The sequence below is a fragment of the Necator americanus genome, chromosome II, assembly GCF_031761385.1.
Source record: "Necator americanus strain Aroian chromosome II, whole genome shotgun sequence".
NCBI lineage: Eukaryota > Metazoa > Nematoda > Chromadorea > Rhabditida > Ancylostomatidae > Necator > Necator americanus.
Window position 1 is genome coordinate 35,695,486 of NC_087372.1, and position 119,838 is coordinate 35,815,323.

General features: G+C 37.9%; 8 protein-coding genes across 16 annotated transcripts in view; 2 read left to right on the forward strand and 6 right to left on the reverse strand.

Moving 5' to 3' along the window:
* Positions 1–9,220, reverse strand: part of RB195_020497 (uncharacterized protein) — a gene marked incomplete at both ends in the record, with an annotated part of 11,980 nt that extends 2,760 nt beyond the window's left edge. The window contains 20 exons of one of the 2 annotated variants that reach the window (XM_064188818.1): positions 24–94; positions 190–365; positions 422–527; positions 587–696; positions 1,041–1,203; positions 1,354–1,501; positions 1,720–1,862; positions 1,925–2,021; positions 2,275–2,398; positions 2,599–2,687; positions 2,995–3,066; positions 3,188–3,248; positions 3,556–3,757; positions 3,849–3,986; positions 5,850–5,919; positions 6,387–6,490; positions 6,955–7,053; positions 8,116–8,234; positions 8,613–8,734; positions 9,179–9,220. In XM_064188818.1, coding sequence (XP_064044698.1) covers positions 24–94; positions 190–365; positions 422–527; positions 587–696; positions 1,041–1,203; positions 1,354–1,501; positions 1,720–1,862; positions 1,925–2,021; positions 2,275–2,398; positions 2,599–2,687; positions 2,995–3,066; positions 3,188–3,248; positions 3,556–3,757; positions 3,849–3,986; positions 5,850–5,919; positions 6,387–6,490; positions 6,955–7,053; positions 8,116–8,234; positions 8,613–8,734; positions 9,179–9,220 — 2,256 coding nt within the window. Of the gene's footprint in view, positions 1–23; positions 95–189; positions 366–421; positions 528–586; positions 697–1,040; positions 1,204–1,353; positions 1,502–1,719; positions 1,863–1,924; positions 2,022–2,274; positions 2,399–2,598; positions 2,688–2,994; positions 3,067–3,187; positions 3,249–3,549; positions 3,758–3,848; positions 3,987–5,849; positions 5,920–6,386; positions 6,491–6,954; positions 7,054–8,115; positions 8,235–8,612; positions 8,735–9,178 lie in introns of both variants that reach the window. The other variant, XM_064188817.1, reaches the window with a different exon arrangement.
* A 6,472-nt stretch (positions 9,221–15,692) lies between these two features.
* On the forward strand, positions 15,693–35,633 carry RB195_020498 (uncharacterized protein; the record flags this gene model as incomplete). Of its 6 annotated transcripts, XM_064188822.1 has the most annotated exons (18): positions 15,693–15,804; positions 18,208–18,312; positions 21,630–21,766; positions 22,031–22,102; positions 22,187–22,276; positions 24,002–24,178; positions 25,202–25,318; positions 25,458–25,587; positions 26,039–26,125; positions 26,677–26,843; positions 28,849–29,016; positions 33,682–34,204; positions 34,713–34,785; positions 34,850–34,928; positions 34,991–35,122; positions 35,201–35,299; positions 35,369–35,454; positions 35,537–35,633. In XM_064188822.1, 18 exons carry the CDS (start codon positions 15,693–15,695, stop codon positions 35,631–35,633), a joined length of 2,451 nt encoding a protein of 816 aa, XP_064044700.1. The 6 variants fall into 6 exon arrangements, with proteins under 6 accessions (XP_064044700.1, XP_064044701.1, XP_064044702.1 ...); XM_064188823.1 differs by lacking the exons at positions 28,849–29,016; positions 33,682–34,204; positions 34,713–34,785; ... (3 more) ...; positions 35,369–35,454; positions 35,537–35,633 and adding an exon at positions 28,434–28,460; XM_064188824.1 differs by lacking the exons at positions 15,693–15,804; positions 18,208–18,312; positions 21,630–21,766; ... (5 more) ...; positions 26,039–26,125; positions 26,677–26,843 and adding an exon at positions 28,644–28,703.
* A 6,251-nt stretch (positions 35,634–41,884) lies between these two features.
* RB195_020499 (uncharacterized protein) lies at positions 41,885–54,392 on the reverse strand (the record flags this gene model as incomplete). Its single annotated transcript, XM_064188825.1, has 11 exons — positions 41,885–42,055; positions 42,372–42,471; positions 42,548–42,627; positions 42,706–42,834; positions 44,117–44,250; positions 44,325–44,454; positions 44,654–44,731; positions 44,828–44,936; positions 45,005–45,067; positions 45,398–45,478; positions 54,322–54,392. The coding sequence occupies 11 exons, from the start codon at positions 54,390–54,392 to the stop codon at positions 41,885–41,887; spliced, it is 1,146 nt and encodes a 381-aa protein (XP_064044706.1).
* A 15,495-nt stretch (positions 54,393–69,887) lies between these two features.
* Positions 69,888–72,890, reverse strand: RB195_020500 (uncharacterized protein; the record flags this gene model as incomplete). 2 transcript variants are annotated; one of them, XM_064188827.1, is made up of 7 exons in its annotated part: positions 69,888–69,952; positions 71,326–71,435; positions 71,741–71,753; positions 71,812–71,845; positions 71,944–72,087; positions 72,581–72,658; positions 72,738–72,890. In XM_064188827.1, the coding sequence occupies 7 exons, from the start codon at positions 72,888–72,890 to the stop codon at positions 69,888–69,890; spliced, it is 597 nt and encodes a 198-aa protein (XP_064044707.1). The 2 variants fall into 2 exon arrangements, with proteins under 2 accessions (XP_064044707.1, XP_064044708.1); XM_064188826.1 differs by lacking the exon at positions 69,888–69,952 and having other exon boundaries at positions 71,331–71,435; positions 71,741–71,845.
* Positions 72,891–75,122: 2,232 nt separating this feature from the next.
* Positions 75,123–81,079, reverse strand: RB195_020501 (uncharacterized protein; the record flags this gene model as incomplete). Its single annotated transcript, XM_064188828.1, has 15 exons — positions 75,123–75,143; positions 75,271–75,387; positions 75,573–75,650; positions 76,012–76,103; positions 76,233–76,294; positions 76,352–76,449; positions 77,006–77,128; positions 77,196–77,309; positions 77,896–77,971; positions 78,026–78,162; positions 78,224–78,385; positions 78,633–78,785; positions 79,587–79,659; positions 80,706–80,818; positions 80,972–81,079. The coding sequence occupies 15 exons, from the start codon at positions 81,077–81,079 to the stop codon at positions 75,123–75,125; spliced, it is 1,527 nt and encodes a 508-aa protein (XP_064044709.1).
* Positions 81,080–85,242: 4,163 nt separating this feature from the next.
* Positions 85,243–91,726, reverse strand: RB195_020502 (uncharacterized protein; the record flags this gene model as incomplete). Its single annotated transcript, XM_064188829.1, has 10 exons — positions 85,243–85,443; positions 85,701–85,812; positions 85,874–85,972; positions 86,862–87,006; positions 88,772–88,870; positions 88,930–88,993; positions 90,344–90,431; positions 90,509–90,594; positions 91,517–91,588; positions 91,670–91,726. 10 exons carry the CDS (start codon positions 91,724–91,726, stop codon positions 85,243–85,245), a joined length of 1,023 nt encoding a protein of 340 aa, XP_064044710.1.
* A 638-nt stretch (positions 91,727–92,364) lies between these two features.
* Positions 92,365–93,022, forward strand: RB195_020503 (uncharacterized protein; the record flags this gene model as incomplete). The annotated part of the gene is made up of 4 exons (XM_064188830.1): positions 92,365–92,397; positions 92,492–92,563; positions 92,649–92,732; positions 93,008–93,022. 4 exons carry the CDS (start codon positions 92,365–92,367, stop codon positions 93,020–93,022), a joined length of 204 nt encoding a protein of 67 aa, XP_064044711.1.
* A 1,743-nt stretch (positions 93,023–94,765) lies between these two features.
* On the reverse strand, positions 94,766–110,397 carry RB195_020504 (uncharacterized protein; the record flags this gene model as incomplete). Of its 2 annotated transcripts, none has more annotated exons than XM_064188831.1 (33): positions 94,766–94,855; positions 94,959–95,084; positions 95,289–95,402; positions 95,478–95,564; positions 96,133–96,245; positions 96,444–96,558; positions 97,460–97,561; positions 98,302–98,510; positions 98,573–98,675; positions 98,737–98,805; positions 99,486–99,586; positions 99,954–100,055; positions 100,231–100,297; positions 100,384–100,485; positions 101,127–101,234; positions 101,322–101,474; positions 101,531–101,698; positions 102,319–102,429; positions 102,522–102,590; positions 102,791–102,923; positions 104,550–104,659; positions 104,735–104,857; positions 105,219–105,359; positions 105,938–106,108; positions 106,829–106,897; positions 106,954–107,053; positions 107,230–107,272; positions 107,534–107,648; positions 107,719–107,822; positions 108,877–109,023; positions 109,476–109,644; positions 109,995–110,072; positions 110,269–110,397. In XM_064188831.1, 33 exons carry the CDS (start codon positions 110,395–110,397, stop codon positions 94,766–94,768), a joined length of 3,741 nt encoding a protein of 1,246 aa, XP_064044712.1. The 2 variants fall into 2 exon arrangements, with proteins under 2 accessions (XP_064044712.1, XP_064044713.1); XM_064188832.1 differs by lacking the exon at positions 107,230–107,272 and adding an exon at positions 109,092–109,184 and having other exon boundaries at positions 98,302–98,483; positions 106,954–107,015.
* Positions 110,398–119,838: the final 9,441 nt, after the last annotated feature.

Below are 119,838 nucleotides of genomic sequence, written 5' to 3' on the forward strand. Positions count from 1 at the left end.
TTATTCTTCTCCTCACCGCTTACCTGATGGTCATTTTCGAATGTTACGGAGAGCTCACGACTGCCGAGTCGAGTTACGGACGGTGTCAAATGTCCTGGAAACGATTCCGGTTTACTGTAGCCACGCGCCACACGCTGTCCCCTTCCTATTTTCCTTTCGAGACCATCACCAAAAAAAAACGCTGCTCACCTTTTGGCACATACACAGTGATCATCTCACTTTCACTTTCCGCTGCCGCCTTTCCCGTTCCCATAATCACCGTGATCGTGAAAGTGTAGTAAACATCCGCTTCAAGACCGACAAAGCGGTGGCGACTTGCGTCCTTTAATTCCACGGATACTGTAGGCACGTGGTCGGCATTGTAGCTGAATCAAATCGTTTAATCGATAAATTTTAGTGTACAAATAGCTAGCTACACCACCTTAAGCGAAACCGACAATCACTATCCGCGAAATTCTCCACGTCCCAGTACAGTATCACATATTCACGTCCCACTACGGGAAATAACTCGTTCACTTTTAATGGGTCTAAAATCGATAGTTATTGATTTTCTAGGAGTTTTTCTGAATAATTTCTCAAGACTAACAAGTTGTGATAGATTCTTTCACAGCACGACTTCGTTTTCCTTTGAATACAGTATAAAGAGAGAATTCGTATGTTTTTCCAGGGATCAGTTTGGTGAATGTCAACGATTTTCTGAAAGAAAGAAACTTATCAAGAAATGTAGGAAAAAAAACAGCGAAAACTGGTCTTTACTAGAAAATTCCTGTTTCATCATTTTTAACGAATGGAAAATGTAGTGCTTGTAAATTATTCGAATAACTTCTCGAGATTGAATTACATTCTGGAGCTTGGTGGCAAGCGGTGTTTGTGTTTGTTTGTCTGTTTGTCTGTTCGTTTGTCTGTCTGTTTGTCTGTCTGTCTGTCTGTCTGTCTGTCTGTCTGTCTGTCTGTCTGTCTGTCTGTCTGTCTGTCTGCGTGCCTGTTTTCGCAGTTTTCGCACCTGTAATTATTATGAAATTTTCACAAGTCCTACTTACTCCTGATTAATATCGATCCGCTTTGTGATATTCTTATTGTTCCCAGTGAATATCAGCTCGTAGTGATCAAATCGACCTTGTTCCAGATCTGATTCGCCAAAATTGATATTGATTGCCGTTGAAGTGATTTTTCCAGGATATAGTGTAGAAGAAATGAGAGGTGCTGTAAAGAAACTAACCTATTTATTTATTTAATATTAATATTAAATTAATTATTACTATTAGTTATTGCTCTTAATTTAGTTTCATTTCAATCAAAATCGATCAATGAATCGATCTATTGCACAGTCAGAGGAAAAATCGCAGCACATACGAGTGATTCTTTCGATCTCTGATGGTTTTGATTTGAGTCCCAATTCGATTGATTCGTTTCTTACGGCAATACGGTACGTTTGAGCGGGTTCGAGTTTATCCAATAGTACTGGACCCGCTTCATTTACATCCACCTCCTTTAGCTGTGCCTTCAACGATCAATAAATCAATAGCTGAACACAGAACACCAAATTCTTAGTAACTAATACGACCTAGAGGGGAATTTGAGCAACAGTTTCCAAAAACACTTCAATTTTTCCGTAGAGAGAAAGGCATTGTAATGTACGGTCCAATGGGAAGAGACGCAGGGAGAGAAACAAAAAAAAAACAAAAAACATAAATAAAGAAAATGAAGTGAATAACGAACCTTGCCGATACCGTACTCGACGACGACCTTATAAAGATCGAAATTATGATAAACAGGCCAGAACCAATCCACTAATATCCGTGATACGTAAAACTCGTCCGTTTCAGACGAAAGCACTCGGACACTTTGCACTGGTTGGGGACCTTAAAGAAAAACTCGTTACTCGAATCGATTGGTGAACGGATCAATAAGGATACACACGAACTTGTCATGTAGCCAGTCCTATGGGCCCACCAGGTTTTTGATAGAGAACCACCTAACATGCAGAAAACTCGAATGTCAAGAGTATGGTTGGCGAAAAACTGTAATAATGCACAGTTAAGTGTTTCAAAAAAAGTATTTTAAAAAACCCAACAAAAACCAGAAAAAAGTCAAAAATTCCGAAAGCAATGATAGATGGAAATAGTCCACCAATCACGTACCGAAAAGACCACGCCCACCGTCTCAAGTGCTTCATTGGTCAGTAACTAATTTTTATGTCCACTGCTGGCATTTAAGACTTTAAATAGTTTTTGGATAGTTACGATACGTTTCGAAAAAAAAATGTAAAAATACTTTTATCACTGTGAACTCGTCCACAGTAGCGACCGAGTAGGATTTCGGACGAGTTAATGAGAGAATCGTGTAGTTGACTAGGAACGCATCACACAGTGAACCGTCTGGCACCGACCAATCCAGTCTGAAAGAGTTCAAATTTTTTAGATTTGTCATTAGGAAATCAATAATAAATTTGAGGAACTCTTTGCCACAAAGTTTTTCTGAGTGGTTTTTGTCGCAGATTTCTATGTTTGCACATTACGGAGGAAATAAACGTCGGTATTTTTTTTTCTAGTGCTCTTTCAAGGAAAAATGCAACTGTAGAACTTTGCAAACAACTACCGTATCATATTTTCCTCTGGACTCATGGTGATCGAATCTGGATCACCGAACTCCGCAGTCATCTGTTCAACGGGTAATGGCTGATTTTCCTGAAAAATACTTAATATACGTTATATCCTTATATTTTTCAATATATATATATATATGTATTATATCTTATATTACTTTTATATATTGTATACTCTACCCAAAAATAACAAAAATATTACGATAATAAGACATGAGAACCTTGTCCAGCAACAAAAATTTCGCAAAAGAAATTTCAACTATTTTCTGTGAGGAAAAAAGAGAATTTTTTACTATCTATGTGCCCTCGCTATGCTCTTCAAAAGTTTGCAATCGTTGAAGTTTTCCAGAAATTTCACAGCGATAAAAAATGACCCGTGATTTATTTACCTCACTTCCGTTGTCGCCTGTGTCAATAACTTGTTCTTTGGGTTTTTTGACGGCGGTACGCATTGATAGTATCTGGAAAAAAATTATACGTGCCTTTGTTATCCAGGAAATGACGTAAAAGACATTGAAATTCCGATTTTTTGTCGAAAATTCGGAGGAAAAACTTTTATATGGTCGAATCATTTACACTCACCTCGTTTTCATCGATGTTTTCAACTTCGGGCGTTTTTGTCGACGAAGTAGCCAAAACAAATCTGAAAAAAGCGACTAAAAAAAGAGTTCCGACTTTTTCACTGATGAGAAATCTAAAGAAAACAACTGCAGAAAAAAATCGGAATTTTCTGGACATGACACATAAAATAAGAATATATTTCTTCCCTCAAGGTACAGTTAGCGCTTATTATGATCATTATTATTGTCTAATTATTACTACAATCGTATTCGGCTAAAAATATTTATTTCTCCACTTTTTAAATTTCCTTCTTTATTATTTACTAGTATTTATTTACTGCAATTTGTCCTACAGTATAGATAATACTAATTTCCACATAAAACCTGTACGTTGTCGTTGTCGTGACAGTTGCCGTGGGCGTGGTTACTGTAGTTGTGGTTGTGGTTGTAGTTGGGATGGTTGTTGTGGTTTTAATGCTCTCCGCGGTGCTCTTCATCGCTTTCATTTGGACAACTGTACTTGTGGGCGTGGCTTGCACTCGTGTACTGTTCTCCACTGTACTGGTAACCGTCGTTGGAGATGTAGTCAGCGCTTAAAAATACAGAAGTATTCAACTGGTACTCTGCACGTCTGCGCTCTAGCCATCTTTCTCGAAAACCGTGAAAATGGAGTTTGTATTTACGTTCGGTTTCATTCTTTGTGTCGACCGCTTCCGAAGAATAGTCGTAATCGGTGGATACGGTCGTTGTGGCTAGATCGAATCCAGGCGGCAAGGTTCGAACGGTAAACACCTCGCCAGAGTAGGAATAATCGTATTCAGCTAAAAATATTTATTTCTCCACTTTTTTTAAAAATTTCTTTCTTTATCACTTATTATTGTTATTTATTTACTATTCATTTGTTATTATTATTTATTATTCATCATTTCCAGAGTAGGAATAAATTATTCATCATTTCCAGAGTAGGAATAATCGTATTCGGCTAAAAAAATATTTATTTCTCCATTTTTTCAAATTCACTACTTTATTGTTTAGTACTATTTATTTAACATTCATTTGTTATTGTTATTATTCATTATTCATCATTTATTGTTTATTTATTCACTATTTATTTCTTTATTTTTTTGAAACCGATTATTTTAAGTGTAGGAAGATGTTTCAGACAGGTCTTGCGCAAAAATTGTTTTTTTTTAAGAACGGGCTCAAGAGTTTTGGTAACACAGTATCAGTACATAATGGACGAGATTTCGTGCTGAACGTTTCACAAAATAAGATCAACCTTTTTCCGACTTTGATTACAATACAGTGACCAGGCGATATGGTTTTTTCGATGCACAAATACAGTAAACTGCGAGAAAAAAATTAAAAAAAAACTTTATGGCTAAAAGACAAGAGTTGATCAGGGAAATGTTACAGCGATAAATCATATAACTCGATGAATGATGTTCTCGGAAATTTATTCATATAAAATTTATTTTCAATTTTAATTAATTTATTTTTCCTCGAAATCAGCTGAATTTATCTAGGGTACCTGGAAGAAAAAGTTACGGTGAGATAGAAACGTTTGGACGATTAGCGAACAAGTAGGCGTGACAATAGTTCGTTGCTGATTGGTCAGAACTAAATCTATGCTGAAAGTCTGATTTACACTGTGCTTACAAACTTTGAAAATTCAATTGAGCACGGGAATACGGCGATCGGTGCCAGAAGAAGCTAAAAGAGTTTTTTTTCTGTCCCGTTTTTTTTGTTCCTTTTAACAGAGAAAAATCCAGAATATTCTGTCTTTGTTAGTGCATCCGAGCAGCCTTTTTTTTTTCTCATTCGTGCTCTATTCTCGAATTGCAACCGAAATGTTTGATGTTTGCGTTGGAATGCGGAGGAACCGCCCGAAAATCGCTATTGTTTCGATCGCGAGCAGCGATGAACGCTGCGATCAGCCGCATTAGTTGCTCTTTCTCGGACCGGCGCGCTTTTTACTTCTCGTTTCAAGATTCGCAGAACACATCTACAAGAATAAAAAAGAAAAAAAACAAGAAAGAACAAGAAGAGATAAAATAAAAGAAGTTTCTTTCCGTTCTTTTTTTTTGAAGCCATTCGCTACTTGAAGAGTGAAAATTCCTCAGCAGCGAGAAGAAAACAATAAAATAATTAAATTTACCTATTGTAAACAAGTTATACAGCAAAAACTCTCGTTTCAACCACTTAATCAATAATCATATTTATTATTCACATTTTTATTCAGAAATTTTTGCTATATATTTAGGAGAAAACTGTTCTCAAAGGCTTTTCTATACCAAGATAAGGAATGAACGGAAAATTTAAGAATTTAGAAAGTGTTCACATGTGTTATTAAATTTGTTTTTGTTTGTAAAGGAAAATAAAAGCAGAAATTCAAAACTATTTGAACATGTTTGACACTTGCTCAACCCATTTCTAATTCTTTCGCTGATGAGGAAAAGTTTCGCTCTTCTCCGGAGAAAAAACTCGAAATTTTCAACAATAATAATTCTAGTTGAATTGAGAATTCGTATGGAAACTTTAATTCATTAAATACATTGTAGCTGAGGAAGTTTAACTGAAGAAGGAGGAGCAGGCCATGAAATTGAGGATGAAATATACACGGTAAAAAAAAAACAAAAAAAAAGTTACAAAAGACGATGTGACTCTGAAATCAAAGCACTTACGTGTTCCTTCCGTTCGAAAACTAGTTTCGATCATTTCCAAAGATGGAATTCCATTGTAGATGGTTCTGATCTTAACAAATTTTACATTATTTGAAAATTTCGAGGGAATATGCAACGGAAATTACACCCAAAACTACTTATTTTTTAAATTTAATATTAGCTAGTTTTACTACTTTAATTTGTTTAATTTATTTTAAATTTAACTTTTTTCCTCTAATTTCACTGTGGTTACTGAAGCTTTTTAAAAAAAAGCAGATGTCCGAAATTCTCGTCGGGACCGCTAGAGTCGAGAAATAGTTCTCGTTCTAGGATTAATAGATGTACATATACATTTCACTAGGGTGAAAAGTTATGAGAGGACTGTTTATGGCAGATATTATTTCTCATTTTCTATCTTTTTTTTCAGTCATTCTTTTCATCGCAGCGATTCAGATGAATTTTTCAAACGATGTTCCATTTTACATGATGATCCGTGTAATAATCGGTTAAGCATTTAGTAGGAGTATCCCCTGAGTGGGTTTCATTTGATTCACTCACCTTTATCCGAAAAAACGTTCCGGAATCCAAACCTCGCAATTTCACCAACGATGCTTTCGTTTCAATTATGTTCCCGTATTCTGGTTGGTCTTCCGGATAATATTCTGGATAAAAATTCCTTCACGAGGACATTTTTTGAAAAAAAAAATTCTTAGAAGAGAAAAGGACAAGAGAACTGAATCTTTATTCAGAGTTCGTTAGTAGCGAACTTATTCTGAAGTGTTTATTTAATTATTTATTGTTATATTTATTATTTCTTTACTTTATTTAATTATTAGCTATTTATTTAACTTTTTTTTGAAAAATTAGCTAATTTGATTGGAGCAGCGGCTAATTTTTGCACCAAATAAGTGTCTAGAAAGTGCAACTGCATGTCCTCTTAGAAGTACTGTAGGTTTTTTTTACTGTATCTACAAGTTTAACCTGGTTATTTACAGAGCATAGGTCAGAAATATTCAAAAACTAAAAATATTAATAATTAAATATTGAAAAACGTAAGCATTTTTTTATTTTGTTCTAATTCAACCCTTTTTTCTTTTGAAAAAACCATGTAAAGAAGACAATTTACCGATATGAAAAGTTATGTTAGCCTCCTTTGGTGGAAAATATGAAATAATCGCCTCATGCTCCTTAGTTTCTATTGAATCCAGAATTGGTGGATCAGGACCTGAAAAGAATCCAAGTTTTTTTTTCTTTTTCTTTTATTTTCGAATTTTCTTTTTTTTGTATTCCTGAATTCTTCGGGTTCTTTCTCTTTTTTTTCTACTCCTGAACATCGTTGCACTTTATTCTTTCATCTGTTTTCTTCCTTTTTTCCTTTGTCTCCCAATGGAACCGGATTCGATGAAAAAGCGATTGTTTGACCAGTGCCTGTGCCATATGACACAATGTCAATGTTCTACGAACAAGACAATCCACCAACGAACGATCTGCGAACCAACTTAATCTTTTCAGCAAATACTACTGACCACCGTCAGTGTTTCATGGAAAGCACACACACACACACACACACATGCGCCGTTGGGATTTCGATGCGCTGCGTAGTGCGCAGGAACGGGTTAGGAAAGCTCCTCTCACATTTTTTTTGCATTTCTACTAAGTTACATATGTCTGTCGTCGTCGTCTCGATCCTACTGTGTTCATTATCATTTTTTGGGGATTTTCCCTACCGGCATCTTCTCCTAACCGGCATTTTGCTTGGGGGATTTTCCTAACCGGCATCAAAGCGCGAGTTGTTATGCGTCCTTTATGTGTCGAACACAGGCGATATTAATATAGTTCGATTTGTAAAATATCTTAAAAATTAACGTAAAAAAACGTTAACCAGAGCTAAAACCTTATTAAGGAGCTAAATCAAAAAAAAAGACTAAAACTAAGAACTAAAAATTAAGCATATCAACTCCGAACAACAAATTTTCCCACGCCAATCAATATGTAGGAAAGCTCATAGAAGCTAAAATCTTATCTCGTTCTATGAATCTGTTATATGATTATTATCTATGAACACCTATTTTCCTACGATTTGAACTAGTTGTATCTCGCAAATCACGAATTATAGGAGGAAATTTCTCCGCGCTAGGACCAACCTATTTTAGGTAATTTTAGTGGGTGGAGGGTGCTGCAGTTTTCCGCGCAGATTAACAGAGTCAAAAGAGGAATCAACCGAATTATGGTGCTATTTTCAAACAATTGTATACTTTTTCAGGAAAAAAAAACATAAAAAACTTACTACTATAAAGGGTTCTTTCCATAACTGCTTTCCTTGTCCCGTCTGGCATTATTGCGGATAAATATATCGTATATTCACAAGCTGGTATAGTGTCTTTGATTTGAACATGTGTAGCAAAGCTGAAACGATCAATATATTGATTACTGAGTCGATCGATTTTCCAGGAAAAATTTAACGAGATTCTGTGTGGAAAAAATCCACACAGAATCTCATTAAATCACGAAAAAAAACCACCACCATAAATATATAATATAATAAATAAATAAATAAAAACAATAATATAACAATAAATAAATACAAATATATAATCACTACTATAATATATAATATTAAATAAATGTAACCCCTAAGTACATGATTTACGGAGGTTACATTTATTTTCTAGAAAAATTATATACCTAAAATAAAATGCTAGAATCGACTATTTTTCTGTGTAAAGTAGAAATTTCGAAAAAAAAGTTTTCTTAACACCTGAGAAAAACTTGTCCTCTACCTACCTTCCAAGTGTGGATCCCGCTGGTGGGCTACCAACGGCCGGTGCGTAATCGAGTACATAGGCAAGCGAATCCGGTACGATGTTTGTTGACCAATCAACAAGTATAGAGGAGGAGTAAACCAGCTGAGAAAAACACAATCAAACAGAATTCGGCATCGATTTTCGTATAGAAAGCTTTATTCTAAAATTTTCCAAAAATTTAAGTCGCTGAAAAATTTTATCGCGTACTAAAGATTTGTCCGCCACCAATAAATATAAATTTGTCCAGCACAATGAAATGTACATAGATTTTCAGAGAAAAAAAAAATTAAACACAGTAAAAAAACATAGGAGGGAAGTGAAAGCGACAATTAATCAAAATTAAACTCATAAAGATCATATTTTTCTGTTTTTACTACTTCTGATTAAATACGTTTCAAGGCAAATCGATCAGTCAAACATAGTTGTACCATAGGCACGGTGTTGGACCTTTTAAACCTCTTTTTTTGTTTTTTTAAAGAAAGTTTCATCGAAATAACTCCTTTAAAACCCCAAGTCTATAAATATAGGAAAGAAAAAAGATATTACCTGAAAGCTAGCTGCCAAAACTATAATTAAATCCCTCCTCATTCATTCAATCGTGGCTTCATGAAAAAAAAAACCTCTAGCAGTGCGAAAACTGAAAAAAAATGTTCTAAATATGGTCTAATTTTATAACTAGAATAGTTACGGTAACAAAAAAATGACGGAACAATAAAATGTCAAAGTTACAATAGCACGAAATCATTTTAACAGCAACGAAAAAAGAAAAGAAATCCAAAGAGATGCATCATGAATGTTTGAACTTGAGGCAGAGCAAAGATTCAAGGATTACTTGTGGAAAATTCTTACAATCGCAGAAGCTCATAGAAAAAAACATTTTCTCATCTTCCCTTCTTTTATTTTGTTTGTTTATTTTACTGCTTTTTCAACGCAACTCCTACTCTAAGAAAATAAACAAATAAACACGTTTGCAGTATATATTACTCTGGAATCAATAATTATTCCAGTAATAAGTAGCCATAAACATAGACGGATTTGTTAAAATCTTACCCAGAATGCTTAGTGATTGCTCAAAACGAGGCCTTGAAAAAAAAACTGCACTAAATTGGGAAATTTTCATTGGATTTAAAATTTTAGCTCAACTAAATAAAATTAAAATTAATTGATTCAACTTTGAAAATTTGCACTTTCTACTGTATAGCACCACAAAAATTGCATCTGATTCTATAATAACCTACATTGACAAAATTTTATCTAAAAATTTGAAAAAAAACCCTTCATATCGTAAGTATGATTACTAAACCCATTTAAACTCAATGGATAAGTTTTGAGGAGTCGCCACAGAATTTAGTCCTTCTGTCTCCCAAAGGAATTTATATATACATATATTTTATTCAAAATTTGTAATAAATTTTATATTCACTATTTCTATTCATTTTTATATCCGAACATAATATTTTATTTGCCGTCGGATCGATGAGAACAAAGGAACGATTGATCTCCAAAGGTCAAACTCCGATCTAAGAACATCCTGAACTTACTAACCCATCGGAATCTATTTATTATATTTTCCTAACGCAGGAATAGCTCGTTGAAAAAACTTTTTGTACATAGTTACCGTATCCGCATTACGATAAATATTACAGTACGATAGAGATTTCACTGTGTTTGTGGAAAAATAGACAGGAGCAGCGTCATGGCCTGAAGGTTTTAAAGAGGTGACCGCAATTTTCTCAAAATCATCAGTAAGGATCAAATGAGGAAAATGAATGCACCCATTTGATGATCTGAGATTATTTTCAAAAAAAAAAAGAGAAAGAAACAATGCAGAGACACGGGCGCAAAAAATGAGAACATTCCAAATGCATCGAAGATCACCCAGAAACCAATCGAGATCACTGGACAACACTTGATCTACTGTCAACAGATCAATCAATATTGGAGGTGCATGGAGTGTCGCCATGTTTGTATCGTTTGTGGTCTCAACGCGCCGCCGATGGAGGTGTGAGTATCGAGTATCAGCAGCAGCAGCAGCAGCAGCATCACGATGAAGTGCTCGATGGTCACGCCTCTGCTTTCGGCGGACGACGGATGACAGGCGGAACTTCGGCGGCGGTGGCGACTGTGGTTAGCGAGCCGGCGAGCACCCGTCGAACCCCCTCCCCGGCCATGGACCGGAACCCGTGTGTGTGTGTGGCCGGTATATGGTCGACGGTCCGGTAGCCGTCAGGCGGCGGCCAACGACGGCTGAATGCCTGGTGATTAGCGCTGAACCGCTGAACGCGCACCACCAACAGTCGACGGCGAGCATTCCTCGGCGAGCCCGGGGAGAAAAAAAAACGGGTTAATCCGGAAATGATTTCGACCGTACCTAACGAGGGAATGAGGGACGAGGGCTGGAAGTGGTTTCGAATGGAAGCCAACCGTGGTTTCACAAACATTTTCAGCAATTTTCTTGCAGACGGGGATCTCTTACTACATCTCACTGCTCTACTACTCATAGAAAATACAGATTTCTTTCAAAATCCAGTAAAGTTCTTTTTTTTCGGCTAAATGGGGCTCAAATTTAAAACGAAAAGTTGAACGTATCAGTGATTTCTCTTTAAAATTGAGTTTTTTTCCCTCGAGACAAAGCTGTCTCCTTCATTGAACATTTCTTTTATAGTCAGAAAATTTTCTGGATTGCTTGGTAATCAACTTTGCTACGTGATAGAATCGCAATCAAAAGCAACAGGCTCGATTTCCTCATGGATTTTCCGGTTTTGGACGGAGAACATTCGTAGACCGACCGGAAGTTATTTTTACGGATGACTCATCACAGTGTATAAGAAAACAGAAAAGGAATTTCTATGGTTGTCGTACACAAGAAGATCGGCACTATTTACATAAGGTGTGCATACAGGTGCCACATAAATTGAGGTAGCATCAATTTTCCTTTTTTTTTGTTTTTTTTTTCATTATTCTACCGTGAACCGAATAGAAAAATTTAGGGAAAGGCACCTTTCATGTGACGAAAAGCTACAATGAATACAGTATCCTCCGAGAATATGTATATGAAAAGCATTAGCGGTACTACCGCAGTAGAATAAAGTGCTAGTGCCCGTGTACAGTATCGCTTATCCAGCTGGATTTAATGTTCCTGGCGGATAAATGGACATGTGTTGAATGTATTGCTATACAACAAAAATTTTTTCACGTATATTCGGCGGAAATACATTTCCAACCGTTCTAGCACTGAAAATATTTATCCAACAAACGGCTAGGTCCCGCAACGAAGTCGCAACGAAGAAGCGTTTCGGCTTGTCGGAGTTTGCGTCAGGAAAACCTATGAATGCTACCGGATGGCATGGTTAGGGACAGATGTCCGGAATGATTTTATTTCCATCGTGTTTATCCTCTAAAGGAAAAAAAATTCAGATTGGATACGTGATCCGTTAATAAAGGCTGAATCCTTATTTCTTTTTTTTCAACTTTTTCCTTTCTTTTAGTTACTTTTTTCTATTACCCTCATTTTATAAATTAAGATACTGAACATAGATACAAGTATCCTACTGAAAGTGTTTCTTTGCTCTGAACAAATACTTTGAGGAAAAAAAAACGAAACGCTTCGGACGTGAAATTTTACGAAAAATTTAGGAAAAAGGTAGAGGTAAATGGGGGTTTTATCTTCCGTTCAAATGATATCACATTGAATCGGCTGATTTTCCTTGGTTTAGTGGATATCCGTTAGGTTTTCCCATGAATTCTACCTACAGTGTCATCGGTTAAAATTTGAACTTGAAAACTATACCTGAGAAAACTTCAGAGTTTCGTACCTAATCTCTGTACCTAATTCCAGAAATCTTCCAGAATTCCAGAAATTCCTGAGAGGAGGAAATTCCAGAAACGTAACCTAATGAATTTAGCAAAAGGTATGCCAGATTACAGTTTGAAAACAAAAAAAAGTGCGAAAAATTAGCTTGATAGAAGAAAATTTTGGATGTTTTTCTTTCAAATTCACCGTTCTGAATTTTCATCAACAGACACTAAGCTACAAATCAATACCTACCTACTAATCGATGCGTATTTCTGGCAGGTGTTTTCCTCCGCAATCCCGTTTTTTCCGCTCAGCTCCTCTTCTGAATGTTAGTCTGCAAAAACCTCGGTTGTTAACCCTCGGTTGTGTTTGCAGTGGTTTTTTCCTCTGGTTCTTAGAAAAACGAGGAAGAAAAGGTGCCGTTTTTTCCTTCTTGTGAAGATCCTTAAAAATGAAGCATCCTTCAAGGATCGTGAAAGAAAAAAGTTGTTCCAGCTTCGTTCTAGTGATTATGAGGAGAAAAAATCGTCCGGAACGGCTCTAGGACAATCTCCAATCTCGTCCACTTAACTCAGGCTTGCAAGGATTGTGCATACGGGCATTTTAGCTTCTAAAATTGCTCATTGTAAACAAAATTTGTAAACAAAAGAAATTGAGGCTTTTTTGTTTAAGTTTCTCAAGAACGCCATGTGCCGACTTTTATCGGTGCTACCGCAGCAGTAATGTCTGTCTTGGTTGGGGTTAAACCAGAGCATTTTGCTAAAAAAATAATTTAAAAATAATAAATAACAAATAAAACGATTAAATAAAGAACTGATCAAGAAAAAAGACGAGTCGTTAGTGTTGGGAACAAGGGAATAGCCGCAAAAGGTCAGAAATCGTCGCTGTTTTTCTTCCCAAAAGGAGTCGCCGAACATTAAATCGATATCTATATAATATATTGCGCGATACACTATAACATGTGATTATATAACGACAATTTCCGTCTGCAAAACGAATCCAGCAAATATCCGGCGTCGCGGATGATGAAAATCTAGGCTGCGGTTCTTCCGCAGCTCTTTCGAAGCTCATCCGCACCTTCGGATACAAATCGAAAGCCCTAATATAAGGTTTGTGCATCCATTGTATTGAATTGTTTATTTTATTAGATTTTAATTTTATTTATAATTTTATAATTTCAATTTTAATTATGAATTCTTCTTTTCGGGAATGTTCTCGACCTCGAAGAAAATTCGTGCTTGTGATAAAAATAGACGTCAACCTATAAATTTGCACACTTCATGGGTGCAAGGAGGAATTGTTTAAACATTTGAATCAGCAAGTGACAATCGAAAAAAGTGGCCTCTGCTTGTCTGGCAGCTAATTAAAATCCACTTTTTCATGGATTGTTATCCACGAACCACTTCAACTTGAAGTTGAAGCCGGACCGCACGGCGATCACCTTAATTCGAAGCTGCTCTTCTACGATCCGTGCCGGCACAAACCAGTCACTTCCGATCAAACACCACGGAGCAACAAGCGATCGGTTCTTGTCCATAGTTTATCCTTGTCCTGACTACAAATTCCAAATACGCGAGAGGAAAAAACCCCTCGTTCCTCTTAAGACGTCACCGACGGCTGCTTCTGCTGCTGCGGTGTTACGTAAACCACTCAAACTTGTCGGATCTGTCGGTTGGTTTGGTCCAGACACATATCCGGATCGACGGCATCAGTCGGCGGAGCAGTAGAGCAGTCAGAACAAGTGTGTGATGACTGTGTTTCGTGTATTTGTACAGTTCAATGTTGCTCCCCGACCAGACAACGATTGTTGGTCATCACGAAGAGTGGCGCGAAATTTGAAACCGCTACTGCTGCGAACAATCAGCGTCGCCGGTCTCCGAGCGCCACAGCCGTTAAACGCGACCAAATTCGGCTAAATGGACAGGAGAAGCGGCGACCGTACGTACGGGTTTCCCAGTGGGTCAAAGGGAAAATCCGAACTAAAAAAATCAAGAATATGTACGTAGAGTGGATAAGACCGTCTAGACTAATTCAGTAGTTTTCTTTCCGAAACATCATTCCTATTTTTAATTTATTTATTATTTACTTCATTATTTTATTATTTTCTAATTTTTATCCTTCTTATTATTACATGTGCTAGCTCATTGGCCACACTGCACTTTTTACGTATTTGGCCCAACTGACTTTTACAAATTATATTTGAGCGAAGAAATAATATTCGAAATAATTATTATTAGTGTAAATATTAGAAATAACTAATATAATAATAATAATATTGGTTTCTCAACCTGTCAAGGGGAAAATCAGAGCTAAAAAAATCAGGAACCTGTACTCAGAGTGGATAATACCGTTTTGAGTTTTTTCAGTAGTTTTCTTTCTCGAATATCATTCCCATTTATAATTTATTTATTTTATTATTTTATTATTTTATTATTTTACTATTTTATTATTTATTATCTTTCTATTCTTCTTATTATTACTTGTGCTAGCTCATTGGCCACACTACATTTTTTACGTATTTGGCTCCAATTGAATTTTACAAATTATATTTGAGCAAAGAAATAATAATAATAAATAGTAATTAGTAAACGTAATAGTAAATAGTAAAAGCTATTGATCACAAATTTCTTTTCCCAAATTAATTCAAGCAGAAAAAAAAGTGACGTCAATACTAGTATACCTACTAGACATGGTTTGTAAAGAATTTAAAAATAATAAAATGGTAAAATAATAAAATAGTAAAATAAATAACAAATGAATTATAAATAGGAATGAGATGAAGTACGTTGGAAGGAATTAAACGGATTAAACGAATTCTCCAGACCATACGCTGGTGGTCATCCTCAGAAAAAAAAAACTAAAAAAATTTAAACTGTACTTCATATACAGTTCTATTAATTGAAAGCAAAGAAACGATACTGGTGTTGTGCAAAACTTTAGGATGAAAGTAAATTTCGTATGATGTTTTACTAATAGAGAAAAAGTAAAGAAGAAAATAGAAAGAAAGAAAGAAAAGAAGAGAAATGATGAATAGAATAGAAATAGAATCGAGGAAAATTGGAGCATACATGGAAAAAATTGCCACAGTATAGTAAAGAAGGTCACTGAGAGAAATACGCACTGGAACGAACAGCGTTGAGATTTTTATTCAACGACACTACGTAATTACATTGAAGTCAGCACGATTTATGATGGTCCCGTGGATATTACAAAAAGCGGGACGTGGTCCTCAACAGGGTATGTGATCACCACGGACGGGAAAGCATGCCCTGTGACGTGCACCGATGTTGGCAGCGCAACATTGGCAAGGAGTTCTTATGGTCGGGTGCTATAGCCTACATAGAGTCGAGCTATGGTCATGCTGATCTGAAGTCAGGTGACTTCCAGGTTTCTATGTAGGACTCGGAGACCTCTGGCAACACACTTGCGGATTTTCATACATTTTCTACGACTTCTTACTAGAATTCTACGCTGTTTAGCCATCTCGTCCTTAAAGGCATCACCCCACGAATCTGGGGTGGTGCGGGTTTCAGGTGGCTTATACCTATACGGGGTCGTAGATTGTAGGGAAGAAGGTGATTCCGTCCATTTCTTCCTAATTGCCGTAAAAAACGGTCCGGAAGATGAGGCGCGTACACAAGGTTGGCGCGCTCCAGTCGAACTCCCTGTAGAAAATAGCGCCTCGGAACGCTCGAAGTCGTATTTTCCGGGCCGTTTTTTACGGCAATTAGGAAGAAATGAACGGAATCACTCCCCTTCCCATAATCTTGACCTCGTATAGGCATAACCCATCTGAAACCCGCACCACCTCAGATTTGTGGTGTGATGCCTTTAAGTTCTGCACACCCTATATTGTATTTCCTTAATTTTGCGCAAAGAATATGAAGTTAAATGATTTTGAACTCAACATTTTGAAATACGTACTTGTCCACTAATTAGAGGAACCTGACGAAACTGTGGAAAAATTAGGAAAAAATAAAGAAGTACTGACTTTCTCTCTAACTTTTTATTTTACTTCCTCTATCTTTATTTTTTTATCTTGAAATTTATTTTTGCTCTGAATTCTTGAATTGAATTCAACTATGACCACAATTCATCCATCTCCTTATTGAAAAAAGGCTTCTTGTTCACCTTTTCCGGAAGGGGTTCTTCCCTTCAAGGCCATGCCATGGGGAAAAGCAGAAGGAAAAGAAAAAGAGGAAAGGGGAAGAAAAGCAGAAAGAAAAGCAAAAGAGCACTCTAAAATATGCTTATGTGTATGTTTGTTCAATTCGACTGAAAACGTCCCACTTTAGAACAAGTAAAGTAAAAAATAGGTAATAAATAATAAATTTTTAGAAATGTTTACTGAGAAATATCATAAATTATTCCGAATCTTTGTGCAACAGGAATAAATGCCTAACATTAATGTGTTTTCCAAAATTTAAAGTTTAGATACACATCAACATCATATGTTTACTCCATATTTGTTTATTTGTATATTTACTTATTTATTTGTATATTTATTTATTCTATCACCATCACTGCTGAAACCGCAAAACGTGTTGCGTTCCACATCAATGAAGAAGCGTTCTCTCGCGATTAGCACAAAATATTTGTTTCGTATGAGCTTTCCTAACTATTGATCGTCACAGTTGTAGGAAATTAAAGTGTCGTTTTGTTCCCTGCAAGGGATCTATGTATAAAATAATGGTTTTTTTTTTCAAAATTTTTGCCGAACCTCATGATTACGTTTAACGTAAGTCCGAAAAAGGATTGCAGTCATTATTGAGCACAGGACTGGCTAAATTTGATGTTAGTCAAGAAATATCCACATGAAAGAGGGAAGAAAGCGTGCACGAACAAATCTCATCAATGATTAATGTCAAACTGCATCTGATAACTACTTAAATTAATTAAATTATTAATTTGACCTTACATTAACCATGCGTCACATATCATTATGTTAATATCAAAATTGTATTAATTGCAATTAAATTATGAATTAATTAAACTTATACAACTGTGGAAATTTGAGGTTAAATTTAGTTGAATACATGATAGATTTTTTTTGAAGAAAAGTTGATTACTCAAATGTAGGAAATAAATGAAGGAGGAATAAACCAGCAAAGAAAAGGGAAAATTGACTAGATGATCGTTTTTTTTCTATTTCAAAAATGTTGCATAGAATTTTTACAATTTTTGTTCCCTTTTTTCCGAATTTTGCTCTTGATTCTCTTGAAGTAAACGCAATAACGCACTAGTTGTTTTTGAAAATCTTCTGAAAGAGGTGTATGTAGACAAAAAAAAAATTTAGAATTATCCACACTAGCAAATCCAAAGTAGGCGAGGGAGAATTATTTTCTTTCCTGTGGTTTTCTTCCGAGCCAACTAAACACCTGAAAACTTTCTCTTTCACTAGAGAATTTTCTTTGAAATAGGAGAACGAAAGGAAAAATTCAGGATGTCATCTTGAGATAGAAAACAAATAGGACGGTTGGGAATAGAGGAAATCTTTTTCTTTTTGAAGACTAAGAAAATCCATATAAACTTCCTCTCCGTGAATGTCAAATGAATGAACCAGAGAAGATAAGAGAAGGAAAAATTTGGAAGCGCGAAAAGCGCAAATCCCTGAGGTGTTGGCGGGTGGGGTGAATCCCGAACCGAATGAATAGATATGTAGGTTCGGTTAGTTGTCCGCTTGTTATTCGCGGACCAGTAGCCGGAACGGAACGGAACGGAACGGGGGACGAGGGGGGCGAGTGGGGGGGGGGGGGGAACTTGAGCGCTCGTATTGTAGGGGCGCTTGACGCTGACGCCAACGTCAAGCACTCATATATGAGCAATGTGCTGTTGGCCGCCGACGGTCAACCAGCTCTCATTGTGCTCACTTCGCAACGAGATAGTGAGAGCGTGTTTGCTTTTCTAGTATATATAATTTTCGTCGTCGTCATTCGTTCGGCCATCTGTACACATGGACACAACACTGACAGAAGAAAACAAAAAAAAATCCGGTAATAAACCGTCATCTGTCGTCAAAGTATAGAATCGATTTCAATGCCGCGGGCAAAAATCATGACTTATTCGAAAAAAAAATACTTTTTTTCCTAAATTTTTACAAGTTCAAGTCAGATGTTGTTTTTTCTCCTAACTTTTTACAAGATCAACTCAAATGTAATTTTTTTCTACCTTGAATTTGTTTATTTAGTTACATAAGTATTTATTAATATTATTTTATTTGTAAGTATTTATTTACTTTTTTAACGAGAATTCGAGCGCAAGATTTGCCTATAAATGTGAAATTTTTCCCAAGAGTTCACTAAATTTGAGAAATACGCGTGCCACAGCAAGTAAGGGACGAAAAAGTATTCATATCCAAAGTTTGTTGCAAGTTTGAATTTTTTGAAACTGCAAAATTTGATGGCCGATTCCTAGAATTCGTTTCAAATCCAGTAACTTTAGTGGATTTTAGCCTGGAGATGAAGAGCTTACAGCAACAGAACCAACACAAAAAGCGAAATACATACTATAAAATCGCGGACTACTTCGGCTTCGGAAGAACCGCAGGTGGTGAGAGAGGAGAACTGACGGCATTGGCACTGCACAGCTGCCGACTTTAAACCAACACCTAATCCTAAGAACTCCAGTCAAGTAAGCTAAACTAGCTTCATTCATTCTAAGAAATACGCGGAAAACAGCAGCCACGCGAAAAAAAAACAACAAACTGCTGGATTAATTAGTTCTGTTAATTTAACACGGCGCAGATCAACGACAGGAAACGGTAGCGCTTCGGCTGCTTCCAATTCCACCACGAGGCGCGTTAATCCGTGAAGTTTTCCACGACGACACGCACGCACACAGACAGGCAAGCACTGGCGACAAGCGTTTTGCAAGCGTTAATTCGTATCGTAAACATAAACACAACAAAAGAATGAGGAGCAGAATTTCTGGTGACTGCTGAAATTCTTTGAATACACAAAAGAAAATGTCAACGTTTTGCCGATAAGACGAAATTTTCAACTAACATAAAAAGATTTGAAAGAACTATGTAGTCTAGATGAACGTTGCCGGAGAAAACAGGCTATAAGATGTTTATTTATTTATTTATTTATTTATTTATTTATTTATTTATCCACATAAACTAATGGTGCAGCAAAAAAAGGAAAAAAAACGAAGGAAGACTCATTTTGTCCTAACACAAAAAAAAACAGAAAAAATCCAAAACCGTTTAAGTACGCGGTAAAATTGAGCACAATACATCTCGTCACGCTAAAAAAAATACAACGTACTATTTTTTTATCTTCGTATTTACCTGCTTTTTTTCGTAAACAAATCTTTATTTTGAGGAAAAGAAAGCCTTAGAAGCGGTGGTACGTACATATAAAGTAGAAACAAAGTGAAAAAAAACTTGGGACAACCCTTTTTTTTACCTACTGGTAATTTTTGAGAAAATTATGGAAGAAAATAAACAAAAAACCAAAAAATAAAATGATCGAATAGTAAATAAAAATATTATTAAATATTTATTAAATATTAAATAGAATAAATAAATTTATTATTAAATAGAATAAATAACCAAAAAGACTTCTAAGCAAATAATAAGTTGAATTAAATCAGGCTTGCATAATTCACGCCCTTTTAAATTAATATAGGTAAAAAGCGTTGAGGGACCTACCTACTGTAAAATGGAAATCACCATTTTACAGTAGGTAGGTCCCTCAACGAAAACATTACATATCTCCAACGGCACACTCTCGAGACCACCTTCTCCACGTGCATATCGCTTTCTAGGCTCCAGGATCCTGGAATATTTGGATTTGGCTAACCTTAGAAATTTTTGTCAACTTTAAAAGAAAGATGGTGACTTCTCTCATCACTATCAATGCACGTAGGAATTTTTTATTGTTATTCACAGTATCAGCTTATAATTACTTACAAATGCTTTATTTGTTTATAACAATTACCAATATTGATTTATTAGTTTTTATTTGTTCCATTTTTTCCCTGATTTCCTTAAAATTTATCCACTAGTTTTCCATATAAGCCTTTGTTTTTTGAAAGTTGATTGTGGCGATCACAAAAAAAAGGAATGTGGAGTGTGTGACCTCATGAAATGTGAGTTCGACACAGATCGATTATATCGATCTGGCCGTGTATGCGCTGATAACACTTCCCTGTGATAGCTTCCTTTTCCATTTTCATGATTCCTTTTCTCATAATCATCGAATTTCTGTCTCTTTCTGGAACTAAGCATTGCTCTTCGGCACAAAAATAGCCCCATTTATTGATTGATTCTCTTTTACACCATTCACATAGCGTTTCCCGTCTCTAGATCACATTTGCTGTTAAAAGCAGCTGTGATTTGCCATTATTTTTGTATTTGTTCGAATATGTAGAACACCTACTATAAATAATTTTACTTTTAAGGCATATACAGTACACGGTACGTAATTCTAAGCTTCTTCTATGTGTATTCAAAGTATACTTAATTATTATGTTTATAAGTTTAATATGTTCCTTTCTAACCTCTCCTAATGATTCCAGGGTCAATATTTTTCATTGTTAAATTCCCAGGGAAGTTTCGCGCTGCCGTGGGAATTTTTCTTAAGAGAGATCGCAAGGATTTTTATTCATTTCTTAAATCATTTTTCATGCTTTGAAGGGCCAACCTTGTTGTGTAAAATTCAAACGGAATTCTAGTGAGCTCTGTTCCATCCTGTTTTTTTTTTTGTTTTATGGCACACCTGCAGGTGTTTTTAATAAATAAATAAATAAATGTTTTGTTTTGAAAGAAACAATTGCTCTTATTTCTATTTTTTTTCTTCCTGTTTGAGAATGAATTTGAGGAAATTTTCATATATGGGAAACGTTCCATGCACAATAATGTGTTATCTTCCTTTCGCCTTTCCCTCCCCCTTCTGTTACCTCTCTCTCCCTCTCTCTCTGTCCTCTTCATCTCGCATTTCCTTTTTTTCGCTGAAGAGTTTGTATTAAAGTGTGGGGAAAATCTTGAAAATTTATAAACATGTTTTGTACCCGAATGAATATTCGAAATATTTGAAGGACAGCCAAGCGCAAGCATGTTCCTGATGTTTTATTGACGATTAACAACGATCTAACTTAAATCCAATTGCACTCCTACCGTATTTTTCTTCTTCTGCGTTGTTTGCTAAAGTTTTAATGACTTTTTAATGAACTGTCTGTCGAAGCTATCCTCTTTAGGGTCCCAGCGAATGTTCGAACCAGCAGATGGACTTTTTGGAACCTACGTCACAGAAAGATGGTTGCTGGACGAGTTATCCACGCTGCATGGTGCCAAGATTACACGTGCTGCCTTCACCCGGATAGGTGAGGATGAGGTAAAAAGAGTAAGATCTAAGAGTAAGATCGAGTGAGCCTATGATCAACTCCAGCTGACCCGATTATTGATTGATCCGATAACTATTCCGAAGTCTCACTGATTTCTTTGAACACTGACAAGTTGCGTCGTTGTAGTAGTGCAGTGTAGTTTTTTTTTCCTTGAAAATTGCTAAGAATTCTTTAGAGTTTATTTCACTTGTTTAATTGTTTATTTGTTTATAGTTCATTTTATTCATATGAGACGATGGTAGATGCGGTTACAGGGATCATTTTCTCGTGTATGCTTGATGGAATGCTATAGTGCTGGCGTTCTACCGCAGAAAATCATTGTAAAGGTGAGTTGGATTAACTAATCATACTAACTAATTCATTAAAAATTTATCTCCTTTATTTTGTTGTATAATTTTGATTCTATACAGATTCCAACATGTCTTACGTATGTTGAAAATCGAAAACGAAGAGGATGGTGTCAAGGAGACTACACATACGTCAAGGAATTATTGAAACAGGTAAATATTGATAGAATTTTTCGAAAAAAAAAACCCTCCTCATCACCTCATATTAAAGTTGAATTTTCTGCCACAACTTAATCGATAATACAATCGCTTCCCTTTTTAACAACTTCTACAACTTTTACTAGAATCTATAATCCTAGAAATTTCCCGAAATTAGAGCTATGCAGGAGAATCTGAACTATTTAAGCTGGTTAAGACTAATCCGATAGTTTTTCTTCTTGAGAGTCTCATTTTTATTTATTATTTATTTGTTATTATTTATGTCATTGACGACAACTTTTCACGTTGTTTCACGTTTTCACTTTTCACGTATCTGGGCCCAATCGACTTTTACAATTTATATTTGAAAGACGAAATAATATCAGTGGATAGCGATAAGCAGATCAAGTTAGAAAAAAATTAGGAAATCATGAGAAATAACCGTTGGAAACTATGAAGCTCACAGAGCTGAACTGCATTTCTCACGTGACAAGAAAAAATGCATCTCACCTTTGAGTCGCTTTGTCGCCAAAACGTCGTTAAATCTATTCACTTATTTATATACGGATAATTGCAGCGGTCGCGAATGCTTCTTCACCGAACTTTCCCATGCAACCTTAAAGCCATCACCCAACGAACCTGAAGTGGATTTCGGGTGAAGTATTAGTATACGATAGTAGATTAGATATTATATTGGATAGTAGATTATGGAGAGGGGGTGATTCCATCCATTTCTCCCTAATTGCCGTAAAAAATGGCCCGAAAGATAAGGCTTCGAGCGTTCCGGCGCACTTCTTTCCATAAGGAGTTTGATTGGAGCGCGCCAGCCTTGTGCTCGCGCCTCACCTTCCGGGCTGTTTTTTACGGCAATTAGCAAGAAATGGACGGAATCACCCCAATCTCCATAATCTACTATCACGCATAGGAATACCCCACCCGAAATCCGTACCACCTCAGATTCGTGGTGTGATGCCTTTAAAGAAAAGTGTACTGCGCCGACATGAACACGTTATTTCCGCGAAGGTTTATCGGCATCCTTACCGTTAATCTTCTACATAATTCCAGTGAAACGGGAAATTATATCTGCCTCGAAAATTTCTATTCCTTAAAGGCAGCATACCATGACATTAGCGATATTACGATCTCTTCAGGAATAGATAGAAGTAGGTGGGGCACGGGGACAGATTACGTGTACGAGCGTGTTTACGTTTGGGTATCCCTACTCCTCCTAAAAAAAAAACGGCGTGGGCAATGACCTTCTTGTGCGAATTCCTCGACGAAACACCTGATTACACGCTAGCTTTGCGCCTGCGTTGCGTCTGGAAGCAAACGAACGAGAATTATTTTTCGTTTCTCAGTAATCTACACGAGTTAAACCGAGTAGAACCAGTATGGATGAGTTGATAAGGGAGTCAGCGTGTATGAAAAGGTAGCGTCATAAGGTGCTTCGTAAGAAAAATTGTACGAGAACCACTTTTCGCGACAATTAGGCGGAATTGAATGTCAACAATAATACACAATAATTTCTCGGCATGCGGCCTTTAAAGTAGAGCTTGAAAAATTTTAGCAGATCTCGCTCTACCACCACTGGTGTATTTTCGACCTAAGGTGTCGTTCCCTTAGATGTGGTAGTGGAAATATTTCAAAAAGCGATTGAACCTCAATTTTGTACCTCTTGAATTTTAAAGCAAAGAGGGCGAAGATTTCGAGAAGAAAAAAGTGAACAGATTTTTCTTTCAGTATCACAACACGGAGACGTTATTCTACAAAAATGCGCATGATATTCCGGGGGTTCCTCGAACGTTTCTGTGCTGCCCGCTTGGTGACGATGATCGGGCAGTCATATGTATGGAATATTTGGAAAATTCTCGTACACTTCCCGTCTATGAGAATATTTCCGTTGAACAAATGAAATCGGTAAGATTTAGTAGCTTGAGCATGCTAATTGATTAGTTTGTTTACTCTTCTCATCAGTTTGTTTTTGGTTGAATCAGTTCTACCTATTTTTTTAAATTTACTTCTACAATTCCTGATTTTTAAAATCTTTTCCTTGTCTATTGTCCATATTATATTTATGTCATAGTACGGCATGAGAATTTAAAATATAATCCATGTGATTTATTCTGTAATTCTTACAAAATTCAGGATCAAAAATAAGATAAACAAATAAATAGGAACACTGAATAAACATCAAAGCCGAAATCAATAGAATGAGCCCAGAAGGGCGAATACCTTTCGTTAACGCGGGTACTAGCAGCACATCTCGAATGATTCGAATGAGACATTCGAACCATTCGCACTCGTGATCGATCGGTCAGCGGTCCATGCTTGGCCTCCCCGATCCAAGGTGAGGATTCAGTGTAGTTGCGATGTAGGTTATTGAAAAGAAGACGATTAGCCGATACTCTAGCCAATAAAATTAATTAATAACAACCTCGTGAACAGTTAAATAAAAATCAATACGAGATCTTACTGGGACGAAGTCGCTTGTTTCAATGAATAAAAAAAATTTCAAAAAAAAACTATGTTTTTCAGTGACAGGAGTTCAGTCAGTATACATGAGAGATGACTTTCATATTTTATTCTCGCCAGAGCCTAAGAGCTCTTATAACACTTTATAGGCTTTATAACGTATGCTCATAAAAATTTACAATTTTGAATTGAACCAAATCCTTTTGGAATCCTTACATCAAATAAAAATAATGTAAAAAATTATGTGATGTAGAAATTCCAAAATTTCTTATTAAAAATCTAATCATTATCTAAATTTTCTTTAAACATAACTTCAGATTTTTTATTATTAAAATATTTATTTAAAAAGTAGCTAAATCCTGTAGAAGAAATAAAACACGTAATTTTGATGTAGAAAAAGATGAGAACGATTATTTTTCCGTCCCAATATTTTTTCTTGCTTTTGATCTCAAATTTTTGTTCTTGTAGGTACTAAATATGTACGCTGGAATACAGTATCATTGCCGATCATTTTCTGACGATATTTGTACACGAATGAATCGAAATGTGTTCGAAATACTCTCGGGAACAACACTCAGCTTAAAGGTAATATTAAGTATTTTTCCCAGGATTAAAATTACCCTACTATGATCAGAAATACCAAAGAGAACGTTCACTTAAAGTCCCGCATCGTTTCCGATATGGCTGATTGATTTATTGATCAACTTCTTCAGTGCCTCTTCAGATGCTCATTCAACGCTTTAACCGGATGTCTTCATGGGCACCTGAAATGGGGCCAACACTTTGTGCGCTCGTTGAGGTCCTACCGCGAATCCTCGATCACAATGTCGTTACAGAACTACATTCTTCTTGCCGTAAATGATTTATAGCATTTAAAGGCATCACCCCACGAATCTGAGGTGGTGCAGATTTCAGGTGGAGTATTCGTATACGGGATGGGAGACTACGGAGAGGGAGGTGATTCCGTCCATTTCTTGCCAATTGCTGTAAAAAACGGCCCGGAAGATGCGGCGCCGCGCAAGACTGGCGCGCTCCAGTCGAACCTCTTGTACAAAATGGTGCGCCAAAACGAACGAAGCCGTATCTTCCGGGCCGTTTTTTACGGCGATTAGGAAGAAATGGACGGAATCACCCCCCTCTTCGTAGTCTCCCATCCTGTATACGAATACTCCACCTGAAATCCGTACCACCTCAGATTCGTGGGGTGATGCCTTTAAAACACTCCACAGCCACCTTTTCTTTTTTCCTCAACCGTAAATCCATTGGCGAACTAAAAGAGAGTAACCGATTTATTGGTTTTCTAAGCCTTCCGTCCTCTGTTTGTCCATGGAGACCTCTACTCTAGTAACATTCTTTGGAACGCTTACGGAGAAGTGGAAGCGATCATCGATTATCAGTTGAGTTCAATCAATTTTGATCAATTATTGAGATCGCAGACTTGTTAAACTCACGGTAGCATCTTTTCATTTGCATATGTCAGATTCATCTTTAAAAAAATCCACTCCGATTCAAAATTCATCGTTTGATTCTCTTTTGATTTTCCATTTGATTCCATGAAGTTTCTAGAAATATACTGGTGCGATGTAGAAGTTCTTAGTTCTTTCTTTTCTTAGCTACTGACAGTATTATTGATCAAATTATTGATTAATTCCAAATTTTAATAGAGGAGTAAGAAAACAAGGAATTTTCTTATTGTTATTATTATTATTATTATTATTATTATTATTATTATTATTATTATTATATTATTATTATTATTCCTCAATTTTTTATGTAATTTTAAATTGTTTATTCATTTTTCTTAATTATTAATTTGATTTCATCTAAACCTATGCAACTTCGTCCTCCTCTTTTTAATGTACAGTAACCACTCATCACTTTTTCACTTTGAAATCGCTTGCTTCAACAACCACACGTGCTATTTATTCTTCTTTTTTTCGCACTTCAGATGTCACATTTCGGGAATCCAGTCGAGGATTTGATACGTCTTTTCTGTACAGGACTTGATCCTAGTGATAGAAAAAACCACACTACAACTTTGTTGATGTATTACTGCTCCGTACTCACATCGTTGTTGCCCGATCTAAAGGACATTATCACAACGGAGACGGTAAGTATTCTGGTCTACAAGTAATGGTGTTCCCCTTGTAGTTAAATTGAGTAGTCAACGTATTGAATATACCATTCTGAACGTCCGGCCAAAGCCGGACATCTGACTTCTTGTGGTGCACACTTAGTCCACCAACATTGATAGAAATTTGTTGTAGTGGCTTTTCTGGGAAAATTAGATTCGTATTTTTTCTAAAGACCCTTTCTCTGTTCTTTTTTTGAGAAATTTATGCATTGATGAAATGATCATGAATTGAAATGATGATTCCATGGTTTTCTTCCTAAATTCATCAGCACTACAATTGGAGAGTATTCAAACTTGATTTTACACCTACACATATTTCTTCTATTCCATAAAAATATGGAAACATAATTCGAAGCATGAGTTCTTCCTCTCTTTCTCCTCAGTATTTAGCGCAGAGTAATTTACTGATACAAAATGACGTGAACGTCACCATCGTCTTCATAAAGATAAGGTCAGATCATGCAAACTGTTACCCACTATTTAAGCAGCTGGTTTCATTCGTGTTTCGAATTTCCGAGGAAAGGATGCTACAAACCTGCTAACGGCTAACTTGCTGTGAGAGTATACATGCGGTAGAGTACATAGGGGTGAAACGCATCAGTTTTCTAGGAGTTTTCACTGCTATGAACTGGATCACAACGTTTCGTTCACTTCTTGACAAACTCACTTGAAGTCATTGTATGGCACTAGTGTACCGTGGCACACCAATTCGACGCCATAGGAGCCATCCCACACCATTATATCGCTTTCTGGTGTTCTCGCGCCAGTCCGACACCATGAGACCCGTCTCACCGCTTTCTGGAATTTCCTTACACACATACACACATACAAACGTGACAGAATAAAAGAGATTATCGTTACACGATCCCAACCGCTACGCTGCATTTTGCCGCTTCGAGCGCAACCGCTTGCGCAACTGTTCGTCCTTCATGTCGTTTTGACCCAATCATATAGCATGATATTAGTGTACTCTAATAAGTGATTCAAGCATTGGGATTCATCTGGGATACAATTGAAATGAATTCTCCATGAGCGACTTTCAATAAACTTCCGCATGTTGATGTTTCAATAATTGATTTCTTCAAATGAGCCGGACATGAGGATGTTACAATCCTTTATTCCTGGCTAACTTTTCGGCAATATCGCCTTCTTCAGAGTCTGAAAGGGTGAAATCGAACGTGATTAATCCGATCAAATGCCTTATCCGCCCAACAAAGAAAGTACTATGTTCACTGTTCGACCTAATAGCTACCAGGCTCATGGTCTCTTCTACTGGTCAGAAACCCATCTCCGCGCTATTTCTACGTTTTAAAGTGTGTGTGTTTCCACTTCCACTATCCACCAACACTACCGTTATTTTCACTAAGACGTTTTTTTTTAATGATATTTAACAAATGATATAGTTTTACGCAGAAGTAAAGTCCTATCGGGTTTTATTACGTTACCGAAACATCATTTTGAGACGCTAAAGTATCCATGGCTGAGTTTCATGAAATCCAAGTCAAGCTCTCCGTGATCCTATCCAGAAACATTGCAGAAACTAGTTTTTTTCACATTTTGATTCAGATACAACACTTCTACGATGAAACCTAACAAGGGATTTCGGCTGTAGTACCGTCGGGTAGAGGTCCGCTGTGGTCGCACGATCGATGGTTCGAAAATGCCAACCAGGCCTTTCATATCTCAGGGGTCGATAAATTGGTACCAGAGTTGTCTGGGAAGATAAAAACACTAACTTGATCATCGACTGGCCCCCGCAAGTCCTTGTATGGGCCAATGCGCTTTCCAAAACCTCAACGATTTCCAACTGCAGTAAAACGCATTGTCGCATTCCAGGTAGATTAATACGCCAATGACTTTATCCTTTCTCCTTTTTTTATAACTAATAGGATGAAAATTATTTCGTTTATCATCTCTAAATTCTCTTGGATATCTATCAAATCCTACGATTATTCTATTTCTAACTGGAGTTTGCTTCTAGTTGACGTCATGGTACAATGAGATCATCCCCATCGCTGGTCTATGGACGATGGTCAGTCTTCATGCATCTTTTGAAGCGGTGTCATTCAAACGTCACGTGGATGAAACAAGGGCAAAGACAGTTGTTGAAAAAATTCATGGGATTGCCCTGAACATTTTAGAAAAATTGGTTACTCGTTAGACGTAAAGTAAATCCTTTACTGTTTTTTATCTTCATTATACCATCAGTATATAAAACTCAAAGAAAATCTTATATTGACTGACTGTTTATGACGTTAGCTATTCCAATGCGATAATTGATTATATCGGCCGAAAGACGATTACAACTAGAACAGGGATCTATAAAACACGGTTAAAATCCTAGTTTAGCTTGAGGTCAAGTGTGCAGAAAACGTGCGACAGTTTGCTAAGTAGGTCGCCTAGTGATAGTGCACAAAAACGTTCAAAGGCAGTCTAATTGACCTTAGTGATAACGAAGCCATTGCCGACGAACAACTTCTTTTTGCCAACTCTTGAGCTACCGTACTTGGAATCCTTTGTGCATCACTGGAAAATGCAATTAGCTTAAGGACTAGACCCTCATTTTTCATCAATCTAACTCTACCGCGGTTCTGCGCAGAATCACATGTAATTTACAAAGAATTTCAGGATAGTCTTGGTTAAAAAACAAAATGAGATACTATTGAGAGTGCCCAGCAGCAGCCTAACGCGCTCCACCATATACCCTTACTTTAACGTCACAGTAGACATTATTTTCCTTCTTTTTACACATGAACAGAATTTAAAGTTTCAGATCGCTACACATGCACCCAAACATTACATTAGAAGTGTACCTAAGCGTTATAAAAATTCGTGAGTTTGTCGAGTCAAAAATTTTCAGATAATCTACTAGCTGCAAGGGTGGGAGATTTTTAGTCATTTTTCGGCATATAGACGAAGAAGACACTATGTGATCTCCAAGGTAGATCCCTCTATCGCTCTCCCAGTGCGAAAGAACTTCTCGTCGACTCAGTATGGTACGAGTGAGTGGCAGCAAATCAGCTCATTTACTACCCTCGACTGCAACTAGACTCAAAACAGGGTTAAATGTGTGTTCCTTCGGATAAAAACACGCTAGTTGATCTCTAATAGCGGGCTTGCTTTTGAAGATGCTCTTATGCTCAAGATAGGACCTGCCAAAAACTGTAAGGAACCCCCACCCCACAGATAGGATAGCTTCGTTCTTCAGTACAGTTCTATTTCAGCCACCAGAAATCGTTACAGCTCACTCAATGAACAGCTGTACGCATCTAGACCTCTTAAGCAACACATGCTTTAATAATTTATCTGTGATGTACTCTTTCGATGTTCCTACATCGTGCACGAATGTCCACAATTACTCCGCTGTGCAGGCAGTCTTTTAACTAATCACCAGTGCTTGATCAACCTGTACGACTTTTCAGTGGGACAGTCGATGGTTGCTCTGAAGTAATGTCTCAAATGAACTGTCTTTAGATTATAAGGAAACTATATTGCATAAATAGGTGAATGACAGTTGCCACCAACGCTTGTCATTGCCTCCATTACCAAAACTGACACTATTGACAATACACTGACAACTATTTATTTGTTTGCTCCATTCAACAAGAGATGGACAATACTTTCAATGTACTAAATGAAAAGTCGGAGCATGTTAGATAGGCTCGCAAGGAGCCTAACGAAGAATGGCTACCGTTTTCATTGTCTAGGTGCATATATTAAATAGAACGCTCTGGACAAATTGGTACCGCATACACAGCAACAAGATTATCCTTGATTTTCTACCTTTCTGTTCATCCCTCGTGAGTTAAGAGGTCAGTAATGTGAAATATGTTTCTTGCAGCAACTTTCTTTTGCAACTAAACAGAAAAAGGGCAAGAGTCAGTTGAGCTTGCAAGCGAAATTGCGGTCAATCACGGCTGCAGACCCATAAGGTCTATAAGTAATGAAGCACAAACTAGAAACAAGTTTATTACGAAAAAAATATCCTTTTCTACACCGCTTATTTCCGATGAGGTTGCAGTCTGATGGGATGACCTCTTGGGAAAACTAATCTTGAAGCGATGATAGAGCTCTTAAGCAAAGACCCTACGCAATCGTCTATATGCCTGCGTTTGCACTACACTGCAGTGCGAAATATATCCGGATAGAAGAGAAGGTTATGAGTTTTTTATCTGATTTCCTTTCTTCTTTCTTTTTCCTTTGGGACACGACATCAAAATTTTTCTTGAAGTACTTGAAGAAATTTGATCATCGAGTCGGCGGTCTTCATGTAGCGCGCTTAATATCGCGTGCAACCCAGGCTCTTACGGCTCTGATCCATCCATTGTCACTGAAGCGCGTCACATGTCCGGCCCACTTTATTTTGCCGTCTTTGACGGACGCGCCAGCGTTTCCGATCTTCAATCGCTGATTTAAAGAAGAACTCAAATCCCGTCTCTCAATTGCGTGAAGCGGGATACTGCTAGCGTTACTCTCTTAATTGCGCGCTTGTTGACGTTTATCGTGCTTTCTTAACCGTAAATGGGGCATTCGAGATCCATCTGTTTCACATGAACATCGACTTTTGCAGATTTAGTTGAGGATCGATGCAACAGATGTTCCATGGAACTCGGCTAGCATTTCTTCCGCTTCGCTAATGGTAGATGTTATGAGAACAATGTCCTCAGCAAAGCGCAGATGGTGTAACTGCCGACCGTATAACTTCACTGCCACCTAGCATTCCTGTTTTCGCATTACGTTCTCAAGAGTGGCCGTGAATATTTTAAGTGGAATTGTGACACCCTGTCGGACCCCCCTCTTCGCGTCGATGTTGAAATTACTGTGGAATGGTGAAATTCCGATCGTGAAGTTACTGTAGAATTTTGGAAGTGCCATTATCTAGTGAAGTAGCCTCGGTTATCCAAAGCCTCATTGATCGTTTCCGCCTTTATTGAGTCGAAGGCCTCTTCAAGTCGATGAAGGTGGTAATGCGGCATCTTGTACTCTCGTGATACTTCGATGAGTTTTTTTTTTTAATATTATACTTCCTCTTATACTCCAGACAAACGGCACATTGAAAAATATGGAAAACCGAGCTGTAGTTTCTCCCACAAACCACAACCTCCGAGATGTTGTGACTTAGTGTTTTCTTAGCATTCAGTCTAAATTTATCAGCAAAAATTTCGTAGGGAGAATATTATCGTAAAATCGACTTACCTTCTCTACCAGATCACTAAGTGTACATGTTTTACGAACATGCCTTCTACTATTATAGCGTTGACGAATTATTCGTATTTTTAGTACAGTTGAGGTGTGATATTTACATTTAGCGTTGCACTTGGTCCTGTTTCTTGATTGTTGACGAATATTTTCAAATCATAAACTTTCTCCACGCACTATTGTGGAAGACTGCTTGTCATTCAGCGCTGCTACGTGGATTTTACCATTGAAAGCAACAACTAGTACGCATTACGATAACACGAGAACGTTTGGATTCTAAAAATAAGCCATGCATCCTCCAAGGAGGGAGCGGAAGGAGGGAGGGGCGGGGGAGCAGGAAGGGGCGGTACCTTTAATTTCTATAACGAACGGACAAGAAAGTGTTTTACACGTAGGATAAAGCATGAAACGATAAGATGTCTGACTCAGTCAATCCACCTGGGATGCACCTCAACGCGTTCTCTGTTCAATTCAGAATTGAGATGAACTGAGTCTTAGGATGATTGAGCCGCCACACTGTGACCTACGAAGGCCAGCAGTCAGTGTTTTTATCCTTGCAGACAAGTCTGGTATCAATTTATCGACCCCAGAGGGATGAAAGACCTGGTTGGCAAGAAGACCGTTTCAAACCATCGATCGACCACGCAGACATGTCGGAGCCTCTTACCGACTGCATTAAATTCGTGCTGAAAATTGTAAAAAAAAAAGTCTCAACTATTTGCGTTGCGCTACCCACGTTACGTGGTTTATAATGAAGCAATGTAAGAAAATAATTGATCAGCACTAACTTATCAAACTATTTCATTAAAGGAGGACCACAGAAGAAATATTTGTTGGATCTACTGGGTGTTTTGGGACTTTTCGTACAACCTTTAGTAGTCCCAATTTCCATTTTCCTTAAATTTCTGCGTTTAGGAAAATCTCCACGTCAACATATGAGATAAACCTGACAGAGTATGCTCTTTTAGTTTTTAATATTTTTTTGTAAAATTTTTGAGTAAATACGAAAAAAGCTAAGTAACTTACGATGTCGTCATCAAGTTCCAACTTAAAAAAGGGCAGTAAAATGTCAAAATTAAAAAAGAATAGAAATAGAGAGTTGAAGTGTTAAGATGATGTTCAAGTTAGGTCATCTAAGTCAACCAAATGAAGAGAGGAAATTTTCCGGTCGTAGTGAAAATTTGCCCGAATTTGTACTTGCGATTGAATTTGTGCCAAACGTACTTTGATCTGGCTATAACCAAAATCCTCAGACATCACACAACATCAGAACAACTTTTCAGCCCTTGTGTATTAAACGCACTTTACCATTGTTGATTAGACCGTTACAACAACAACACGACCTTTACCGTAATTAACAGTTAAATAGGTGGATAGGACTTTAATTTACGTTATTTGGTTAGTGATGAGCTAACTAGTATCATTTTAATTGTGCTAAATTTGTAATAACAATCATAACAACACTCTGTGCAATCGCATAAAAGCCTGGATTCGTCCACTTGAACATATCATTCGCTTCCGAGATGACATCAATACTGAAGCTTTCGTTGGTATGATTAAAGACTTATTCGTCTTCTTCTTTTTTTTTGTTCTAATGAACAGTTTTTGCTTTTAGCTTGGAATCATCTTACTTGTGAACATTGCACCAAATGGGGCGCAACCCACAACAATCGTACGTGCACCACGTGGTTTCCTTCATTTTCTGAATCCAGCGAACTGGTTTCGTGCTGCACCAACACTGATATTAACTCTGAGCACACCAAGCACTACAACTCCAAAAACTACTGAAAAAACTACTGCAAAAACTACTGCAGCAACTACAGCAAAAACTACGGCGAAAACTACTGAAAAAACCACTGCGAAAACTACGGCGGAAACTACGGCGAAAACTACTGAGAAAACTACGGAAAAAACTACTGAAAAAACTACGCCAAAAACTACGGAAAAAACTACGGCAGAAACTACGCCAAAAACTACTGAAAAAACTACGGAAAAAACTACTGAAAAAACTACTCCTACTACTACCACGTCAACAACAACTTCAACAACAACAACGACTACTACTACTAAACCAAAACCTATCACACGTCCCGTCGTGCCCGTTCCGCCCGTTGTACATCCTCCACGCCCATATCCAGGTTAGTGAGCAAGACATTTACACTTAAAAATCTGGTTTCTTTCCTTTCAATGCTTAAAGAAGTAAGCGTTAAAAGCAGTGGTTGCACGAAATTGACGATGATGGGGCTTTTCCTGGGCGCTACAGGGTTCAATTTGTAGACTACGAATTAGAGCTCAATTCTCCATAATCATCCTGAGAAACGGATTGGAAATGCTGAAAAAGCTTTGTGGACCTTATTTTTCTACGAGGCACCCTGCAACGCATTGCGTATAGGAGCGCCTACATTCGCGACGCGTCTGGCAGCGAGTAGGGGGGGGACGGTAGCGGTCCATTGATCTTCCGCTCGCTGACACACGTACGCCTGTGTCTGCAGAAGTGGTGTGTTGACAGGTAATTCGTAGGAAAATTTGATCGCCAATCTTACAAATTTTTTCGATCGCTATGCTTACTTCAAATCTGCACCATAAACCATGTACTGTCCCTGGGAGATCCCAATCTCATCAGTTTTATGATATGGTACCTTTAAGTACCTACATGCCCTAATCCGCAAGTGACTGACGTACAAAGACGAATTTCCGAAGACTGGAGCAATCATTACAGGTGAGAACTCACTTTAAAGAACCAATGCTGTTTTCTCGTGTAAGATATATGTTCACTGTTGCAGAACACGTCTCGCAAAAGGACAAACAGAATTCAGCAATGGATGGGACATCGCACCACCAGCCTCTAACATGAACAGATTGGTTGGGATTTTGTTTTGTTGGGTTTAGAAAGCTCATAACCGTCGAAATTGAACGCATTTCAGAGGTATGATTGCAATTTGGAGAATCATGCGATACAAGTTGCCCACACTTGTACATACACTCACGGAACTCGTAATACTATTGCTCATGCATGGAAAAACTTGGCGGCTGACCCTAATAGAGCTTTGTTTACTGTAAGTAGTTGACAGTGAAATGTTAATATAATGAAATGAATTGACTGAGAATTGAGAATTCAATGCGAAATCTTCCAGGCATTTTCAAATTGGTGGAGTGAACTTTGGCGAAATGGAATGCCGTCAAATATGATATTTCGAGCGGAAGATCAAGGACGAGTCGGCCAATGGGCGACGGTAACTGTCATCATGTTGAGAAATATTGAGCATTTGCTTAGTTTATTCAACTAATGATGAGGAGTTTAGATGGCCTGGTCATCTCATACTCATATCGGCTGCGCAGTAGCTAGATGTACTCATCATTATTTCACCGTTTGCGCGTTTGGTCCAGGGTATGAATTTCTTCGTTTACATAGATAGGAATCTTCTACTTTATTATTCCTAGTTAATTTAAAACAATTTTTCCTTTTCTAGTGGTAATGTACCAGGACAACAGGTCTATCAAATAGGAGCTCCATGCACCAGATGCCCAGGTTCAAAAGGATGCTTCCAAGATCTTTGCCTACTATAAGAATAGGCCATAAGATTTATCCTACGTATTTAGACGAGCATTGTTGAAGAAATAAATAGTGATAGCAAGATTGACATCCTCAATCAGGAACGTTCTAAAGTAGCAATGTAGCCTGAATATTGCTAAAGGCAAAAGAAAAATCGGAAAAGAACTGTGTTGAACTGTATTGCCCAAACAATTCCGTCAACAGTATTCCGAAGAAAAAGCAATTCTCCGGAAAACTTCCAATGTTTGATTCTGTCTCCTATCAAAAGGCAAAATCTCTTATATCACAGCGGAAACACACATCACCATTTATAAATCCGAAATTTCCGTGGATTACGAGCACTAGACTGGTAAGTTTCTCCTACGTCTTAACTCTTTACACCCTTACAAATGACGATTTGAAAAGTTTGAGGCAGGATTGAACTCAATCGGTGGTGATGGACGCAATCTGTGCAGTGAAATCCACAGCTGAAACTGATGAAACTTGCCTCGAGATCAGAAAATTTGATGTTCGGATCTCTGAAAGAAAACACTGTAGTAGGCGTGTAGTTCACAACTGTGTGCTAGTTGCGCTCCTAGAAATCTAGGGAAACTGCGTATAAAACAGCTTTTGTTGTGTCCGCTTTCGCCCACGATGCAACTTGTTACGCGATAGATTACGGGCAATTCTGAGATCTTCATGTCAAAAAAAAACCCTTGTCATTCATAACGTCACCCTTAAACCTCGAATGAGCTGAAATGAAAAAGAAAATTTTGAGAAAAAAAAACTCTGTTAACTCTACTAAAAACTCAAAAAATGTTAAATGAAATGGTTTCGTATGTTAAAGAAGAAGTGCGTGAAAGACGGAAATGACAACAGTAACCAACTTGCAGTCATTCATTTAGTCTTATCTATAGCCGAATATCTCGCCTTCGAAGCCCAATTTATATACATATATTTGTTTATTTATATAATTTATATATATATATATTTATATATATTCTTGTTCCTAACTTTGGAACCGTAGAAGAACTCAATGAGGAGATTGTTGTTATTTTCGAAATCGAAATCAATGAGATTTTCACAAGATTACAACTACACACGATAAAACAGGCAATATTTCGAACATGAGTGACATTCAAACCCTTAGAGAGTTCTAATTTCTGGGAGGGTAAGGTAAAACAATAAGTCAAATTGGTCTTTTACCCTCGCAGACAAGTCATATACCAATTTACCTCGGAGAGACGAAAGGCTGACCGGCACTAGAACATTTTCAAACCACCACTCAGTGGTGCATAGGGGCGGCGCAACTAAGAAACGGCATGAAAGCCGTCGTTTTAGCGACTAAAATCGTGGTATGAAAAAAAACAGCATTTTCCACACCGTTTTTTACGACGAGCAGTGAAAAATGAGTGCTGTGTTCCACAGTCTACTACCCGAGCTCTATTATACCAATGGCAGGAGTGCAGAGGTGTGAGAGTAATTAACGAAGATTGTTTTCAAGTCACACCTTTGTCAAAACCAAATTCTCGAAGTATATTCGAAATTATCAGCTCGTCTGCTTTAGAATGGTATTTTCAAAATTTAATTTCCCCCAATCCCATGAATTCCGACGGTTTGCGACGGATTTTGGGACAGAAGTTAGTAGCGGTGTTGTATGCCTCGAAATCCTGGGATCTTAGCTAGCAGAAAAAAAAATGCGGTCAGCGTCTTTTAACGTTCAATCGAAAGAGTGATGCTAGGAGTATACCCAATTACACAGGTGAGGAACGGAATTCAATATTCTGTCCTTCGTTAGCTATAGAAGATTTTTGTACTGCACTGCTGAACTCCCCATGGATTGCAAAATAAGGTGGGCTGGATACGCACTGCGCTTCAACCGTTCGACCATAGTTGCAGGCGACTGGGTTCCAGGCGATATTAACGCACTTCAGCGTAACCCTCGACATGGTCAGTCTTCTTCAAAGAGACATTCAAAGAAAGTTTTGATGTTTTTTTGTGTCCCCCAAAAGGAGAAACCACTTGACAATGGGGGACAAATGAAAGTATACCTGGCGTCCGCTAAAGCGGGGATGTAGCGCGGTCGGTAAGAAGTTTGGCTTTGGGTGCACGGTGGATTGATCTGTTCGAAACCGCCGTAGTGCCGACCATGCCTTTCATTCTTCCGGTGTTGATAAATTAGTACCAGACGTGCCTGAGGTTATAACACGGATTGTATTCACATATGAACTTTCTTCCGAATGTCACCATAAGGTTCCGTGTGTGTTTACCAACCTCAAGCAACTTTGAATTGAAGTCGAACACGTAGGTGCACGCGTGCTGATTGATCAAACCCTTCTATCCTTTATTCACGTGATCACGACACAGTAGGAGAATGGAATGGCGGCTAATAGTAATAGTACTTAAAGGCATCACTCCACGAATCTGAGGTGGTGCAGATTTCGGGTGGAGTATTCGTTTACGAGATGGGAGACTACGGAGAGGGAGGTGATTCCGTCCATTTCTTGCTAATTGCTGTAAAAAACGGCCCGGAAGATGCGGCGCCGCACAAGACTGGCGCGCTCCAATCGAACCTCTTGTACAAAATGGTGCGCCAAAACGAATGAAGCCGTATCTTCCAGGCCGTTTTTTACGGCAATTAGGAAGAAATGGACGGAATCACCCCCCTCTCCGTAGTCTCCCATCCTGTATACGAATACTCCACCTGAAATCTGCACCACATCAGATTCGTGGGGTGATGCCTTTAACAGAAAACTCTTTTTTGAGCAGGTTACGGACAGATTGTTAGTCATGCGGTAGAGAAAAACAATGTCTTAACAGATAACTAGCCTAGAAATCTTTATCTTTGAAACATTCTCCATGTATTCTGAACCGTAAAATTAGTCAGAATATTTACGTTGACTCAGACATAGCCCACAAAATTCTCTACGTCATGATTACACCGCCGATTCGGGATCGGAGAAGACGATAGATCACTATCTTCACCATTTACCTTTTGTCGAGACGTTCAACCGAAGAGATAAGAATTTTATTGTTCGTGTATTTTTTTCTATTTTCTCTCGTTATATATTTCTATTTTCGCAAGTTTGCGTTTCTATTATTCAATGTTGGCATCACTACTGAATGTTGTACTACGAACAAGAGGTTGATGCTTGCTTCCCATCCCAGCAAAGACAGAGAATGTCGCGGTTGCGCGCCCTATCAGGTCTTAGCCGCTATAGATCAACGAGGCAAGTTCAGCCATCTACGATTCACCATTGAGCATTGACGATTGCCGATTGTGGTGCTTCGTCTTCTACCGTAGCGTCTGAGCATTGAGTACAGTATACAAGTATCCAAGTTTGCATATTCCAAGTTTTAACATACTTTCGAGTTTTATAAGTTGGCATATACTGTACGCGTGCACACTTCAAGCAGCCGTACGCAACACAACACTACTAACACCAACTACACTTGCCTGTACAGCAGCTGTAGTTAGTGTTAGTAGTGTGTTTGATAGAGAATTGTGTATATTGTATATGTTGAGATAAAATTTCGTTAATAACACCGTCCCTAGCATTATTTAGTGCTTAGGTTCCGCGTGTAGCTATTTCTCAAGCGTAGAAAAGACCAAACCACATCTTCCTTACTACGAGCATTTTTGCTATCCTTGCCAAAACGGCAGAACGATCGAGCAAACAGCATTTATGAGCAAGCACTCGATCCTACACAAGAAATCTACCTTCACTCTGCTAGATATAACTGGATCATTTTGGTAATCTGCTACAGATTAATACTAGTAGTTTTGCTATCAGAGTTAGGCAACTTCATACAGAGGAAGGAAGGTTCCTGCCCCATCAGTTTTCACGATGTCCATTTCAATTAGTTGAAATACAAGCGAAAAAATAACAATACGAACAGAGAATATAATGAATCCACTCGTCATGTTCCCGTGACCGCTGAAAAATTGTCAAAATTGATCCAGTGAGCATTATTCTCCGGATGACCTCACCAGTGATTTCGGTGCGCTTATAATGTCGACAAAAAATTAGACCCATTGTTGCCGACGTGGCCCAAATTGTCCTTTCCCACTGTCTCAAATATTTCACCTTCTTTCCATACGACTTCTCATTTTCATGCCACAGTCGTGTACAATCCTCTTCGATCCATTTCTATATCTGCCAATTTTCTCAATGTCCCTACTCATGATCACTCCCGGAAATGAAATCCGTATATTAAAAGATCTCGGGAAAATCGACGCAATTATTAGGGATAATCACTGGTTTTCATTTCAATTTTCATTTTTCTTAACAGGAATAAATCAATAAGCACTTACTAAATTCTTCATTTAGTTGTTCATGCTATAAACTACCGGTAAATAAAAACAAAAGTACTTATATACAGAATTCATGAAATAAGAAGCTACTGCAAATCTCGATAGTTTCGATGTTAGAACAACAACTACATTAACTGATAAGTCATCAAAAGTCATTAAAACTGTCAACATCGCTTAAAAAAGAGCGGTAAAAAGGCATCGGAAAAGATCTTCAGCGACCATTTTTATGACAGGCAAATGGCTAACAAAAAAAGAGCAATCCTTCTCCTCTAAGGTACAGTATCACCGCACCTTTAATTAGGATTCAAGCACCATTTATACAACAATTCAACATAGTAGAAGAGAAGACAGACGATTAGCCGATTAGGTAGCGGTGGGCGCAGAACGCAGACATCTAGACACGAACTCTGCGTCTCTGCCCTCACAAGCAGTACGGGTACCACAGGCGAAAAGTTCGGCAAAGTACTGGTTCTGTGTATCGTATAAGATTCCTAGTTCTTCCGGAACTATATTTTTAGGAGTACAGCCGAAATAAGTGAAAGAATACGTATTAATTGCAATATGCACATACGAGGTGACGTCACAAAATCAATCAATCAATTGTTCAAGAAGTCGCTTCAGAGCAGCAACAATATGAAGGAGTGAAAATCCAGCACCAAGACAGAATATGAGAATCTCATCTGTCGGGTCAACTCTCGGTGGACAACTGCTACAAAAATCTGCACCTCCTAAGGAAGCACAACCGCCTTAATGATCCCTATCGATATTAGAGGAGAAATCAATAATATGATAATGTCAACAAAAAAAAGATGAAAGTTTACGTTCTTGGGCGTGGCTTAAATTCAGCGAATTGAGAGCAGACGGTAAGAACTTACATACCTTTACAATTAAATACCATTCAATATGAATCGTTAAATAATTTCATTAAAAAATTGGATAATGTGAAAATTCCATTTTAATCCGAAAATTGGGCGTCGCATTCAGGATGTATAATTTCATTGCATCCGCTGAATTACTACATGTGCTGTAAGTAATATCAGCATTGATACAGTTCATATGAAACACTTCTTCTATTCTGAAAACTGCAAAACAATCGAGAGAAATTTCAAAAAAAAAAATGTACCAGTTGTCCCATGAAATCCGTTGACCGACAAAGAATCGACTGGTGTTCAGCAGAGAACAGGGATGCAACGTATCGCTATGCTTCTAGGGCCCGGACAGAGACATTGACAGAGGTTGCGTTTATAAGAAAAAAAAAACGCATGCACGTACGTTAAAAAACGTGATGCAATGCCGTTGCTGAAAAATAAGGCTGCGTATAAAACAGGGACACCGTGCTAGTGTCAGGATCACTATAAACCTCTCAGATACTTTTACCGTGTCAGTAAAGTCTATCGTATATCCATAAAGGGTTGTATAATTTCTTTATCGTTTCTGCAATCGCATTGCATGCGCGCGTAACCATGTTCATACTTTTGCCGCGTTGCGTCATCATGTGGTGAGCGCGGTGGCATAATCGGTCCACGCGTTGCCATTGGCTTCCTACCTCTCGTCACGCTCGATGCTGCGCGGCGACCTATTAAAAAAAAACTGAGCTGTTTGACCTTAAGCACATTGTAATCGATATACATTAGACTCAATTTCAATCAGTTCGAATAGTCGAACTACACGGAATGAGTGAGTTTCGAAAGTTTTCGAATAGTCGATCGATATCCAACATGTAACGAACGTGTTCAAACTAGACAGGCTAACACGTCGCCACACGTCGCTCGCACACACAACCTCCACACCCTCGTTGTCTGACGCAACGCGGATCAGAAGGGCAACATTTGTGGAATGAGAGAATATTTTCGGAGAATTTTCGAGAAAATGACAATTCAATGTACCAATGTACCAACATTCACGTTCACACTATCACGGTGAAAAGAGATTATGAAGAACACGATATGCGGAGGGAAAAAAAAAACAAATCTAGAACCCTGGCCGTAGATTGGTTTTTGGCACGAATCCAAGTCCGAGTTTTGCTAGGCTCATGTTTTTTCGTAAGGTCATCACGTCGAAATATGTGTCGCGAACACCGGACTTGATCAAACCTTGTCTTAGATAGCGAATGAACGTGTAGTAATCGCAAACGGCAGCTATCTGAAAAAATAAATCAATAATCGATCAATCACTATGCTTCTGGCCGAATATTAAAGATTAACAGAAGATTAACACAAGCTGTAAAATTATTTTTGACGCGAAAAAAATACGATATGCGTCTTCCCGAAAGAGAGGAAGAAGGACAAAAAGAAAATCCAATTATGGCTCGATTATGTCTATGATTATCCCTAAAAAGGGGAAACTGTTGGAATAAAAGAAAAATAAAAAGAATCCACATTTTCTTTCTATTTTTCCGAGATAAAATTTGGAACGTAAAAATATAAAGATAAAAATTATAAAGCAAAATAAAACTTACTCGGTTCCTTGCCAGGAGCGATATCCGATGCCATTCGTCGTCTTCGGAAACTCGAACACGATAAGGACAAAATCGTGAAACGTTTGTAAGCGCACAAGGCCTTAAAGGATCGGAAGCCATAAATAAGTAAATGAAATAAAAAACTAATCGTCACTATAATTACTTAATATGCTCACATTATCGACGGTTTCTCTTCATGTACCGGTTCCAATTCCAATTTATTGGCCGCTATAGAATCAAGAATTGCGTCGGACAGCTGCAAAACAAATCCGTCTGGAGATCTATTATCAACGATGAAGAGAAGAAGTGGCGGCAGAGATACGGTAAAACGAACCTCTTTCGCATGAAATAGCATACATGGTGAGATCTCTTCCGTATTGACGCGATCCATGAACGGATGGTGCACAAACGGATGACCGGCTTCTCGCCATGAGGTGAACTCGGACATTAGTATCGGGTCCACCTAAAAATTGTTATAGTTAAGAGTGTGTTCATAGTTTAAAATGATGCGGAAATTTGACGATATTCAAGTAAATAGTTCAAAATAATCCAATAATTAAAAAATTTCATACAATCTCTGGCAAAAGGTTAATGGTTGTTACGTTGCGGAGAATTTTTCGGGATAAAGACAAAAATAAAAAAGGGTAATAAATTTACTATAATTTATTAGCACATTTGGTACGTGTCGCGGATTCCACGCGACTCTTTTCAAAGCATCTGAAGAGCGCGCGCGCCGCGGACGCGACAAAGTTCCCTCAGCTCTCCTCCCTTTTGCGCGCTTTTCGCTCCGCCCACCTCTGCTATAGAAGGAGCCGTTCCGTGTTTCGAAATTGATTCCATCAACATGTCACCTGGCAAGCGGCAATCGGAACGGACTCGAGGAGCGGATGCGATCGATATCGAACATCAGCGCCACTTTCGACCAATACCATCTGCCAAAAAGGAGGAGAAGAAACTGGCGCGAGCAGGAGGTAACCGGCGTTCCTGAGGCTGTCCGGCGGAGTGGAGCACATGCACTCGCTCTGGACTTCGCACATACATCCGAAGATTTGTACTTTCCGGGCCCGTAGTGAGTGGCTGGTTAGGCCCCGCCCCTTCAGTATTGTAGTTGTGCATATATGTGTAGAGCGGGATGAAGACTGAGTAAGTACTCAGGGTGCTGAATGCAGCAGACTACACTTGAGCCACAAGGGAGTGGTTAGGCAAACCGTACATATACGTTAAGTGTACGTACGTGTATTGCCAAGGGCTCGGAGAACCCAGGCCGCAGTGCCCGTAGGACGGCGGCCAGAGGATCCTCACTAGTGCTGGAGCCTAGTGTAAGGCCGGTATGGGGCCAGAGTAAGGGTAAAGTGAAGGAAGGTATGGCGGTAGCCTTGGGGCCTCCCAAAGTACTGACCTGCGCGGCAGGGATAGAACCATCGATGCAGGACGCAAGCCTAGCGGCAACAATGACGTCGTGCAGATTAACTTCGGCCCCAACTCTCCGCACACATCGCATTCCCTGGGGTGTTAGAATCCCGATGCCAGTTCCTCACGGGTTCCTCTGGGAACGCGACAGTACAGGTAGAAACAAAATGTATTCTATTTGGTGTTATTTTTGATTTTTTATTTGGTAAGTTCTCTTTCATTGTTTAAAAATAGAAAACTCTTATAAAACTCCCGGCAGGAACTGCTTGATTTACGTAAAATAGGTCATTCCTGTGGTAAGCGATATTAGGCAAGCGACTACAAATACCGTGTACCTCCTCAACAGCCTCCGCTAATTTTTGCTCAGTATCCTTTTCTCTTTCTCGAGATAGATGTACAGTTGACGGTGGCAGCGTTGATGATTTTCGTGTTGCGACAGCACCAGACGAACTTGATCGTTTCGCTGCAGCTGGAATGCACCTTTTGACATTATGCCAACCAATATATTGATCGGTACAAAAGAGTACAGTTATGAGCGCTCACACGACGTCGAGAACAATTTTGCCAGAGCGGATTTGTGCTCTGGAGAGGTGCGCAGGAAATGATTATGGCCCATGCCAGGGGTTTGGACAAGGACTTTCAGTGCAGAGACCTCAGCTGACAAGACCTCAACCTAAAACGAGAAAATAAGGTCAATAAGAAGGTTAAGGTTGATAAGTCAGTCAACGTGGGAAACATATGGAAAATTTGTGGAAAAATTCTTCTTGCAAAACTTTGAATTTTAAAGAAAGAAAAGCAAACCAAACGTTCTTAATCGCCAAAACGATCGTTATATCGATTATGCTTGAAATATTAAGATGCTGAGCTCTCACCTGCAACTTAGACTCATTCAGCAACCTTTCAGCTCGTTCACGACGTTCTTCTGCATAGTTAACCATCCTGTATGCCTCCTATACAAAACATAGATATGGATTTGCCATGTAGTACGCATCTCAAGGGTTTGCTCATAGTCTTACCACTAATTAAAGAAAAGAAAAACAACTCACTTGAAAAAGCTTCTCGGTCAACTCTTGAACTTCTGCGTCCACCGTATCCTGTATTCGAGACAGACGGCACATCTTCTCGTCTTTTTCAGCTATTGATTGACGCGCTGCTCTGAATCGTTGATGATCGATCGATGATAGCACAATCGATAAATCAATGTGAACTTAGCCGACACTCACTCCAGTTCCTGTCGCATTCGCATGATCTCTTCACCACGTGGTGAGCATGGCGAAAGGTCGACCCTGTGAAAAAGAGCAATGTGAATCATGGTTATTGATTTTTTTCTGGATTTTTCTTCTAGAATAGTTAGCTTCAAGGAATGAAGTATGAGTATAATTAAGAGGATTAGTTGGGAGTTGAGCTATGATCCGCTTTTATTCCGACGACAGTTACAACGTCAAAAAAGGTAACTAAGAAAAATTAGAGCCACACTATAGTATCTCCATGATAAAAATTTGTAGCGTAAACCCTTAAAAGTGGCAGAAATATGGTTTTTTATTCTTAAAAAAATCTCAAAAAAATATAAATAGTGTAAGTTTTTGATATCGAACAGTCGGTGACACCACACATACCCATAATCCGGCTGATCCTTCCCCTCACACATTATTGTCATACCAGCAAGACTTATCGCCTCCGTCATTCCATCCACATACCTAGAATAAGGAGAAATGAAACAATTTCATAAATAAAAATTATTTTTTAAAGAACGCAGCAAACAATTTTCACCAGAAAAAAAGCCAAGTTAGAAGAGTAGGAAAATAAAGGAAAGCAAAGGCACTAGACGCATTTCTCTAAAAATTTTCCCAGAGTTCCTTTGATTTTTGCTTGTTTTTTAATAGTGTTTTTTTTTTTGACAGTGTAGTCTCAGAGTATGAAAAGTAGAACATTTGGTCATCTATATTTACAAAAAAAAAGAAATAAGAGGGCAGATAACCTCAGAAGAGAGCCAGATGGAGAAGTTCTTTTTTTTTGTTTGTTTAATTTTTCACTTATTAAAATTCATGTTCCTTTCTGAGCAACAAAAAAAATGAAGTAATAAGAAAATAAAAGAGAAAAGTGGGAAATAAACAAAGTTTTTTCCAGCCGGATTTAAGAATTCTAAAATTTTGAAAAACTTTAAGAAAGGCTCAGAGTTCAAAGGCGGAAACGATAAGAAATGTGAAAAAAAAAAGAAAAAAGCCGAAACTAAGAAGATTAAGGGTCGAATAGGAGGAGAAAAAAGTCGAAATGTTCTCTTCAAAATCTTTTTTGCTTTTTTGTCTTATTTCCTTTTCATTTCAATTATTTAATCAGATTTGAGCCTTTTTCCCGGATGATTACTCATCGACCTTTTTTCCCGGATGATTACTCATTGAATTTCGAATTCCGAACATCCATTGTCAATTCACATCACATCGATTACGTCACAAAGGACAACGACGAATTTGTTAGCGGTGGTGGGGGAAAAAGAAGCGATACAACTTTTTACAGAGCTGAGGAAACATCCTGCTGTCGTCGAATTCGATCCGAGACCTGCCCTAGTGGTAAAAACTCAACGAAGATGCTATTCGTAAAGAAATCAGTTGTATTCCAACGAGAGTGACACGAAAATAAACGGGGATCAACTCGACCAACCAAGGTATTTTCAATAAAAAAATTGTCCAAGAGAAGTTCAATTATGGTGGCTAACAAAACCATGAGAGTCTAATCCAACAGCAATTATTAGTTCCTCGAGAAAATCCTTGAGAACGCAAAGAGTCGCTTGAAGCGAATCGTCAACAATTCGAGACGCCACAATGTTTTCAGCTTATGAAAGCCCGTCAACCGACAAAAACAACAGAATGAAGTAAGGAGAAAGTGCACGGTGTTGAATAATCCATAAGGGGATGCGTCTACGTGTTCGACTTCGTACAATTCTCAGTCGTTCAGGATTTTATGAATGCGTGTTCACCTATACAATAACTTGAGAGGGACGGGGCCTAGCCGATGACTTAACCTAGTGTTTTCATTCTTCCAAACAAGTGTGGTACCAATTTATTGACCTCGGAAGAATGAAAGGCTTGGTTGGCATTGGTGCGGAATCGAACCGCCGATCGATCGGGCAGACACAGCGTAACCTCTTACCGGCTGTGCTACATCGTCCTAAAACAACAGAATCACATCTCTAAATCACCAGGAGATCGCCGGGAAATTTCACCAAGGAACTTTACCAATGAGGCTTAAAACAAATAGGATATGCAATCCGATCTCCGCGGAACGTGAAAGAAGCATCCGCTGCCCAGGATCCACAGCGGTGCTGCTCAGGATCGACGATAGAAATAGCTTCTGCGACGCATGACCGTGTTAGGTTTGAGAACTCCTTGTGGACCTCATGCTTAGGTCCTGCGACGATATTCGAGCGCCTCTGGAAGCGTTATCGTTTCACTATGGATCCGACGAGCTTTAGGCAGAGGTCTTCCTGCTCGAACCCTCTCTCAACCTAACCCTAGAACTGGAAACTAGCGCTAACCACACTGAAACACTGCGCAATCGGCTATGAGCGAACCTAGTCGTTTTTATCACAGCCGCCCGCACCATGATGAAGGACCATAGGTGAGTTCACTCGGAATCCATGGGATTACCCCGTAATGCGAATTTTGTACATGAAACTCTGCCTTTCATATAAGCATAAATCGCAAAATATCCAACCATAAATAATAATAAAATAAAAAATAAAAGATAAACAAATAAATAAAATCCAGAAGTGGCGAAATAATGAAAGCCGACTGAACCCCTCCATCCACGATGTTGATGTGACGATGTACTCCGATCGGTTTACGCTTGCAAAAAAAAAAACTGAGCCGTAAACAAATGTAAATGATTCTGTCATGTTCGCTAAAACATGCAAATGATAACTCGTTTACATCCGGAATGGATCAGATGATTCCGTAAATTCGCTCGTTCTTACATCGACAACATATTTTGGCCGCCATAATATAACAACAACGATGTAAATATAGTGATAAAAATAAACAACGATAGCGTAAATATAGCGATAAAATGGCAATATTTTATAGCTTCGCATTTTTATAATAGTTTTAAAGTCAATATTGAATTTAACTTCAAATTTAGGGAAATTCCATGAGCTGAACTCGTTTTAACTCTAGCGCTTCAACCTCAACTATTTAAAGCTTTAGACGTGTCTGAACGATCAGTGATTACTGGTGGGAAAAAAGAGGAACGAGAAGAAGCGTATGAAGCAATAAAGTCATGTTTTCCTAAATTCTAGCTACATTTAATCGTGTACGGAGCGTGAGAAAATGACATTCAAAGGAATGGTAATCAGTATTCTGGAAATTTCGGAAAAACACGGATAAAACCAATGCACTTATGTCTCAAGGAAGATCGGATGCTAGTGCAAAGCAACAGAATGAATTTTCATTTCTTTCGAGAAAATTCTTTCTGAGATGAAAAAGCCAACGAAATCTGCTCGAACTAGATAATTATTCACGTTCAGACGCGATCCTGGAAAAGTTCGCCAGAAGAATTGGCTCAAAAAGAGAAATATTCCTGCAGAAGAATTGCCTTCGGTTTTCAGAACACCATCAATCGAATACGTAGAATAAACACGTAAATAAATAAACAAACATAAACACGTATCACTAGAGGGTGCCCATAAGAAAGATGGTTGTTGTTTGTTGTTTTTGTTTCCTTTGTTTTTTGTGTTTTGTTTGTTAGCAGTGTCCAGAACATTACGTCAACGGCAGTAATGGGATATGTGGTTGTGGATATCGCTCACAGCGCTTTGGACTGCTGTGCTAACGACAGATTCTTACCGAGAAAAAGAGAAAAAAAGAGAGAAAGAGAGAAAATAGAAAAGGTGTAGGAGGAATGGAGAATGACTGATATGCCTTTTTCATTTCCACACTTTTGAAAAACAAACTCTTCATGCTTTCATTTTCGATCTAAATCAACAATATGTTAAGAAATGAAGAAATAATTAAAAAAAAAATAGCTATGCTATAAATATGAGAAAGTCGTTGCTGTAGTAGCAAAAAAAGCGCCGAATAGATAAAAGTTAAGGAAGGAAGAACATAAATTTTTATAAATTTATATTCTTTCTTCCTTAACTAAATTTTAAGCAAAAATTAAATTTTAAGCAAAAAAAATGAGGAAACTTTTATCTCCCAATCTTATGAGATATTCTATGAGAACATATGGAAAGTTCTCCATTAAGTTGCGGGAAAAGTGAGAATTTTAAAAAGCATCTGTCTAAGATATCAATCTTTACGTGTAGCACAGTTACTAATCGCAAATGTTCTGTCTTTGTAAGGATCGAGGCGAAAGAACTGCAAGAAAAAACATTTAAAAACAAAGTCTTTGTCCAGATGTGTCCAGGAGAAGGTAGATAGTCCTGAAAAAGCCGCGAGGACAAGCTAATATGTCTCGCGGTCCCATTCGATGGGAACGGGGCTACGTACGCGGGCGAAAGCACAAAACAGGAAAAGTCGCCGACGAAGCAAAATCCCCTCCCAAGAAGTTCAGAGGAAATGAAATCAGCAATCCATAGAAAGCAGAACTTAAACCGCTGTCAACACGTCGTTCATTAACAACGAACTCGACGAATTCGTTCCTATAAAAATCAATAGTTTCACGGGCGAAAAAAAAAAACAAATGAAACCGAACATATGGAATCATAGCATAGAATACGTAATAATTCATATAGGATATGATGCATAGCTGAAGCCAGTAGATCCACTAAACTACCATTAATCCACTAAACTAGATCGTAGAGAGTGAATGAAATGTGTAGGGGAGAAAGAAGCAAAGAAAGCACATCATGAAAGCCCGTTCGTTGTGTCTATTATCCATGAAAAAGCTAACAAAATTTGACAACTGTGTCGGTTCCGATGATGTCATCTCGGAGATGATTCAAGAAATTCCATTAGAAGCACGGATAATGTCAGGCGTACTGTAAATCTGCCCGACAAATCTTAAAAATTCGCGATTTCGCGAGGAGAACAGCAAAAACGCCGCAAACCCTGAGTTCGAGCGCTGTAAAAGCGCGCTAAGACCGCGTGCAATTAATTATTAAAATAAATAAAAAAAATTCTTTAATATCCTACCTTTAACTCACCCAACTAAAAACAAAAGTAAAAATCTCATAGGAAATCAGCTAAAATACGTATTTCCAATAAATGGAGCGATAAAACAAATAAAATGAAAACATACAAATATAGCTGAAATTAAATAAATAATAAACCATGATTAAAATATGTGAATAATATATAGCATAAAAATATATGAAATGTGTTTAAAAATCTGGAAATATTGTGAAAAGTTAGAAGTATTCTAATATGGAAATATGCTTTAAAAAAATAGGAGTTAAACTACAAAAATCAGGACGGGACCCCACGAAAAGTTCTCGGAAACGGGGTTAGAAGCGGAAAAAAATGAGGATACTCCCTCATACTACGTAGTTTACAAGAATGCAGTCTGCAAAAACACTAAAAAGTTACCACACGAAAAACTTCGCGGTGACCAAGGATTTGCGGAGCAGTTGTCCGCGTCGCTCAACAATTAAGACGTCCTCAAGACGATCGTCGATGATCTACGTTTGAGTGGGGGCAAGTGCCGCGTGGATGACTGATGAACATTTAACACGCACGACAACTGTCACATTTCGGGTAAATTTCCCAAAGAAAAATCGATGTTATCACTTTTTACCGCATGTACTTGAGCGCTAATAAACAAGTTCTGCCCCGAGGTCAATTAATTTGAGGTGGAACACCAGAAGTTGAGCATTAGCTAAGCGAAAAGTGAGTTCTTTGGGAAAATTATCGATTTTTCTCCTTTAAATTAGACTTAGATCCTAAAAGTTGTAAAATACGTCCTCTAATCCATCTGGTTTAGCTACAGGCATCATATACGTTAGAGCAGAATTTCCAAAAAAAAAAAAGACTTTTGTTGAGATTTGTGAAGAAAAAGAGAAAAAAATGTCGAGATTTCAAGGTAAAATTCCCAAAATTTTCCAATTTATTAATGTATTATCCTGTTTCTTGGCAGATTTCACAAAAAAAAATCACTTTCTAAGGGTAGCCTTAACCTCTCCTCCTAAGTGATCTGAAACAAAATAAATAAACTCATCACGCAAATATATTCACAGCATTCCATGCAAAATCTAAAAAATATCTCCATTCTCAATTATCAACACCCGTAATTATATTATAGTAAGTTATACACTACTACAATACCCGTAAAATCCCAAAGAACTACTTTATAATTCTAGAAAATGCACAAAATCGAAGCGGAGGTGATGTGACATTTGAAAATTCCCTTCAAACATCATTAAATTGTTGTCGAAGTGTAATTTGTTGCAACAAAAAAAGAGGGAGGAGAAAATGCGAAATTTATTTTAATGTGATGTAAATTTCACAGAACTTTCCCATATCCGCTTTTAGAATCCCTTTACCTCGAAATTTAAAAATGTCGACCGGGAAGTTTAAATTGGAATAGGAGGAGAGTTTTTTCTAGTGAGGAATTTTTAGGTGATTTTTCACTCAAAGAAAAGAATTAAAAGTTAAAGAAAGATTATTAAAGAATTAAAGATTTGAAGAAAGATTACTAAGGAACTGAATAATCGGAAGGAATTAGGGAAGCTACTAGAACTACAAAAAGTAGTAGATCCTCACCAACGCAACGAATAATACGTATGTGATGACTGTGAGGCGACGATTACGTTAACATGACTGTAAACAAAACGTTCGAACACAGTTATTCATCATATAAACACGTTCTATGTACACTTTCATTGCCGTTCACACACATTGACGTAAAGTATGACCTTTGTGACGATTTGTAACTCTGATCCGATGAATTCTAATCGATCAACTTTAATCGATCGATCGATCGATGATCAGGGATTTTCATTCGCCTTGGTGACAATCTTTAAGAACACGGTTGTTTCAACCAACCCCGCTAGTCGGTGAAACTGGTCGGGTTGTTTTCCTTTTGAAGGTCTTGCGTGGTGTACTTGGAACGATATCGAGGCTTGGCCTGAGGAGAGAGGAGGAGCTTCACGGGGGGTATGCATGGTATCAAAGACCTCGAACCATTTTCTGGGATTTGATAAAGACGAGTTTGTCGAAACGTCAGCCCAATAAAAAGTTTCACCTAAACCTCGTTGGTACAACAAGAAAACAGAAAGATCAGGGATTAATTTTCGGATGAACAATAATTTTTAACTAAAAAAAAGAATATAAATAGTTAAATAGCTCATACTAAGAGATATTGTAGTATAAAAATAGTTTGAATTGTGTAGGTATTTATTTTCAGACGAATAGTAATTTTATGTGAAAAAAATATGAATAAATAATTAGCCTATGCTGAGAGAAATGATTTTAATTGTGTATCTTTTTCAATCAAGAGAAAGTTGAAAATTTTCACCCTATTAATTTGAATTTGTTAAATTCAAACTCAAAATCTGAAAAAAAAAAACCTTAAAAAAATTAAGTTTTTCCGCCAGTAATATCTACCACATATGCACTTTTCGTTCTATGTACTTACATTACAATTTTAAAAATTATTGCAGTAATTTTTCTAACGCGTTAAAGAATTTTGAAAAATCCTCAACATTCAGCGCAAATCGCTTGAAGTTGTTTGATATTTAAATTTTTAAATTTGATAAAAATTTGTTACATTCGGGATAATTCACGGTCAGTTATCGGAGAGGCACAAAAAAGCAAGGAACGTTTTTTTCTCGAAGAATTAACAATGGTTTTCCTCATATTATTTCAGGATTTTCACTGGAATCGAAGCAAAAACCACGTTCCTTTGTCGCCCTAGAGTGCCTGCAAAACAGCACATCACCCTTAAAAAACGAAACGTTCAGAAAATAATAAGCACATCCAGCGCAGGTCCCACACCTAGCGCTGTCCCCATGCAAGCAGCATGTTTGTGTAAGTAGCAACCACAAAAATCCAGAGAAAAAAAAACGAAATTTCCGAACCGAAGCGAATCCGTCGCCAATTGAGCTGTGAAGTGCTGTGAAAATTGTGTCAATCGAGCGAGCGACAAGAGCCACGGGTCAAGCTGTCTGTTGGTCACACGACCTCGTTGCGGATTTTCAAGCCCGAAATCCCGGAGTCTTTAATCCGTTCAAAGCTGGGGATTTTCAATAGGAGCGACCTGTAGTTGAACTACTTTCGTGCAGGTGAATACACCTGCACATATTCCTTTTTCTATTTTAATCTCAGAGTTTTCCGAAAGTTCGCTAGAAATCCAGAAAATCTGCGTTCTCTGCATCAACAAAGGCAGATAAGAAGAGGTAAAAATAAATAAATATATATGTAAGTGTAAATAAATAAAATAGATAAATATAGAATAAATGTATGAGCATATAAAAAGTAGATAAGAAGTTATTTGATCAGAAAAGAGAAGAAAAAGAGAGGAGAGAAAAGGAAAAGAGAAGAGAGAAAAAAGGACCGAAAAATTTGGAATTTTCCGAAAAAAAAAGATCAAAGTCATGGTTGGAACTTCCACATTATAGAAATTCCCTTCAGCAAGTAATGACCACCAGCAAAAATAAATATGTATTTTGGGTTTTTGATGACTTATTGATCGCCGTATTTTTATCCGAAAAAAAAGGGGTTTTGGTGATCTTAGCACTACATGAAAAACCCGCGAACATGAATCGAAGCGTGGCGCGTGGTGATATCCACGCCTTTTTCCACCTCTATCCATTAATAGATAAAGAGGTGGCGTAGGAGAGTTGTGATGCGGGGTGGGACGGGGAAAGCGTAGTAGGAGAGCATAGAGGGTAGCGGAGGTAAGCCAGAAAAATCACTTGCACACTACATTTCCATCCATAACGAGTGGAATTTGCTATGATGACGTCATTCTGAATAGAAAATTGTGGAGTGACCAAAAATGCAAATGTTTACTGAAAAATAATGAAGTGTTCTTCTTCTCTCACTCTTCTAGAGAAAGGAAGATTTTTTGTCTAAAGGCATCACCCCACAAATCTGTGGTGGTACGGGTTTCAGGCGAGTTATGGGCTTATAAGGGGTCGTATGTTGTGGAAAAGAGGGTGATTCCGTCCATTTCTCCTGAATTGCCGTAAAAGACGGCCCGGAAGATGTGGCACGTGCACAAAGCTGACGCGCTCCAATAGAACTCGCTGTAAAAAAAAACAGCGCCCCGGAACGTTCGAAACCGCATCTCCCTTAAAAACCTACTTTGACCAATTGACAACAGCAGATTTTTTGCGTGTTTAACGCCAATTGCTTCTATTAACTATATTTGAACAAGGAAATAATTATAACAGATAATAACACACCCAGTGCAAGAAACATTTTGAAAAAATTCAGAAATCATAAAAAATAGCCGTTTGAAGTGCGGGCCTTATTTGTGACACAGGCTGTCGTCAAAGGATCCATAGAAAAAGTATTTGCGAGGCAATGGACAAGAATATGGAATTTGTTGAGTCAAGGATCTCTCAAAAAAATACGATAAAGCTTAAAAATGCACAGAAATTCACCAAAAAAACAGGTCTTTTGAAGTCATCAAACAACAACGAACGTCAACGTATTCTTTTGTTCCTCCCGGCATGAAATATTTATGAGGGGTTGACGAAGCTCAGAGCGCAAAACAACTCGCAAAATACCTGAAAAAAAAATACTATTCGGAAATTAATTGCGTCGATTTCGTAAATCTTCCAGCCATTAGCTTCGATCCAGAAGAGTGTGTGGAAGTTGGTGAGAAAACAGCACATAATACTCGTGGGAAAAATGAGGATCAGTGCGGCGCAAACAGGACGCAAGTCAATTTTTCAAAATGCATCCCAGCCGTCAACACCCTGGGAATTCCTTACGCTTCAAACTAACAACAATGGCACATAACTATATGGTTAGCGGGAGAAAAAAATCGCCGGGATTTAAATGCTTTCAGAACGGAAATTAGTGTGATCTAAGAAAAAAAATATGGGAGAAAAGAATAGAAAAGGGAAGATTCGAAGACGCCATCCCATAAAAAGAATAAGGAATGAACGACGATGTCGAGTGAATGAAGAGAAGAAACAAAAAGAAAAGTGGAAGAGAATGAAAAGAAAAAGAGAATGAAAAATGAATAGAAAGAAGAGAATGAATAAACACAGTTTTTTAGTCTCTATCTCAATAGAAAGGCGAAGTAGCGCAGTCGGTAAGAGGTCCCGCTGTGATTGCACGATCGATCGATGGTTCGAAACAGCGCTTGTGCCAACCAAGCATTTCATCTCTATCGGCCAGTAACGCGTTCGTAAATCTTAAACAATTCTGAATTAAGGTGAACGTGATGGCGCATCTTAAGCGTATGGTTATCGTGGTTTATTGATTATTTATTTATCTATTTGTCGTGCTTACTGTAAGGTACGCGTCAGCGCACATTCACCTCATATATTCCTTGATTGCACTTCGCTTAATACTGGAAACGCTCTAACTTTTTGTGGAAATTTTCAACTTTCACAAAATGTCCAATTTTCTGGAAGAATTTCTCGAATTATATGAGATGTTCTTCCTACTGTAATCGCTGTAGTTCCACTCAAGACCTCGAGGATCACAAGTTAGCTACGAAATTTCCAGAGTCTGGGAGCTGTACAACCTCTTTGAAACGGTATTTTCATGACTTTTTAAATACGCCGCTGTCTATAAAAATATCTTGTCTTGTTAAAATTTTTTTTTTGCCTTTTCCTGAGAAAATTTCTATTCATCTATATCCCCTCTCTGGGAACTTTCTAGAAATTAATCACTCCAGAATCCAGTAACATTTATCCAACTGGATAAACGCATCCTAACGAATTACTTATCCTAGGTTGGATATATCCATATCCAGTGAAAATTTGTTCGTGGATAAGTGTTTCACGCGATGGACAAACATATCCACTCGTTCGTTATAGCATTGGAAATGTTTACCTCACAACACGACAAGGGTCCCACAACGAAATCCCATCGCACCAAGTCGGCGTCAAATCAACTAAATAATACTGTATAGGGGGGTTAGAAAAACGGAAATAAAATGCCGATCGCTTCATTTCCATTATATTTATCCTTTCAAGGATAAATCTGTTGGATACAAGGTCTGGATTCGTACCACTTACAGGTTACCCATTAATGTTTTCACTTGATATGTACATCTTTACATAATTCTAATTACTTTATTTGTTTTTGTATTTATTAGTTATTATTTATGATCGTATTACTGATTATTTACTTACTTCGTATACCGTTTGTGTTCATATTATTGCATTACTACTAGTATCCTTATATATTTATTTTTTAAAAACTATAAAAAAATTTTCGTCTATGACTACCGTATGCTGCTATATAAGTTGTGAATATATTGGTGATTCATATGACCCAATTATACGCGCTTACAGGCAGAAAATAATTTGAGAAAGACAAAAAGGTGCTGGATTTCTGGAATTTTCTGGATACACACTGTTGCGGCGACGCGTTGCGACAATTTTCGGACGAGTTTACAGTTGACGGTTATTCGGTTAGCTAGCCTAAAACTCATTTCAGCTGCATAATCCATAATGATGAGATCTAGGTAGTGGAAAACCAGTTCTATAAGAGAGAGAGAGAGAGAGAGAGAGAGAGAGAGAAAAGGAAACATCTCCGATTGGTCCTGAAACGATGTGAGCTGTGGGTTACAAAAGTAATTTTTTTAATAATTAATCTATCATTTCCTGGGAGTTATATATGTATGTATTAGACGTGATTTACCTTTCAACCACCAAAAACTCCAAAATCATCGAGTAGAAGTTTCAGGAGAACCCCGGAGAAAGTTCCAGAACATTCGAAGCGGATGAAAATATGGCTGTTTCGAAATCGTCGACGACGCCAAATCCTTTCGCCGCCGGCCAATTTCTCAGGCACCGCCGATGATGATCAGATAAAGCCGTGTGTGTGTGTGTTGTCCTCTACACATCGATCTGCATACACAGCCATAGACATGAGGAGATGGAAATGGAAAAACGGGGGGAAACTTCCTTCATCGTCAACTTCATTCAATTTCGACGGCGAAAACATACGCGACAACATTGCCATCCGACAAAACATTCGCGTGTTGCTCATCGCTTGCATCTTCGAGAGAAAAAAAAACGAAAGAGGAATTTCCACCCCGGGGAACTTTCAAAAACCGGAATTTTCTGCACACGTTATCGGCGATTGCGCTAACGATTCGATTGAGATCAAATTATTTTCTTTCCGATTTTCATAACGAAGAAAAAAGAAGAGTTGAGACCTGATTTTTGGACTTTTTGGATTTTCGGATTTTTTTTTTGTGGACCGGTTTCGATGTGGAAAATAAGAAGCGGGCGGGAACAAGGGGAAGGGGTGGTTTCAAGAAAAAGTACATGTTGCAATGAACGGATGTAACAGGAAAAGAAGCTATAGATAGAGGAATCACTAGATGACGCGAAAGAGGAAAGACATCGATCATTCCAGAAATTCCAATAATAAAATAATTTTGATTGTCGAAAAAATTGTTGTCAAAAGTCGAAAAATATAGTGAGAAAACTATTTCCACCGTTTTTTTTTTCGCATAAATGAGTATTTCCAGACATTTCACCCAATAGAGAAAGCAAATTCGTATCCACTTTATCCGTATTTTATTCCAAGTAGACAAGGGGAAAAATGGGCAAAGTTTTTTTTTTGGGTCATTCAAATATAATAATTGTAAGGAACGTTGGTAACTTTTAAAAAGCTGGAAAAAAAGCAAATGGAGAATGAAAACTTTTAATTCAGTAATTTAGTTGATTAATTACTATTTTCTTAGTTCTAGTTGAGGTTAAGTGAATTAATTTAGTAATAATTTTTAGTAGGAAAAAAATGCTTCGAATGCCTATGGATTCTTTCATGATCTACACTGAGTGCTCGCTGGTTCACTTAGCGCAGGCGTTTCCAAAAAACGGAAATCATTGATTAAATGAACGTTCCACGAAAAAGCATCGAACCAGTTGCGGAACTATCAAACTTTAAAGTGTATAAGTGAATGAATGAATGAATGAATGAATGAATGAATGAATGAATGAGTAGTTGAATAAACTTTTAAAGGAAGAGCTATGCAAATGAACAACTGAACAGAACAACAAACAGATTGCTAGGCTCATGATCACATGAATGGATAGATGAATGAATGAATGGATGAATGAATGAATGAATGAATGAATGAATGAATGAATGAATGAATGAATGAATGAATGAATGAACCAGTGAATGAGAGAATGGGTGGATTAATGAACGAATGAATGAGTGGATGAGTGAACGAATAAATGAGAAAAGGAATCGGTGGATAAGTGAATGAATAAAAGAATGAGTGAATGAATTAGTGAATGAATGAGTGCGTGGATAGACGAGTAAATAAATGATTGATTGAATGAAAATGGGTAAGTGAATGAATGTATGCATGAATGAATGAATGAATGAATGAATGAATGCACTACTAATTGAACGAATAAACAAATAACTAATAAACCTGACTAAACAAACGTATATTGGACAGGATTTAAACGAAAGCGAAAGAGAGCATGAAAAAGTGGACAAACGAATAAATTAGTGAATATGTAAGAAATCCATTCATTTCATGAGTAGAAAAATGCAAATATGAATTAATTCAAAATTACTATGCTAAAGTAAACCGGTAAGTTGTATTCTACACAAAAGCTAAAAGATCAGGCAAAACCACTGTCCAAAAATCGTTTAGAGTTTTGTTCCCAGTTAGAAATGTTCATTTCTTTGCATTTAAAAAAAAATTCAATATGCATTCTATAGAATCAGCTATATTTATACACTGTGAGTTTATTCGTAAACAAATAAATAAATAAATAAATCTTCCACTCAGGTAGAAATTTTTGCGCTGAAACACTTACCAAATAGAAACTAAAATACACAGCGAGAAATTTCACGGCGAAAAAAGAAAAAAGAGGAAAACACATCAAAATCCGAGACGAGTACCTCTTAGAGGAGCGACACGTACTCTCCACACCGCATCAGGTCACAGCTGATCTTCTATATCGATCAACCTTTTTAAAAACGCAATCGTCGTAGAACCAAGTGGAAACCCATCGACGAAAAAAAGTAGCGAAAGAAAGGTGGATTCGTCTCGAAAAAAAAACATTCTCGACCTATTCCTTTTCATAGCATTGTGGTGTTTAAGAGCTGCATAATCCAGAAAAAAAGTGACAGTGTCTCCTAACAATGTATGGCCGATTCGTAGAGATATGTAGGTCTACAACCGTTCGATGAATGAATGGATGGATGGATCAACGATGATCACCTCGTGACCGTTCGAATCGCGCTCGCAAAGCAGTTTTCGTGATGAAAAAAGTGGCGTTGAAGGCGAAAATACAGGATGTGAAGGTGGTAAGCGGCGATGTTATGGATTTAACAATAAAAATCCACTCTTTTTCTCCAGGAATGATGTCAGTCCGCGTTTTTCAAATAAAAATTAGGCTGTTTTCTGATGCGAATGAAATTTCATTACTATGGTTCCTCTAGAAAATTCCTTTACTTTCGTAGATTTCGGCGAAAATTTTTTATCCAAAATATAAACAAGTTTCTAGCCTCAATAGCTTTTTTTTTGCAAATTTACTCATTAACTCGCATTTTTAGTGTCAGATTCATTATTTTATGGATTATTGTTTTATTTATTTTTATTTTATCATAAGTAACTAAAACTTTCGAAAAAATATATGAAAAAATCTGTTCAGAAAAAAAAATAAGAGGAAAAAAATGAGGAAAGAAATTCACAGCGGTCCTTTTACATGTCTATCACACCATTCGACATCGCTTCTACATAATTGTTTACTCATTTCCACAGTTGTTTATTTCACAGCATACTGCCCCATTGCAGCTTTTCCTAATTCCCTCGGGTGTGCACTAATGAAATTGTTAGGAACGAAAAAAACCAGCAAAAGGACAAGTAAATGTCACCATGGAAAATTCGGGAATTCCACAAGTAAATTTCGTAGATAAAATAGATAAATAAATAATTTTAAAATAGCTTTAAATTTTCAACTTGGCAACTGCACTATTTCTCGCACGTAGATCAAAAAATGCAACAAATTATTGACTTGTCAAGACGAAGAGATTCATTTTATAAATAATAAATGAATAATAACATATAATAATAGATAAATAGAATTCTCTCAACGATTTTTTTCCCTGAGAATTTCATGAAGCGGCGCAAAAACCTTTGCGGGAACGTCATCGAACCTTTTCGTTCATCGCAAATACGCGCAAAAAAGAGAAAAATGGATCGGGCACAGTAGACGACGAGGAACGAGGAAATTTCATGATGACATGAAAATCGGGTTAAATTCACCAGAAAAAGCGTTCCCGAGACCGAGGCCGAATATTTTGTGGTTCGAATAGAATTTGATTCTCCAGGGATTCAGATGAAAGCGATAGCGCTAAGCAAAGCAAACGATACGCGATCCTTGTGTGTGTGTGTGTGTGTTAAATGGCAGCCACCGCTCGGATCGTAGGCTGCCATTGAACTCTTCCTATCCCGTCCCAACGATTGTAGACGTTGTTGAAGAGAAAGTGAAAACGGAAAGATGCGTGCAATCGATGCGTTAGGATTGGAGGGGGGATGGGGTGGGGTGGGGTGGGGTGGGGTGCGATGCGAGAATGGTGGTGAGAGGCCCTGGCACAGTGGTTGTCGCCGACGAGTGTATGTGTGTGTGTGGTGTGGTGTAGCCGTCTCGGCGGTGGCGGCGGTGACGGCGGTGACGGCGGCGGCGACGGCGGCGACGGCGACGGAGGCGGCGACGACAGATGTACATCAACAGCGGGAGAGAGAGAGAGACGACACTGATGATGACGGACGGAAGACGATGCTGCGCGCCAGTTGATGACGCCTAATTAGACGACGACGACGACGATACATTCACATAACCAAATCGTTGTCGCTCGGCCCGCATAATCCCAAGCGTATTAGCGAAGACGCCGAGGATTATTCGAAGAGCGTTTTCCGCACGCAGATGTTCAGAATTCAAGGATGAACAGAGGAAAATCCCGTGCGAAAGCCTAGAACATTCCCATCTAAGCCTCCTCAAAAAACAACTTAATTTCAGATGCTTTCGGAACCTTAATTATTTTACTGGAGTACACCTAATTACTCTCATACATCAATCATAATAAAGAGAACTTCATCCGGAAAAGCGGAAAAGTTCGCGAAAAAACCAGAAAAATGTTAATTTTGCTCTGAAGAACAAAACAAGCGCTAGAGAGTCAGAGGATGCGCAGACGTATAAAATATTAATCATAATAAAATATAATTTAATAGTATATAATAAAATATAAACGTATAGAATTTCAGGATCCACAAAATCTGTTAATCTATGACGTCATAAAATGCGTAAAGTGAAGTGACTGGTGAAGTACGTAAGGGAGTGCAAGGGTGCACTCATATTTTATTAACTACGAAAAAATGGAAGTTTGGAAATTTATAAATCCAGGAAAGTTTTGAAATTTTAAAACTTGAATCTATCCTTTTGGAATGTTCATTCCAACGATTTCTTTTCATTTGTTGGCTTTTTTTTAGTTTTTGAAAATATTTCGCTCAAAAATATTTTGTTATTCTCTCCGTTTATTGTTTTTTATTGCACCCTAGTATTGGAAATAGAATCGAAAGTCAAGAAAAAAACAAATTCCAATGTTCAAAGAAAAAAAAATAGCATGGGCATTGATGTTTAGATGATTTTCCGAGATTTCACTCGTTGTTCACGGTGAAAGAAAATTCTTAAGATTCCCAGAAATCAATAGCACTCTGTGGAATTCTCTGTGCTCCACACGGGCAGATTGTTGGGGTAGAATTTTTCCAGGAAAAAAACCTCTTACTAAAAAATAGAACATTCAATCTAAACAATCACGATAGTTTCAAAAATTGACTACAGCTCCTAATTTGTGGATTCTAGCGGATTTTACCCGCTTGCCGTGAAAGCGTTCACGAGCGGCGGCGAAAGAAAAACTACTGAAGTGAGAAGTGGAAGGCTAAAATTGCGAACAGCTGCAAATAATCTAATGAGATGGGGAACTATTTGAGAGTTAGCAGTAAAAATTGTAAATTTATTTCAAACAATATTATTCATATTATGTCTTGTGCAAAACAGACAATCAACAAAGATGATTTTTTCTTTTTTCTTTTTTTTTTCGAGTTTTAAAAGATATAGAGAATTTCTCTTATTCCAACTGACCCCTCTTATTTTTTCTTCGCCTGATCCTTAACCTCCTCATAAACTCATAGTTTTTCCTGGAATTAATAATTTACTAGCATCCTTTATGTGGGCAGAGAACAATTCATCCATTTCCATTCATTTAAAGCAGGAAGAGAAAGCTTAACCACAGATCCACACGAAAAACAGCTTAATGATCCAGATAGATAGATGATTCGGAGAGCATCTGGCCGACAAAAATGCACGCGTAGTTAATCTCCGGCCTAAAGATTTGAAACGAAACGAAAGGAATGGAAATTGAAGGAAATTTCATGAACGGTCTTCTAACTGTGACTTTTTTCAACTTTTTTCTCTTACTATTAACTTACTAAGTCTTACTTACGAACTCTTATTTTAACTGTACTTTTTTTTCGTTTAGAACTATTCATGCGCTAAATTTTAATAAGATTTTGATGGATAAAAGATTTTTAAAAATCCTAACCCTTAACTACGAGGTCATACGTCCGATCACGTCCAAAGACTCCTTCCTAGAAAAAAAATTAAAGTAATTATCTATTACATTTTATTAGATTATTTCATTAATTACTTATTTCATTTACTTTAGCTGTTCACACTTGTGCATTTTCAAAAGTATTTACGCACATGGAAAATAATTTAAATGCAGGGAAATGTAGGAAGAAAATTCAAAAAATAATGCGAAATAATTCACGGAACATTCAAAAACGTATTTGTTGCAATTTTGCAGTATCCGCCCAGCTTGCGCTTCCAATTAGTTGCGAAGTGCCACCAAAAAAAGAGCGCACACGAACCAATTGAGCAAGCTGATGAGACTCCAAAATTCCGGCAATCATTCGTTCGTTCGCTGCCTGAACTAACGAACTCTAAACGAGCCGCATGGATCAAATTCTATTTTGATTTCCCGTCCAGGAAATTAACCTTTGCTCTCAAGTCATGGAGGCGCCCAATGGAAGCTTTTTTTTCTCTAAAAATTAAAATTTGCCACATGAAAAGCAGAGTATTTCCGTATGTTCGCATTGAATATAGACACATAATTCGCATAAAATAAAGAATAAGTAAATAAAAATACATAAATAAATAGAAATAGGGAGTAAAAATAAGATTTATACACATAAAAATATACAAAAAATGTGTTATGACATGATACCCACGATAAGAAAGAAAAATCTGCATGACCGATAGAAATCAGTGAAAAAAACTTGCATTAGTGTGGGTTCAGGCATTTTTTTGGAGTTACATCCGGCCAACAAAAAAAAAAAGGAAAGGAGCAGTTCAATTAGAAAAAAAGAAGAGAAGACCTACAAGAAGAAATTTTGGGTCCAAGCAAAAATCTCCTAAAAATAGGCTTAAAATCGATTTTACGTTGTACCCTCTGGTCCAAAACGTTCACAGAACCATCCTCACCAATGGTTATAACAGTCGTGGATTTAAAAATCACTGCAATCACAGTCCAACTATAAAATTAACATAGAAATTCGAATAAATGAGTGGATCACATCGCGTTTTGCATAGTATTTGACTAGTATCGAAATTGTTCAGTAATTATCTGTTTATCTACTTTTTAGCTTGTTTATCTAAGCTCTAAGCCTTAAGATCTAAGCATCCAGCTTTACTTATCATTGTTTATATTTTCCAATTTTCAAGAAGAATCGACCGAAAGTTTTTCGAAAAAACGAGGAAACTCGAGGAAGAACCAGGAAAGCAGAGAAAAAAAACTACAGCATTTACCTCTTAGTTGAAATTTTTTTTTGTTCACCTCGTACTTTCTCGAAATTCTTCCTTTCATTTTTTTTTTGATAACGCTCTATTGATTTCACGTATTTTATCGATGATTTTATGATTTTATTGAAGATTACATGTATTTTATTGATGTTTATACCATAAACGCAAAACAAATGGATTACTGTACAAATGCCAAGTATTATCCATTATTTTTGAATTTAAATTTTAAAAAAAGTTGGAATAACTTCAAAAAACACTTTAGAAAGATGGGTGATGGTCATAAAAACTTAAAATTAACTTGAAAACTTGAATTAACTTTGAAAAGAAGCCGCTAAACTGATCGATGGCTGGTAACATAAAACTAAATGAAGCCAGTAATAAAGTCAACATAACTAAAGCCGACGGACAATAAAGCTTGTTTTTACATCCCACAAAATGTAATTGCATCAGACAAAGCCAGGAACCCACCAACCAGCCGAGAATTCTCTATTCGTGAATGCTGCAGATTAAGGATTAGAAATTACAGGATTTAATTGCTTCTCACCACGAAACAATGTTTTTTTTAGAAATAGTTTTATCTTTTTTTCTTGTTGTTCTAGCACTAGGCCCTATAGTCATGCGGTGCACTTAGAGGAGTACATTTCATGCATTTCTCAGCGCCAATATTGTACTACTCTAAGAAACCTTTTTTTAATATAATTTTTAATCTTTACGTAGAGTAACAACGGCAATTCTTCGACAAAAGATTCGAAAAACAGGTCTTACTGGTATTGTTTTTGCAGTATTATTATAACATCGGTGCGCAAAATTATTATTATTTTCAATTATTCAATATTTTTTTCTTATTTTCAACATCAGTGCGCAAAATTATAATAATACAAATATTAATGTAGTAAACAATAATGCGAATCATAGTATACAATAAATATATAATAAAATTCTATACGTTAATAGCAAAAAATAATTAATAATAATATAGTGGAAAAGCGGAAAAAGGAATAAAAAAAAAATCGTAATTATTGGTTACGTTGACGTTTATTTGAACACTACATGAAAAAGGTCCCAAATACTCTTCTTTCTAAATAAATGTCCGATTTCTCAACAAACCTGGAAAAGAAAAGTCGAATGTTTCCCTGAATATTCGAGCATTCGGAAATTTGAACCTTAGGCGGGTGATTCGAATCTTTGAATAATAAGAAAGTCGAGAAACATAATTCAATGCAATGCAATTCTTGTGTATTTCCCAATAGATTATGGCCTCTCTCTTTTTATTTTGCAGTTTTTTTTTCCAAAAATATCCTGGAAGTGTTTAGTGAATCATTTAATATTCACTTTCTCTTAGTTCCTTTCATAAAATTTTGCGCTCGTGCAAAAAAAAAAAGATGTTTAGGGAATTTATTTGTAATGTAAAAATTTTTTTACTGTGCATAAATGATTGTTCCTATATCTGTCGGATAAAAAAGAGGAGTAGCCAACCAACGGCACGTTGTCGAGGTAACGTCCAATAAATAAACAGTGTAGGCTACCGTAAACAAACTCCTTAAGATAAGACACAATAAAGACGGTGAGCGTAGTGGAACCTAAGACCTAAGAACTATGAACACTCTGTAAGACCATTACGATTTATTATTAATGAAAGGTACAGTCTCAAAAAGTTTTTTTTTTCTTTTTTTTTCTGCACATCGTGATTTCTCCACGAGACAAGTTGAAAAGAAAAAAGAAAGGAGGTTAGTAGAGAAACATTACAACAAAAACTCCAGCAGAAAAATGAAAAACTAAGGATAGACCAGGATCCTGACGGAGCCTCCCAATGCAGGATTAAATTCAGAAATGTAGAATAGTAAGAATGTTTATATTACTAACAATAATCGAATAATATTTATGTAATAATAATAATAATAATAATAATAATAATAATAATAATAGTGGTAGTAATAATAGTAATATGTTATGGCATTAAATGATTACTGGAAAGATTTTGCAAGTACAAATTTCAAAAAAAGACTGTTTTTTTTAATTTATATATTTATATTTTATTTTATATGTTTTAAAGGGGAGAATAATCAACATCGGGAATTCTTTGCTAAAGAAATAGCCCATAAACAAAGATGTGGTCTTAGCATCCAATTGCGAATAAATTGAAGAAATTATGAGAAAACAGTAATATAATATAATATAATATAATATAATATATAATATGATAACATACAATAATACATAATGTATCATAAATTTTAGAAAATCGCGAAATTCGAGAATATTTCGGGAATATTTTTCCTATTAAATGGCAAGTAGGCATGGTTGGTAGGTCCGCTTCATCGCTGTACCTCTTTTCATTCGACCGGAATTGAATAGAATTCTTAATTAATTAATTAATTAATTAATTATTCAATTATTTATTACCATAGATGGATGTGCTAGCTAATCCCTCATACTCCCTAACTCCTGTACATAGCAAGTATTTCTCTAATAGAGGAATTTCTAAAGAAACGCCATGGAAAATTAAAAATAGAAATTTCCTTCCAAAAAAAAATTCTTCAGATAAATAGTGATTAAATCTTCTTAACCACATTTAGCAGAGAAAGTTGGTAATTTTTCAGTTGTCTCGAGTAAAATTTTCCCAATCTTTCAAAAATAGTCCTCCTTTGCAAGTTTTCAACAACTTTTACAATCACTGGTATTCTTTTATGTTCTTCAATACAAATAATGAATAATCAATGTAGTAAAATCTTCTATAAACCTCTATATCACCTTAATAATAATATCCTACATATATTCTTGTATCCAATAAACATAAAATAAATAAGACATGTTATGTAAAGCATACAGTATCCACAGCATATAAGCAAAATTTTTCACAGAAAACTGAAAAAAAAACAGAAAACTAACTTCCACAAACATTTTTTTTACAAACGAACGAAAATAAATAATCAACATGGAGACAAAATTCCAACAAAAGCGACTGAAAGTTTTGGAGAACAACTTATACGAAAGCGTTCTTACAAGTTAAAAAAAAAATTGAAAATCCATTTAATTAGATTAAAAATATTATCATTACGTAAAATATTATTATTAAGTCGTGTTAACTGAAAAAAACCCCTAAACTTTAACTGATTTTTTTTTGGCTAGGGCTCACCTCATTGTTGACGTTTGTAGTGAAGCACAAACACAGGAATAGCAAGCACAACAACGAACGGTTCACCGCCCAATGAATCACCGTTGAAAGAGATCACACAGGGGCCGCCTTACGAACTGCAAACAATCCGTGTTTGACAAAACAAATAATCAATAACGAAGCGAAAATTTGAAACGAGAAAAAGAAAACGATCGAAAAGTCTCCATGAACAGATGATCAAAGCATAAGTACATAAAGAAAATGAAGAACATCCCAAAAATATTAATAATAATATTTTTTGGGATGTTCTTCATCGATTTTACAATAGAAATATTCTAACTTTTATTAGATTCATTTATTAATTATATCTTTTAAGCCTAGAGCATCAGATCAGATTATTATAGTATTAGATTATTGGAATTACTAATTATTTACTTTCATTTCATCAGATTTTTAGATCTCCATCAAAAAGATTTGAATTTTTAAAGCATTAAATAAAGCATTTAAATAGATTTTAAAGCAATGATGCTATTATCTCTTGAATAAATCTCTACAATATTTTTTTACGCTGAATATTGTAATTCTTCATGTAGGACCGGCTTGAGCAATGATCTCCAGAAAAGTCGCTTATATTTGGATGAAAAATTTCGAACTGTACAAGTTCGGAAACCATACCTAGCATTACCAGATACTGCTGGGTCTTTGCATACATTTTTTTCTTGTTTTTGAGAGGAAAAATTTCTTTTTTTTTTCGTTTCATTGGAACAAATCAAGGATCAGCTATGTAATTACCATCATTATCAGCACCACGTAGCCATTTTATCGAAAAAGTATCACTGTCCATGTTCCAGAAGAAGAGAGAGCGCGAAGATTAAAAAAAGTCGTTGAGTGTGTTTTTTGAGGTCATCGAGGTCTTTAAAGGTTTTTTTTTTCGCGCAGATGCAGCTGCAGGGCTTGGAACAGGTGATAATCGGACGGACGCGAGGTCCGATTTATAGGAGCAATGGGACAGGATCGTTCAGCCGGGGCTCTCCAGAAATTACCGCGTCACCTTTGCCGGGTGAGATCTCGCCTTGTCATGCACCAGTGCGACTTATCTTCCGGGCCGTTTTTTACGGCAATTAGGAAGAAATGGACGGAATCACATCTCCCTAATCTACTATCCCGTACACGAATACTCCACCTGAAATGCCTACCACCTCAGATTCGTGGAGTGATGTCTTTAAAGCTCGTCGGATCCATAGTGAAAAGAGAACGCTCGCAGAGGCACTCTAACTTCCTCGCGGGACCTGAGCATGAGATCCACAAGATGTTCTTAAAGCTAACACGGTCATGCGTCGCAGAAGCGATTTTTGTCGCCGATCCTGGGCACAACTGCTGTGGATCCTGGGCAGCGGATGCATCTTTCACGACTTTGAGGGGGTTTTGGGCGCTTTTCGCGCACTGTATCGGCCAGCCTTCGGAATTATTTCGCGTAAAAATTGGCGTCGATCGCCAGAATACCTTTCAGCAGCTCCCAGAACGGAATACTTTGCGAATCCCAGGATAGGATCAATCAAAAGGGGTGAAAGTGACACGCAAACAGTGAGGTTCAGACCAGCAAAAATATTAAAGGATAAATGAAGTGGCGTTATTCAATCCCCTTGGGAAGCGCCACCACGTTCACTTCAATTCAGAATCGTTTGAGGTTTACGAACGTGTAACTGACCCATACAATGACTTGCGGGGGCTACCCTATGGATCAATTCAGTGTTTTTATCCTCCCAGACAAGTCTGCTACCAATTTATCGACCCCGACGGCATGAAAGGCTTGGTGAGCACTAGGGCGAATTCGAACTTCCGATCGATCGTATAGGCAGCGGAATCTCTTACCGACTGCGCTACACCCGCTATTACCAGCAAATATTACTACGCTTTATTATGAGTATTGCAGAAAATTCTTCAGATCAAAATGAAAAAGAAGCGATATTCCATTTGTAATTCTTATGAACTATGAAACTGAACTGAAAACTATGACTTCTTATGAACTTGGAAAGAGGAGCAGCGGGCGTAACACAGTGCTAAGAGGTTTAGCTGCACCTGTAGCATTCAGAGTTCGAAAATGTCTCAGGCAAACCAAGCCCTTCATTATCCAGGTTCGATAAATTCCCACCATAGTTGTCCGAGAGAACGAAAAAAAAACTAACTTGATGCACTCCACTCGCCTATGCAAGTCATTTTATGGGCAATATGCGTACATTCATGAATCTCAAGCGATTCTGTATTCAGGTCGAACTCGTTCGTGCATCCCAAAGCGAAAGATCAACGTCGTACACCTAATCGCTTTATTCGTTAAGTCTACTATTCTCGGTTTACGCAGCTAGCCGTTTGTTTATTTGTTTTGCGAGAAATGCAGAGGTTTTACTACGTACGGTTTACGTAAGCAAATTCCGCAAAGCAAGAAGTTCCCAGCTACGAGGAATACGGTAGAATGTAAGTACTTGCTATCAATCCAGAAAAATGCTTAGTGAAGACTACCGAGAGCCGCTACAAAATCGAGCATTGCAGGCATAAAGCCACAATAGCACATAATATTACCTCGGCATTTGGAAACTGGAGCCTAAAACCATATTCTTAACAATTATTAGCAAAGGATGCCTTAACGAAAAGCTTAAATATAGAGATTTATGTCCGTATTGCAACCGTAAGATGGAACTTACAAAAAAAAACATAGATATTAAAAAATCACAGCAAACAGGATTATAGCCTAATATTTTCAAAATCACAATATAAAAACTGAACATATTTGTATCATTCGAAATCGAATTCTTATGTAGAACAACATCTATATAACATAACAACTCCGGGAACAGAAAGAAAAGAAAAACTATAGATCGTTCAGCTAAGTTCATCAGTAGCACTAATGGGAAACTAACAAGTGAGAAATTTTTGGTGATAAACAACCACACACAGTGAGAACGAATGGTGACGTAGTCCGGAGAGGACTCAGAGCCTCCCAGCTGTCGATATAACTGCGCGATTGGAACGGACCGGTTCACCACAACCGCGCGCTGAAATCCGGAACCGCAATCGAAGCTGTGCGGCCAACATCAGGCGAGCCTGTTACAAAGAATCTATGAGCAAACAAAACACGAGTGAGACACTTTTCAACAACTTTTCAACATTTTTTTCCCAAAACTTCCCGATATCTCGCCGGTATAAGAGCAGGAGAAGTATAATGTCACTACTTCAAAGAAAATAGCAGAGAACGTAAACACTTTCCAATGCAAAGGACTCTCGAGTGGATGAACGAAACTGAGCGACAACAGTTCATCAGAGAATAATTAGGTAACAGTCAGATCAGTTTAAGTTTTTTTTTACTCTGCTGCTACTGAATAACTCATTTTTTAAGAAACCGCCGCAATTTTATGATTGAAACCTCACCTTGTTCTGGAAGAATATTTCTGGAACTTCCTAATAAGAACCTGAGGAACATTTCTAAGGGTTTAACTCTGTTTTCTGACTGCTTATTTGTTTTTGACTATTTTTCTTTTTCGATTGATTCTCCAGAATTGTAGAAAAAATGTCAGCTTGTACAAATACGGATTTAAGATCCGAAAGTAAGGGCAAATAGATAAGTAAGAGTAATAAAACTAAGGAGTAACAATATACAGAACTGACCAAAAACTTTTTCCAACTCATTTACATCAAGCTCCAATTGGCATACATCTTAATCAATTTTATTCCTCAAAACTATGGCTCAAATCAAAGTGGTGCTGGAACCATATTATTCCCTTATCTGTGGGAAATTCTCTGCTTTTCTTCGTTAGAACTCCCGCAGCACAAAAAAAACGTCAAAGAAACTGACGACTCCAAGCTGTTGCATTAGACGGTTGTAGCGGGCCTCTCATTTTTTAACTGTAACTGTAATGTTTCGAAGGGCAAAATGCCAGTAACCAAATGCGAAAACATTCAAAACAAATGTTTGGCAGAGGAGGATTTCTAATTCCATCAACGAAATAGTCTCGAGAGCCCTTTATATCGTAATCCGAAAGGATATGCTTAAGCACGTTATCTAGGAAAAAAACAAATATCTACAGGAAGCAGATTCGTGGACATTCCACTATTTTTTTATGCAAAGTTTCATCCACAGAGCTAGATAAATACTACAGAAATAAACCGGAAACAGTAGAGGATAGCAGTTTCCGAAACTATACAAACTACACTTGAATCTCGTTTTGAGATCAGATAAGCACTACGATGAAGTCAAAGTCTACAATGTTCCAAAATGTTCAATTAAGTGAGATAAGGAAAAAGAACAAAACACGAAGAAAAAAAAACAAAACAGAGCGTTGAGCAATTTGTCTTCGAGATCAGATAAGTAAAAGTTAAACATGCGAACAGAAAATAACCAAGCAAATCAGAAACCAGCAAAAACCTAAAGTAAAAAGTAATGTAACTCAAAAGTAACTAAACCTGAGGGACCAACTCACATTTTTTAAGATGATGAAGTCGTCGAAGTTGTTTGACTACTTGACACATGCCGATCCAGAAAACGACGATATTCGTTGGCAGTCCGCCAATGTGCATTCCGCAATATTGTCTAAAAAAATTATGGGAAATATTATAATGATGACATGTCCATAAGACAAAAATTTTTGTGTTGTTACTACAAAAACAAAACCGAGAAGTTAAAGAAGAAGAATAAATACTACAGAATACAATTCATAAGCCAATATTTTAAAACTGATCAGGAATCAGAAGAGATACTGAGCTGAAAACATCCCTAAAGGAACAAAGAGTACGTACGTAAAAACATGGGCGGTACTCCAACAAATATGAGTAGTTTACAAAACAGACAAGCAAAAAAAAAAAAAAAACGAAACGAAAAAACGTAACAGAACCAACCTGAGGACGTTTGCTTTTCAAAAACTCAACCGCTACATTCGGTAACCAATTTCGAGTTTTCATCAAATAACATGCAGCTACTGTGGCGCTACGCGTTCGTCCGGCCTAGAATGACCACAAAAAACACCACAAAGCAGTTTTTTTTTTTTTTTTCAAAAAAAAACATGCCAAGAACACGTTGAGGGAATGGAGAAAAAACTCACTTTGCAATGCACATAAACTGACTTCCCCTTAGCAGCAACTCCTTCCATAAAATGCACGGCGGAATCGATTTGCGCTCTTCCTGTGGATCCGAAAAAGTCCGTCATTGGAATGTCATGAACTTCTACACCAGCGGCTCGCCAATCCTGTAGCGATCAATGTTCAATGAATTCTTGGAGAAAAAACCTTCACGTCTCATTCACAGCGGTGATTTTCGACGATACTTGTCCGAATTAGGAATGATCAACCTCATAGGGAAATTACAATTTCAATAAAAGATGGTTTGGCACAGAGTAGTTGGCGAATGTTTTGCTCTCTTCGGAATTATGCCTTACTTCGTTACCTAACCGGATAAATCCTAGCAGTTAACGAAGTAAACGGCGTCGTTACCAGGAAACACTCCACTTCCGTGCGATATAGGCACAAACTCGTATTCATGGAACCAGAGATATTCAATAACTTCTGCCATATCAAGTTCATCAGCGAAAGAAGAAACAATCAAGTTCTACAAAGCACACCTTTCAGACGGGCTCTTTAATTAGGAAAGCAGCTTCTAGAACGTCAATTGGTTGCACAAAAGATGAATTTTTTATTTATGCAAAGAAACCTCTTTATTTAGGGATTTAGAAAATTTAGCACCTCTTTTTGTATTGCATTATATGCAAGTTTCAATTCGTAATCTTCGACACAACATACAACACCGCCAACGTTCTCCTTCTGAAAGTAACAAAACCATTAGGCCATCGACAAGGATTTTATAAAAGAATGCACCAAAATAAAAATAGTTCGACCTCACATTAATAAGTTCGTCCTGCATTGATTTGAACGGTAATGCTCCTACTATTAGGTTATCATCTACTCGATTGTACCACGTCCATTTATGCGGTTGTAAGTAATTCCGGAGAAGATTATATCCCAATGAAGGGTAGAAGGCAAAACTTGCCAACATACCTGAAACACCAAAACACATTTTTAGTCCCCAAGTCAACTAAATTTAAAAAAAAAACAAACGCAAAATCCTAGAAAACGAAGACAAATCTCGACGTTCGAAAAGAGCAATTCCCTCATTTGTACGCAAAAAGTCGTGAGATAGCGCAGGAACGTTTTCAAAAGTACAGTGTGATAAAAAGAAAGCACATCTACATGGCAGAGGGCGGATGCTTCGCTTTTTCCATGTTTTTAAAGCTTGAAAAGAACAGTGGTCCTATTTTAGCAGTAATTTTTCTTTCTTAGAAAGTTCTTGTTGTTGCCTAAATGTAGACGTTGGGAAATTCCAGCGAATTGCAAATAGAAGAAAAGGAGAGATCTTGCACTGCATCTTTCCATATCATCCACATCTTTAAAGATGGGTCCAAACGACCTGACTTGTGCGTACTGGGACCCTCATTAACCTGGACTGCCGAACTGTGGAGTTGAGAAGAGATTCCACAGCGCACGTCGAGCTACGCAATCGCCTACAAACACCTACAATTACGTAAGCGTGTATGTCGGTGACTAATCTTCGTTAACGATCCATGAAGACGCTTCTGTGAAGGTCACGCATTTTTCTTATTATCATTCAGTGTATTTATTAGTTGAGTGACTTACTTCACACGTATGAGTTAGAAATTCTTACATGACAGACAAGAATGAAGAGTGACTTCTTCCAGATTCTTCCAGATCATATACAGTCAGGTAAAAAGGAAACGAAGCTCGGTGCAGTTATGTAAGTGCTGTTGTAGTTGCGCTCGAAGCAGGGCGGTTAGGATCGAGTGAGGATCCTTGCTACCACCATGACTGGCTGCAGTTCACGATGGTCGCACATCGATTCCAACCGATTTCTCCACCGGGAACCGCTTACGCGACTACACTGTGCTTCATGCCTTTTACCACCTACTATACCACATTACTGTACCAACAGTTTTCCAAAGGTCTATCATTAGAATATGGAGACAAATGTGCAGAAAGAAAGGATATTGCATTCCTAGTTCCCCGACCATACATACTGGATAACTAGCAGGGTAGGAGACTATCCTGTTGCTAATGCGATACTATACTGTACTGTAATTTAGAATCTCTTGTCTGAATTTTACCTGAAAGTGCTATGCTCGTCGCGCTATGTGCCTCTGTGGTCCTTCCCTTTTCTCGTTTTCTCTCCTGAATTTCTTTCGCCCATCTGCCAGGCTCATCTCAAAAATTTACAGCAACGAAAAGGTGTTGCTCTCTAACGACACATTTTCAGATATGTCAAAGCTGATGAAATCGCACAAGAGACCTCGACATCTATTCGAGCTTATCGTGCAACTTTAGCTAGCTAACGAAGCGGTGCTGATTCGAAACGGAAGTCTTTGTTCGATGTCCGCTAATCAGGATCGAGGCGAGTTCATGCGACTTTTTTGAACGAATAAGACTTGACTTCCATGGGGACTACGACAAATGATGGTTTTCTATGTTCCGCTTCACCGCGGCGCTTCGAGTGCAGCAGCCTACGGAACTGCAACAAGCTTTAGGTCGTTTTGACACGACTACGCCTACTGCCGCCTAACCCTCATTACAATCACGTCGAATTCAGCAACGACACCAGAAGACCCCAGCATTGTGCCACTTCCGATACTGTGGTCTGCTAATCTAGTTGCTCTCCAAACAAACCAACAAATCACGTTTCAAATTGCATTACAATTGCAAAATCACTTGTAACCTCTAGTATTTGTGCCTGAAAATACATACATAACCTTTTTTACCGACCGATATGGTGCTAACACGATTTATCTTATTAGACGTCTAATACACTATGAAGTTAACATTCTTCACTATATTATCACAGATACACGTATAACTGTGAAACAACAACAAATAGGATTCTAATATTATGTACACTAATGTCTATGGATTTGAACTAATTATGCCGCTGATATCCTCACGAGATACATAGGAATGCCTAATTATCACAATTCTGCACTTGGATTTTAAGGCAAAGAACTTCGATAGCGATCGCTTTGTTCGCAGGAAGGTCTTCCCTCACGTTCCAAATACAGTAGTTTTCACAGCTGGTAACACAGATTGGTAACACAATACACGGGAAAGATTGAAATCATCGAAGCAAATCATCAGTGAATGGTAGAAGTGAAATGAGTGAACTGGGAACAGAAATTGCACCTACTAAAAGCACATCAGCACCCTGCTTTTAAGACGTATTCGCAGCCTAATTCTTCCATTTTGTACCCTAAAAAACTATATTCTAAATAGGAACAAATCACCAAATAAAACCACTTCTAAAGGTGGTTAGATGACATGCAAGCCTGAACCAACGTCCTTGATTTATGAAGAAGACAACAAGTTTACGAACGAACCGTGTTATTCAAAGCAGCAAGAGCTTTGTAAGCGTCAGGAGTGTGCGGTGTGAGCTTGCTAGCAAATTTCGATAGTCTTATACGATCTCGTTGTGCTACCAAACATTCGATCACTATCTAAAATCAAATGTCTTCCCAGTCAGTTCTATATTATACAAATTTAATAACGCAGATTTTTACAATAACAATAACAATTTACAATAACAGACATAATAATTTTCTAAGTATAGATGGAACAGATTAGGAGAAGACTCATTATTAACTAAGGTCCATGTTTGTTCCCAAAATCTAGTCAGACTCACCTCACACACGTCATATTTCTCCGCAAGCTTCAGTCTCATCTCTGCATCATTCACAGCTCGTAAAATTCGACATGAAAGCTGAAAATAAGATACATCAGGGTGAAACAAAAAAAAATCACCTGAAAAGTGATCTCTAACTTCGTTGTAACACCTAAGAGAAATACTTTTACGCTTGGCTTTTAGTAAAATGCGCAGCTCCAGTTGGAGCGTTTTCTAGTGTTACTGCAAACTATTGCGTATCCACACTGCCAAGAAGCGGCGCACGCTCTTCCAGCAAAACGTAACATCACCGAGTACTAGTCATACTATATAGTTCTCTTGGTCAACGTTATTTTATATTATTGTTTTTAAAGCTGAGACGACAAGCAAAAAGATTCAAAAATTCTTCATCTTTACAAGAGGTCAGAACCGCACTATGAAATCAAAAACAATAACTTACGTCTTTAGGTGGAGCAGTTGAATTCGAGTGCAAAATGGAGAAAAGATTTTGCCAACTGAATGGACATGATAGCTTTGGAGAATTGAGTGCCGCTGAAAAAAAAAGAACTATCATGAAACAACGGTCTATAAATCCTATTGATTACGAATAAGAGCAAAATGGTACTGTATGTCCCGAAAAAAGAAATTATAGCAACCCGAGAACAGAAGAAATGCTTTCACCTCTATTCTGTAATGCACCAAGCAACGACTTTGGCTGCAATACACGTTCTACATCTGGCCACCTAAAAATACAACTCAATATAATTTCAAGTGCATAACCACAGAACGAGAAATTGCACCTGCTTTGCTTGGCTAGAGCACTAACACAGGTCCATACCGCTTCTTTGTCAGTGATCCGGAATGAGTCACGGACACCTCCAGGATTTGCTAGAGCATGCTAGAAAGAGTTGATTTAATTTGTGTATTGCTGTGGTCTTTCTGACCGAGACCAAGTAATAATAAAAACAAGTAAGTGTAAATAAAACGGTCAAGAATATGACATTCTTCGTTAGGAAGCAAAGTTTCCTTTTTTGTTGCCGTAAATCTTTTATGTCAGTCAACAACGATGATCAAAAGTTCATCCAACTATCTTGGGGTTTGGGAGAGTGTAGTGATATTTCGTGACCTTTCAAGCTTGCAAACTGATGAGTTTCTTTCGGAAAGAGCTCCGTCGCCCATATTACTGGAGCAAAATCTTGGATCTTTTGCGGTCAGCACAAAGCTCTCTAGTTCACTCCTAACCAGGTAAAGTAGAGCTTTCAAAAAGAACTTGATTCCGCTGTTCTGCTCCACAAACACCAGTTATCCTTGAGACAGACTTGGAACCAAATGCGGAAAACAAATCTTTGTGAAATTTCTTTGCGAGCAGAATTTTCTCAATCCATAAGTAAAACTGCTTATACAAGGAATTAATTCTGAGACACCTTCACAGACAACGAGTGAAACATACAAACCACAGGATCGTCGTAGTGGTATAGACAGCAATAATAATACGTGGCGATGGTAGATTTCCCAACGAGACTTGCATTTTTCGGGAAAGCAGTGAACACAGCGTTTTTGCTTTGATCGTCTGCTACCTGACAGCATACACATAACAGAAAAAATGAGCTATAATTTCACGATTTTATGGACAATGTTACTTACGTTAATTGGTATTTGTCGCTCTAAAAGGCTTATATAGTCGTTTACAACGGCAGCTTCAGTTGTAAGTAGCGGATCGCTGAAGCCGCTTCGCACGCACTTTTTCAACGCTTGCACCTGAACATCCAAAATCTTATTTTGAAGTGAGGTTGGATCTAGTATGAAAGTACATCGTACACATATTAAAGAATAAGGATCTGTGTGGAGGCAAACAGATTCCTCAATTTCGACCCAACTAATACTTATTAAATGTAAATTTTTGGCAGAAAAGAATGTATTTAAAAGATGCAACAGAAGACATAAAAATACGAACTAGAGAAGTCTGTAGTCTGTTTCTGTACAAAATCGTGATGAATGACTAACACCAAGACCAGCTACTATCTTTTTTTCAATTCGCCTTTTAAATATATGACCAAATAAAGGTGACAAAAAGTAGAGCTATGAAAAGTGATAGTGTAGGATAGAATAAATTTATGCGAGGAGGACAAAATGATAGTAAATGCCGGATTTGCATTCAAAGTGTTATCATTGCTGAAGTTCCACGTAAATTGCAGGCTTTAAACAGGTGTGTCAGTGCATTCGGAGGGACCTACCGAAAGGTTGCTCTTGTTCTGGATTCTACGAAAAGGGAATGCGGACTTCTTTTCAAGTCGACATAGAAGTACACGATTCCATATCAAATAGATGGTCGAATCCAACCAACCTTCTGATCAGCAACTTGATGTCTTATCGCAGCCGAGAACTCTATCATGGCAGCATCAGCATTCCTCCCAAGTGCACTAAAGGAAGAGAACTAGCAGAAAAAAACTAGGGAGTTTTATAAATCAACTCACAACAAAGTTGTTGTCAACTCATCATAGTCTCTGATGATCTTCAGATAAGCTATGTACTCCTCTGCAGCTTCAGGTTTTCTTAGTAATAAATCACGGAAGAGTGAGTCCATTAAAGTATTCTTTAGAAATAAAACCACCTAAATAAAAAAGAGGCTAAGGACAGAAGGAATTCGCAGATGAAGCTAAATCCAAACCCACAGCTAAAATAACATTTCCATCTACTATTGCTATGGCGGCTTCGAGCAGCTGCACTTTCTCTTCCTTCGATCTGTACCATTCCAAGGACACTGGATCTCCTTTCATCAATCTTCGAACAGCCTCCTTCACGTCTGGGGCACGGTATCTATCATGGCGGACAGCCTGAATGGGAAATTTTAAAAAGCAGTAGAAATTCGACAAAGAAGAATTTGATGAGAGTCTTTGAGAAAATGTATCATCGAAAACTACCGTACTCATCTGACTCTTCCACAGTACGGCCCTTTTATATGACATCGATACTTTCGCACAATTTTTGGACGCCACCAATGAACTTTTCAAGTGGTTGCGTGAAAACATTGTGCCTTAACCGTTAAACAATTTCAAAAAGGAGTTGAAAGTATAGGTTGACCTCTAAATGTCGTTGGAGTTTACGGTGTTCAGCTCTAAGTCTTGAGTAGTCGAGATCTAAGCGATGAGCATCACTTGGTAAGCTGCTCACACTACATTCCGATATCACAGATGCTGCAGATGGGCCTCCAACATGAGGCGGCGAAGATTCAACCTAGAAAATTGAAAAGTTCTTTGAAAAAAGTGAAGAAAAGTTTTGCTTTTTGAGCAGTGGGTCTACAAAAAAAGCCCACCGCAAACAAGAAAACATAAAAATGAAACGAAAGTAATTACAGTCGAGTAGGAAGCTTGTTCCTTTTACTTCGGTGGAACTTTCGCTGAAACAAACACAGAGACGTGCTTAGATACGATAATTCCGGAATGCTGCTTAAACCTAGATATACGTAAACAAAGCGAGCCATAGAGTAGAGCTCTCGCAAAAAAGTAACAGACGCCGTTAACAGGTTCTCTGTCTCGCAAAAACAAACATTCTTTCTGTTGGCCCAAAAACAAAATATGTGCAGATCCAGACTAGAGAATGATGCTAAGGAAACTACTCTTACAGGAAATGAAAGAGCTTTATTAGTATTTATTATTATTTATCATTTATTGCAATAAATGAGTGCAACTAACTATATTTGAACATAAAAGTTGTTGGATACTAATAACCAAAGGTTACATTTCAGAATAATTTCACAGATGTCTGTCCTAAAAATTCTCAACAGGAATGGGTAAAAACTAAACTGCCCACTACAAATAGTAAACCAAAATAAAGATGAAATAATCGAAAATAACTTAGAAACGACATTGAAATTAACGAACTAGAACACAGTTGTGCATAAGTTTCTTTTTTATTAACTTCTTGGGCTTTCTATTTAGAAAAACTTCCTAAACTGTTGATGTTCAGGGCAAAGAAACATAAACATTCATAAACTGTAACGTTATGTAACTAAATAAAACAAAGGACAGAGCTAACCTCTAATTTTAAATGAGCTGTTTTATGGTTGATGAAATCATGCACTGCCTCCTCTCGCTTCTGAGAACTCTCCCTAAATAAATGTGAATGGATTACAGGGAACAACACTAACTAACAAATCAGACACAACACAAAACGCAAAGTATATATATATATATATATATATATATATATATATATATATATATATATATATATGTATATATAGTATGAGTTCTTATTAAGGACAGGTAGACATACATTGTTACTGTTATTTATACATATGTATAATCATTAGTATTTTAGAACTCTGGCAATAATGTCAAGTGCTCTCCACTTCAGAAAAAAAGTCAATTCACGTCGAAAAAGTTGAGATTTGCATGCCTTTACCAATTACTTTTTCTACTGCTCAGACATGGAAGACTCAAATAGAATAGAATGACCAACGCTATAAGGAATACGTAGCATTTGATTGATTTGTTTGAGATGTAGAAAGAACAGGATGTAGGAAGGTTTTTTAACGCTTTTTTTAAGCTTGAATACTTTTCCCAGGATGATGAGGCGCTCGTGAGGATAAGTCATTGATGGTTTTGGTTTTCCAGGCCCTGACGAAGGGATAAAATGCAGAAACGTTAGTTTTTGCTAGAAAAGGATCAATATTAATCTTGGCTACAGCTCAAGCTAATCAGTCAAAAGATAAATATCATCATGCCAAAATTAAAGAACAGTCGAACATGGACGCAATAAGAAATACTCTACAAAAATCTGTCGACTTATCGATCAGTCTACAAGTACATTATCTGCAAACCAGATTTACAGACAGAATGCCTACACGAGCAATTGATTAGAATCAACAATGAACTTCCGAAACCAAGAACTAACAGGTGGGAAACCAAACGATAGTACAAAATCATATCACTGTTCTTAAATAAGATCTCAAAGATTTTGTGCACAGGACCTGTTTTTACAATATTGCATCGCCAGACATAGCAAAAAACCAGTGTAATAAATGCCAAAGAACACTCGTCAAGATATTAATTGAAAGATCCGTCTCTTAGTGTAAAGTTCTTCAAACGAACACCATAGATCGGATCATTTGACATGAATTGAAAAAGAGCTTTTAAAAAAACATCAACACACCCCGTTATGACATTCGAGTTAGGACTCGGCTGACATGATGGTGGTTCAGCAACTTTTGCAGAGAAAACCTCACGCTGATCGAAAAGATTATCCACAGCCGCACGTGCCGCCCACTTAAGCGTGAACATTTAGGGAAGAATTGAAATTTTCGACAAATAAAACTCCGAAGACGTGGCGGCGTGCCACAAAAATCGTCAAGCTAATTGATAACGAAGTTGACCCGTCTGCGATAAGAACGTCACAACTCCGAATCATTTCGAACCCACCTGTTTCGAAGGTAAGTCGTCGAAAAGTGACGATGAGTTCGATCCACTCTCATTCCAATAACTATCCTCAGGATCATCAAAGGTGAACTTTTTCTTGATATGTGCCATTTAGAAAAATAATCTATAGGTTGTTGAGCAAATCATTTATACAAGAGGAAGTTTCCTGTAAACTCGATAGCATCATCAACACAATCTTCAAAACAACAAAGAAAACTGGGAATGAATGTAAAACAGGATTTCTCGTTTCTAAAATGACGTTCCTAGCTAGGTTGAAAGGCGAGACATTCGCAATACAGGTGGAGCAAGGTTGCATCCTAAAAAAAACTAAAGGAAATCGATAGTACACATCCTAGTGCTAAGCGCTTCACGATGACCGAATATTCACGCGACGTCGCCCCGTCGCGCGCGCGATATCATGGCCCCGTCTTATTTAAATTGGCTATGGATTGAACGGAAAAGATGTCGCCGTTTCACATTAATTCGCATTAAAATCCACCCTTTGATACTTAGAGTCCTTTTGAGAAGCTTTCTACCTAGTTTAATACTTGAACAGAACAAACGCATTCAGAAAGATTTCATTTTATTAAAAGTTCAAGTTGAGGTTAAGCTCTGGAATGAATTGATCTTGAAGTTAAAGAAGTTTCAGGAGTGGCAATTCATACTTAAATCTTTAATACCATAGAATTGCATGGAACGAAAATTTGTAATTTAATGGAAAGTTGCCTGAACATCCAATACCGCTATTCTTTTGTTAGTGTTGTTGAGGATTCCCTTCTGGAGTGAACCCAGTTGAATTTTTCTACACGTATACAATCTTACAATCAACTGTGCTTAGAGGCGTCGACACATATAGTAGGGTCAAAACAACTTGGAGCACGTACGCAATTGCGTACGCGGCTTCCCTCGAGGCGTTTCGATGGAGCGCAGCGGTTAGGAGCGGACTGGAACTCTTGCTGGCACCATCCGTCGCCCCAGTTTGCGACGGTCCCACCTCGGTTCCAACTGCTACCTCCACCGCGCCGTTTCGATGGCGCACGCAACAGCACCGCAACTACACTCGTGATTCATGTCGTTTTGACCCGACTATATAATCCGACGAAAAAGACTTGGAGTTTGATGCAATTGCGTAAGCCGTTCGAGGTGGAACCTTTGCTAACTCCAATCGACTGGAAATACGATTTATTTATTTTGTTTTTTTATGTTGTAAAATAGTTTCATTTCATAGTTAAGAGAAATTTTACGACGAAAACTGCTCAGAACAAACGACAGGATGTGAACATGAAACAATTGTTCTTCTTTTCCCAGCGTTTCACGTAAGCATATCGCTGTACGTTATGTGTTAAGGAATTATGAACGAGGGTCCCACAGTGCCACCTCGCATACGCGATTACACCGACATCGCGGCTATCCGGGAAAGGCACGGTTTGGTCAAGACGTGCCTTTCCCGGATAGCCGCGATGCAATTTGGTCAGTCTAAAAGACAACATTCAATGCTCTTAGGAGAAGGTTTTTGCTCCAGTTTATTAAGAAAATAAAACAATAAAAGTTCTCTTGCTTCATTGATTTTTTTCCTTATTTTACTTCTTGTCCTGATAGACACACATGGTGAATAAATCAATGGATGATCATCAACGTGTGATTAAGAAGCTTCGAAATTGTAAAAAAAAATATCCGGGTATAGAAAAAAACAAGCAGACGAACAATAAAAATAATAAACGAACATTCGAAAGACGACGTAGACGAAATAACGAAACGAAACAAACTAAATAAAAATGATAATGAGCTGCTTCTTTGCGCGATTTCTTAAATTTCAATCAAAGGAAAAACATAACATTTTCGTCTAGCTCGTCCAGCATCCAGCAATTCCCATTAAAGCTACAACATGGCAATAAATCCACTGACATCTCTTCCTATTCGAAGGTATAACACATGAGAAATCCAGGTACATTGGAACGGAATATAAAATTGCAAATGGCGGGACACGTGTCCATCCTTATAATTATCACATATACTATGAAAAGGTAATAATGTTAAGATAACTTTTAATGAATGATGGAGAATGTAGTAACACTCTGAAAAACATGTATTACACTTGCAAAGAAATCAAAAGCAATAAAACGCACATCGCATAATAAACTGATGAAACGGTATTTTGCATAATTCTTACGAAGCAACTAAACGGAAAAATATTTTGCCACCGGCTCAAAATCCAGCTATTATTATAGTCGGATCAAGACGTCCTTAAGCCTGGTGCAGTTGCGTAAGCAGGTGCGTTCGAAGCTTGGAGCAATTGGTTGCGATCGAGGCGGGATCTCACTCCAGTCTGGTGGGAATTGAGGACGTTCCTCCCCGACCGCAACCTTCATCTCCACAACCTACTCAGAGTGCAGCCGCTTAAGCAGTGCACTGCGTTCCGGATCGTTTTGAAGAAACATGAATTCTACAAGATGAAGCACTGACATAAAAACGAACTACTAGAAGGAAATAGTTCTAAAATAGTGTTGATCATATAGCAGTACTTGAAAGAATGACCCAGTGGCCGTAAATGTAAGCCGAAGTTACCAAAGCAAAAAAGGAAGGCAGAGCTTTCAGAAATAAGAGTGAGGTTGAGTGTCCCGAACTATTTTATTTCCCGAACATTTTCTCCCACTTATCTACTCCCAGAGCTGTACGCCACCATAACGCCTCTATTATTATGAAGGATAATGTTCCTGCATCCAAAAGAAAAAAAAAAGAAAAAAGAACGACATATAGCGTGCAAATCCAGACTCTACGCGCTATCTATTCATGGATCAACGTAGTCGCGCGTCCACCTACACAATCGGAGCCAAATGTATTCAACCGATTAGACGCAGTGCACCTTCTTCGGGACAAGGCAGAGGAAATAAGAAGAGTATAATCGGGTCAGGCAGAGGAAGAAGTTGCGCCATGGCAAAAGTGTTGCGCCTATCCTATTGAACAGATTCACCGCCGACTATTGTAGATTGGTGACGGCGTAAAACGTATGGCGACATGACGACGCAGCACGTCCTCGATGAAGGCGTGCACGGAGCCCCTTCTACAGTATCCGGAAAGCTCCCTCGGACTCATTTCCTTTTAGTTTTTATGTTTTCCACTACTTCTTCTGCTTAATAAGGCTTGAATACACATGTATTTTTCACCAAATCCTTTCCCATTAGTTTCATCGTTTGTTTTGCTCCTAAGGTACCTGTAAAATGTAAACTATCTAAAATCTTAGTTAGTACCGATTCAATTTCCATATCATTTTTTTCTTATTGTGCAATGCGGTGGAGCTAACGGGTAGGATTGGAGTGGGACCTTTGCTTGGACCACTCGTCGCTATAGTTCGTGATGGTCCCACCCCTATCCCAACTGCTAGCTCTACCAACCACACCGCTTTGAGCTCAGCCGATTACGTAACTGCACCCAACTTCATGCCGTAATGACCAGGCTACAACGTTTGTTACAATCAAAATTATTTGAAGAAAATCTCAAAACTGATTCCAGAGAAATTCTGAGAAAGCTACCTATACAGAGTTACACAAAAAAGGGACAGAGATCCAATTTCTTTAGGCTGAAGCCTTTGAAGAGATACCCTGCCATTGCAGGAACTTCTGAACTAACGAAAAGGGATTTGCTGCGCATTACGAGTGCGAAATATGAAAATCGTACGCCAAAAGTGGGGCAGAAATTACGACATCTCTATATGTCATGTTGCAAAACGTTTTACGCATACTGTATGTGCCTACAGGATGGTTGGGTGAGTTGAACATGTGGAACTAAAAATCACCAGGATTCGCAGCAAAATTACAGTATTTCTCAAGACATGAGGAAATAAAACCGGTCACACAACCTCAAAAAGAATAACAATAAACAAAATACATAAACACACGAAATGAACATGAAAAAACTGACCAGCAGAGTCCCAAGCAAAACAAAGGCTAAGACTGGCGGCAACACTAGTCAAAGATAGGTTCGTGAACGTAACGAAATTTGGCCCCTTGCCATATTATTTACAAAACTTACCCATAGCCCCCGACAATTTTTGACTCCAAAAACATTTTAGTGCTATGCTCCATCAATCAATACCATACGATTTGTCCCTGTTTGCTATCTACGAACGAATTCACTATGAATATTGCATTCCCAAAGTGGTGCAACGGCATATAAACGTAATCGATGTGCGGAATGACCAGCAACACTTATAGGAAAAGTAATAGATACATACAACACGCTATCGGATACTGGATAATATTTGAACACGAGAAAGATCAAAACACAGGCATCTCAACATACACGTTTCGGAAAGAGAAAGCCGCTTCAAAGTTAAGAATGTCCGCTGTCAATAGCGGAAGATCGGCTGCAACTGTCAATTGGCGCCAGTTCTTTCCTTCCAGCTCTTTGCATCTACTTTTATTTACGACTTTTTTGGGCTCCAACAAGTTTTGTGATTCCGGAGTTTTCGCTTGCGTCTGGAATATATTCTTTAATAAGGACAGTTCGCAATAAAAGTAATACATAGCTCGAAACCTCCTGTGTGCTTCAACAACATATACTGGATCTTGTTAATTGTCAAATTGAAGCAAGACCCAAGATGGTTAACTATCCTAGCTCTTGCTTCAATTTGACAATCGACAAGTTGCAATCCATATGCCAAGATTGAAGGAAAGTCGAACTTTCGCGCTTCTGACACACAGGATCCTAGATTTAAAAAAGAAGGCTAGCTCACCGTCCTTGGCTCATCACTAACGGGGGACCACACTCCGGAGTCTGACATAAATGTTGTATCCTTTGCGTGATTTTCCTGCACTGTAAGTGGTGCACTTTCAAAGCTGTCCGTTCTAAAATTAAGAACATAACGAAACACACATAATAAGAATCTTTACAGTATAATTCACATACAAGTCATGAGTAGATGACGGTATCGTAGCAGCGAAGGAATGCGAATGAGGTATTGTGCATTTGATTGAATCCATGGTAAGAGCTCTTTGAGATTGGAACCTAAACAAGCTTCGAAGTACAATTGCACACTAATATAGCCAGAAGGATATGTTTTTCGTAAGCAAGTCAGCTACATTCTTCTATCTCTGAATACCTTCACTTGCTTTCCCTTTGTGGCCATTTATCAAACCACGGCCATGTCACCAGGGGCTTTTTCCACTAATTGCGCTGTTCTGAGTGCAAACCGAAGAAGATAAAATAAGCAGAAAACCTTTAATTCTATCCATTAGAATAAGTGTGTAAGAAGGATCTAATAGTAAGAGGTTACCAAGCAAATCGATTTGCTTTTGGCTCCGAAATGATTGAACTAGACATTTTTAGAACTGTAATTGGAGCTCAGGAATTGCTAAAGCAAAAAAGTCGTTTCATTCGAACTTTAGTTCTAGCACAACCATAAAATTGCAGCATTTGTCAATTCTTTGATCAAAAATAAGGAAAAAATGATCCCAGCAGAAAAGTAGCGGATTGTAACAAAGAAATTGTGTATCTTTCACCCATTAACAAGGTAAAACATCTTCGGCTTAGGAATACAAGGTTTGCCTTTATCAGCCTCTTAGAGTTTAAGGCTCGATCCATACTGAATTGATCAGTCCTGAACAATTTCCAATATTTCGCTCGTTTTTTTTCACTTAAGTTCAACCTTACTAGTTCAGTCTTACTATCGTCTACCTTTTGCACATATCAGAAGCAAGAATGGAACTCCGCAGAGGTCATGATTTTTCCAATGAAGTGAAATTTTTACGCCTAACCTCATTCTAATTCTGAAAATCATCAAATCGTTTGTACCTAGTAAGGTGAAGATCAAAATTTAAAAAAAATGCATTTAGCTATATGTTCAAAAAAAGAAGAAAACATTGTAGAAGTACGGACCCATAACCTTCGCACTTACCGTGAACAAGCTAGACCAGTCTGTTTCTTTTGTGAAGCGAAAATCGTCTGAACCAGTGATGGCATAGAATTGTTCAGACGAAGACTTCGATTCGCTAACGAATAAATCAATGACTCAGATGCCTCTGGATTCACTGTGGGTTGCACTGGAATTGAAAATACAAAGCAATTCTAAACGATAGAAGACACCATCAAATTTCTTATGTTAGAGAATGAGTTCTTTTACTGCATGAAAGATGCGAATTTAAGAAAACACAGAACTTAACAATCTCGCTCCATCCATTAACACACAGCTAATTTCATATTCATGTGTGAACAGCTACTGTGTACTGTCGTCCTTTGCACAACGGTAACAACAAAAAAAAAGCTAACGGATCGTCGATATTTACAAACTGAATTTACATTTACTTGATAATATGCCGAAGTTTTCTCAGAGTAGAATAAAATATTTTGGGTGTTCCTACTTCTGAGAGAGAGAGACCTGAGCAAACGATGTCGTAATCCGCGGAAACATACCATCTTGCCTTGATCATGGGATTGATTTGATCACTTGATATAGTAGGTTCAAAATGACATGGTACAGTGCCGGCGAGGATCTCCTCTTGATCTTAGCCGCTACGCTCTACCGTACCGCTTCGAGTGCAGCTTCTTACGCAACCACACCATACTTTATGTCGTTTTGACCCGACTATATATTCCATCATTTTAGAAACCTCTCATTTCCTTTCTCTTATATTGTTTCTAGCATTGATCTCATGTAAAATTTACGTAAAGGTTCTAATGAAGAAGGTGAAAAAAGAAAAAAACCTTAAGAATGTCCAGTCAACTTATTCATGAACCTTTGTATTTCAAAGTGGATAATTACAGAAATATGGAAGGGACTGCAATTACAAATGCATCTACTAGGCTCAAACTTCCCACAATACTACGAAACTGGAATTATCTTTCTTTCTGTACATTGGCTTTTTTTGACGACGAAGACCTACTTTTCATTTCATAAGCAATAGATTAAAAAGTAACGACGCAAAAAAGTTTGTGCTGTTGAGGACTAGAGTAAATAACTCGAAGATCACAAGAAGTTTCCTCACAAGAAGAAGTCAGCAAAGATCTTCTTGATGATTTCGGTTAACGACAAAAACAGGAATTAGGCGGATTCCGTGGGTTAAGAAGAACACAAAAATGAGCTGTTCTCCCCACCCACCCGTGTTATAAGGCAAAACACAAAGGGACTGGAAGTGCGTCAGGAGGCGAGCACAACCGTTCGGGGAATGCATTCATTCAATCCAACAATGTACCGTGGAAAAACGAATGAAGACAAAACTTTCAGTGTTACTGATCGACAATCATAATTCGCTTCGTATGAGTTTTCGAAACATTGATTTCTCTCTTGATATAGGTTTGTATCCTTTGCGAAAACAACTTATCACTATACGCCAATATCAACTGGACAGTTACTAGTGAAATGTGCCGCCAAGAGACCACGGCCTTACACTTCTGGAAGTACTTTCTACATCCAGTGCCATTTGTTTCTAGTCTCACAGTTGAAGTTATTTCGGAAAGAACTTAAGAAGAATGGAAGAAAACGGGATTTTTTTCAGGGAATATATCGAATCCGAATACATTTACAGAACAAGTCATTTCAACAGCCAAAACAGATAGTGCTTTAAAAAAGTACAACCTAACATCAGAATGTTTCCACGGAAGTTTGGCTATGCGAATGTGATCGTTTGAAGCGACTTTGTGATTGAGCGATTCCTCTGCTGCTTTCATGGCAATAGAGGAATATTATGCCTTCGATACGAATTTTATTATACAACAACCATGACGCTCCCCACAACAAAGACCATACAGCAAATCGATAGAGACCTGGACACCCCACAAGCAACATCTCCAATACGTTCATGAACTCACTCCAAATTAACTCATCAGTCAGATGAGGTTCAGATATTGGTAATCCCCAATGGGTGCAGACGATACCTCTACGCCAGGCTGTCACCAATGACCGTTGTCCTGGAAAATTTAATTTCTTCGCTGAAAAGAAAAAGGAAGGTTAAAACATAGCTCTACACCTTTAATCAGAATGCCAAGTTTAGCATGTCCTTGGCACATAACCACATCGCAACGAGCTTTCGACTGCAATTAGTATAAACAATTTGTGTATTTTACAACTACTCAGCGCACAAATTCCCATATCAAGAGAATGTACAGAATTATAGAACCCCTTTCAAGGTGACGAACACTTGAACCGGCTGTAAGACATTGTAACCAACCAAGCTAACAAATTTTACTCTTTGCAAACTCAATCTAACTTTAGGAAACAAGAGACCAGAGAATAATGAGTAGCGTTGTTGTTCATGCAGATTTCAATCGTAAGTTAGAAATTTATATCAATTGCCCAATTTCTTTGTATTTCGTCTTGAGAATATTTCTACAGCACAGATTCTGCGGAACAATCATGCGCAATCGTTCATGAGTTTCCTACAAAAGCTATTTTGAGACAACCACTTATGCGTGCATATATTACAGAGAGAAGATGACGACAAACCACTGCATTCTGCTTCGAAACCTCGTCTCATAAAAACGAAAATGAAATGTAAATGCAAGTGTAAAAATAGCATATGTTTCATTTTGCTTCGCATTATGGAAAACAATAAGAAACGACTTTGACGAATATATGCACACGACAGTTCGGAAGCTGAAATCAGCACGAGCGCAGTCTTTACTGTGGTTATAAATTAGTCAAATATTTTATAAACTACATTGTATTTAGTCGTTTTGACACGCCTCATCACAATGAATGAGATAACACCTGTTTCGCAAAAAAAAAATGGCAAAGAGAAGATGTTTGGTTTGATTTATAGTCGAAGAACATAAATCACTTAGTGTTAGCTTTGAAATCATCAAGCTCTGTTTTGCTTAACGCTTATTTGTACATATCTAACAACCCTTTTAATACTGCTTGATCTCTAAAATGTGCAAGTCCAGAATGATATTTTTGCCGTCACTTCTTCTCTAAAACGTTCACGAAGGCAGTTTGAGTAGAGCCAAAAGGACCTGAAGCTTGGTACAGTTGCATAAGCGGCTGCCCACAAAGCGGCGCGGTGGAGTTGGCTTTTCGGATCGAGGCGGGACTATCGCTAAGTGTAGCGATGAGTGGTGCTTGCAAGGATCCCTCGATTCTAACAGTCAATCCTGACCGCTGCTGTCTACAACACCGCTTCGAGCGCAGCTGCTTAAGCAAATGTACTGAACTTCGTGTCGTTTCGACCTCAGTATATGATATCGACTAAGGGACGCATCTCGCTTGTCGATTGTAAATGTGAAGCAAGACTCAAGATTGTTAACACCATTTATAACGGCTAACTTTCAGTGTTGTCATCTTCATCAAAAAGCAAGTAGTCTCGTTGCCGTGATGTTAGCAGGCATGATAGGATCCTTCTGCGAAATTTGCGAAAAGAATTTTACGCTTTCGAAAAGACTTACTTCACTTCCAGTCCCTCCGTTTCCGGAAAAACGATGGCTGACTTTGCGCAGTGCAGGCAGATATATACTGAGGCCATGGAAAGGGGAACTTAAAAAAGCAAAAAGAAAATACTCAAATTGTTTATAATTTATTGAAAATTTGTTGCAGAAATCTCTGAACACCACCTGTAAATTAGGAAGTGACCAGTATTCAAGAGAACGCAGGTCCTCTTCTTATACAAGTGCCAGAACAGACCATTATGTCGTCGAACCTAGAACACAAATTACGTACAAGATATTCCTAAGGCGCAAAAAATTTTCCCCTTGAGACCCAGTTCATAGGATCAGTTGCCACACTTCTCATCTTCTCTGTTGTGTGTACCGTTCATGTAAATATAAGCGTATTACGCATATCCTATGCAAAGTTGTCCTTATTCTTCGTACGCATTCTAAAACCTTCCCGAATCTTCTCTTGCTTTCGGAGAGGAATATTTTACTTACTTACTTCTGAATAAATTTTCGCTTCTTTTTTTTTGAGCTCTCCTACCTTCGGTGTCAAACACACTCTCTACACTCCCGGTCGCGGTTGTTCGTTTAAAGGCAGCATATCACGAATCTGACGTGGTGAGGGAATCCACGGGAAAAGCTAGAGATGTTGTTGTAGATCAGATCAGGGGTGGTTCCGCTCACCTCTCCCCAATCGTCCTAATTTTAAAAAATGAAGTGAGAACCGCTTTATTTCCTACGAGGAAACGTTAGAGAGCTCCTCTATGTATACGTTCTGATCGCCTCAGCAGCCTCTTCATAGGTTTCTCTTGAATAGGCAGTCGAGGAGAACTCACTGGCTTTCGACCGCTACGCTGCTGCATGCAAAGCGTGTATAAATGTGGAACGTTGCAACTGAAATCGTCGTAAAAACAGAGTCTTTCACGCAATTTGTCATTACGATGAGGGAAAGATGAGCGGAACCACCCTCGATCCCGCAATCTACAACCCTGTATGGAGTTTGTTCATCGGAAATCCATACCACGTCAGATTCATGGGGTGATACCTTTAAACAAAAGAACGACATCCATACGAAAGACACCTTTTCGCCACACGCAATTTACAGCAGTTCATAGTACAGATTTCCAGGTTCCATGAAGAATACACATTGCGTTGTAGATGAAATACTAACCGCGTAGTGCCGCTTACCTCAAGGTCTCCTATCATGTAGGTGTGCTCGTTATCCACGCGAAGCGTCGATCTTTGTGGCAACGTCACTTTCTGGGAGACGTAGGAAAGTTACCAAAGATTCTGATTTTCCCGATCATAAATGCTAAATGAATAAAAAAAAGAAGAGTATACCTCTGTGAATGAACTGCTGATTGGAATGTCATCCATGGAATCCAAGACGTTGTCCATGGTTACAAAGAAAAAAATCTGAAAAATAAGTACAGTTCAAGGTCGTGGTATAATGCAAATGAAGCAGAAACTACTTCCATTTTTTGAAATTGAACAGAAAATTCCTTCATTCATTTCTGAACATGAATTTGGAATGAAAGTAGTTTCTGAGCTCGATGTCTCTTGATAAATAAACGAACTAAATAGGTGGTTCTTTCATGGATTGACTGTAATTTCTAATCGTTGGGAATATCAAGTGAGATTGCTTCACATGAATTACATTCCGTAATTGTAGAAAAATCTAGAAAAGAACTGAAAACACCAATATATTTGCTTAATGACAATCAGCGACTAGAACTCAGCCACTAAAGAGTGTGCACGGATCAAGCAGCATTTGCTCTTATCACCGGAAGAAATCCAAACGTAATCGAACCTCTCGTCAATACTTATGTGGACTTGTAAAAGGTGATCTAAGACAAAAAACACGTGCTTATCTACCTATCCTATCGATCCTGTCGATCCGCAGAAGATCATGGTTTTCTTACGTGATCTCTGGTTGATCATTCATTCCTTTTCCTCAGGCGTTATCTGTAGATTCACATCGTGGCTTACATCCTCTTCGTAACTCGAGATGAAATTCTCGCAAATGAAAAAAAGATATGGATATTCCTTATGAGGATAATCTTGAAGAGGTAAGCACTTTCTTTGTATCTTTCGCGTAATGAATGGATTTACCTCAGCAATCACAAAGATACAGGCATCAGATGGTGTTTCCTCCTGGTTCAGGTTTCTAGGATTTCTACTCGTCCTGACGTCTGTGACTGCACAATCCATCGATGGTTCGGAACCGCCCTAGTGGTCAGCGGCTGCGCTCGAAGCCTTGCGGTGGAGCGTAGTAGTTTGGATCAAAGGGGGACCCTTACTAGCTCCACCCATCTTACAGTTCGCGATGGTCCCACCTCGATCACAACCGCACCACTTCGAGAGCACTTCGAAGCAGCACTGCCTTGATGTCGTTGTGCATTTGGTATTTTTTATGTTATTGTTGTTTTTTTTTATCTTGTCGTAGGCTGCGCTAATCCACTGGTACTTCCAATCTGGGCCCCTATGAAACGGTAACAAACTAGTGCAAACAGCAGAATAAAATGTCTATTTGAACATGGGCGCTCATTTCCTTTTGTGATCCGTTCAACACCCGCTTAGTTTTATTTCTTTTTCATCAGCATTCACTTTCCAACCAAACGATGAAAATCCACAATCTCTGGTCGTGACTTCTTCAGAAATCGTTGTGGTAAAATTCAGATTCAGTACTCATAGCAGCGAATGTCTTGCTATTGACTTCTGCTCACAACCTCTCCAGACCATCTTCCGTAGCCATTTGTCCCTCTACGTCTTATCTTCACTATGATGTTTTAATTAACGACTTCTGGATAATAGGCTTTCAGTTTCCCTATTATACATTTTCTTGTAATTTGTGATGATTGTCAGTTATGTTAACTCACTATCTTTCCTCTTATCTTTACTTTTTCCCTTCTGTTTTTTTTTTCTTCTTTGTTTCCTTCTTCGTGATGGTATCAATGGAGTGATTCCGCGATGACTAAGAGTTTACTTTTAATTCGATTTCCTTCTATTCTATCATCATTTGTTACTAATTTGTTACTGATTTACTTCTTTTATCTTATCATAATTTATTGCTAATTGTTTGGAACTAGTGAGCATCGTCAGTAAACATCTCATGTCGTATGCTATTTAAAAAAAGAACTGTTGCGACCTCATTAGGAATCGCAGACGAGGTACCAGTCTGCGATACACGCTAATCGCTTTTAATCTAGCAATTCCTACTACTCAAGGAATGAGTGACCTTAACAACAAATGACTGCATCCATTAGTTGTTGGTCGGAATCGCACGTGACTCGATCCTGCGAAGAGTCGGCTGCTAACAGCGAGACTTGCCGCTGCTCCATACAGCCAATGACGTCTCCGGTGGTCTCGCTTAGTAAGTTTATTTTAAAGTGTAGATAAAAGTTCTTTGAAAAACAGCATTCTCTTTCCAACTTTATCTTTATCAGGAGCTAAAGACAATTTTTGGAGTTTTAAATTTCAAATATGAACATTTTTTATCTTTGGAGTAAATCCATGGAGAAGTCCTTGTACGCTCCGTATTATATAGGTTTGTATTCTTGAAATCGGTGCATGGAATGATGACGTTCTCACGTTCCCCTCAACTCATAATCGAGGTCCTAATCCTAATGTGAATCGAAGAAATACCGTATTGATGAGGATTAACGTATACGGTAGGATAGCGACTACGAAGTGAACGATAAGTTCTTGTAAAGTTTTTTTCTTTTTTTGAAACGAAGGAAAAGAGCGTATATTCCACTTTGCAAAACATCATTTGTAATAGTCAGTGATGTAACGAACAACTGTTCGTCAAATCATAAACTTTAAATGTGATGTTTATCAACATTTGCAATGTTGTAGCTATAGAAAATACATTAGAAATGGAAAGACAGTCATCAACGTACATAGCTGAAGTAGAAAGTCTCTAAAATCAAAATTCCAGAATTCTAGCCAGGAAAACTTTTATAGAAGGTTCAAATACAGCCACTCGCAGACAGCAACTTATCTTGTGCATCGTTCGAATGCATTGATGCTTAGGAATGCTTCAGTTGTTCGAAGGCGTTAGGCAGTACTTCAGCGTTTTGCGACAGAATTGATGGAAAATTTCGAAAAAAACACCTTTTTATTAGGACAAAGCATAATATTAATGTATACAGTATACCAAACAACTTTTTAAGTAAACTCATAACTCATAGACTCTCATAGCTCTAAGGATAGCAACAAAAATAACAACATAGGTATCACATAAGGTTAGTTACCAGCACTTGAAGCTAATCTCTGTAAAAATAAAATCACAGTCATAGTCACAGAATCGTTCATACAGTTCAAGTGAGTTGTATCACATAGCGGTCAATTTGACGAGGTTATCACGATTGAACTAATGGTTAACAATAACTTAATGTTAACAAAAAAAAACAAAAACAAAATAGGTAAGTATCATTAGTCTTCCACATCATAACCTAGGATGGGTGACAACCACCGCTCCATGTTTTCAAGGGGTACACCTTTGCGTGCTGCATAGTCGGTGACCTACAAGCAAATATCTCTAGAAAGGGAAATGCCTGGAAAGGAGGACAAAAAGAAAAACGTAGAAAGAGTGAAAAAAAAAACTACAACAAGAAGTGCAAAGAACCTGATCTTTGTCGATTTTACCAACAGCGAAGTAGCTACTGGACGGACTTGCAAAGTACAGACCGCTTACTGAAGCTGCTGGTAACATTGCAAGATGTTCGCTTAGTTCCAATTCATAATCGGCAGCCTATTTGAAGTAATATTGGAAAAAAAATTAATTTACAAACTTCACAATGCATTATTAATTTGCTTTAAATCTTGAACAAGCAAGTGAGAATCTGATGTTGCTTATGGAACAGTCAAAGAAATGTTTTTTTTTTCAAAGAAAAAAGTCTAGAATCTACAACATCTAGATTTCCTCCAGAATAAACTCGACATTTTTGCCATTTACCTTAAGCAAATCCCATAATGTGCGCTTCTCGGTGTGATCAGGCTGTGTAGGATAGCCAGGCGCTGGCCTTATTCCGTGATATTTGACAGAAAGTAGATCAGCAGGAGTTAAAGCCTGGAAATTGCCAAGAAATCTAGTAATCTGTTTGCAGAAACACATTAGAGAGGAGAAAGTAGGTAAATAGATTACCTCATCTGTTGAATAGCCCCATAAGTCGATTCGTACTAAACGATGAAGATATTCTGCAAACGCCTCAGCTAAACGATCAGCTAGCGCCTAAAATGAGCGCATTTTTAGGTGAGGTTCAAAGTTCTGTTCCGTAGTTTTGTGGTAATGTAGGATGCGAACTTTTCTTTCCAAAGTATAATAAATTGAAATTTAACTGAGCTAAGCACCAGTTCGAAAATTTTGTTCAAAAAAGATGTACCAAAATGGAAATTTTCGATGAAAATTCTTTCTCCAATATGTCGATCTCCTCCTTTGGCGATTCATGTTTTTTTCCAAAAAAAAAAAAAAAAACCCCAAGACCAAAGCACTTTCCTTTGCTATCAAATTCAAAGTTCGAGGAAAAGGAAGTAAGGAGGTGGGCACTCAAAAAGTGGTCGTAATGGCTACTTGAGCAGATTTCTTGAAGTACAGTACACTAGGCAGGACTGTGTAATTTAGTATTACGTCAAAATGTAAAGTGAAAAGTAGAGTTTCGTATAAGTATGGAAAGACGATTATTCGAAAAAAAAAAGTATGTGTGAGTAATTCATTTGCGGTGAACCTCAAGAACACAAAAGGAGAGTATCGGATCACCATAAACATTATAGTGTATCCAAAATATCCTATCATAATGTACCTTGATCATAATGCTTCCATAATCGTCATGATCACTCTCTAATTCTTTGCAGTACTCCTGAGCACCTAAACCAGCAGTGCAAGCAAAAAGCCCAATGTAGTCCGATGGAGCGCCTAAAACTAAAACACATGTAAGAATAACAGAGTACCATTTTTGATAAGGGTAACTTCGATTACAAAATTATGCAATGAAGAATTTCAAAGCCACAAACGGAAATAAAATCACGAAGGAAAAAATTCTCCTTCTGCAATTGAAAGAGAAAAACAAGGGAAACGGAAACATAAGTAGATGTTCCAGAGAGTATTCCTTACCATTAGTTAGAGGTTTGATAAAGTCACTGATGCACAGATGCGGTTGATCGTGTTCACGTCCAGACTGCTGTCGTAATCCGTAGAAAGTCGCAATTTTTGCACCATTCTCATATAACTAGAAAAAAAACGTTCTCAGTTTGACAATCGAAACCACAAATACGAAACTTTCATGGTTGAGTCGATATCGAGATCGGAGCCGTATCGTGTGTTTAGCAGTATACAGTGAGAGATATTCGAGAATAGTTTAATCCCAAATGAAATGTCCAAGAATGGCGCCACCTTGTAAAAGCTATGTTGACAAAAGAAGACCGACGTCAGTGAATAGCTGATCCAAATCAATGTTTGAGAAAATCATTTGCTTTTGTTTTGTTCTTCTGGAGTTCAAACAAAGGCAGCATATCGCCAAATAGACGTAGACACGGAAACATCAGAGAAAACGTAGAGTTCGAGTTGTGGACTACAAATATGAGCGAGGCGTCGCTCAATTCCCCCTACTCGTCCTAAGAAACGGCGTGGCAACCGTATTAGTTTCTACGACGGCCCGTTAGAACACGAACTTTTGCATGAAAAAGTGAAGCTATTCGTTAAAGGCAACGTTTTCTGAAATTGACGTGATAGGGAAGTCTCAGGAAAAAACGTAGAGTTCGAATAGCAGATAACGCAGACTAGCATGGCCCCACTCCATTTCCTCTACTCATCCTAAAAAAACGGTGTGAGAACGCACATGCTTCGGTCCCCTCAGCAGCCTATTAATTGGTTTTACTTGAATAGGCTGCTGAAGAGACCCCATTGATTTTCAACCGCTCGCACGTGGATGCGACGCGTACACAAATGTGGTGCGTCGTAGCTGATTTTGTAAGAAAGAACGACATCTTCCGTTCTCGCTATGGACACATCTCGATCGACATGGATACAAAAATGGAACATTTTGAAAAAAAAAAAGATACATCTAGCATTCCAACACGTATTCATTGGAAAATGAGAATGATGAATACATAATTCAAACGATGACTCACATAAATATCGTCTCCCTCGGACCCAGCTTCATAAAATCCTACCACAGCGTTTGCTTTGAGCTTCTTTTCTTCAATGATTTTGCTCAACCATTTTTGCGCATCCTTGAAAAGAACATGTGCATTGCCGTTGAAGTATTGTTTCCGATGTTTTATGCGTTAATAAAATCTTTAAACAGCAAAATCTTCATGGTAGCCTTAACCAGTTACTGTCGCCGATCGGTTCGTTTATTTTTTCCCATAGTTTGAATGTGTAACTGATTAGATACCTCGTTAAACAACATTTTTCGATTTATTCATCATTTTACTTTTTGTACTCAAGGATTACTATTGATGAATGATTAAGAAACTACGAAATTATTGAGGGTATCCTTGTTTAAAAAACAAAGTAAGTAAACATTTTAGTTCATGGGACTAGTAACCAGTAATCTGCTGCCCATAGACCATAGATCAAAGAATCCACGGAGGATGAGATGCTATATTCATCTGGATTTTTCTTTGCATCTTCCAGTTTTGAACCTACAACTACATTAAACATCATTTTCAGAAAACTCTACATTGCTCCTAACAGAAGAAAAACGAGACGTGCTATTACAACAAAAATATGTTTAGATTTCCATCCTGTTTCTATCCGCGCCTATCTGTCTAAGCATGTGGAATATGCATAAAATTAGCTGCATAAAGTTGGGCAGAAATTCAGCGAGCTCTGTTCCTTCTTATTTCTCCTTTATGACATGTCTATGGGTATTTTCAAATAAATAAACTAATTAATATGAAATAAAAGTTGAGCCACCGAAAAAAAACAACAAGTTCTGTTCAAATCCTCAAAAAGAAAAACAACTCACATCAAACACTCTCTTCGCTTCTTCTCCTACTTGTTCATCCTTGAAAATTCTTGGATACGCTCGATTCGGATATTTTCCTCTCAGCTGCCAAACATCGAAAAACGGCTTCCAATCAATATATGGGATCAGTTGGCGGAGATCGAAATCCAAGAATCCTTTACGACCAAGGAATGATGGTTTTACTGTAACGTGGTAGTTTTTTTCGTGAACTAAAACATACAGTACTATGAACCAAAAAGAAAAAAAAAACGGAGGAGGAGCAAGCAGTTACCTGGCGCGAATTTATTGAAATCGATGCGCAACGCTTTTGATCTGGCGACATCAATCGCTGTGAAACGACGTTCCTTTAGAGATTCGTAGTGTTCTTGCCGTACCTATACACAGATTGTTACTCGAGTAATTAATTACCTACTCCATCGACTTTAGAAATCTAACCTCTTCATATTCCTCTTTGATGTCAGCAATGAATGCATCCTTTGTAGTTTTGTCGGTCAATGCAGAGCACTAAACATTCGTTTATGTAAAAGTAACCGTACTAAAGCTACAGTTGGGTCTACAACTAGATATAGTGAGGTTAGGCAGAGGTTATATTGTTCTAGGGAAGTAGCGAAAACAAATGGATGGCACTAGCGACGTAGATACTTATCGATTGAGGTTAACATCCCAGGTTTTCGATGTTATTTCGAAGATATAACTCATTTCAAAGAGAAAACAAACAAATGAACGGTAACGCTAGCCGAAGTCAGAGAAAGTCTTCGAGGAACACAGACAGTGGACGAGTTTCCTTGGTTTACGAGTGAACCCAATTGCGTCGATCGTGTACTAAGGTCAAAGCGACATGAAGCACGGTGCGGTTGCGCAAGCGGCTGCGCTCGAAGTGGCGCGGTGGAGATGACGGTTGGAATCGACATGGGACCGTCGCGAACTGAAGCAACAGATGGTGCTTGCAAGGGTCCCCACACGATCATACGCAACTGAACCGTGCTTGCTGTCATTTTGATCCGGGTATGAGTCGAAATAGGCCGTCCTACCCTGCCATTTCAGGCAATCACGCAATCTGGGACCCTCTTTGATAATCTTTGTTATTCGTTTCGTAAATGTGTTCGCGCGCAACATCTTTGACCTACATATCTTACAAAAATATCCTAGAAAACCGTAAAAACGTTGAACTATACAATACTTACCACCACAACGGATTTACTTGCGTCTAGGCAGTGAATAACGGGACTGTCATAGCGTGGAGCGATTTTTACGGCTGTATGTGTTTTGGATGTAGTGGCACCGCCTGAACAATATCCATTGTGTTGTATGTCTACCATTAAATTGTAAATAACATGGAAAAAATAATAGAATGTATAATATATAATAATATTATAATAATATGTAAGAAGATAAGTCATTTATAAGTACTGTAATAATCTAATATTATGAATAAATAATATAATGTTAGTAATACAATTAAATTATGTTTTCGAAAACTTTTTTATTATTAATCAACTGTAAATTACTGCGGTAGATCTTCCCATTCTCTCCTGAGCTAATATAGATATATCATTTATTTTACACAGATATTATTCGTTTCTAGTCACATCCTCTTTGCTTCCTCCTCTACGTTTGAAAATATTTCAAAAATCATTTTCATGCAATTTTACCAATAAGTAGCGGTATTTTTAGCCCATTTCTCTGCATTTCTTTCGCCACATGAACCATTTCATCCAGTGAAGGTGTGATTAGTCCTGAGCATCCGATGAAGTCTAAAAAAAAGGGCGAAATTATTCTCAACTCTTAAAATTGCAATATGTTGACGTTGAAAAAAAAATGAAAATGTACGGGGAAATCTCAAAGAAATTCTATAATTAGCCAGTCAATGCTAGTTTCTTATGAATTTCAGTAACAAATAATATTTGAAGACAATCTTGATCTACTTACCTGCTTTTTCTTCGATCGCAGTTTTAATTATCACTTCACAAGGTGTCATTACGCCTAGATCAATAACCTAAAAGTGTTTTTCTCTCATCTCTACGATAAAACATGGAAGAAAAAAGAAGCTAGACAGAATTAATACAAATTTTCAGCACTTACCTTAAAGTTATTACATCCTAACACTACACCCACAATATTTTTTCCGATATCATGAACATCTCCTTTTACGGTTGCAATAACCATTGTACCTTGATAAGGACTCTGAAATACAAATTCCAAAAAAAAAAAATCCAAGTCCCAAAATATTCCTTAATTTTAATAGTACTTCCTTACCAATTTGTTTCATTTTTTTTTAATTTTAACTAACTTTACTTTACTAATTATTATATTTACTAATTTTAACTTTTAATCATTATACTACATATTATTTTTAGTATTTTTTGAATAATTTTAATATTGTTTGTTTCCTCATTACCTACTAATTTTTTTCTTTTAGTTTTAATTTTAATTAATTAATAATTTATTTTGGTCATGCACAGATTGGCATCGCATTCCAGTAAAGCTGTACATCAAAAATCCATACTGACTGTAGATTTTTCTCCATTTCTGAACCGAATTTCAGCACTCAAATAAGTATTTGAAAAAGAATTAAATATCTGAGTAGTGTCGAATACTCCAGGAAACCGATTATTCGATTGTATTCAAACATGAGTGTTCTTTATAAAAAAGATATCCAAATCCCAATATTGTAATTAAGACATAAGTAATTCGAGTATTCGAACCGGCAAGGATTCGAACGTTCGAATACTTGAAAATCTATTCAACATTCAATTTATGAGTACTGACTCGAATGTAGCGTAGTCTAATGCCAATAAATTCAAACAATGTGAAATAATTCTAACCTGATCCTCACTGAGGCCCATTTTCTTGATATTTTCTTCTCGTTCCTTGTCCATGAATGGTATGAGATGGGCTACAGCTTTCTTCATCACTCGAGCTGATTTGATCACCTACAAATGCGATTCTTTTACGATTTTCTCGGGAGGTTTTGTGGATACAAATTCAAATATTAAAGTTTTTGCAAGACACTACCATACCTGAGGCAAGAACATTCTTCCGGACCCGAATAGCTCTCCGACAACAGCCATTCCATCCATAAGCGGCCTCTCGATGACATTCAATGGCCTCGGATATTTGTCAGTCATACACCGCGCTTCCTCGGTGTCTTCCACAACATGAGTGTCAATACCCTAGAAGAAAATATCGGTTTATTTTCTTTTTTTTTCTCGTGCGATCAGGATCTTACCTTGACAAGTGCGTACTTGAGACGTTCCTCAACGCTGAAATTACGCCATTCCTCGGTTTTTTCGGCTTTTTTGCCTTCTTTCTTCATGTCTTGAGCCACTACCAGCATTTTCTCGGTCGCATCAGGATCACGGTTGAACAACAGGTCCTCGATCAGAATCAGAAGGTCCTGAATACGGTTATGGATCGACCGTTTGCAGGGAAACTCCTTTCATCATTTTGCCATCGATAATCCGAAAAGAATCAGTAATCAAAGAACTCAACTTATGGTGCACGCAAATTTTTCTGACCAAAATTTTGGCTACCGCAGAGATTGACTGAGGAGCGGGGGCATGTTTAGCAAATCTCTGCGGTAACCTATCTTTTCACTAAACTTTCAGAAACAGTTAAAGTTTTGTACAGAAAATTTCGCCTCTTTCAGGCGGTATTTTTCGAAAAATATTAGAAAAAAGAAAGAGTTTTTGGTTAATTTATGTAGTATTTTCTTGCAATCCGAGAAGACCACGCAAAGTTCCAAAAACTGTAACTTGCAACATTGCTGTATAGAACTCAGGCGAAATTCTAGGGAGCTCCTTTCTCTCTTGTTTCTGTTTTATTCGACACCTATTGATGTTTTCAAATAAATAAATAAATAAATCAGACATTGTTGTGTTGAAGACATTCATCGAATGCGAAAAAAAGGAATACAGAGGAGAGAAGGTGGAAATATCCTGCATCACTACAAGAATTGTATGAGAAAATCTTTGGGAATTTTCTTAAAAAAAAAGATTAAGATAATGAATCCCTCACCTTTGGAATATCCTCATAAACAGGAAGCGCTCCTGCGTTCACAATCCCCATATCCATTCCAGCTTTAATAGCGTAGTACAGGAAAACGGAGTGCATAGCTTCGCGTACCGCCTGGAATTTTTACGATACACTGATAAAAGTAGAAATCGTAATATTATAGATAAAAATAGTGGATTTATTTTTAAGGAGAAAAAAAAGCTTACCTCCATTCCACGAAATGAAAACGATATGTTCGATACACCACCAGAAACATGGCATCCGGGAAGATTTTCCTGGAAGCATTAGCATGTAGTTTTCCATTGCGGTAAACAGTTAGGCAGGCAAAACACATCAAGCGTATATACTTTGCAGGGTAGTTTTATTTTCAAATTCAATATATGGCAATAAAAGCAAATGTGCGATAGTTTTTTTTCACGAAGGGAAAAGAGGGGGAAAAGAAAAAAACAGATAGATGAGCGAAATCACTCCATACCCGAATCATTCGTGTAGCATCGATGAAGTATACACCATAGTTAGCGTGTTCATCCATACCCGTTGCAATGGTGAGAATATTAGGATCGAATATGATGTCGCAAGGATCGAAACCAACTTCTTCCGTGAGTATCCTATGAAAGCGAACTATTATTATTTTGTTTGAGAAAAATTACTCAGCGATAACTTTATGACATGCATCATTTTCATTTTATGAAATATTTTTCACCATTTCTAACATCACATTAAGAGTTAAGCTCACCGCAAGGTACTGTACTCGTTTTCTTTTGTAGTAACAGTGATGTTGTGACAATTTTACGTACTAGTAACTCTTTGCTGTAGAAGGTTAAAAGAGCGGTGTTGTCACATTAAAAATACTGGGATAACCCTAATAGATAATGTGAGCAACAATTAGATGCTTTTTTTGCGGATGTGAAGCAGGAAAAGATTGAAAACTCTGTGTCGCGACTCTCTCCTTTTGGTCAGAGTTAATCGGGAGCATTGTTTGAGCGCGCGCATTAGGCTACCGTATAGCATCGGTAGCCTAACGCGCGCGCTCTTACCACCGAGCTGGCGCATGGGCTGCCTTCTCCCGCGAAGCTCCGCCCACTCGAGCCCATGCAATATAAAGGCGCCGTTTTCACCAGACTCTGTCTCTTTCGTTTCTTCTTTGCTTGCTTGCTTTGCTCTTTGCATTACTTCTGCTATTACATCGCCTTCGTTTTCGCCTCGCGAGCATGCTGTGGTGTTGCGTTGTGTATCGTGGATAAGTGGGAATAATGCGCTCGTGCATGAAAGTGCTGGGAAAGTACAATAGCATGGGGAGAAAGATGAAGTGGAGCGCGACGTACCAGGTAATACCACGCCGTCGCTGTAAGCCTTGATGGCACGCTGCTGGAGCTAAGTGGCATGATTCATATATATGTTATCTTTCCGGTCTCTAAGTAGTTCTCTCCTGTTGCAAGATACCGTAGTGTGTGTAGTAAGAAAAGGATAACTTCGCAGGCGTATCAGTGCACTTGGGATGCGGATTTTTAGTGCTATTCGTTAACGTTGAGTTTTTTTTAGAACGCGTGTTGGCCTATACAATGATTTGCTGGGGCAAGCGGATGATCAACTCAGTGTTTCTGTCCCCCCAGACAAGTCCGGTACCAATTTATAGACCCGTAGGTGTTGAAGAGCTTGGTTGGAACCAGAGCGGGTTCGAACCATCGACCATGCAGCCAGAGCGGACCTCTAACCGACTGACTATTTATGAATGGGTTTCTGATAAAAATCCAGAGGGCTTACTAATTTTTAGTGCTTTTATTACGTTCTTAACACTATGTGAGCTGTAAGATTGTCCCACATGCACTTCCTTAGCACTATCCAGACACCACTACTTAAGAATACAGCACTTAAAGATATTCTACAGTCTGTGCATCTCATTCGCCTTGAGTGACAATTTGTAAGAACGCGGTGGTTCACAAGCCCCGCTCGTTGGTGAGACTAGTCAGTTTGTTTTCTTGTTTGGAGCTTTTTCGTGGTGTACATAGGACGACATTGAGGCTTGGCAAGGAGAAAGAAGCTTGATGGGATATGCATAGCGTCAAAGACCTCGAACCATTTTCAGTCCTTTGATAAAGACGAGGTTGTCGAGAAAAGTTAGGCTGGTGATAAAGCTTCACCTTGCAGCTCTACAATGAGTAGCATAGAACACGTTCCTTTTTTGGCAATCAACTCTGCTCCATATGTATGGTATTATTAGTTCCTATCTTTACCTGTAACTTCGCTCGCAAATCTCATACTTCCGCATTGTTTCCGCTGCTTGTCCTTCCTCATCAAAAGCCATAACCACTACGGCCGCTCCATATCTTCGAATAAGTCGAGCCTTGAAATTTCGAATAAGATAATTGTGAATTAAAATGAAAGAGAAAGAACTTTACTGTGGCTAAAATGAAATTACCCGTTCTATGAAAAGTTTCTCGCCCTCTTTCAGCGAAATCGAATTTACAATGCACTTTCCTTGGATTGATTCTAATCCGGCAACAATTACTGAGAAATCTGACGAATCAATGCAAACTGGTACCTGGAAAGTTATGGCATAAAGAAAAATGAAAGTATTAATAAGTAAAAACAATACAAATTCTTTTCCAAAGAATACTAATATTTGCTTAAAGAAGCAAATCCTTTTAAGATTTTCTGAAGAAAATTTACGTTAAATTTGAGAAATTCTATTTTTCGACAAAAAATACATAGATCTACAGCGACTTTAGAATCGAAGTAACATGGCTAAAACTACGACTCTAAAAGCACACTTCTTTTCCATCAAAATAGCAAAAGTAGAAGTGTGAAGGGTGGATAGAATCTAATAGATTAACGGTCCTAAATTTTTCTCATAAATTATAGTGGGAAGAAAAAAAAACGTACGAGAACCGAGTGTCCTATACCTTAGCAACATCCGGCTCGGTAGCGATAAGTCTTAAAAATTTGCTCATCGCAAATGGTCCATCTAGAAGACCGTCGTCCATGTTGATATCCAGAACTTGTGCTCCGTTTTCAACTTGTGCTCGTGCAACATCGATAGCAGCCTTAAAAAGTCTGTCGTGTGAAAGTTCAGTTCCTAGAAAAGGCTCTAAAGGAAAAAAAAACTGAACAGAACATAACTCAGGGGGGCTATTTCTAGAATAAATATTATTATTTTTCACTTAAAAAGCCTGAATTACACAAAAGAACACGAAGGTGGTCACAGGCATAGACCTAGCTCTCTAGGCTGATTCAATTTCTTTTTTTTTTCTTCTTTAATGTCTTTGCCGATGATATTGAAATCCGCTGTAAAAGTTTGAGTTTGTCAATATTTTTTCCTTATATTACCTCTTGTTTTTGTTTTTTCTCTAATTTTTCAAATTACCATTCTAAATCAGAGTAGTAAGTGTTAGCTTAAGCAGCAAAAGGTCAAACATTCCATTTTCCAAACATTTTCCAACAGATATTTATTTATTTATCTATTTATTACGCTCAATGGTGTGCCAAAAAGGATGTGGTAAGGGCAAGTACAAAACAAATACAGTAAATATATAGTGAGAAAATAAAAAAATATTATAAAAAATAAATAGTAAAAAATAAAATAAGAATAGAAAAAATTGAATAGAATAGTTATGAAGATCACCTCATACTTCTCATTCTTGATAAGGTTGCAGAATCGCCTTGAACCTGCCACGTTACATCGTTCACCGATATTTACAAAGTTACAGTACGGTCCGACGGTCATCGGTTCCAATCCTGACAGCAGCATATTCCCGGCATGAGGATCCAGAGGCGGTCGTCGTGGTGCTATTCCCTTAAGATTCGCTTCTTCAGATGTTGAAATCATCAACAAAAAAAAAAAGAAAAAAAAAGTTGAGCATAAAAAAAGGGAAAAGCGAACAAGACGGTATCAAAAGCGTTTCGATTTAATAATTATGGAAATATTCTTGCGCATCCCATAAACGATATTTTACTTATTTTCATTCACATACCACGTATGGATCAGAAAAAAAAGAGAGAAAAAGGAAAAAGCTAATTCAGAACATTTTGAAAAAAAATCGGAACCTAATTTAGTGTCAGTGAAGTCTGACGCAGTCCTTTTTGTGGCGAATAATATGTCGAACCTGATGTGGTAGACACAAAAAATTTCAGAAATTTCCGGTTGCCTACTTATTAAAAAAAAATGGAAATTCGTACTGGGAACTTTTTTCACACTAATTCCTCTCAATTTAAAAAATCCACCCTTTACTAGACGCTGCAGATCCGATCATAGGAGGAATGCAAGGAAGCCGACGATTTCCAAATTACAGCTTGTTTTCAAAAAAAAGGGATATGTGGAGGTGAGCGTGAGAAAAAAAAGTGCTTCTTCCGAGGGATGTCAAAGGAAAGTTGAGGATCCTCTCTGAGTTTTGGGCAAAACTTGTGGATTCTCTTTGGGACTACTGACTTAAAAAAAGAAAAGAACTTGAAGGCCACTGCATCCTCTTCTACTCTTATTCCTCTTATTCTTCTTTATTATTATAAAGACCTCTACCTTCAAAGCATTAGCCATCGCTGAAATATGATCCGGGGTAGTACCGCAGCATCCTCCAACAATATTAACCTGAACGAATAACATGTGTACTGGAAATTTCTGGACACACGAAAGAAAACACATACCAGTCCGTCTATAGCGAATTGCTTGAGTGTTTCAGCCATATCCTCAGCAGTCTCGTCGTATCCTCCGAGTGCATTTGGGAGACCGAAAGAGGGCAGAGATCTTTCAAGAAAATATTTTTTAAAGATATAATGAGGGAAAGATTCATTAGGGGACAAAGCGCGATTCAGAAGAGAGCAAGGGAATAGTTAAGTTATTTAGGGAGTAGTTAAGAAGTGAATATGGAAAAAAAAAGTTAGGGAGTAGTCAAGAAGTGAATATGAAAAAAAATTATTCACAATTCGTGAAGATTTGGTGATGTGATACAAAATAGTGTTGTGTCTAGAAAAAATTAATAATAAAAACTAAAAAAAAAGAATAGTAATAAAATTATAAGAGATTTCAGATGGATTTTTAGTAGTCTATTTCTTTTTTCTTCTCCTGATTTTAAAAACAAAATGATACAAATAGTAATATAATAATATAATGATATAAATATAATATAAATTTCTTAAATACCCAGTTTTTTTCTTTATTCCTCTTTTTTTCGCAATCTTTCCGAACTTTTTTCAATGTTTTATGAGAGAAAATCTAAGCAGATACCGGCATTTGGGTAGCAAATAATTAGTGCATCCGAGAACTTTGACATCGCCTCGATGAATGGCCGCATATCCTTAGCACCAAGTGCACAATTCAAACCGACTGCTAGTGGTTTTCCCTGAAATTCAGGTGATCTTTATGAGGAACCAAATACCTTAAGAGATTATGTTCAAATTTGACCAACTCACCTGTTTGGTCGACACTAAAAAAGCTTCGCCCGTTTGTCCTGACAATGTTCTGCCAGATAGGTCCACTATAGTGCCAGATAGGAGCACCGGTACTTCCATAATCTCTGAAAACCAGAGAAATATCTTTGGAAATAAATTAACATAGGAACATTATGTAAGACGACAGAAACAGCATTTTCGACACTTGCTTTTTGCGCTTAAAGGCATCACCCCACGAATCTGAGGTGGTGCAGATTTCAGGTGGAGTATTCGTATACGAGATGGGAGACTACGAAGAGGGAGGTGATTCCGTCCGTTTCTTGCTAATTGCCGTAAAAAACGGCCCGGAAGATGCGGCGCTGCACAAGACTGGCGCGCTCCAATCGAACCTCTTGTACAAAATGGTGCGCCAAAACGAATGAAGCCGTATCTTCCGGGCCGTTTTTTACGGCAATTAGCAAGAAATGAACGGAATCACCTCCCTCTCCGTAGTCTCCCATCCCGTATACGAATACTCCACCTGAAATCTGCACCACCTCAGATTCGTGGGGTGATGCCTTTAATCGAGGTGCCAAAGCCATGTAAGCTGCTCGAGAGATTTGCGAAGTGTATGGCAAAGAAAAATGATTCTTGGGACAGACCAAAATTTGTTTACGCGATCCAAACGCGACAATTTCGACATTAAAACCATGTATCGTACACCCCGTTCACTTTGAAAGTGAGCGATTGATTCCACTTATTTACGAAGATTTACGGAAAACGACGGGAAAATTAGCAAAGATAATGGAATACTCCCATAGTACCATAGGACGTCACCGTCACTCGATGGGAAAGGTTCAAAAGTTGGGCGAGTGGGTCCCGCATGCTTCGACCGAATAATTGACTTCTACCGTCGAAGCATTGAACAACTTATTGAAAGTTTGGAAGACAAAAACAGTGGAGAACGCATTATAGATTTTGTTTGCTGTTCATTTCTTGTTTATTTTTGCGAAATCCTAAATTTTATGAAATAAAAACGACAGGACTTATGAGACAACCCAATACTGGAAAAGAAATTTTCGACAGAAAAGAGAGATGTAGCTGGGGGTTAAAAAAAGAAGAATATTTCTGACAAAGAGTTTCTGTGGTCTACAAGTGTATATATAAGAGAAAACGAAAGGAGAAATCGAACGAAGCTACCTTCATCTTCGAATAATCCTCGGATGGCAAACAGAGCTGCTTTAGCGTTAGCGGAGTCGAAAACGGTCTCAACCAGCAGAACATCTACACCACCTTGAAGTAGTGACCGTGCCTGGTCACCATACGCTTGCACTAATTCTTTGAATGCTAAAAAAAAGCTTTAAGATTCGGAATACAATTCGATGACCAAAAATCAGGAAACTCAGAAAACTCACTAATATTTCTCATTTCTGGTTTTTCCACCGACGGTGAGATGGAAAGCGTTTTATTAGTGGGTCCTATGGATCCACATACGTAACATCTTCTTCCTACAATGGATTTTGGGTAAAGTATACTTTTGGGCGGGGGCACTCAAGCATGCTCTCATGTCTTGAAGTGAATATCTAAGTCACTAGGTGCCCTAAAACCTAAGCATTTGTCATAGAGGATCTATGACATGTAAGCTAAAGCTACTAAGAGAAAAAAGAAAGGGATTCCAGAAATAAGAGAGCGGTTGAAGAACACTACATTATCCCCGGATTTTTTCCAAACAGCGACCAAAATGCACAGTCTTATCAAATTCTTCTTCGTAACAGAGAGAGGGGATGAAGAGATCGTACCAGTTTCCTCCCGAACGGCATTACAAGCCCGTCTCGCCACCAACGCCGATTGGTAGTTGATCTCGTGGACAAGGTGCTCCGTTCCATAATCAGCTTGGGCGATCCTGGTACCAGAGAAGGTGTTCGTTTCGATAAAATCCGCTCCAGCATCAAGATACAACTTATGAATCTAAAAAAAAAAAGAATAAAATACGGTATAATTGAGTACGTTGTGGTCGTGGTCGCGTATTTCATGGTGTTCTAAGAAGAAGTGAGAGATACATGAATTTCGAAATCTTATCTTATGAATCTTGAAAAAATAATAATAAAAGAGAAATAAGATAAGAAATGAAGAAAACAACAAATAAATAATAAAATAATTTGAAAAAGTAAAACAAATAATGATAAAATAGTGAAAAAAAATAAAAGAAGATAAGAATAAGAATAAAGAACAGTTTAAAAAAACAAGTGAATGCGTTGACGTCACCGATTCAATGGTATCCTAAGAAGAAATGATAAAATGGAGAGAAATGAGCAGACCTTTTCGATTATATCTGGCCGTGTAATTGATAGCAGATCGTTATTACCTTTAAGTGGTTTCGAATGATCTTTAAGAACCTGAAAATTTCTGTATTCATTCGATTATCGCCTAGAATTGTTTGCTAGCACCCACTTTACATCCTTTTTAAAAAGAAAGAAAAAACACAGCCGAAAATTCCATAAATGCCAAGAGAAAGTGTTACATTAGTCGTTTTTACGATTGAGGTCGAAAAGTATCGGAATTTCATGGAATCGATCCGAAATCTACGCTCACTTCTCCTCTAAAGTCGTGTTCTTCTAGATGTTCTCGTTGTATCATGGTGCCCATGGCGCCGTCGATGATCATTATCCGCTCGCCAGCCAATGCGGATATTTCATCGAATACCGCGCTCCGTTTACCCATTTTGAAGCCGCCTGAAACCAATTTCTCTAACAGTAACGCAAGTAATTTCAAGATTTTCGGTTGATTGCAAAAAGTTCTGCCGGAAGAATTTAAAAGAAGAGTTTAACATGCTTTGTAATACCATGAAGTTGTAAAAGGGACGATAATTTGAAGATATAAAAGCCGGTGCAAAATAGGGAACAATCCTGGAATAAGCATGAGGCGATTAAGTTCGCAGATCTTTATTCATAGAAATGCTGTAGAAAAATCGTGGATATGATCCATATTGATTTCACTTCCAACGGAAAAGATCACTCGGATAATCTCGAACTCGATAAAATGAAGAATGGGAAGGTAAAAAAATAGCTAATTACTCAGATACGGAAAATGAGCCTCAGGAACACAGCAGTAAAATAAAAAAAATATAATAAAATATGATATAATAAAATATAATATGATAAAACAAAAATAAATAAATAAAATAGCTCCATGTAAGATGTTGACAGGGAAAATGCATATAAAGTCCAGCTATTAAGTGCTATTTGTAGGTAATAAAATTAAATAAAAATAAGATAAATAATAAATAAATAAGAATAGAGCAAATAAAATGAAAATAAAATAAAGAAATAGTGGAATGTCATAAGTATGGAACGTTATTTTTTTCTTCTGAGAGGAATGCTGTAGCTAAGGCTGTCAGCTGACGAGCGTTCTGCAGGAAAAAGTAGGAAGAATTACTGATGGATAAAATTTTCCGGAGATTAATAACCGCCGCATCCGCGTGAACTTTCACTAACATAACTGTGCAGTGGAAGTATCGACAGCATTCTTTTTGTGACTCATAATTATTGAGTTGAGTCATAAAGAGCTACCGTTTTGTTTTTCATACATTTATTATGGTGATGATTTATTGTGCTATTTGACGTATTGAGCTTCTCAGTCAACTCCCTCGTTTATTTAGCGTGGATTTTGTTCCAACATTGATTTCAAAATATCGCCATCGAAATCTAAACCAACTTTCCTCCCCTTAGTTCGCCTTTCGAGATCACATCTCCAGAATGGAGTTTGACAAACCAATTTCTAGATCAGTTAGTAATTCTTGACCATTTTATTGATATTTTTTGAAAATATTTTATTTCTTTTATTATTATATTATTGTACTTATACATATTTTATTTGTGATATTTTTTTGCATATTTTTGGACCATGGCCGCAGCGCTCCTACCTTATTCAAATTCTCGAAGCATCACGTGGCCTAAGTGTATTTTTTGATTCCCCATTTTCAAGGTGTACAAAAAAATTTAAAAAATTAAAAAACGTAAAGTGCACAAACGTTAAACTGCTAGTCTAAAGACTAAACTACGTTCTCCTAAACAGCGATAATAAAAATCGTTTGTCTGGATAACCATTTGTATGTCCCATAGGTCCCATGCACCTGAGCAAGAGTTACGCATGACTCATCTTAATAGATTTCAAATTGATCTGATCCGCACAAAATTTAGCAAATAAGGAGTAGGTCGTTTCTGATCGGTTTGTAGATCATCTTGAATAAGTTTAAGTACTACCTAAAGGTCACTAGATTATTTAAAGAGTTGATGGTACAGATTTGAAAAAAGCGGAAAAAGATCAGCATTTTTGTCCATCATAACACGTTATTGTCGTAGTGCAAGGTAATTTTATGAAATACAGTCTCCACCCTATATATACCTATAGGAAAACCACGAAGACCACGTATTACTGTAATAGGATCAGAGAGAGTGTGTGTGTGTATGTTTACAGAAATGTGTAGCAAAATCGTCCTTCTGGAGAGAAGTTGAGGACAAAAATAAAACTTGAAAGTGTTGTCCTCAAAGAAGGTGACGTAAGTACAAATACTATATTCTTTTTGTTCGTTTCTATCCGAAGCATAGGTGCGATAGGGAGGAGCCTGACCCTCTCCCCCTCCACTTTCATGTGAAGCGGGTCCGGGTCATGGGGTGCACCTGAGGTGACGGGTATCCATAGATGCGATAGTCGGAGCCGGTGCTCTGTCCCCCTTCACTTTTGGGCGGTTGGGAAAGGGACTACCTTCACTTTTGGACGGTTGGTGAAAGGACCCCTTCACTTGACCTGCACCCCATGAGCTAAACCTCCTTCGCTTGAGGAGGGACCGGTCTCTCCCTATCGCACCTATGCGGAGATTCCTTCACCAACCGTTCAAAACTTAAGGGGGCCCCTTCGAAAACTGTTCATATGTTCAAAAGTGGAGGCGGTCGGAGCACCGGGTCCGACTATCGCACCTTAGATCCCTAGATCCCTATGTGTTCAGAAGAGAAGGGGATGCATTTTTGCTGAGAAAAAAAAGAACTTAAATGCATTTTGCATGAAGCTGAACCAAAAAAGCTAAGAATCATCTGAAAGGCATGAAACATGCGAATGAATAGAGGGTTCAAAGGATGAGACAGGATCCTATCTTCATGACTGATCATGCCTCCATAAGTGTAACAACATGCAGCATCATCAACGACATTGTAATGGATCAATATATTGTAAGAAAGAGCTGGAATAGACGAAAACACGAAGATTTTCATGTGATAGATTGCTTTCCCAGAAAAAAAAACATCGAGCCGAGAGGAATTAATAAAAAATACAAAATCATAGGAGATGAGAAGGGAGGAAGAGTTGAGCTCCACCAAGGAAAGGATCAGGGAAAAAGTTGAAGGAAACACTTAAGCTCCTGGCAAAGAAATGAAGGTCCTCGATTGGGGTATCATAAGAAATGAAAGAGGGACAGAGCTCTTGGATTCCCGTAGTCCATTCACGTGGAAAGAAACCAATAGAACTTCTTGGAAAAGCGCTGAACACTCTGTCGAGTTTTTTTTCAATGTTAGCAAAAGCATGTTTCCGCGACGACGATGAGGATGCGATATTAAGGAGAAGGAACGCATGCGGGCTTAGATCTCACGATCTCACATCTCAGCGAACAAGTTCATCCAACACATCCAGCAAAGCATTCCTGCTCTGGGAAACCAATCGAAGGGGAGAAAAATCGCGCGATGGACGTTAGTGCGCGTCTTATCAGAAAACTAGTTCGAAAGAAATGTGTACAAAGTTCACCATGGATAGATATGGTCGACCAGAGTGACCGCGAAATGAAACAACGAAGAAGTCAAGGAAAAAAATCGAAGGCTGAACTCGGGTTCGCAAAAATCCGCAAAAAAAATGTGCTCCTGAGAACGTGAACGAACGGAACTTTCTATTAAATATAAATGAAATTTATGCAAATCAAATATGTACAAAATATGTATGGTAAAATAATAAAGAAAAATGGAAAGAAATAAAACGGTATATAATTTATTCCTAAATAAAAATAAAATAAGATATGCATAATAAAGATTCATTACAGGAACCGTGAAAAAGGCTGAACTCAGGTTCGCAAAAATCCGCAAAAAATGTGCTCTCCAGAACGTGAACGAACGGAACCTTCTACTGATTATAAATGAAATTTTGTGTAAATCAAACATCCACAAAATATGCATGGTAAAATAATAAAGAAAAAATGAAAGGAAATAAAACAATGTATAATATGTTGTGAAATAAAAATAAATTAATCAATAAAAAATGAATAATAAACCTTTCCTTACAGGAACCACGAGAAATAGGAGATTGGAATCAGTACGTGGCAGACCTTTTGAAACATATATGTAACAAGACTGCAAATTACTGATCTCAGTCATTTTTGCAGGTTTGATTTTTGAAACTGGTTTCTGCGTTCCCGATTGCTTTTAAAAAAAGTGTTCAGTATCAAATACATATGTTTTGATCACTGTTGCAGTGAAATGTGCAGGAAAAGTTAATTTCTCAAATGACGATATGATCAGAGAGAGAAAGAGGAAGGAAACAGAAGAGAAGCAAATAATGAATGAACCACTTCACTCTGAATGGCAGGAAGGAAACAGAAGTGGAGAAAATTATACATAAATGAACTGTAAATTTAAATCTCACGAAATAAAAAAAAATGAACTGCCAAATAATCAAGTTTGCATCGGTTATTTCTTTCAGAAAGTGGCTCACCGCCCAAGGTCAGAAAATAATAAATATATGAACGAAACAAATGACTAAATAAAATAAATACAATTGAAATTAATTAAAACAGTGAAAATTAGATTTGAAAAAATAATCAAAATACAAAAAAATAGGAAGTAGAGGAGGCAGGACCGTCAGGGGAACTCGGTATTTACACACGTTTGCTACTAGGATGGGCAGTACAAAAATAAAAAAGAGGAAAAAATCCGAGTCATGTTCCAAGTTGTTTAGTGAGGTTTTTTTTCACCTTATCACACTTTCAAACTACGGAAACAATGGAAGAAGTGAAGTGTAGGATGATAAATTGAACCAGTTGACCGAAAACAATAACTGGTTGATTAGGGCGACCTTGAAGATTTTGCTGTACCTAACGGATAAGATGCCGGAAACAATACTTCAACAACAATGCACATTTGCACGTTTGAGGCCATGTGAAACTGTAAACAATAGATCTCAAACGCAATAAACCTAGGGATTTTGGAGGAAGAAAATGCAGACTTCACGGATATTGACAGGGAAAGTCACACAGGCCCTATGTATCCGCTAAATAAATTGTATAGATGAAAAAATGAAAGGAGTTAATAGTTCACTTTTCAATCATCCAGACTTGCACACAGTAATGTGGTCGACGTTGACTACTTAGAGCCTAAATTATTAGGTCAGGTTCCATGTTTCTGAGAGGGGGTGCAATTTCCTGGGATCAGAACATACATGCGATAGTTGGAGCTTGTGCTCCGATCCCCTTCACTTTTGGACGGTTGATTAAGGGATCCCCTCAGTTTTATACGCTTGCCGCAGAGATCCTCATCACTTGAGCTGCACCCTTTCAGCCGGACCCCCTTTACCCTAGAAGGATCCGGTTCCTCCCAATAGCACTTATGGACCAGTAGTTGGGAGGCTGAGATTCAAAGAGCGACTCAACAGTGGTTTTGAAGTGGGAGAATCTTCTTCACACCGCTTTCCTCGGGAACGATCTTTTTTTTGGTTAGAGTATGCCACTGCTTAAAGGCATCACCCAACGAATCTGGGGTGGTGCGGATTTCAAGTGGAAAGTTCCTATGCGGAGTCGTAGCTCATGGAAAAGAGAGTGATTCCGTTCATTTCTTCTTAATTGCCGGCCCGGAAGATGCGGCGCGGGCACAAGGCCGGCGCGCTCCAATCAAACTCGTTGTAGAAAATAGCGCCCCGGAATGCTCGAACCCACATCTTCCGGGACGTTTTTTTTGTGGCAATTAGGAAGAAATGGACGGAATCACCCTTCTCTCTATACTCGATGACTCCGTATAGGCATAACCCACCTGAAACCTGCACCACTTCAGATTCGTGGGGTGATACCTTTAAGCAGTGGCATACCGATTTCAGGTGGAGTATTCGTATACAGCATAGTAGATTATGGAGAGTTACATTATATGTCTTAGCTATTCACTTCCAGGAAGCATATTTGGAGAGCTTAGGAAAGTTAAAGCACTGGCAGTTCCACTGTAAATCACTGTTACTGTCTTGTACGATACTTTCTACTGCAGCGCGCCACCCTTGCACGCGTAGCGTGTCCTTACTGCCTATCGGGGCGGTTCGAATTGATTCTCGACGAATCGCGGAGGCGGCGCAAGGGGTGGATACAAAACAGCACTCTTGGGGCGGCTGTTTGCAGTGATGCATGGAGGGATGAGCGGAATCACTTCGGTCTCCATAATCTACGACCCGTATACGGATACTCCACCTGAAATCCGCACCACCTCAGATTCATGGTATGCTATCTTTAAGCAGTGATTGGAGACTTTGCAAAGAAAAAGGCCTAATTGTTACAATTTCCTTTCAATCTAAAAGAGATTTAGATTGTCATAAGTGTTCACAAGTCACATTTATCGAACTTATTTCCTACTACTAACTGATTTCATCACTAAATAACTGGATAGTAATGAAAATAAAGAAGTGAATATATTTATTAATAAAGAAAACACTAGCTACGAGCTGCAAAATTCTACATAATTCTAAATCGATGAGCCAGCATTACAAAAGGCTATTGTAATGAGAAATAAACGCTAAAGCTGTTTCAACACGCTATTGTTAACAAATTTCAGTGAAAAAAAAACATAGCAGTTGGTCATCTACGTCAATTCTGGTAAAAGTTGTTCTATTGTAGCGTTCTGGATTTGGTAAAGAATTTCTCAGCTTTTGAAGCAGTAGGATGACCGGTCAACCCATCAGAGAATGTGCTAAAAAGGTCTAACTTCGCTGTAAGAAAACTCAGGAGAAATTCTAGTGTGCTCTGTGTTTTTTTCCCCTACTTCGTTCAGAATTCAGAAATTAATTAATTCATTTCATAATTTTTTGTTTCTGTTTTACAGCACAAATAACTAAAGCTTTTCAACTGCTAATCTAATAATCTACAAAGAAACTTATCCCGGAAGGAAACCTCCTGCACAAGGATTTTTTTTTCGTTAAAATAGATGACCTAATCTCAACCTCCTCAATCAATAGATGACCTCAAGTATAATTTTCTACACACAAAAAAAAACATAGTCACAGAGAAAAAAAGATTCAAGAAACAGCAAAAAAAAAAAAAGAACGGAGACACTCTTTTCTAGGAAGAAACAGAAATTAGAAACAGTGGAATCTTGTGACGATGTGACGTGGCGATAAATTTCTTGCATGGCAGACCTTTTGAAACATATGACAAACTTGCAAGGAACGTATTTCAATCATTTTATCGCATTTGATTTCGTCGACTGGTTTCTGGATTTCCGGAGAACACTTTAAAGAAGAACTTTTCAGCAGCAAGTATGAGATTTTTCGATCGTAGTTAGTTAAGAAGTTAGATAAGAAAACAATACAGATGAAAATCTTCTTTGTAACTATGGCAGGTAAAGTTTTAAAGTGTTTTTTAGAGCCTATTTCTTAGAATATTTGCGTTATTCGATCATTTACAGCAGGAACGTAAATTTCCCCAAATGACGATACTGTAGCGGCATGGAGAAGAGAATAGAAATGGAGAAAATAATGGACAATTCGCTGAAATTCCAAAAGAATAAAAAATGAAAAATAGACCGGCACCTAACAAAGCTTTGCGAAAAACGATCCAGTCCAAAATCAAATAAAAGGTGAATGAGGTAGATGGAACTCACTATCTATGGTCGGATCAAAACGACATGATTTACGAGTGCAGTTGCGGTGCATTTGCGTACGCGCTCGAAACGGCGCGGTGGAGGCAGCAGTTGGGACCGAGGTGGGTCGGTCGCAAACCGCAGCGATGGCTGCTGCCAGCAAAGGTTTCACCAGGCTCCTGGCCGCTACGCTTCACCGAAGCGCCTCGAGAGAAGCCGTTTACGCAATTGCATACGCGGCTTCATATCGTTTAGATCCTACTATACACGTGTGCTACCAGGATGATGTCCAGCACAAAAAAAAAGTAGAATGAGAGAAAATATCGAACCATATAGCGTGTTATTTATGGAGATATCTTATCAGTTGCACATCCAGACTATGGAAGCAATCAAAAAAAAAAGAGCAAGGCGCATCCTGATAAAAAAAGTCGGCTGTGAAAAGTTCAAGAGAAGAAAAAACACGTGAGCTTCCTTGTTTGTTGCTTGTTTTTGTTTTTCGTGAAAATTTGAGGTTTCTCTCCTTCCTTGCGGCAAATAAACTTTGAAGTAAACAAAATACTGAATACAAAATACTGAATACATAAATACAAAAAAATGCTGAATGTTTACTTCGATAATTGCGAAACGGTTTTGAGACCCAAACATGGAAAGAACTTCGTTAACAACGTTCCGGGTTTGATTTCCTGAGGGTTTGCCAGGAATCAGAAGCACCAGGATTTCATAAATGTCGAAAACTATTACGAAAGCATCGAAATGAGTGGGAAAACTAAAAACTTTAAAGGAAAGCAAGAAAATAAGAAAATAAACAAACAGCAGGAATATTTCGACCGAGAATGTGAATAAGTAGGCAATTGTGGAACCAAGTAAGTAAATAGAACAAATGGGAAAAAAGAAATGGGGTCTCACAATGAATAGACATGCCTACGATAATGCGCAACAAGCAGCAGACTAAGTTTGGGGAAAAGTCCTAGCAAAGAAAAACCCCGAAGACGAAAATAAACGTTGTTCCCGAATATTTCAACTATTGCCAGCCAGGTGGAAATGTAGAACCGTCCGAAACGGTTCATCTAATTGTTTGAAAAGGAAACTAAATGAAAAAAAAACGTACTTCGGGATGATTTGAGGACAAACGAGACATAAAACGAGGAAACAAATAAAAACCGAGTTTATTAGCGACGTACAACTAGTCGGAAGGAAATCGATAGGCGCCAGCGCTGGAACGTCCGGCATGCAAATAGTTAAAGGGTCAACGATGTTCAAATTACATATGCCTGCGGTAATTTCGCTCATAACTCCTTAGCAACTCCGTAATCCTTAAGCTAACAAAAAAAAAAGAACTATTCACTAAATTTAAACACCACTCATCACCAAGAAAATGGCGCTTTCAGATCGAAATTTAATCCCTGTAAAGGAGAAAAAGACATGGAAACCCTTCAAAAAGGGGCTTCTTCCAAGAAAATAACCCATCCAGGGATCGGGCCACAGGTGCAATATTCGCGCAAATTCAACGTTTACGTCAATTTCTGGAGATTGACACAGATGTTTCTCCGATGCAGTGAATGCAATTCGGATGATTGGGGAGAATTGAACGGGCCACTCTCGTTCCCGTGATCTACAGCCTGAACTTCACACTTTCCATGGGGTTTCCATACTATGTCGACTTCATGATACGCTGCCTTTAACTTGAATGGTCCACTCCTTTCGTGGAGTGGATATTTGATAAGTGGACAGTTCATCACTAGAAGTAAATAGCTGACTCAGTCGGGGCTCCAAAACCTAAGCATCTACTGTTTGAGAATCCATGACATGTGAGTTAAAGCTACTAAGAGAAAAAAAAGGAAGGAAGAGTTGGAACTACCAGTGTCTTAACCTTTCTAAGCTCTCCAAATACGCTTCCTGGAAGTGAATAGCTAAGTCATATACTGTAATAATTTCAAAGAAAAAAGAACAAAAGATAGCATGAGAAATAGCTTCTCCGCAATTCGAGTTTAACAGTCGATTTTCATGCTCTAGGAGCGATTTCTGCGCCCCACGTACAGTTCCTTTGAAGCAGTTTTGAACGCCTCTCAACTACCTTCTCGCCCTTCCATAGTTGGTTCGAATACTGTTGAATTCCTGAATGGGTAGATCATGAATTTGGTGGATGAAGAACGACGTCGACATGTCGTGAGCTGCATACAGTTCTTTGAAAACGACAATAATGGTTGAGATGCTAGGTATTTAATCAATATCCACAATTACAAAGTCAACCTCTTCGGCAATGCAGAGAAAAAGCCACCTGATCTACTCAAAAGGA